This window comes from Cryptomeria japonica, chromosome 11 (genome assembly GCF_030272615.1).
Source record: "Cryptomeria japonica chromosome 11, Sugi_1.0, whole genome shotgun sequence".
Classification (NCBI taxonomy): Eukaryota; Viridiplantae; Streptophyta; class Pinopsida; order Cupressales; family Cupressaceae; genus Cryptomeria; species Cryptomeria japonica.
The window spans coordinates 561,837,037-561,981,215 of record NC_081415.1 but is presented as its reverse complement, the minus strand read 5'-3'; the positions used below and the strand labels follow the sequence as shown (position 1 = coordinate 561,981,215).

Below are 144,179 nucleotides of genomic sequence, written 5' to 3'. Positions count from 1 at the left end.
GTCTTCCAGTCTCAATCACAACTCTAACCTCCTGATACTAGGTGTCCTTTGGAAGAATCCCAAGGATTCTCTCTCTCAAATCCACCCCAAGGGACAATGTTGTAATCTCATGCCATCTCCGACTCAAAGAATCTGCCACTACATTCTCTTTTCCTTGAATATATTGAACCTCAAAATCATATTCACAGAGGAATTCCATCCATCTCCGTTGTCAAGCATTCAAGTTTGCCTAAGTAAAAATGTACTGCAAGCTACGGTGATCATTATGCAGCTCAAACTGATACCCTAATAGAAAATGTTGCCACCTGACTAAAGAATGAACTACATCAGCCAGCTTTAAGTCATGAACAGGATAGTTTAGCTCGTGGTCCTTGAGTTTGCGAGACTCATAGGCTACCATGTGACCATTCTGCATAAGCACTGCTCCTATGCCTTCTAGAGAGGCATCTGTACAAACCATGAAGTCTCTGGATGGATCAGGAACTGCCAAAATTGGCACACTAATAAGGAGTTCCTTCAGAGTACGAAAGGTTGCCTCACACTACTCCGACCAAACATACTTCTTTCCTTTCATTTGAAGAGAAATGATCGGGTGACTTATCTGAGAAAAACTAAACAAAATGGCGATAATATCCGACCAAGCCCATAAAACTCCGAACCTCAGAAATGTTAATCGGCGTTGGCCAATCTATAATGGCTTGGATCTTAGAAGGATCCACGGATACACCTTCTCCTGAAACCACATGACCGAGATAATTCACCTCAAATTGGAAGAAATCACACTTAGCCAAGTTGGCATAAAGTTGATTCTCCCTCAAACACTGCAATACATGCCTCAAATGGTCCTCATGCTCCTCCATAGTTTTAGAGTAAATCAAAATATCATCCAAGAACACGATCAAGGTAGGTGCAGAAAACCCCATTCATGAGACTCATGAACACTGAAGGTGCATTCGTCAACCCAAATGGCACCATTGTGAACTCATAGTGACCATAACAGGTACAAAAGGCCATACTATGAATGTTTGCATAATGGATACACAACTAATGATACCCAGATTTCAGATTGATCTTAGAGAACACCTTGGCTCCCTTTACCTGATCAAAGAGATCATCTATACGAGGAAATGGATATTGATTCCTGATGGTCACCTTATTGAATTATCGGTAGTTAATGCATAACTGAAGGGAACCATCCTTCTTCTTCATGAAGATAGTTGGTGCACCCCAAGGAGAAACACTAGGATGAATGAACCCCTTGGCCAACAACTCCTCCATTTGCAACTTTAGCTCACTCAACTCCTAAGTGGTCATTCGATATGGTGCTCTCGAAATAGGTTCCACTCCAAGAACTAAGTCAATGCGAAAGTCTATATCTAACTTCATAGGCATACCAGGAATGTCACTAGGGAACACATCGACATACTCCCGAAGAAGAGGGTGACTATCAAAAGTGACTTCCTGACTTCTCTCCTCATCCAAGTCCTTAAGAGAAACAACAAAAAGTTGGCACCCCTGACGTATACACCGCTTAAGCTGTATAGCAGAGACCATTCAAAGGTATATCAGTCTATAAATCCCAACTATCTCCACCTTCCTGCCATGATCATATAAACACTCTACTGTCTTTTCATGATAATCCACACTAGCACTATGTGATGCTAACCAATCCATCCCCAACACATCTCCATAAGACCCCAAAAGAATGACTCGAAGGTCAATTGTGGTAACAAAGGGTCTTAGGTCCAACTCACACCTAGGAATGAAGGAGTCTAAAGCCACATGAAAACCGGTAGCCAACTCTACTTGCCACCTATCCACCTATCTAGCAGACGCAAGCCCACACTGATTCACAATGGAGGAAGCTATAAAGGAATCAAAATTACCTGAATCAAATAGTACTGAAATAGATATACCACCCATCACACATGTGTTCTCAATAGCGATGCCCTGATGCTCTGCCTGGCGGTTATTAACCGTGGAAAATACTCTGTGAGGTCGACATGCATCCCCGACAGTAGGCTCTGAAGCTGACAGTCTCTGACTAGTCGTCTGATGTGATCTTTGAGGACAATGCACAATTATGTGACCATACTGACCATAGGAGAAACATGCTCCTCTGTCGGGTCCTGTAGACACTTAAAAATAATTATTTTAATTATTTTTAATTCCTCACATAATTAATTAATTAATTATGTTAATTAAAATTCTTCTCAATAATTAATTAAATATAATTAATATTGTCACTATAGCATATGATTGATTTATTTAATAAATCAATCCCTTTCTTTATTCTTCTAAAAAATCAAATCCTCACAAATCTTCCTCTTAGCTAATTAATTTCAATTAATTAGTTAACCTACATGATTCCTACAAATCATCTTTTTAATTCATCATTAATCTAATAAATTCTTCCAGAAACTCCCTAAACTCACTTAACATTATTCTTCTAATTTTTTGTTCCCTCCACTCATTCTCTCTCCTAATCAAATTCTCCTACAAATATAAATCCCACCTAACATTTCCTCTAATCCCCCTCCTAATGAGTCGTTAATGGCTAATCATCATGATTAGCCACAAAGTCAACTCTTTGTCCTTTCATCCAGCCACTAGCTTTAAATGCTCTTTTTCTAGATGAATGTAAGATTTTCGAAATCTCACATTCTTCTAAGCATTTCCCTCTCCCAAGGAATTTTTAATTCCTTTTTTATTCTTCTAATCCCCATAATATCCATTTTTGGAGAATTTTTAATTCCTCCAATGCATCTTGTAGACTGTGGAGATACAAAATGCCTTTAAGGCATATTTCTTGGTCTCCACACCCTCTCTTGGACCTTGTGTGAGCTCACAAGTAAATCTTAGCCCTTCATCTCAAATTCATCCTAGCCATCTGTTTTCCTCTCCTCTTCCTATAAAATTAGGGCTCCATCCCTTCATTCTTAACATCTTGAAATCCAGTAAGTTTATGCTGCCCTTTTGAGCCCAGGAAATCATCTGGGCAACTTGATCATCTCATCCTTATCATTTTTCAATTCCATTCCATTTGTGCACAACATTGGAGAGCCATCCACATCCAACAATCAAAGGAGCACATCAAGTGGAGCATTATCAAGGGGCGCCTTCACTTCATCAAGCTCAATCCAAAGGAGAAGGTAAAATAGCAAGGTGAAATGGTCTTTTAATGATATTTTAGCATTCTGCATGTTTATTTCGTTATGTTTTGATCAGTTGATCTTCAAATTTGTTTTCACCTCTTCAGGTCCTCTACCTCCAACTGGCCCACCAGACTACTGAAAACTACCCCTACTAGGGGCCTAAGAAACACTCTATGAGGACTGACCTGGAAAACTCTGCCTAGCTTGCTGCCAATTCTTGTCCTTCCTGAACTGATAATTACCCCCATGATGACCTTGAAATTGCTTCGGCCTTAGTTGTAACTTCTAATGCTGCTGCTACTACTAACCACCCTTGGCGGGTGCCTGAAAACTTCTAAAAGGTACAACAGCCTGAGATAAATTAGTTGAATCGATCTCATATATTTCTCACTATCAAAAGAGGCCACATAAGTGTTAAAATTGCTCACTATCAAAAAGGTCTTATCAGTGGCTTCTGATTATTCAGATGCCATTGATATGTCCTCTTTTGATAGTGAGAAATTTGAACACTTATAAGTGTTCAAATTGCAATCATCATATATAAATTGCAGTGTCTAATATGTCTACTAGGTCATTGCATCGAAATGATAAAAGGAAGTGTCCTATTTGTAAAAGGCACCAGTCAAAGAACTATTTTCTAGTGCCTTACAAGATATCTTGTTAGCTGCCAAGTTTTCCTTGTTGGCAGTATCTACCAAAATATCTTTTAAGGCACTATATAAAATAATTCTTTGTCTAATTTTTTTTACAAATGGGACACTTCCTTTTGATCAATAATATATATATATACACACACACAACAACACAGGCATGTAAATATTGAAATTGAAACAAATTAAAGTCCCAAAAAGAGATGATTGAAACATAAACAAATCAGAAATTGCATTGTCTAACAGATCATTGCCAAAGTAAGTCCCACAAAGAGAAGATTGAAAGATAAACAATTAAAAAAATGCATTTTCTACTAGATTTTTTTCTAATGTGAACTAAGTGTGTTTCTTGCAGCCATATGAACTAAGTGAGGAATTTAAACAAATTGAAACATAAACAATTTAGAAATTGAAACACAAACAATTCACAAATTGAAACATAAACAAATCAGAAATTACATTGTCTACTAGATCATTGCCAAAGTAAAGTCCCACAAAGAGAAGATTGAAAGATAAACAATTCACAAAATGCATTTTCTACTAGATTTTTTTCTAATGTGAACTAAGTGTGTTTCTTGTAGCCATGTGAACTAAGTGGGGAATTTAAACAAATTGAAACATAAATAATTTAGAAATTGAAACATAAACAATTCACAAATTGAAACATAAACAAATCACCAATTGCATTGTCTACTAGATCATTGCCAAAGTAAAGTCATATTGACTTTACTTGAGAGGAAGGCTTGTTGTCTTTGACATAGAGACCTCTTATCGTGTTTGTAATTGCCTACCATAACAATCACAACAAAATGCAAAACAAACTAAAGTGTGTTAAGAAACACATTTAATAAGAAATGCATACTACCTAAGATATCTACACAAATTAATATAAAATGTAAGCATTAAAGACATAATCTCCAAAGAATATAAACACATTTACATTGATATGATGATCTTCCACAAGTATGGTTCTTTCCTCGATGCTCTAGCACACCGACAAAAAATAGTAATAATCGAGGGTAGCGTAACGTTGTCACAACAAATCATCCATACATTATTGAATGCAAAACAAATTTTTGACTGCCTTTAACATTTGACAACATGCATACAATCCTTACACATTCATACATACATATTCAAATGCATAAGTACATACATATACATATCCACCTAAATACATATGCACGTGTACATAGAATTGCACATATGCACACATACACACATATGAATATGCATATGTATAACATACATACATATTGCAAACAAATAGTTACATAAGGAATATGCAAAGGGAATTTGCAGAACTCAAAAATATAAAATGAATTGGATTGTAATGAAAGTGACATGGAAAATTCTATCTTATAATATAATTCAAATGTGCAATGCATTCGATTGTGGTATCTAGCTATTTTCAAATTTGAATTTTTGTGGGAAACAGTCGATCATGTCATATTAAATATGCAGTCCTCCATTGATTCAAATTGTTCAGTTTTTTTCTATGCTTTGAATTGTTCACACTATTATGAGTCAAGTTCACAATATATATGTATGTTGAAACAATATAATGAGTCAAATTCATACCATAATGAAACAAATAATGTGGAGTCAAGTTGACACTATAAGCCCCCAAGTTGACACTATAATGAAGCAAATAATTTGGAGTCAAGTTCACACTATAATGAAGCAAATGATTTGGAGTCAAGTTCACACTATAATGATTAAAATTAAATCCATTTATGTGTGTACCAATGAGTACAAATCCATCATTGAAAACCTTTGAACAAAAAAAAATGCTATTGTGTGTGTGTATGGACAATAACCATATATGTATATGTGTGTGTGTATGGACAATAACCATATAGGCACATTAAACCGTAAGAGAGCATTGAAATGAAACTGTAAACCACATACAAAGAAATCATCAATATACAAAGCATAATGTAGCTATGAAAAAGCATAAACCATCATTGGACATCCAATATGGCTCCTAATATTATTTACGATGACTATATTGAAAGAAATGTTGGTTTACTGAAAATAGTATAATTTAAATTGAAAGATTTATAACATTTAACATTGACTACAGAAGGAATTTAGTTATTCAGTGTGTGCCAATCTGAATGAACGCCCTTGAATAAGGAATATGTTGTTGATTACAACAAGTTCTGTTGCTATATGGTTATTGTCCATATACATTAACACATCAAAACTCGAAACAACCATCATTAAATAGAACATATTATGCTATTGTGTGTGTTTCTTCATGTATACATATACATGTATATATATACACATACGTATACATGTATATGTACATACATGTACACATGTTTATATATACATATACATATATATGTATATGTGTGTATATATATGTATGTGTATACATCTAGATATGTACAATAACCATATAGGCACACAACTTGAAATTGTATATAACAATGAGACAAACTAAAAGCATGAGATGCAGGAGTAAACTATGTAACTATGATGTGATTGAAAACTGGATATTGCTGATATTCTATTAGATACTGAACAATTCCATCATTGAACATCTTTCAACAAAATAAAAATGCTACCGTGTGTGCCTGTATAAATATATATACAGAGACAGATCATTGAAATGAAACCCTCAATGCCATTGAGATAAATGATGAAAAAACAAATCAATTTCTGCAGGTACCAATGAGTACAAATCCATCATTGAACATCTTTAAACAAAATAAAATGGTGTTGTATATATATATATATACTCACACACACATATATATACATGTATATATATGTGGACAATAACCATATAGGTACAAAACTTGAGACATCATATATCAAGGAGAGAAACTAAAAGCACAACACAAGATGCAGGAGTGAAAGATGTAACTGTGATGTGAATAAAAACTAGATATTGTATTAAGATGCAGATTCATTTCTCAAATTACTAATAATTGAATGATTTTGTTGTATTTCTCATATGAAATTTATTGGAAGTAATATAGTGTATGCCTGATAATATTATTTACAATGAGTATAATAACAAATTGAAGGCAGAGCAAACAATAAAAATGCCTCAAAAAATCTTCATTTTCCAAAGTTTTTAGGGCAATGTAGTTGGCAGTAATTCATGCTAAGTGGCCCATAACGTGTATGTGAGAAGGTTGTTATATGTCAACAATAACACACACACACACACACACACACACACACACACACACACACACACACACACACACACACATATGTATGTGTTGTGACCTTTTCACACATCGCCCCATTGCTAACGGGGACCCCCTCTTTGCCGGCTTTCTGCGTTGTTAGGTTAGGGTTTTGGCTGCTTAGTGGGCAATTTTGTGTTTCTCGTGCCCAAGTCTTGGAGTTTTGATCATGCCTAGTGTTGTCTAGGGTTTTTGAAGTTATAGGATCAAGTTGCAAAACGTTGATATTTTAATGATCTTAAGTTTTGTCTAAGTGTAGACCTATTTGAGCGTTAACGTGTTTTTAAACACGCACATCAGTGATTTTAAAGTGCCAAGATATTCACAGACCTTTTGGAGTTGTTTTCTCGCTCCGAAGGTATTATTTAAATTGGTTTCGCACTTTATTCCAATATTTTCCTGGTGTTTCACTCATATTTTTGGAAAATTATCCTAAGTCCAGTGTAAATTTAATGTTTCTAAGTGATTTTGAGTGGTTAAAATGATAAAATCCTAAGGGAAATTCATATTCCAAGGGTTAAAGGGTCAAATTCCATGCTAGAGGTGCTTTTCCCCTCACATTCCATACTAACCAACCCATTCCCCCACTCAAAATCCATACTACACATGAGTTTCCCTTAAAATCCATACTTGCTACTATTTTCCCCCACTATTTATCCATACCCAAGTCGAATTTCCCCTGGAAGTGCTAAAATTTGGCTAAGTGTCAGGATTTATCCAGACTGCCATCGATTTTCCACTCGGAGTGTGGACTTGAATGCGAGGATAATTCCATGCCTGGGACGATTTTCCACCAGGATTTTTGTGACAACTAAGTGAGGATTTTTGTCTGGATTTTCATCCAGACAGGGATCAATTTTCCCATGAGAGCATTTGTAAAGATTTTTGTCCAGATTTTCATCCAAACAAAGGTCAATTTTCCCCAAGGAATATTTTTGAAGAGTTTTGAGTCCAGATTTTCATCCAGACTGAGGTTGAAATTCCACTAGGGAGGTTTTTTTCAAGTTAAGTGAGTTTTGAGTGTGGATTGTCCAAGCTCATATCGATTTTCCCCTGGGTGCTTATTTTGGATTTAATTTGCAATATTTTAATAAGTAAGCCCCATTTTTAATTGCTTTTAAATAATTATTAATGATTATTTAAAATTTAAAAGCAAAATTTAATAACTTGCAGTAATTATTTAATATTTGAACCTTCTAGAAGCAAGTTAGGTTTTCACCAAGCAAGTATTTATACAAGTGTTTTATCCCACATTGCTTGTGTGGTGAAAGTGAGAGGTGAAAGCAAGTATATGAGAGGAGACTTAGCATTATTTTATTATTATTTCTGCCAAGTGTCTCAATGAAAGCGATTTTTTCTCCAAGTTGGGCAAAATTTTTTAGCAAGGCGTTTTTGTGAAGTGAGGGATTGACGATTTATTTTCCTCCATTTTTTCCAGCTTGCTAATCTATTCCTCTTGGCTGCCATTAAAGACCAGTTTCAGAATTTTGATTTTGCTAAGTTTGGCGATTTTTTCAAACTTTAGCATTTTTCGGTGAAAATTGGCAATTTCATGTTTGGAGACTTGGGCGATTTTTCCTCCACCATTTTTGTTTGTTATTCATACCTTCATTACTGCAAATTGTTGCCATTAACAATATTTTTCGGAATTCTGAAAATTTTGATTTTTGCTAAGGAAGGCAATTTTTTGTGTTTGGGGTATCCAATCCCAACTTGGGCGATTTTTTTCAGATTGTTGTCATCCTTGCTACTGCAGATCAAGGCTGCCATTGACATCAATCTTCAAATTTCAGTTTGGCACCATAGTTGGGAAAATTCGATTTTGCTAAGGAGGTGATTTGGTGCCACATTTTGATGGTTTTCGTGCATGCTTGTTGGCTGCCATCATTTCTAGCCTGCTGATTCGCTTCAGATCTGAGGTTTGCTTCACATTTTGACCTCCATTAATGGCTGCCATTAATTTTCAGACTTAAGTTTTTATTGCCCAGCCCATTCCAACTTAAACATTTAGCATTTGGAGGTATTTTATGGAGTTTTCTGTGCATTTTTTAGACCATTTTATCGCTATTGTAGGTCTGAAACTCCATTGTTAGGCGGTTGTCCTCAGAAATTTTCATTTCCAGCCACCTAACCAGTTTTGGCGAATTTGCTTGGGGTTGTTTCCTTCGCAATTTTTCATCATTTTCAGGGATTTAAACGACTTTGCAAGGTGCTAGTAAGTCTGAACTATCCGATTTTCAGACTTGTCCTCAGAAAACTAATTTTTTACCAGCCATACTTAGATTCCTAAAAATGATTGTTTTGATCATTAAAACTGATTTTTATCAAGATTATGCACATTTTGAAGATTACAACATGTTTTAAAAGTCTGATTTTCAGGTTGTCTTCAGAATTTTGGCCTCCATTGTTGATTGCGGAAGGTGTCTTCAGACATTCATTGTGTGAAAACACAATCTTTTACACTTTTCCTTAGTCATCATTTATCCGGTATACTCCTTTGCATTTTAGTTTGCATATTTTCTAAGCGTAAGGAGGTATTCAATGAATTTTATGGAAGGCTTCCATGCCTTAGTGTTGTCACACTTTGAACTTAATTGCTAAAAATTACCAAGTGTATGGATTATTTTCCTGACTCCATGCTCTAAATTAACTAAATCTTTAGAAAGTCAGGAATTTTATTATGAATATTTTCCTAAGTCTAACTTCGAGCTTTGTACAGGTGCGACGTCAAAGTCGGGATATAAGGAAAGGAAAGAACTGTTGAAGACTGGATTTTATCTAGAGTTTAAGATTTCATCCAGATGGAAGGAGATCGCTGATACAAACATGCATTTCCTGGACTTCGACCAGACATAGCGTCGAATGTTCAGAGTCAGAGATCAGGTTCCTTCCCCAGCATATGCGAATATTATGAAGAGTGGCATTTTCCATGCCTCTAGATTTCCACAGTCCATACAGTGCAGTGAGTTGATCCTGGAATGTGCACGATGTTACGATCCACTCACAAGAATGATCAAGAGTCCTAAAGGCGTTGTCATCGCCTACCTTGTTGAAGATACCATTGTTGACGTGTTCGGAATTCCACGCGGAATAGACATGAAGGATGTGACCAAGGAGGATTATGCAGAAAGATATGCGAAAAAGACGGGTGTATGTAAGAATTTAATTAACAAAGAGTGGATGATCGAGCCTAGGTCTCATCATTCCAAGGCTCCCAAGACACTTATGTGCATATATTTTAAGGAGGAATATAGTGATTTGATATTCCTACTCAACAGAGTGATGGGGATACCACAGGGAGCAATATTTGATGGATGGATGTTCTACCTCATCCAAGATTGTCTTAGAGGAACACTAGTGAACTGGTCCAAGATTATAAGTGACAATCTAGATTTTCAACTGAGGAATGTAGAGCGGTCCAAGTCATTCACCATGACTTCTTACCTGGTGTATGTGCTTGCACGATTTGTTTCATATAGAGGATTAATATGCAAAGGTGAAGCCAGGAATGGGCAAGGACAATTTAAGAGTTATGAATGCTACCCCCAGCTGAGTATGCATAGAATTGAAGACTATAAGAGAGTGAATGATGCATTCACTATGTACATCACGTGGATGCTGCAAGGTGGAATCCACAGAAGATTGTCCAAGGAGGCAACCGAGTTAATAGAAAAGTATGGATCATGGTATATACAGTTTCCCACTTTCACATACCTCAGGATTCATGGGTTTCAATTTGAACCCTACAGACTTCCTAGGTATCGCACCGATAGAATGATATTGTTGGAAGTGGCGAGACAACTTCTAGAGTTCGATGTTATCTAGAGAGAGAAGCATAGGACATGAATGACATTCCCTATTTTAGTTGGGAAGACGTCAGAGGTTTGCCAATCCGCCATAGTTGTCAACAATGCAAGTGAAGAGCTTGCATTCTATCGATTTGCTACATATAAGAAGAGAGAAAGATTCGATCCAGACAAGAAGGTCAGAAGGATCAAATGAGAGAAGTTCACTCATAAGATTGACATAGAGGATTATTGGGCTAACCTGATGGATGAGCAAGCAGTGAAGAGAAGAGTGTGGTCCAGAATGTCAATAGATTTTATGAGCAAGTGTGAACTTTTCCTCATTCCTGATCAGGTATTAGATGATAGAGATCATACACATCCATAGTATGAGAGTGAAATGAAGAAGGCAATCCTACTGCCTAATTTGTCAGAGTCAGAAGAGATTGACCTGAATATATTGATGAGAGAGGTCTTGAATTTCTCCCGCCTATGGGTGGACATACAGATGAATAAGTTAGTTTGACATGGGTGTTCCCTTCACTTATGAAAGGATGAAGTCAGAAGAGTCTACTTCCAAGGATGATCAAAGGACTGTCAGTGATGTTATTATTCATGCAGACGAAGAGAGTCAAGCTCCCAAGAGAAGGAAGAACACGCCAGAAGAAGTCAAGGCCAGAGGGAAGAAGATTGAGAATATGAAGAAGAAACAAAAGACTATCATTCCTCCACTTGTCATTCCTTCACCCCCTCCCAGTGTTTCATCAATCAAAGTGATTGAAGTAATAGAATAGAATAAGGAGACTCAGCAGTGTTCCAACATAGTGATACTACCAAAGAATATTTAGGAGTTCCATGCCACAGTGACATCTGCACCTCTTGATGAGAATAATGATCAGCCGGAATCCCCTACTGTCCTTTTGGAAGTTAGCTTGGGAAATGAGGTATATGATTGGGCCAGGGATAATCCTAATGAAAATGAGGATGTTATCTCGGCATTGAAAGGACTTGATCGAGAAGTATGTCTCGATGATGGTATGGAGATGGTCACTATTCCTAAATGGCTGAGGAGAAGTATGGGGAAAAGTAAACAAATGATAGAGGTACAGCCTATTGATGATATTGATGACTACCTAGCTAGGAGTGCTAAGAAGAAGGAGCCCAAGAGAACAGAGATTTTGTTGCACATAGCTAGAGATGAGACAGGAATGCGGATTGCACAGATTGTTGTTCCTATTGCAAGTGTAACGACAGACATTGCTACTCCTATGGATTTCCAGATCACTTCAGTCGCCCTTGGTCGTACATCCACAGAACAAGAATTCCAGGAGATTGGTGACAACCTCCAGGCAATCAATGCAAGGTTAGATAGAGCAGTTGCGAAGAATGAAAGGTACAAAGAAGATAATATTAGACTCAGAGAGTATATTGCAGGGACAAGGCATGGAGATCCCACCCTTATTTCCCCTATTGCAATTGACCATGGAATACATTCACACTGCGAGGTAGCAAGAGGTACACACACAGAGGTGGAAAAATGGATTGAAACCACAAGAAAGTAGGCAGATGATTTCCTTACTCAGTTTTTTCATGCATATGATAAGACAACATGGCTTATATTCAAATTCCAGTATTTTGAGGGAGTTTGGGAAGAATTCTGGCCTATTCAAGACAAGACTATTCCAAACCTCCAGGCATTGAAGAAGATTCCTAGTTCCACCTTGGTCAAAGAGAACATTGTGCACAGTGGAGACATATCTGATTTCAGTGGCTGGTATTGTTCACTAGCCATAAAGAAATCAACTTATGAGAACGCCCAGTCGAGTTGCATGGAGATGGAAGGATTAATTCAGGACATTCAGATGAAGATCCTTGCCTCAATTGAGGAATTATTGGGCATTGATGTTAGTGATGCTAGTGGTTTACACTTAGCCAAATTAAGAGACAAGATGAAATTTATGTATTTTTGCCAGTTGGACTCTTTGAAGAAGAGTCAGATAGATGACTTGGTCTCTTTGTTGATTCATGTTCATAGTTCGCAGAAGCTCATGCCAGAATGGGAGAATACTTTGAATGCTTGCTCAGATTCACTGGACGTGATTGATTTACAACAAGATACCTTGCCTATCATTTCCATGGAGGAGTTAGATTCAATATTGGCTAGATTCTTGGAGTATGATAGGAGAGAGAGAGAGATGCAGGGAGGAATCTTCTAGAAGATTCCCTATTTGATGATTAGGTGTCTTTTCATTGGGCCATATGTTGGTGGCACCATTTTTTATGTAACCCTAATTAGGGCAATTCTAGGGTTTTGTTGGCATGATCTCGGTCATTGATCTTAGATCAATCTGGGCCATCCATTTTGTAAGAGACTCTATATATGCCCCCTTGTCTCTCATTTGTAAGGGAGAGTTTTTGTAGAATTGTTGATATATGCTGCAGCTATTTGAATCCTAATCATTGTTCAATTGTTGGTGATTTTGCTCTTCAAGTGTTGTATGCGCATTCATGTTCTCAATTCCTCCAAGTTAGATTAGAATTTATTTTCATGTATGTCAGATTAAGTGGAAGATTTGTTGAATTCATTTGTGTGGAATCCTTAATCCATACCACTAGCCTCTTGCCGCTGGTAAGTGCACCTTGTGTGGTCAACTGGAATTTGGGTAAGCATAACTTCAACTATTACGCGTCTGTTGACAAGCATCAACTTGGATGGTGTCTACGGTTGATGGTGATAGCCTGAAAATCTTTAAGTATACCTTAGATGATTGCACTAAGTTTGTGTCAATACCTGATTGTGAGACCTTGATTGGTTTGATTCCACTAGATCCATTCATCATTTCCTACATTCCTAGGATTAGAATAGATTTCCTTAACCCTATTCTTTTTCCCCCTTTTTTGGTAAGAAGTAAATCTAGAGCCTTATTGATAAATATTAAATTGTCAGCACACCTATTCCACATCATTCATGATAATCCAAACATTTGCGTAAGTCCCCAAGTGAAACACAACAATTCACATCAACCACTGAACTTACCCACTCATTAAGACCTGACATGTAGAAACCTTGGAATCATTTTAGTTGATCTCATTCTTAGCATCTGAGGTGATTTTGTTCAAGAGAGGGTAAATTATCTTGGTAATTTATTCTGTATTGTTATGTGCATAAAAAACACATCAACAAAGAATTGGTGCTAGAAGGAGGGCTGAGCATTATCATGTTGTGAGCAGCTAGACTGCAGATCCTATCAATTCTATCAATCCACAAGGAGTTATCCATGACTTTTTTCCCTCCTTCGTGCTCAACAAAGAATTGGCCCTAGAAGGAGGGTTGAGCATTATCATGTCGTGAGTAGTTGAAACCAAGATCCTAATTCGCAAGGAGTTATCCAGGACTTTTGTCCCTACTCCCGCACTCAACATTCTTTGCAATCATTCGAAAATTATGTTACAGAATGGTGTTGCCTGAAGAAGAACTTATCCAAGGTGAACAAAGAGATATCATCTCACAATTCAACACTCTTGCTTGGAGAAACCAAAGTAGTCACGTTGAATTCAGACAAGTGAGAAAAGTGATAGACAAAGAAGAGTAGTTGGGAAACTTGCCTCTGATTATCATTGTTCATGGAGCAGTCGATCGTGAGAACCAGTCTACCAATCAGCCTGAAAGAAATTGAACCTGTTGAATATTTCAAGTTAGTATGAGATACCATGGTGCTGCTTGATCCTGATAGAATGAACGAGCTTGAATTGGATGAAATTGAGTTCAATCAACTGAACCTGGGAGACGAAAGAAAGATTATATCTAGTTTGAACAACTTTGCCTCGGAAGTGAAAACAAGTGCACCACAATACATTGGAGTTTCTCTTATCTTGGAAGAAGAAGAAGAGATAGCTGAACGAATTGATGAACAAATTGAGGAGCAAATTGAAAGAGATTTACTTGCTCAAAGATTATAAGTCTGGATTGATCCTAGATAGATCACATTGGATCGCATCAATTCATTCTCACCCGAGAGACTTCAGAGAATTCTAAGATCTACTCCTGGAGATCGAAGACATTGCGAGTTGACTCCTCGTAGATCCAGACTTAGAAGGCGGGAGGCTTCACCAAATTCAGATATAGCAGATAGAGATAGATTATTCAATCCAAGGGACGTGCTGAGAGAAGACAATACTTTTTTCAGATCCTCCAGATCCAAATCCAGAGGAAGATCAACAGTTTCAAGAAGACTAAGAGACGGCCCAAAATCAAGGACCACCCCCAAATGGTGCTACCTGGTTGGTTACCAACCCGTCACTGCTTGCATTCAATGACATTCATGAGATGTCGAAGAATCCAGAGAATTTCTGTTCAAAGTACAATGCTAGTGACTCAAGCTGGATGACGGAAGATCACATCAAGATGTTTGAAGAGCATTTGAGAAATAGACTGATTAAGTATGGAGATGTTGCTTGCAGACTTTTTTCCTATTCCTTAGGAGAAGAAGCGTATCATTGGTTCATCCATTTACCTGCAGGTTCCATCACCTCATGGGAGGAATTAAAAGAGACATTCATTGGAAAGTTTGGAATCCAAATTTCCCCATCGAAGTTGTATAGATAATTTGTTGAGTGCAAAAGACAAGAGAATGAACCTACCAATTCATTCAACAACCAATTCCAGAAAGCTTACACAAGGTTGCAGACTCCTTATCTTATTCCAGATGCTTGAGAGATATACTATCATGCTTTAGATCCACTTACAACTATGTTTGTGCGAACTCCTCCCTCTCCAACAAATTTGAACGAAGCATACGCGAAGGCAATAGAAGTTAGTAAAATATTACGTCAGAATCTTAGTGGACCTTTGCTCAATTTGGGGTCACTCAAATTCATAATTTAAGCCAAGCTTTGGTGCATCATATGCCGATAATGAATTTGTAGACGTATAAAAATGACCATATTCCTAAATGAATATTTTATGTTCATTTCTCTATTTGATTAAATCCAATTTAATTAAATTATCCACATTCTTCTATTTTATTAAATAAATTATTCAATTTATTTAAATTAAATTCACTATATCCATTTAATGAATAAATCATTTTATTCAATTAAATCCCCCCTATCCACTTTTAATTGAATTCAAATTTAATTAAATAGTTCTCCTAAAATTGAATAAATCTAATTTATTTAATTTCCCCAAATTGCAACCAAATTGAATTAAGTCATTTAATTCAATTAAATCCTATTATCCCTCCATCCACTTGCAAAATCTCAAACCCCTTCCTAATCCCTTCTAGAATCTTCTAATCACTTCTAATTAACCTAACCCCTACTCTAAACTTTGTCACATCCCTAAGCAAAGGGAAGTCACTTCTCAAACCCTCAAAGTCTTTGATAACCATTAAAGACTTTCAACCTTCAACCACTAAATGGCTCAAAGTCTTTGAAAACCATTGAAGGCTTTCAACCTTCAACCACTTAATCCCCAAAGTCTCCAATAACAATTAATGGTTAACTCAAACCCTCCTACATGGTTAAAACATTTGTTTTGACTCAACCTCTATCCAACCCAAAGGTCTCATCAGGCCATTAATGCTTTGACCATGATTATCTCTTAATCATTTGCACAAAGGTTTATCCTTAGATTAACTCTTAATCTAGTGGGTAAGCCTAACTTAGACTTGACCCTTAGCCTTTAGATAACCATGAGGTCTTCTCAGGCCTTTAATGCCTCCAACCTCTTCTCTCAACCCAATCCTATGTTGACAGTTGTCACCATTTCATTGGTGCCAATTATGCACATGGATCCCCAAACTTTCAAACTCAACCCTTGATTAAACCATTCAATCCTGACCATCCATTGCCCTGTTTGTGCTATAAATAGAGCTCTCATTCCTCCATTTTTAATAATCATCTTTCAAATTTGAAGCATTACACTTATGCTCAAATTCTTTCAAGCTTTCATATCATTTTTATGCTCATCATTTAGCCTCTCTTTAGATCAGGAAGTAGACTAAATATGCATGTTTAGATTACTTTCTTTATCATTTTAGTTCAATCATAGATTAAATACATCATGCTAGGATAGTACTCATACTAATCTTGTCATCTTATCATTTAGTTTATTGCATTTTAGAATCATACCTAACCTATAACGCATTTCATACTAAAATCTATCAGAGCATTCCTCGTTCTTACATTTGCCATCCCTGAACCATTTTGCTCAGTGATCTGAGAGCAAAACATTGGTTTGAGGGACATTGTGAGATAGAGAACCATGGGACCCACCTTGGGAAGCTGAGTAATACATTATTACTCCATAGCTTGCACCAAGAAGTCCTGTGTGTGTGTGTGGACTAAGTATTCAGCCAAATTTTCACATATTAAGTTTTATCAGCCCACTTTTCCCGCATACATTTCTGGCGCCCACTGTGGGGCCCGACCCCAAATAACAAATCGATTTTTCAAATTAATGACTTTTGCAGGTCCGCGGGAAACAAGAATCGGCACGTCAGAAACATTCCATAGCGCATCCGGTTAACAGTTTAGCGCATCCCGCTTACTGTTTAACGCGTGGGCCCTATACTTTAGCGCGTCAAGACCTTTTCTTAGCGCATGACTTCACCTAAAATTTTTCCTGTAGGTCTCGACGCGGGCAAAACACAGAGTAGCGCATCAAGTTAACATATTAGCGCATCTGATCCCCAGTTTAGCGCTTATAGTCCATAATCCAGCACGTAAAACTCAAAAGTTAGCGCATGATATTTCAAATTTTCCTGCAGAACTGAGCGCAGGAGAAAGAAAAGGAACAGAGCATCGCTTCCAATTCACAGAGTAGCGCAACCCAACAACAGTATAGCGCAGAGGAACATAAGTTTAGCGCATCTGGATTTTATTATAGCGCGTATAGTCCATTCTGTAGTGCATCACAAGCAAAAATAAAATAAAAATTTATTGTAACCGAATTGAAGTTTTAGACTTGTAGAAGTCTCCCAAATTATCTAACATTTTATTTCTTTTGTTTGCTTGCAGGATGCTAACAGTTTCTTGCAGATAGAGCGGGGGATTTTATTTTAAAAACGCTTTCTTTTATTGACCTCCAAATCAAAAATTTGCTTTGTTGACCATTTCTTTTTTATAGATCAGAAAATCTTTCTTTTCAAGATTAAAAAGAACATCATGCTTGTTGGAGCAACATCTCCAAATAGAAGTTAGCAAATCATTGTTTTGAAGGCTAAAAAGAACAACTTGATTGCCTTGTCTCGAAAGTGGAAGGAATATGCTCTCTCCTTAACTAGGTGATCAAAAATCCAGACCACTCTTACAGCTTTCAGTAAATCAAGTATTAAAACCTTTAGCAGGTCTGCCTTCCCGAGGAGTTGCAATCAACTCTTAAAGCCATTTATGGCCGGTGTGAAGGGAACGACCTAAGTGGGGAACGACTTTGATGCCAAAAATTCCAACCCACTATAATCAAATGTGGAAAGTGACGAAAGTCCTTTTCAACGGTTGCGCGTAGTGATTAGCCTTCCCCCGGTATCTTTGAGATACATAAAGCCTTTGTTCTAAAGGTTGGGAAGCCTCCTGAGGGAGTTTATCACTGACGGTCGAACAGGAAGCCTGATTACGAACCATAGAATTAGAAGCTTTGAACTGAGTCAGTAACCGAACATTTATAACATCATAGTGCAAGGGTGGAGAAGAATCCGCCCCCAAGATTACTCACCATATATCTCCCAAGATAACTACTCAACTGTGAAGCAATTCACTTTGGGTTAATTTCTGGCAAAAGGCAAAAAAATGGGCGCCCTCTAGGGGGTGACACGGCCGTTTGAGCTGACGGAGTATTGAGACTAGTGGGCTATGATGTTATTTATGACCCTTGAATAAAGAGTCTTTATGAAGTGTATTACTTGTATCCAAACCTGTTAAAACATTGGGGATTTGAACACATCCTCGCAGAACATACACTTTTTGTTAGATTAGGCAAAATGGTTGTACTTTTTGTGCCGTGCTTGCATTTATTACTTTAGAAAATCATCCATCGCACTTGAAAATTTCTCAACAAAATTCAAAAACCTCAAGAAATCACCCAAACAAAAAAATCAGGGCAGTCTAGCGCATAAGAACAACATCTTAGTGCGTGGAAGACTTTTGTTAACGCATTCAAACCTCAAATTAGCACGTGAAGTTAAAACAGTAGCGTTTTATCATTAGGCAAAACAATATAAATACCTTTAGCGCATTCGAAACATAGTCTAGCGCATGACAGCAACAGCTTAGCGCGTAGGTACCAAGAATTAGTGCATAAAGTTTAAAAGTCAGCGCGTGACAGACCCAGTATAGCGCGTAGATTTTTCAAACAAATTCAAAAACAATTTTCAACAGTCCTAACTTTAGCGCGTAGAAGAAACAGCTTAGCGCGTGGCATAGAAACATTAGCGCATACAGTTTAAAAGTTAGCGCGTAGAAGAACCAGGATAGCGCATAAACTTTTGAAACTGTTAGACCGCCATTTTCACAAAATCTGAACATTAGCGCGTGTCTAGGGGCAGATTAGCGCGTGTGCTCATTCTTTTAGTGCATCAAGTAAATTCAGTAGCGCATGTAGACTCTGTTCTAGCACGTGATCCAAAACAGGAAAACAAAGAGCAAAACCGAGAAAATTTTGAAAATTTTGAAAACATTTTAGAAGCTTTTTCCGTCAAAAAACCATTTTTCATCAAACCAGAGTGACAAACAAACCACTAAAACTATTTCTTAAGCTCAATTTGTGTCAAAACAAAAGTTGTCAGAATCCTAAACAAATCGCACAATAGAGGACGTTTCTCCTATCATAATTCGGAAAATTTCATCATCAGTATCAACAAAATCCTTTACCATCTTACGGATTTCTATCTCAAAACACTTGTTTAAAATTATCAAATCATCAAATCCAGTTTCCAGATCGGGAAGCTTTTATCCATATCATTTGACACGCTTTATCGTGAAGGGACATCTAAACCTTCACTCTGATAAAGTAAGATTTGAAAATTTTCAAAACAAGAATCAACTGAATCCAAACACATCAAAGGAAATCATTGATCACTCATGCATGACTAATCCCCTTATTCTGAGAAGAAAGAACCTCTATCGTAACATCACGTTGAAGAAACAACAGCCTAGTTTTTCCAAATTCATCAAGAGAAATAAGTTTTTATACATCAATCGTCAACTCTTCAAATCTCATCGGGTATTCCTTCATCACGTCAAACGTTACATCCAAAACAAATCTAGCGAATTTGACAAAGAACCTTTGAAAACAAGAGCATACTATCAAAAGTCTACTTTTAATCAAATCATAAACCGCGACGGAAAAATCAATCCAGCATTCTTGCCCAACGAGTGCATCACATATAACACATCTCGACCAGAACCACCAACACCTGAGCAACACATTGAAGAGGTTTTTGTCCCTTTCATCACTGAAAGTTTCTACTAAAATGCCTGTTACTCGCTCTCAATGAGACAAACAAAGCGAGACACACGCAAAATCAAGTATGAATCGCAGATTATCAAATTCTTTTGAAGTTCCACCAGTAGAAGAACCTGAAATTACTGAAGCACTTCTTCGGGAATGTCAAGAAAATCCTTCTTTCCAAAAACTTGTCGAAAAACTCATGGAAAATGACAAAGAAAAATATCTGTTGATGCTCACAAGCAAGGGCATTAAACTTCCTGAAGATTTCGACCCAAACATCTTTCAAACTGGTTCTCAACGATATGCATATCAAGAACAACACAGAGAAGAAGAAACTCGCATACCTGAACAACATAACTTTGAACAACACATTCCAGAACAACGCATACCAGAAATGCGTATACCTGAGCTAGAAACACCATAGCAACATATACCATTTACCACACCTTTTTAGCTGAGAACCAATACAAGGCAAAAACTTTTTCCTCGACAAGACAATATACCTTTGGCAGCCCTTACTCAACAAATGCAAATGTTGCAAAGGCAAATACAGGATATGCAACAAGGGACAATAGTGCGGTACTCTTTAAATGAAAGCTGTCCTTATCCATTTGACAGAAGCTTGAACATGGTGCCTTTTCCTCCAAACTCAGACGTTCCCAAATTTGATAAATATGATGGGAAAAGTGATCCCAGAGATCATGTACGGGAATTTTGCACACTGAGCCTTGAATTTGCTCATGATGACACCTATTTGATGAGGTTATTCCCCAGAAGCTTGGGAGGGCAAACCATGGAATGGTTATCCAAAATCTCACCACCTGTCAGATCATTTGATGAGTTGGTTAACAAATTCATAACCCACTATTCCTACAACATCCAATATGCCATAACCATGCTAGATGTTTGCAATACCAAACAAAAGAACAACGAAACATTCATGGTATTCCTTCAACGCTGGTGACGCATGGTCTCCAGATATCCTCGAGATATTCCTGAAAAGGAGAAAATGGAAATCTTCATCGATAACCTGAACGGTGAGATGAGTTACAGACTAAAACTTCAATGCATACCATCTTTCGCTAAATTGATTGAAAATGGCATTCAAGTAGAAGAAGCATGTGTCAAAAAGGGAACACTCAAATTCTACAAGGAAGGAATGAACTCATCAAACTACAATAACCAAAACAACACCAACCTTGACAAATCTCGATTTTGGACCCGAAACAAAAACGAAGGCAACAATGAAACACATGATCCCAAATCTAAGCAACCAGTGCTTGCATTATCTGGAAATCCTCAGAACACGAAAAATCTTAAAAATGTTGCACCAAATGCTAACACATATGCACCGAACACTGATCAAGGACAACTCAACACAAACAACACCAACGATACTCAGAGCAAAAACATGAATCCAGGACCTAACACCAATTCACGCAACACAAACAATTTCCAAAAGCGTATATTCACACCACTGGGACAATCATTAGAATCCGCATTCAGAGAAATTTTGGCAAACAAGATTCTATCTTTGCCTCCAATCAACAATTATGAACCCCCAATCAAACCACCTTGGTGGAAAGATTCGCACTATTGCGATTTCCATCGCAACAAGGGTCATAGAACAAACGAGTTCATGAGATTGAAACACATAGTACAGGACATGATTGATCGAGGTGACTTAATGGTCGATGGTCTCAAAACAAATGGTGATCACAGAGTCTTTAAAGATCCTCTCCCAAATTACAACAAAGATGGAGCATCCACTTCAGATGATACATGTGGCGCTCGTATTAATCACATCTACAACAACACCATCAACCACATATCAACTAAAGATCATCAAGTAAATGTCATCACCATCCGAGATAAGCGTGATCATGAATCTGTCAATGTAACAACCCGAACTCAGAAATATGTCTTGAAAGGACATACTGCACCTGCAACCACTCCACCAAAAATCCAATATGACTTGGTTAGCCAACTACGCAAGACTCCATCTCAGATATCTATCCTGGAATTATTGAAACTATCACCGAAGCACAAAGACATATTAGAACAAGCACTATTGGAAACCAATGTACCTCAAAATTTGGATACAGACAAATTTCAAGCCATGGTTGCCCATATGATTGGACCTCATAATCTCACCTTCTCAGAGCATGACGATGCTTCCTTGATCCATCCGCATAATACTCCTCTCCATATTGAGGTCATTGTTTGCAAACACCGAGTCAAAAGAGTCTTAATAGATGGAGGAGCTGGACTTAATATATGTACTTTAAAGCTTATCCGTGCATTAGGCTTCTCAAAAGAATCTATTGATCCTTGCAAGAAAATTACGATAAAGGCATATGATGATGAGGAAAGGTCCTCTAAAGGCACAGTGATATTACCTATTCAAGTAGGAATAGTACAAAAAGATACTATATGTCAAGTATTAGATATTGATCTAACCTACAATATTTTGTTAGGATGACCCTAGATACATGAAATGCAAGCAGTACCTTCTACGTATCACCAGTGTGTCAAGTTTCCTTATGATGGACAAAAAATATCCATATCTGTTGATCACAATCCATTTCAACATTGCAACGCAATGGGGGCAGCCCAGGACAGTTTGGTTCCTCATAAAAGAGAAAAGCAGCAATCTTCAACATCAAATCCACACACAGCAAAATCCAACTCCTTATGGGGAGACTTCAAGCAGAAAATGCAAATCAAAGACCAAGGTATGGGAGAATACTCTTTGGAACCTTTATGTTTGGCCAAATTGCCAACATCACCTAGATCGCACGGTTTGCCTACTACATCAACACATCTGGCCACTTAGCCCATCACTAAATTTGATGGTACCTTCATCCAACTGAGTACTCTAGCACATGAATCAGAGGACAAAGATGTTCTTAACTGGTTATACAAAGATGAGGAAGAAAATCATAGAGCAGTCGCTCTGGACATTGTTCTACCAACACACCTGTATGGAAAAGGCTACTTAATCATGAAGCAAATGGGATATGGTAGTAAAGGACCTATTGGCAAACGCAAAGAAGGAGTCATTGAACCTATAGATCTTCCTTCACAACCTAGCAGAAACAAAGCAGGATTGGGTTCCAAACTCACGTTCCTATTGAAACGGCCGCCACACCTACCTACCAAACCTCAATGGAAAGTAAAGACAAAGTACAAAGAAGAATCCTGGCAGGAAGCACTCTTTGAATCTGCAAAAACAATCCGCAAGGCACGAGAACGTTAAGATCAGAAGTTACATCAGGAAAAGCTTCTAAGTCATAAGAAGGCCCTATCTGTAGCAGTAGCTCATATTCAGACACCAATATCTCAAGAACAAATCATGTCATCTCCAGATACCGTTATTCTTCCCCGAGAAAGCACAGTCTATGAACAAATTCAGAAAGTAGAGGACGGATCTGACATAGAATCAACAAAAACCATCAAAATGGTATCAATCATCAAAGATTTGTTTTCACCATACAACATACCTGTTTACAACATAGATAGAATCTGGGATGATGCCTATGAGACTGATTCCAATGAATATGAATGGGGTACCTGCTCCAATGCTACTACAGATATCTTTAGTGATACTGATTCTATATCTATCTCCCAAGAAGAACATAACGCAGAAGATAGACCTCTAAAATTTGGACCGCAGAATATCTATGACACCGAGGAAAGCGAACAGGAACATTATGAGCAAGTATATGTAGAGGATAATACCATTGAAGACCTCGACAAAATCCTGAACTTCTTTAAAACCAAGAACCATCACGATGAAAACTCTGTCCTAACACTCACAGTAGCCGAACTTGATCCACCTAACGATTCCTTACCACTTGTCTTTCCTGATCTTATCGACTGGGATGAATCTGAAATCCATGATATACCAATTTTCCCAAATGACGAATCTATTATCCATTACCTATATACCGTAAATCCCAACACAGGCTCTACCAGTGAACAAAATAACGATATCTATCAATCAGGGAGTGTCAAGTCTCCCAGTCGCAAAAATGAACTAAATAAAGGATCCAATGCTGAAAACCAGTCAATGGCAGCTCTAGATCACAAAAAAGTAAAAATAAACGACGCATCTGAGGGTGAAAACCTTTTTAAGGCACTTAACGATGGCAAACTTGACACTCTCCCTGAACACTTTCATGAGCGATCGTCCATATTGATTGAGCCCACTCAATCAATCAACATTGGCACCACAGAAGCAGTTAGGAACATACACCTTGCAGAATCTCTAACAGAGGCAGAAAGATCAGCATTCATCATTTTTTTTAAAGAACAGCAAATTAACTTTGCTTGGTCATATGCTGATATGCCTAGAGTGGATCCACACTTAATCATGCATCACTTGTCCATTTCTACAGGAGTTAAGCCAGTCAAGCAAAAGCTACGAAAGATGAATCCACAGGTGGCACTCATGGTCAAAACTGAACTAAAGAAATTATTAGACGTCGGATTCATTCGACCCATTGACTATGCAGAGTGGATTTCCAACATTGTTCCAGTATCAAAACCAGATGGAAGTATCAGAATCTGCACTGACTTCAGAGACGTCAACAAGGCTTGTCCAAAGGACGACTTTCCTCTACCCAGTATCGACATCATTGTAGATCTCACAGCAGGCCATGCAATGCTCTCACTAATGGATGGTTTCTCAGGCTATAATCAAATCAAAATAGCCCCAGAAGATCAAGATAAAACCGCGTTCACCTGTCCTTGGGGAACGTACTGTTGGAATGTTATGCCTTTCGGCTTAAAGAATGCAGGGGCCACTTATCAAAGAGCAATGACCACAATATTCCATGACATGATGCACACATTTATGGAAGATTATGTGGATGACTTACTAGCTAAATCTTTCACCGGAGCAGAACATCTTGGTATCCTAACCAAAATCTTTGATCGATTAGAGAAATTCCAAGTCTGGCTTAACCCTAAGAAGTGTGTCTTCGGGGTTACATCAGGCAAGTTACTAGGCTACATAGTCTCAGCTAAAGGTATTGAAGTAGATCCAGCAAAGGTACAGGCCATTATGGACATGCCACCCCCAAAGAATATCAGTCAACTCAGATCTCTACAGGGATGACTTCAATCCATCAGGCGATTCATCGCTCAGTTAGCAGATAAAAGTCTACCATTTAACCATTTACTACACAAAAATGTACCATTCAAATGGGAGGCCAAGTGTGCAGAATCTTTTTACAAAATCAAACAGTACCTGATGAATCCACCAGTTCTAGTACCTCCAGTCGTAGGAAAGCCGCTTATTTTATATATCTCAACCACAGACATATCGCTGGGGGCATTATTGGCACAAGAGGATCAACGAGGAAAGGAACACGCCATATATTACATCAGTAGAACATTAAATGGCTATGAACTCAACTATACATTCATTGAAAAGGCTTGCTTAACAGTGGTCTTTGCATCTCAGAAGTTCCGACATTATATGTTAGCACACACCATCAAGTTAGTTGCAAAAATTGATCCTCTCAAATATCTACTCAGCAAGGCAGCTCTTACAGGCCGATTAGCTAAATGGGTCATGATTCTCAGTGAATTTGACATCCAATACACAGAAAGACGAGTCATCAAAGGACAAGAAATTGCAGATCAGTTAGCCGAAGCACCTCTACCAGGAAAACACACCATGGAGGTTGAATTTCCAGACAGATATGTTCTTGCTCTTTCTACCACACACTGGACCCTATACTTTGATGGATCCTATACACAACATGGTTCCGGTGCTGGCATTCTATTCATCACTCCTGAAGGACACACTATACCAAGATCATACAGACTTATGTTTCCATGCACCAATAATGTAGCTGAATATGAGGCACTGGTCATAGGCATCAAAATGGCCATAGAATGGAAAATCATAGAGTTAAAAGTCTATGGGGACTCGCAACTGGTCATCCATCAAATCAATAATGACTATCAAACAAAGGATGACAAGGTACTACCCTACAAGCGAATGGTGGATGACTTCAAACAGTATTTTGTACACATCACCTTCGAGCAAATACCAAGGTTGAATAACAAAGCAGCCGATGCAATGGCTACTATCGCTTCATTACTACAAATTCCAGAACAACAGAGTCGTTATGAGTTCCTGGTAGAGCAACTGTTCTCTCCCGCCTATGACCACTCTGAATCCCATGTTATCTATGCCTTGATTGGTTCAGATTCTCCGTTATATGGACCCATATACGACTATCTCAAGCATAATATCTTACCCCTTGACCAATCCCATAACCAAAAACATAACTTTATCCGACAAGCTGCCCATTACACCCTTACCGTTGATACTTTATATCGTCGAGGTCTCGATGGTACTCTTCTTCGTTGTCTTGATCGTAATGATTCCGATTCTGCTTTACACGAGCTTCACGAAGGTATTTGTGGCACACATTCAAGTGGCACTACTCTTGTTAAAAAGCTTCTAAAGATGGGATACTACTGGCCTACAATGGAGAAAGACTCATATCACTTTGCCAAGAAATGTCCTAAATGCCAAATCCATGGTAATCTAATACATGCACCAGCACAAGAACTGCAGCCATTTACAACATCATGGCCCTTTTGTCAGTGGGGACTAGATTTAGTTGGCAAAATTCATCCGTCATCTTCAAATGGACACAAGTTCATTATAACTGCAACAGAGTACTTTACCAAATGGATAGAAGCAGTTCCCATGACCACAGTGACTGGGAAACAAATTGCCTCTTTTATCCTCAATTATCTGATCTGCAGATATGGTATTCCAAGTTCAATCATTACAGATAATGAACGACCCTTCAAGAATCAAGATGTCCAAGAACTATGTGAACAATTCAAAATCCAACATAGGTTCTCTACACCATATCACCCACAGGGAAATGGTCAAGCGGAAGCATCTAACAAGACAATACTAAAAATCCTCAAGAAAACAGTGAATGATGCAGGCAAAGATTGGCATGTACAACTCAATCCAACACTTTGGGCATACAGGACCAGCATCCGCACACTTACTGGAGCAACACCATACTCTTTGGTATATGGATCAGAGGCTATTTTACCCTTGGAGGTAGAGATCCCATCTCTCAGAGTCTCTTTGAAAGGCTTAATCCCAGATGAAGAGTATCGAGTTAACCGACTACAAGAACTTGAGCTATTAAATGAAAGATGCCAACATGCTTATACTCATCTCAAAGCATATTAGCAACGCATGTGCAAGAGCTACAATCACAAGGTCATTCCCCGCAACTTCAAGGTTGGTGACCTAGTCCTCAAAGAAAATCCAAGAAATCAGCAAGATCGAGACAAGAAAGGGAAATTTGAGCCTAACTGGTTGGGTCCCTATGTCATCATATCAGTTTATGGATCAGGTGTCTATCAGCTAACAAATTCTGAAGGAGATGTGCTTGACGAACCAACTAATAGCATTCATCTGAAGAGGTACTATACTTAAAGTAGCCTAGTGCACAGAAAAAACTAAAAACAAACAAAAAAATCAAAAAATCTAGAAAAAGCAAAAACAAAGTACAATAAAAACAAATGGTGAAAACCTGGTAAACAGACGCTCTTGTGAAAGAATGGCTCCTCCATCTATATCCACACCATTTTATCCCTACAAACACTATCGGCCATCGCCCGACACTTAGCAAATATCCATTCAGGACATACTTAGCGTAGTCACTATCCTGATTTGTCTATATATCCCCTCTTACCACTAATCCACCATGGCTTGGAATCACTGTATATATTCACATCAAGAGGCACACTCAGCTAGGGGCATGTCAATAATATTGCAAACACTCAAGACATCAAGACTAGATGCAAAACTCAACAGCATGACATCCAACAAACAACTACGCTTCATCGCCAAACAAAACTAAACAACTCACAAAAATACCAAGGATGGATGATTTTCTGAAGTACTGAATGTTGCACTATAGCATAAAATCTTAACTAGTTTTGCATTTTGAACTTTTTGCATTATTGGATTCTCTTCCTTGTCTCACTAAATGCTTCACAGCTAGAGGTCAAGAGGAACTTCCAATATTTTCTTAGTCTTCTGTCTGGGAGGCGATCACTTGTACTGTGATAATACTTGCCTCGAGACGTGATACATCGAATATCACTAAAGACCTGATTCCACTTCACGCATACAAATGATCAAATCTTGTCTGTTTACGCAATACGCACTCAAGTCGTCCTGGTTCAATTATACTTTGACGCTTGTGCTATCTTGCAAAATTAAAAATCATGTAAATTTTTCTCAAATCATTATGGTTCAATTATACCATTATGCTTGTATAAATTTTCAACATATCCTAAACAAATCAATGCTCAATGATGAAACCTACAAAGAAAGCAAAAATATGGTTCTATCGGATGGCAAATACAGAATGAGGGATGCTCCAAAAACAATTAGTTGCATATCATTTTACAATTAGTTGCATATCATTTTACAATTAGTTGCACATCATTTTACAATTAGCTGCATAAACATCATTCCATATCATTTAACATCATTTACATATCATGATACATTTAGCAGCATAATTAAAACATACATCTCATTTTCGAGATACATCTCACAGCATATAAAAAGCATACATCCTGTATCATGCATTACATCATATATTGCATCATCACATAAAATAACTCACATAACATGCATCCATATCAACACATCACATGATAAAAAATGGTGCCATCTATATATATATCTCAAAAATGATCAACATCTACAAAATGTGTCAAAACACTGTGTCCAGTCCAAAGGATAACAATAATCCAAAAATACAACAAAGACCATGTCTCTCAAGTATGACTATTTCCTGACGGAGATGGTCTCGCTCCAGATACACCCGCCCCTGGATCTCTAGGAGGGTCCTGTCTCGGTGGCCCCGTCACACCTCGACTCTCAGATCGTGACCCAGTGGCTCGAGATCGACTGAATCTCGACTGTGCAAAACTCTCCACTCGCTGATCCCTGGGTATTGCAGCCTCATAATGCCGCCTATAATACTCTGCCTCCTGGGCTCTCAGCGCCAGCTCTCTCAGGGTGTCTCTCATCGGACCACCCGCCGCTGCTCTCTGCACACTCGCCACCACCTCCTCCGTTCGTCCTCGCCGCTCTATCTCAGTATCTCTCTCAGTGGTCAACTGAGAAATTTGCCGCTGATATGTCAAAATCTGCGCCTGCAGCTGCTGAACGGTAATCTGCAAGGTCAGGATCTGCGCATCCTCCACATGACCTGGCACTCAAACCCGCAGCGGTACCTGTGCTGGAGGAACCCCTCCCACTCGGCTCGTCCTCGGTGCTGGAGGTGGGAGCACATATGTCCTCCTCCTCTGAGCTGGTTGCATGACCTCCTCCTCACCCCCCACTGCAGCTAGCACCTCCCCCACTCTCCCCTCTCTCCTGGCTCCGATAGCCAATCCACCTCTCCCCCTCTCAATCCTCCCCTGCCGCACCGCTCTCTCCACACCTCTACCTCCCTGCCTCCCTCTGGCTCCTCTACCTCCTCCTCCATCCTCCCCATCATCTCCATCATCTCCCCCATCTCCCTCCTCCTCATCTGAGTCAAAGGCTGGCCTCATCTCCTCCGAATCTGAGATCCTAGCCACCGCCCACGCAGCAAAACAAACGGGCGAACTCATCTGTCATCCCTGCGTCCTGAATCTCTGGGGCATAGTCCCAGATCTGCCCGGCCAACCCTGCAAACTCCTCCACTACCACGACACTATCAATAGTCGGCCCCCAATCGGCCACATCCTGCTGCCGCCGTGCATACAAACATGCTCCCTGAGGAATCCCCTGCTGGCGCCCAAACTGCCTCAAAACTCGGGTCACCACAAAACGCTCAATGACGAACGGGGTCCTCCCAATCTGATACCTCGTCATAAATACAAAGGGCATCTCCAACCCATCCTCCTCCCATACCTCACAGCCTGTATACGGTCTCCAGGTGACCGTATCTATGTCGTCAAAAACCCTCCTCCAATGCTCTAGTTTGCCCAGCTTACGCTGGACAACTAGACCTCTATATCCGTAGGCATATGCTGCGCCTACGGGCCTGTCTCTATCTGCCAGTGGCCTCGCTGCTGAAATATGCTCCCAGCACCATACCTGTAATAGGGTCACACCAGTTGATAAACTGTCGTACCCGAGGTATACTACCTCATGTAAACTCCTGTATAAATGAGCCAGCATCGCTGACCCCCATGCAAACCTCCTACCCTGAGAAACCATCTCCTCCAAAACCAGTCCCCATCCCATCGAGAATCCCTTTGACTTGCGATCAGGACAAAGGAATCCCCCAATAAATCCTGCCAGTACAGATGGCAGTGGTGCATAACCCAAATCCAAAAACTCCTGCCAGGGGATCTCATAACCACAAACTGTATCATCCTGAAATATGCGGCGCAGTGCCTCTGTGCCACCCTCCTCTGACTGCTCATAGGGAAGTAGTGCCCCTACTACAAGAATGCGCAAAATCCGGTAGCAATCCTCCGGTGTCACTGTCATCTCTCCCGTGGCAAAATGAAAGGTGTTCGTGTCGCTATGCCACCTCTCTGCCAATGCTGTCAAAAGCCCCCGGTTCACAGTGAACTGAGGCATATCCAGAAGAGAGGTCAATCCACATCTCTCTATAATGTCCAAATCTGCCTGTGACAATCGCGGTATCAACATCCACGGTCTCGGGAATCTCTCCCTCGACTGAACAACACCCAATCGCTCCTGTCAACAAACAAAACATATCCAATATCAGTTTCCACATCAAAACAAAGATATCAAAATCAAACTTACATCAACAACATGAAACAATTTGCTCATCTACATCAAAGTTCAAAATCCTATCATTTCATATCAACTTGTAAAACAACTCAAGTTCTCAACAACCATATCAAAACTTGTAATACAACTCAAGTCTCCACAATCACATAAACTTGTAAAACAACTCAAGTTTCCCATCCATATCAGCTTGTAAAACAACTCAAGTTTTCAACCCATATCGGCTTGTAATACAACTCAGGCTTCACACACATTGAATTTGAAACAAAACACGCAAATACATCATATTCTGATTAACAAAACACGTTGATCTCTATACATAACTTGGAAAATCGCAAATCAAAACAAGTTATACAAACACTCATATTGGATAAATTCATCAAAACACGACAGACACACAAAACAAAATTTCAAATCGGCCAAAACTGCAAAATTTTTCAGATGCGCTAAAACAGATCTTCAATGCGCTAAAATACCCCCACGCGCTAGGCTGCCTCTCCTACGCGCTATTATCTCTAACCTATGCGCTAGATTCTATCTACACGCTAAAATTTTCCCCCTATGCGCTACCTAACCCACCCCATGTGCTAGACTCTGCCTACGCGCTAATCTACCCCTCCTAGGCACTACCCTTTTAGCCCTATGCGCTAGGTTAGTCCTACGCGCTAAACCCCCTTCCCTATGCAAACCCCTGCGACCCCTATGCGCTAGATCATACCTACGCGCTAACCTGTTGACGTGACACGCTACCCGACACTTTCCATGCGCTATTCTACATGCACGCGCTAACCTACTAATTTTATGCGCTAACCTATCTTTTTCAGACGCGACCCCTAAAATTGACCTCGATGCGCTACTCTAAACTTCGTATGCGCTACTCTAGACCTTAGACGCGCTAAACCGGTAAACCCGAACTTTAAAATTCAAAAACTGACTAAAAACGACAAAACAAAAAATAAAAAAAGGGTCAAAAATGTTGACTTACTGGTGGTCCACGCGCTACAGGTCTCCGGTACCTCCGGACGCGCTCGAAACGGTGTTTGTGATAAGGAATAGGCATTTTCTCTCCAGAGCAAATTCTCTTTCTCCAAAGTCAATAAAGCACAAATGAACCTAAATCAAACCCTTTTCCCCTTTTATAGGAGGAAAATGAAATTAGGGTTAGCCGACTGGACCTGTAATATGGTCGTAGTCTCCCCTATACCATAAAATTTGTAACTTATCGGGAGATGAATCAATTCACACACATTTTACATGCATGAAATCATACACATCATACGCAATTCATCAACTTAAATCAAAATTTTTTATTTTTTTCAAAATATTGATTCATTGCCCGAGGGGGCATCATCATCAAATATCGAATCCGGGGCATCACATCAAATCAAAGTTGGGGCACGACTGACAAATCAAAAGAACGACACAAAAATTGCATTTGATCATAAATCATGATAAGACATCATTTTCTTTGAAATAACATGTGCATACATGTCACTTCAAAGAGGGGCAAAATGTAGACGTATAAAAATGACCATATTCCTAAATGAATATTTTATGTTCATTTCTCTATTTGATTAAATCCAATTTAATTAAATTATCCACATTCTTCTATTTTATTAAATAAATTATTTAATTTATTTAAATTAAATTCACTATATCCATTTAATGAATAAATCATTTTATTCAATTAAATCCCCCCTATCCACTTTTAATTGAATTCAAATTTAATTAAATAGTTATCCTAAAATTGAATAAATTTAATTTATTTAATTTCCCCAAATTGCAACCAAATTGAATTAAATCATTTAATTCAATTAAATCCTATTATCTCTCCATCCACTTGCAAAATCCCAAACCCCTTCCTAATCCCTTCTAGAATCTTCTAATCACTTCTAATTAACCTAACCCCTTCTCTAAACTTTGTCACATCTCTAAGCAAAGGGAAGTCACTTCTCAAACCCTCAAAGTCTTTGATAACCATTAAAGACTTTCAACCTTCAACCACTAAATGGCTCAAAGTCTTTGAAAACCATTGAAGGCTTTCAACCTTCAACCACTTAATCCCCAAAGTCTCCAATAACCATTAATGGTTAACTCAAACCCTCCTACATGGTTAAAACATTTGTTTTGACTCAACCTCTACCCAACCCAAAGGTCTCATCAGGCCATTAATGCTTTGACCATGATTATCTCTTAATCATTTGCACAAAGGTTTATCCTTAGATTAACTCTTAATCTAGTGGGTAAGCCTAACTTAGACTTGACCCTTAGCCTTTAGATAACCATGAGGTCTTCTCAGGCCTTTAATGCCTCCAACCTCTTCTCTCAACCCAATCCTATGTTGACAGTTGTCACCATTTCATTGGTGCCAATTATGCACATGGATCCCCAAACTTTCAAACTCAACCTTTGATTAAACCATTCAATCCTGACCATCCATTGCCCTGTTTGTGCTATAAATAGAGCTCTCATTCCTCCATTTTTAACAATCATCTTTCAAATTTGAAGCATTACACTTATGCTCAAATTCTTTCAAGCTTTCATATCATTTTTATGCTCATCATTTAGCCTCTCTTTTAGATCAGGAAGTAGACTAAATATGCATGTTTAGATTACTTTCTTTATCATTTTAGTTCAATCATAGATTAAATATATCATGCTAGGATAGTACTCATACTAATCTTGTCATCTTATCATTTAGTTTATTGCATTTTAGAATCATACCTAGCCTATAACGCATCTCATACTAAAATCTATCAGAGCATCCCTCGTTCTTACATTTGCCATCCCTGAACCATTTTGCTCAGTGATCTGAGAGCAAAACATTGGTTTGAGGGACATTGTGAGATAGAGAACCATGGGACCCACCTTGGGAAGCTGAGTAATACGTTATTACTCCATAACTTGCACCAAGAAGTCTTGTGTGTGTGTGTGGACTAAGTATTCAGCCAAATTTTCACATATTAAGTTTTATCAACCCACTTTTCCCGCATACAGAATCAAGTTCCACAACCGATGTATCTAGTTGCTCAGCCATCAAATTAGTTGGTACTCCATCCTGGAGCACCCATTTCTTAAGCTCCGCAAATGCATCCAGTGTACCTACAAAATGTTGTGACATCCACGAGGACACATGAGGAGAAAGAAGAAATGAAAGAGTTAATAGACCAAGTATAGAAATTATCTACAGAGGTTACTCATCTAAGGAACCAGAACAATCAACTCTACAGTATGCATAGAAATTATCAAGGTGGTAATCAAAACAAAATAATTATCAGAACAACAATCAGAATAACCAAGGATATCATGGCAATAATCAGAATTATCAGAAGAGAACGTGGAATACTGCGCCCCAACAATGGAAATGTGTCGTCACCCCTGGACAATCCGCCTGCTTCGGAAAGACGACCGGCTGACAAAGTCTTCCTCGCGGAGGCTGCCTTATCAAATTGGTGCAAATTACACAACACTAGTCAGCATTCAGAGTTGCATTGTCCCGAATTCAAGGTTGATGCTGACATTTTCCAGCAGGAAGTGCAAAATAATGAAGCTTCAAAAATAATTCCAACCATGGGATACAAAATTGTTCCAACTACAAGATATGACCAAGCATTGATCATTGAGGATTTCAAGTTTTCTCTAGTTTATGAAGAAAGTTTAATGTGCGAACAAGGTGGAAGATTCCCTCTAGAATTGGCGAATGGACCTATGGTTCCGCCTAATTCTCAGTTCCCACCTGCTTTAGCCAATGGACCTATTGAAGATCCAGACTACTATTTCCCACCATTAAATAACAATGTTTTAGTTGAAGGAAATAAAGAAGTGTTTCATCAGTCATCAAGAAACACTGGACCAAGAGTTTATCAGAGGAATCAAAGGAACCAAGAGCCTTTAACTACTTCCGTTCCTCCGAACAATTTCGCTACACCACCAAATCCAAGTGTTAGCAATACACTAAGCTATCCACAAGATTCACCTAAGTATAGACAGAAGAACATTCCCCCTCCAGGAGAGGAATTGAAGCAGCCGAGTCTGTGTGTGTTAGAAGAATTCAAGAAAGTCAAGGTAAGCCTACCATTGTTCGAACTAATGGAGGTACCTGATATCAAAGATACGTTAATGAATGGATTAAATGAGAATACGATCAGGAGAGCAACAACTCAAACTAGTTCCAACATTTAGAGAGGTTCAAGTGTTCCTCAAGCGAGCATAAATGTGGTTCAAGATGAACCAAATATTCAACAGTCATCAGAAGAGGCACGTGTAGTTCAAGATTCATCTAATATGCCCAAGAAAGAAGAATTAGTAAAGATGGCAGATATGCCAAAGAAAGAAGGGAAATCTTTTCTCACAAGAGATAATGTAAAGAGGGTTAAGGATTCACCGGTTGTGACTGAAAAGGGTGAAATCCCTCCCAAGAGTGAGATTGCTTCCATCGAAAGCATGGTTAAGAAAGATGAAGTTTCTAAAGATAGTGTGAAAAAAGAAGAAAGCTTGCAAGTCCATAGGGATAAGCCAATAGTGAATTATCAAGATGAGTCAACCCCATTCTTGCTTTCAGTAAGGATTTTCGGCAAGCTATTGCATAATTGTCTCGTGGATTTCGGAGCTTCAAGTAATGTAATGCCAAAGGCTATATGCGAGAAATTGGGTCTCATTCCCATATAGACTAGTAAAAGAGTTACACAATTAGATAAGACAGAGGTACTTGTGATTGGAGAGTTAAACAATATTCATATGCAGTTGGTTGCAGATCCAAGAGTCCAACACTTCATAGATATATCAGTTGTAGACATTCTAAATGGATATGGCATGCTCCTGAGTCGAGATTGGTCACGAAGACTGAATGGTTACTTTTCGACCAATTTCTCTCACATGTGGCTACCATGGAGAGGCGTAGCAAACCAGATCAAGATAAATAGTACCCCAAGATTAAGGTTGATGATAACAGAATGTGGGGAAAACAATGAAATTCTTTTTCTAGAAACAGATCTAGGAAATTACAAACCAAAAGTTGCAGAGGTTTTACGCTTCAAAACCCAGTTGAAAAGATAGAAGAAAATCATGAAATTATGAATTCCACGGAGATTGTAGTAGAAAGTGATCATGATACAGATGAAGAAATTGATATGTTTGAAAGCTTCAGAGGATTTGTATTCAAGAATATCCAGCAGGGAGTTGAGTTAGGCAACCGTGCTTGCATTCAAAATTTATTGTTGCCTAATTGGTGTCGAATTCACGATACTGCTCATTCTGATTTCTCTTGCGCGATGTGAAAGGTAGATTTGAATCAAATACACAAGAGAATTCTTGAAATTCTGACACTTGAAGAAATTAGAGAGGCCTCTCCTAGGCCAGATGAAGAAATTCTAGATAAAATCAAAGAAGAAATACATGATGAAGATCAAGTTTGGACATTGAGATTTGATGGTTCAAATTCAAAGAAAGGATCAGGAGTTGGATTTGAATTAATAAGTCCCTTTGGGGAAACTTATCTGGCCTCCCATAGATTGCAGTTTCCATGTACGAACAATGTTGCTGAGTATGAATCCTTAGTTCATGGATTGCTGTTAGCCATTCAGAAGAAAGTGAAGATTTTACATGTGTTTGGAGATTCAGAGATTGTAGTAAGACAAGTGTGGAAGCAATATGTCTGCCATGACAAAAGATTGACAAAATACCACAACAAGATATGGGATCTCATCGAGAGCTTTGATGCTTTCAATATCAAGTCAATATACAGATCACATAATCAAGTGGCAAATGTGCTTGCACAGGCTGCTAGTTCCTTGGCACCCATCGCCATGGAAGGATTAAAGAAGTTTACAGTGGAGCTCGCATCAGTTCCATCCGTACCAAATAATGTCACCAATTTCCAAGATTTTGAAGATGATAAGCATATATTGGATTTTCTGACAAATACAGATATTTTCCTGAGTTAGGTTATTGATGAAGAGGAAGCCGAAGAAGCAGAATATGATTCAGATGGTATCCTAGATTTGAAGACAAACTTCATTCCTAAGGGAATGATAGAGCTAGAAAGAATGTTTGATAGAGATAAAATGAAGATAGAAAGATTGCATGACTCAAGTGGAAGTGCCTGTGAAACGGTGAATTTGGGAAATGACAACGAAGTTAAGAACGTATTCATAGGGAAAACATGCACACCCAGTGAAAGGGAAGGCATATTAAAGAACATGAGAGATTTTTCCGATGTGATTACATGGGGATATGATGATTTGAAGACATATGATACATCAATCATTACACATATTGTTCCCTTGAAGCCAGACAATAAGCCATTTAGGCAGAGACAGAGGCCAGTGAACCCTTTGCTGGAGCCCCTTATATATCAAGAAGTGAAGAAATTGTTATCAGCAAGGATTATCTTTCCTGTGCGACACTCAACGTGGGTCGCTAATCTGGTCTTGGTTAGAAAGAAGGGTGGAGAGATAAGGCTTTGTGTTGATTTCAGGAATTTGAACAAAGCGTCAAAAAAAGATAACTAACCACTCCCATCATTGGATGAGCTTTTACAGATTGTGAATGGATTGCAGATGATGTCCTTTTTGGACGGATATTCAGGATACAATCAGGTGATGGTAGAATATGAAGATAGATTAAAGACAACCTTCATCACAAAGTGGGGTACGTTTGCATACAGAAGGATGCCATTTGGCTTAATCAATGCTGGAGCCACATTCCAGAGAGCTATGGACATTGCATTTCAAGATTTAATTGGAAAATGCATCATTACTTACATGGATGACATTACAATTTTCTCAAGGAAAAGAGAAGATCACATTGAAGATTTGAGAAAAGTGTTTCAAAGATGCAGAAAGTACGAGATATCCCTTAATCCCAAGAAATGCATATTCGGGGTTACAAAAGGTAAATTGTTACGACATATTATCTCGGAGAAAGGAAACTCCATTGATCCAGAAAGAGTAGAGGCTATATCTAAGATAAACCTCTCGAGCAGTAAGAAAGAACTGAAGTCCTTCTTTGGTAAAATCAATTTTGTGAGGAAATTTATCTCCGAATTTGCTGAGATAATACGACCACTTAATGAAATGTTGAAGAAAGATGCTAAGATGGATTGGACGACAGAAGCAAAGAAAGCATTTGAAGAAATCAAGTCCACCGTCGTTGAGGCTCTTGTTTTGGTCAGTCTTGATTATGCGAGACCTTTTTATGTGTATTCATTCTCCTCAAATCATACTTGTGTTGCAGTCCTTACACAAAAAAAATGAAGATAAAGATGAACATCCCATAGCATTTATGAGCGCACCGTTGAAAGATGCGGAGCTGAGATATCCGAACGTAGAAAAACAAGCTTATGCTTTGGTGAAAGTAATAAAGAAATTCATACATTACATTTTAAGGACAAAAGTTCATGCCATTGTCCTAGATGCAACAGTTAAGACGCTCCTTATGCAAAATGAATTAGGAGAAAGAAGAGAAATGTGGGTTGCCACTATCCAGGAATATGACATTGAGATACAATTGATGAGACTTGTTCGAGGTCAAGCCCTAGCGCAGACTCTAGCAGTTGATGGACTCAGATTAGTCCAACAAGTCTATGCAATAGAAGATGTCACTCCAGATGAATGGTATAAAGACATTGTTTGTTATTTATTGTACCATAGATGCCCCATGCATATGGGCCCAGCTCAAAAGAGAGCATTAAAATTGAAGTGTCAATATTTTATGTTATAAGGCTCGGTTTTATACCGAAGAAATCATGAAGGAATATATTTGAGATGTGTTGGAAAGAATGAAGCTAAACAGATTGTGGAACATTTTCACAACAGATTTAGGACAGGTCATGGTGCAAGCTTGGCTACTATGCACCAAATTTTGAGAGCAGGCTATTACTGGCCTACCTTGTTCCGAGATACTTATGAGCATGTGAAGATGTGTCACACATGCCAGGTTGCTTCCGTTCGAGAGAAGAATCCAGCCATGCCGCTGCAGCTCGTGATCGAGTCCAGACCTTTCGCTATGTGGGGTATCGACTTCATTGGTATGATCAATCCACCTTCCTCTGCGCAACACAGGTACATTCTAACTGCGACTGATTATTGTACTCGGTGGTCATAAGCTCAAGCTTTAAAGTTATGTACAACTGATGTCGTGATTAAATTTTTAGAGGAGAACATCATTACCAGGTTTGGTTGTCCACATGCTATTGTTTGTGATAATGGTTCTTCCTATACATCATTAAAATTTTCAAATTGGGCTTTTGAATATGGTATAACCCTTAAGTTTTCATCAAATTATTATCCTCAGGGTAATGGGTTAGCCGAATCAATGAATAAGAACTTGCTGAGTGTGATTAAGAAATTATTAGAGAAAAATCCAAAGGATTGGCACACACAATTGAGATTCGCCCTTTGGGGAGATAGAACGAGAGTTAAGAATTCATTGGGGACATCCCCATATTTTCTGGTATATGGCCAAGAGCCTATCTTCCCCGTACAACTGAGAATTCCTACATTGAGATTCATACAAGATTATATGGAGGGCGAAGACAAAGTGCAAACAAGACTGATGCAGTTGATGAATTTAGAAGAAAAAAGAGATAAAGCATTAGAGAATTTCGCCAAACATCAAGGCGTAGTTAAGAGATGGTTTGACAGACAAGCACGGGTAAAAGCCTTTAGGATTTCTGACCCAGTGCTATATTGGGACAAAGCCCACGAAAGAAGGGGAGATCATGACAAATTTGACAAACTATGGAAAGGCCCCTATCAGATTGCTGAGATTCTGGGAGAGAATGCATTCAAGCTGAGAACCTTAACTGGTGAGGATGTTTCGTTGCCCATCAATGGATAATTCCTCAAGCATTACTTCCAACCTTAGGTTTCTTTTGAAGCCTACCCCTTATATCATAGTTAGAATAGGTTTGCTTTGGTTTGCCTTAGTTTGGTTTTGCTTCCGGTTCTGCTTTAGGTTTTTAGTTCAGCTTTGCTTAGGTGCTGGTTCCGAGGGATATCCGCTTGTGATATGGGAGTTGTTGTCAAGACACACTCTGTGTTTCACCAGGTTTTGTTTAGTCCATTTCTTGAATGATACCTCATGAAGTTCTTTGAATTAGAGATTGTTTTTGCATAGTGTATCATAGGTTGAATCCGTATTTGACGGGATTGGAAAACTTCTATTGTGTTTTGACGCTGACATCATTTGATTATTATATTTCACACATTAATTTTAGTTGATCTCATTCTAGTTGATCTCATTTGATTATTATATTTTACCCACTCGTCAGGACCTGACATGTAGAAACCTTGGAATCATTTTAGTTGATCTCATTCTTAGCATCTGAGGTGATTTTGTTCAAGAGAGGGTAAATTATCTTGGTAATTTATTCTGTATTATTATGTGCATAAAAAACACATCAACAGTATATATATATATAATGCACACACACACACACACACACACACACACACACACACACACACACACACTTATATATATATATGCACACACACACACACACACACACACACACACACACACACACACACACACTTATAGCCAGTACCAGGCATACAACAACAACCTTATAGCCAGTATCAGGCATACACATTATTGTAATGATAAATAATGAAGGGGTTTCGAATAAATATGAACAATAAGCAGTTTTTTTTGCATTCTCTGTAATTATTTTGGCATTATAAATAGAGAGACACCATTTAACAACTCACCCATAAAATAAAATGATAAATAGTGAAGGGGTTTCGAATAAAACAAATAGATAATCATTTTTTTTGCCATTCTCTGTGAGAATTTCGACATTGTTATATTGTAAGGATTTCGACATTATTAAACTGTAACAGAGCATTGAAATGAAACATCGAATAATTATGAACAATAATCAATTTATTTGCATTCTCTGTAATTATTTTGGAATTATAAACAGAGAGACGCCATTTAACAGCCCACCCATAAAAAAAATGATAAATAATGAAGGGGTTTCGAATAATTATCAACAATAATCAAATTTTTTTGCACTCTTTGTAGTTATTTTGGCATTATAAACAGAGAGACACCATTGAACAACACCCATAAAATAAAATGATAAATAATGAAAGGGTTTCAAATAATTATGAACAATAATCAATTTTTTTTGCATTCTCTGTAATTATTTTGACATTATAAACAGAGAGAACCATTTAACAATGCACCCATAAAATAAAATGATAAATAAAGTAAGGGTTTCGAATAATTTGAACAATAATCAATTTTTTTTGCATTCTCTGTAATTATTTTGGCATTATAAATAGAGAGAACCATTGAACAACCCACCCGAGAGATGCCATTTAACAACCCACCCATAAAATAAAATGATAAATAATGAAGGGGTTTTGAATAATTATCATCAATAATCAATTTTTTTTGCACTCTCTGTAATTATATTGGCATTATAAATAGAGAGACACAATTTAACAATGCACCCATACTATGAAATCATAAATAATGAAAGGGTTTTGAATAAATACGAACAATAATCAATTTTTTTTATATTCTCTGTAACTATTTTGACATTATACACAGAGAGACACCATTTAACAACTCACCCATTAAGGGAAATGAAAAATAATGAAGGGCTGCCGAAGAAAACGAAGAGACAATCATTTTTTTGCCATTCTCTGTGAGGATTTCGACAGTATTAAACTGTAACATACCATTGAAATGAAACCCTAACCCGCATACAAAGAAATCATCAATAGACAAAGCATAATGCAACTACAAAGGAGCTAAACCATCATTGAACATCGCTAATGCATGAAGGAAGAGCGATGATCGTTACCTGGAGCCGAAAGGAGGCGTTGCAGAGACAAAGTTTCGATGACGGGGAGGAGAAACCACTGGGGGGAGGAAACAACAGACGAAAATCTGCCTTGCAAACTTGTTTTACCTAAGTTTTTAGGGCAATGTAGGTAGTGGTAATTTGTGCCACAAGGGGCCGTGAGCAGTACGCGGGAAGGCGGTCATGGGTGGTCAATGAAATATTCGACCACCCATTAAAAACTTTATTATATTCAAACATATTTTTTTAATATACATTACATATTTTAAAAACGTTTTTTTTGTGCTGTAAATATATGATAAATATATTATTTATTAGGCATATAATAAACATGTATTGGTGTTTTCATGTGCAGGTATTGGCACAAAACAGGTGAAGTATCGGTCATCACTTTGAAATGACCACTTTTTGACCTTTCGACGCATAACGACCCGTAGAGATCAGATCGTTACTACCCAAAAGCCAGATCAATAGCTTTAAGCAGTTAAGTCGCATATGAAGACAACCAAAAAAAATAAATTGAAATCCGATGTACCGTTTAGGATCTGTAGATGCGCGAAATTAACTATGATGGCTACTAGTGCTCTTCCCCTAGGTATCCTATGCTGGTTATTAAAATATTTTTAATTTTAATTTTAATTTTTTAAATGAAAAGAAATTTCATTTGTTCCTTCATTTTTCAAGCCGTTCAGCCGGAAAGAATATAAAAACTATAGTGTAACGGCCAGGTAGCAGGTACATTTTGGAAATAGTGCCTCCAGGTCTCCTGTATCGAAAACAAGTCGGGATGCGGCTTCACCGCGTTGCAAGAAATATAATAAAATAAACTAACAAGATATTACTATTAAAATTATTCCGACAGTCTATTCTGCAGCCAGATTCTCAGCCCTGAAAATCATGGCATGTACAAGAAGACCATAATGAAAATTGATCTGTAACAATGACGGATTTGTCGCTAAATATGTGATACTGATCTGCCAAAGGGTGCCAGTCATGCATCCGATTATAGCTGTGGGAGTGCTGTTTACATTCCTTATCATCACCCCCACATGCTCTGCAAATGTTCTTCTCATCGGGATCAATTTAACTATGTCTTTCGAGGACAGGGAAGCAAATTTCGGTATGAACAAATTGGTTTTTCGAATATCGTTTTTCTGAGCTTTGAGTTCAAGTTAAAGCTGTGGATATTTGATTTGATTTATTTTTTATTTTTCAATTAGTGAATTAGGGTTACTAAATCGACCAAATACATTTGATAAATTTCACACTAGACTTGCACCTAGCTTTCTCTGCTGATTTATGCTGCGCACAGAATCCCATGTGGTTCTTCTCAGATTTCGAGTGCCATATGATACTCACTGTAAATAGACTAATATGACTTTTGAGGATTTGAACCTGGGTCTTAGCAATGAAAGATTGTTGATATACCGGTGTCTTGCACCCAGAATTGGATGCGACACTTTTGAGATTGGCTTACCCAGTTTCACCCAATTCGGGTTTGGTATGTTGCTCAGTATTACACATTTATGTGGCGTTCACTGCTTTAAACCTGGGTCATTGCTATGAATGTCTGAGCTTATTACCATTGACATTTTGCTTTGTGTAGTTTTTTCCTTCTCAATCAATAAAATATATTATTGCTGGGAAAAGGAAATTATATATGCCCATGGGTGGCTCCAGTTAAGAGTAACAAAAACCAATAACAATAGAATACCCTATAGAAGAGTATAACAAAATATTACCCTTCAAAAATCTCAACCGAGGCTCTGGTGTTATGCTCCGAGAATTGAAAATATGAAACAGCTCTGTAGTACTAGATTAAGGGAAGAATATTACGATACATATAGTTTAGGGTAAGCCTTGTGAATGCTATTGCGAAAAGGTCATTGGGACATTTTGGGTTGTCCAATCTCCAACGCACAGGTTAAATTTAAAAATCAGCATCGTGGGAAAAATATTCAAAAGAATATCTCCTTTTGGCAGCCTACATTTCTTAGATGGGTTTTTGTTGGTCCAAAGTATTGGAATTATATTCGTTGATGACCTTAGATCTCATGTAAGCCTGGGAGGCATTGAGCAATTCAAAATTACCCTTTAAAGGAGCACCTTATAATTCTCATTGAAAGTGTATGTTAGGGGGTTGCTGTTTTAATTGTTTAGTTATTGAAAACTTTATCAGATCTCCATCCAACCCTGATAAAAATACGATGGATTGGGTATCTACTTTTCACACGCGGAGAGGTACTGTTCAGTAGCAACACTAGTTCTCAGAGATAATTTACACACATATAAAGCCATTCTTGAACATTCAAGAAGTTGTGATACTGGAAATGGTTCTGGTTATCACGAATATGTAAAACTTTAATTCCTTCATTTTTGCATTTTCTATTCATTTTTCAGAAGTCTCTACAAGAGGAGATTTTCTTATATTTTTTGAGAAAAGGGATCCCAAAGATTTATTTGATATTTGCTTGCAATAACTTTAAATATTCAATCTTGTTCAGTCTACTGCAAAACTTGTATACCTTTAAATATTCAATCTTGTTCAGTCTACTGCAAAACTTGTATAAATTGACACACGTGTGATCTCTGGATGAATTCACCTCTGAATCTTATCTGCATAAAGTGTGACCCTCCCTAAATGAATCATACAGGTATTGACTAGGGAGGAATCTTTAACCATCAAAACCAATCTTACCGTAGGGTTTCATCTAAGGCAGAAGATATGAACGACGTTCAACCTCAAGATGAAACAAGATTTTATAAAATATTCAGAATGGGCTTCTTCTCCTCCGAATTATCTTTTACAAGCACTTTCAGAACTTTCTAGAAATTATAATTTTAAATTGCTATTTTAACAATAAAGTTATAAACCTTTATCTCAAAATAAGTGACTTTATTTTATTATCTACTTTTTTGGCACTTTAGTGACTTAAAATTTTACCTTAATAAATAATTATTATAAGTTGTCTTTTAATTCACCTTTTGACAGCTTAAATATTGATTATTTAATATTTTAATTTTTTTTGCACATTCATCAAAGTTGTAGAAAATGCAAAAATAGCCCAAAAGTGAAATTTGAATATGCCAACATACTTTGAAGCTGATTGGAGATCCAACTTAATTAAAATTGATAATTTCCAAAAATAGAATTTTCTTTAAGAAGTTTGGAATGCACCCGAACTGGCAAAACTGCCCTCAGAAAGCATCAGTGGACTCATCTTGATCCCCTGAATCCAATGCCATTATCTGAAATCCATTCTGGAAGTTTGGCCCACTACAAGAAAGTTGGAGCTTAAACAGATTTTGGAAAGGCTATATAGTAAAAGGGGACATTACAATCTTCCCTCCCCAATATTGTTTATACTCAGGAAATCATAACTCAAGCATTGATACCATTGGTTGATCCCAGATAAAACCCAGCGTGAATCCAGTATTCCAAATCAATCTCAGGATTACCACACCATGCTTTTGTTGCACCACTTTGATGAACACTGGAATATCAATGTGCCACATCTCCGTTTTCTTTTCTTGTAGCCTAGGATAATAGCCTTAATTCATTTGGATCTCCATCCAAACTGAAGGTATGTAATCTGGAAAATTTATTTTCGTCAATTGAAATTTTTCATCAACATGATTCCATGATATACAAAAATTAGTTTTGCATTTGTTCAAAACTGAAATCAGCAGCTCGTTGGCTGATTTTATCAAAATCAACAATGTGAAACTAGAATAGTAGCTGCAATAATTAATTATTTTTGTATGCACAGGAGATGTGAGCGTTGAAATGATTGAAAACACTTATTCAAAGACTGGAAATTCTTTACCACTAATCTCCAACTAAAAAATACTCCATTCCTTGACTGAAAATATTTGCCAATCCACTTTTATGCAAGTAACTAAAGTCATGTGATGGCTGATTGAAATCGTGACAGCTGCACCAAATCTGAAATTGTCCCATGACCCTCCATATAATAGGCCTTTTGTCATCATAAACCTCCAATATCCTAGCTGGTGAACTTTTGCATAAATACTCCACAATGAAGTAGCTCCACTATGCTTAGGCTGTGCTACTTTGGTATTCGTAATGACTCCATAGATAAGAGGATGCACAATACAACTTCTTAACTCATGATATTAATGGCGTTTCCTACTTTCTGGCAAACTCAAATATATAAGTTTAAACACTATGCAAGGTTGATGCAATGTAAAACAATCTCCATCATGAAAATATACCTTAACTATATCCAACATATTGCATATCTTGATTTCATTCCATGAGTCATCCAGAGGATGTGTCTTTGAAAAGTTAGAATTGATAACATTGAAAACTGCATATCTATCATTCTTTTTCGCACTAAATAGCAACCCACAATCCTATAAATTCTTGGATCCCTCATCCTGATATTGTCATCAACTGTGCTTCCTGGATCAAGAAGTGCCTCAACATTCATCATAAAAGTGGATTATCAAGTGTCAATGGATCCCCTGGGTCCCATATTCATATGTGCAAACATGCTTGAATTCTTTCACCATTCTCATGATGCTTCCTTTGATGAAAATAACTTTGCAATGACAAAGTACAAAGCAACAATTCTGAGTTCTCATAATTTATATTGTGCCTTGGATTATAACCCAGAAGATAATCAAATTGCTTATCTTCAGTTGCTGGTTTGAGAATTGCAGCATACTCAAACCAAACGTTCTGCTCAAGTGCATGTTGCTCAACAAAGTTTGTTTGTAAATCAATCTGATAGGCATAATGAATTGGAACACTCTGTTCATATTCTAAATTAACATCATCAGAATGATCCAAAAGGTTATCAATAGTTGCTGATTTGAAAATTTCAGCGTGCTCAAACTCATCATCAAATCAAGTGAGGCACCTTTCTCATGTGCATACCTCTCAACAGGGTCATCTTGGAACTACACTTCAAAAAGTGGGTTATCATATGCATCCATTTCAAAGAGTGGGTTATCAAAAACTTGAAAGTTATTTTCATCATTTCATTTAGTTCAATCTTTCTGCTGATCCAACTCTTCTTCACAAGGATGCTTCAATTCATTTTCTTTAGGAAGGCTTAAGTACTTCCCTTCACTTGTTGATGCATCTCATGATTCTTTCTCTTTTATCCTGTCAACCAATATTGGTTTCTGCTCAATGATTTGTTTCTGACTGTAATGCCCCCTCTATTGGGATATTCCTCTATTTTACCCTAGAATAACCAAATGGGATGTGAAGTATATTAAAGAAATGTAACTTGCCAACTTGGAGTCTTGATTTAAGGCCAAATACTTATAAATATATAAATCTGCCAACTATTCTTATTAAATCTTAAGCTGATTGTTTCTTCTTGATTGATTGCTTTCCTTGCTCCTTTTTTTTTGTCTTTTCTTGCTGCACTCAGATCTCAGAATTCTTATTTGTTATTCTCGTCTCTGCTTAATTTATTAATACCTTGATGTTCAGATTCCTTATTTCCATTTCCTATTCTCTTCTTATTCGATGCCCTCTCATTCCACTCCTTATTCCCCTTTTATATAATCATGTCTCCATCGAAGGGATGTGTTTCCTTTGTCATACTACTTGCCGCCTCTAACAAAGCTTAATTGCTGCCTTAATGTTTATGATAACTGCTGCTTATTGCTTATTTCTTAAGTCCCATCTTCACCCCCTTGTCCTAACACAAGTGCTGCATTTACTTATACCCTTCACTGCTTAATGATACCCACTGTGTGTTAATAATGAAGTCGGCCTGTTATTAGTTTATTTTATTTATTTTAAACCTCTTAATAGGCGATAACTTAAATAAGTCATCCCTAGCAGATATTTTCTTAACTTTACTTGCAATGTCCCTGACTAAGTCGGCCTTGAAGTAACATATAAAATTTAATTTAGTTCAAGCAGGTTGGCCATAATACAGATTGGTCTGATTTATTCACCTTTATTTTGAGTTGGCTCTTTGTGTTTTTAATCCCTCCGTTTGCTATTAACAGTGGTTATGATCTAGTTTAGGGGCATGACACTTCTCTTTTTCCCTTAGTGATGACTCTTCAACTTTCCTTCCAACTGATAAGGTTCTAGTATCTCTGGATTCTCTAGTAATGCTGTTTGATTCTTTTGATATATCTGGAATTCTTGCAAAATTTCCATCATGAGTTCTTGATTTGTCTTCATCTTTGACATTGGTAAAGCTCTATCATGCAAGTACTGATCATATAGACACTGAAATCTGCAACAGAATATTGAACACCAACAGGCTGGCAAGACCACCGGCTTTGATAACACTGTAAAGTCCCTATCATAAATTTTTGTCCCAAACGTGCAATATTGCTTATTTTATCTTGCAAGTATTTCATCAAACACTGTGCATACAAGCTATTATTAAGAACGTCTGATTATAATCACTTAGAACAGCTGTATCTAAAATTCTAGATCATTTATTCATCATTAACTCATACCAACTTTCATAGAATAGCTGAGGCATTTTGTCAAACAATTGGCAAATATTCGAAAGTGTTGGAAACAATAGAAAATGCACAGTATAACCTGCTGTTTCAGAAATCAGAATTACATGGGCAAAGAGAACTTTTATTTTTAACCTCACAATAGACTGAATTTTTTTTCAATAATACCAAGATGATATGGGAATGTGAATAGTAGTAGAATCCCTCGATACAACACCAAAAGTATCCCTCCAATCAGCAATAGACTTTGCAAGTATGCCCAAGGATGTTTTGTAGCCTGGGCAACCAGCTTCAATATGATAGAAAATGCTCCAAATAGGACTGCGGCTGCTCTTATGAAATCTCCAAACCCTTTCCAATCTAAAGTCACCAACAGGAAACCAAATAGAGACGTCTCATCAAACTGGGGTTTGAAACCGTCAAAACTCTAAAGATATTTTTGATATTTGCTTGCAATACTATCAAATATTCAATCTTGTTCAATCTCCAGCAAAAGCTTGTATCAATTCACACAGGTGTGAACTCTGGATGAATTCACCTCTGAATCTTATCTGCATAAATTGTGACCCTCCCTAAATGTATCATATTGTATTGGCTAAGGAGGAGTCTTTCACCACCGAAACCAATCTTACCTTAGGGTTTTGTCTAAGGTGGAAGAGATGAACGGCATTCAACCTCAAGACAAAGCAAGGTTTTATAAAAAATTCAAAATGAGCTTCTTCTCTCCTTTTATAAGCGCTTTTGGAACTTTCTGGAAAATATAATTTTAAATTACTTTTTTAATAATAAACCATTAGCTCCAAATAAGTGACTTTATTTTATTATTTACTCTTTAGACACTTAGTCACTTAAAATTTACCTTAATAATTAATTGATGTAAGTTGTATTTTAATTCTCCTTTTGACAATTTGAATATTAATTATTTTTCAAATCTGCCCAAAGTTGTGGAAAATACAAAAAATAGCCCAAAAGTGAAATATGAATACGCTAACATACTTTGAAACTCACTGGAGATCCAACTTAATTAAAATTGATACTTTCTAGAAATATAATATTCCTCCAAGAAGTTTGGAATGCACCCGAAATGACAAAATTGCCCCCAAAAAGCATCAACGGGTCCATCTTGATCCTCTGAACATAATGCCATTATTTGAAATCCTTTTAAAAAAATATGACACTCTCCAAGAAAGTTGGAGCTTCCAAAGATGTTGGAAAGGCTATTAAAAAGGGGACAATATAGGGTTTTTGTTCTCTGACGTGAGATCTACAAGGTTTTGTCCTTTGATCTCCACAGACTCATGGGTTTTTGTCCTCAAATTTGAACTCTTGAACAACAAGTGCTCATTGTAATATTTGGTTAGGGTTTTGTTTGTGATTATCTTTTTGTTTTGTTCTTTCAACTCATTATAGGCTTAGACAGGCCTCAAAACCTATAACAATGGTTTCCATCCCAAGGTTGGTACATGGTTGGGGCTGCTTGTATCGATTGAGCATCATTTGCCCTTGAATCGTTCTTTGAATAGTCATTAAATTTGCATAAATGTGCTTAGGAGGCATGGAGAAATGTCCTTTGCAAATTGTAATTGTCCTTGGCAATAATGGGGAGGGTCTCTTAGGGTTTGAAAGCCTATCTACCTCATTAGTGATAGCTGAAGTTGTTGTCTTTGTTTGCATAGCTAGGTATACATGTGGAGCCACCTATTCATTGCTAAAGGATATTTTTGTTCTCGCAAAAATCCTTCTAAAGGTGTTATCACCTTGTGCATTAATGGTTGTTTGTTTGTGTAGGAGGTAGATGAGATGAGTAGTGAGAAATGTTGGGAGTGTTGAAGTTGGGGCTTTAGGGATCCCCTATGACTATACCATAAGCGAGGGATTAGGGTTTGGAAGGTAGGCATATTGATTAGAGGAAATTCAACTTTTTGACAAAAGTTTGTGAAGGGGCAGGGTTTGGCAGAGAGGAATGATAGGATGGACAAGTTTGATAGTGTAAGGGAATGAAGGCGGGGGATGGTCATGAGGTATGCTTGAATGGGGAAGTTTGAGACCTTTGATGGAAGTATAGAAGAAAACAGATTTGGGGGAAAGTCATATTTGGAAGGGAATCTCCACAACTCCAATAGCTTAAACTTAGAAAATTGATTATGTCTCCATACTTAGAATTTTTATGGATGTTAAGCATATGCATTGGGGATGAAGCGGAATAAATCATACACAAATTTGGATTAGGGGAGTGTTGGTGATTGGAAGTGGGATTTTCGACCACAACATAGATTATGGAAAAAGGGGACATGACAGGTTTAGTAGGAATATGTGCAACTTTAATTCCTTCCTTTTTGCCAATTTTCTATTCATTTTTAGAAGTTGCTATTGGAGGAGATTTTCTTATATGTTTGGGAATAGGGAATAGGAATCCTTGCAAGAATGGGTTGACATTAAGGTGAATATCTTGAGAAATTTTAATTTTTATTTGGAGATATTTCACTCTTCTAGTTGAGGGGATTCCATAACGCTTTTGTAATAAAATTGAAGATCTAGCTAGTTCTGTTGTGAATAATCCAGCTTGGAAAACTTGCCCATAGTCATTGAAAATATTATGCAACAACAAGAAATTGCAGGAAAAATTACTATGTGAGGCACTTAGTAAGGGTGACGACATTTTTGGTTTTAGTCAATCCTAAGTCCAACTTCAAGGTTGACAAAAAAGCCAAGCTTTTTGATTGTACTAGAAACTCATGCTAGTTTGATATGTGTTTTTTGGACATGTACAACTGGTTTAAATCTATGCTCCCCCAAGTTTCGAGGATGGGGATGGTAGGGGATGACTATTTAAAAATAGGGAAATTAAAAAAAATATAGAGAAATTAAAAAAATTCATATAATTACATTAATAAAGCATCCATCATAGACATTGTAGAATACATAGCATTAGACTTGAATTGAGATTTCACATGAGAATTGACAAACAAATTAACAAAAAATCAAATGCTTTCATTGTCAATGTGCATACATATCATATGACAAAAATGTCCAAAGGCTTCAAGTTTCAACTATGAAATGACATAAACATAGAACTAAGAAAATATTATATATATGGCTGTCTCTAATCAGCAGTTGCTATTGGTAGGTCCAAATCAAAATTGGAGCTCGAGTTTGGTTCATTGCCACTTTAAGGGTCTGCCTCAAGCAATGGAACCCCAACCAATCCCTCTCGTTCCTCCTTATCGATTTGTATAGCATCTTCGGGATTAACATCCCAACATAAGGAGTCTAATGATACTTAGGAGTCTGGCAATCCTGTAGCCGCAAAGCACTCTGTGTACTGCCACCAACTTCTTTGATTGTCTAGAAGTAAGGTTGTTCCTCTTGACTAATTAGATGAAGCTATATTTGGACCAATTCCTCTCCGCAACAGAGGAACTGACAACCTGTGAAAGAAGACAAATGGCAAGTACTCTCAACTTCGGTGCATCCTTGCCATGTCACATCCACTATCCAATAGGTTCGATTTGAGCTAATGTAGCTCTATTTGACCTCGCTTGTTCTTTGCTGAAGGTTGGACCATGTAATGTCCCCTTCTCCTTGACAGACAATTGTAGCAGAGGATTAGCCTATCATGTGATCCTCATAGGCTAATGAGGATGGTTAGGGGGTCTTTTGAGGGCTGTGACAACTCCAGTGCTCAGAGTATTGTGGATTTGGCCTTCGTTCGACTTCTTTTGGACTCCGTTTGCCATACTATATATAGTAAGTCAGAAGTAATAGAGATGGACCCTTTTTATTTTTAGAAAGTGTATTTGGTCACATGGGGATTTTTGAGGAGAGACTATTGCTTCAGACGACACGCTAATATATAGTGTATTTAAGGAGATATTAAGATATTAATATTATTGTGACCAAATTAATATTAATTCATTAAATGGTCAATTATAAAGTTATAAATAACTTTATAATAAATCACTTAAGTTGAGGGTCTAGACATCATGAGAAGGGGCCAAAATATTTAATTAATTATTGTGCACATTTCCCAAGGTTGAGTAAATTATTAATGATTGTCAAGTTATAACATTTTAATGATTAATTAAGTGCTTTATGGGAGAAATCAAACTTGTTTGGGAAGCACTTATAAATACAAGAAGTTCAAACTTGGGAAATCATTCTTGACATTCTACTTGATGTAATTTTATTTTGGAGAGCAGCAGAGACGAGGGTTTCTGAGTTGCAGCAACAGGGCATTGGAGAACGAACAATCTTCAGTGTGACAGCCTTATGAGTTGGTGAAATACCCAGCGAGTTTGGCTTCATTCAGGGGCCATTATTGATAAGATTGGAGTTAAGAAATTCAGGGTTTAAATCAGTTTAATTCAGATTTCCATTGAAGAGTTTTTAAGGCAGCAATAGGGGTTTCTAGGTCCCACCTTCAGCTTGTATGATCTGAATTTGGGTGTTCATACTGCTGCAAACAAGGCGTGGAGGCATAGACAATCCCATCTCCCACATAGGAGTTGCAATAATTTTCGGTTTGGACAAGGAAGTGGGTGGCTAGCAGCAATGAAGACTTTGGCATTACATGCACGATCACTACTCATCGATACTTGGTGATTTTTTAGCTCGAATCTAGTTGCTTTTTCGGCTGGGAGGCATTGAGCGAAAATCTGATTTCAAACTGGTATGCAAGTGTCAATCATTATTTTAGAAACCAATGAAATAAAGTTACAATAAAGATTTCTATCTATATTATTGTCTGATCAGTATAGTTTCAGAATTTCAGAATTTATTTGAAGTTTATGTGCATTGCTTTTTCATTATTATAAACCTTCAAAGCACAAAAAGGTTGCAAAACTCAAAAAGACAAACCAAAACATACAGCAAACCCTCAGTGTTCATTAAAAATCAGTGGTTGGAAGACAAGGGGTCTTTACAGACCATGGAGGTTGGAAAATGCAAGCCGCTGTGTGCAAAGTATAGGTAATCCCTTCTCAGTATACATTTTTGCAAGGGCCTTCATGAAGCCTTCTTTCACCTCTTCATCATGAGATGGAGGCACACTCCCAGGTCTCGCTGCATACGATTTTGGATTGAGAGCATAGGCTGCCATAGGAAGCAGGGGTGTTCATAATGTTCCACTATCACATCACAATGGGCCTAAGATGCTTCTCATAAAATCCCAAAGTAGGTTCCCTGTTATGAATTGCTTGCTTGATCTGTCCAAGCATGCTATCAGAGGTCTCATAAATCTCTCCAAGGTTAGGAGAGTTAGTATCAACATATTTAATCACTCGCACAATAGGCTCAACGAAGGAGCAAGCATATATGCAAGTGCAAACAAGTTACAAAAATTAAAATCATCAAAAAGAATGGACATGTTTCACAAGTTAGATACATATATTGAATTATTAAGTTAGCATTTTAAAACTTAAATAATAAAATCAGCAATTTTCTTAACTCATTGTGGACCACCAATCGTCATCAAGGGTTTTTTGTTTCATGCTTCTTCCCTTTGGTGTGCTTGTCTCAAGCCATCTACCCCACTCTGCATTAACTACCATTAGTTGTAGAGCCTCTTGGACCTCAAGTATCCTCTCTAATAAAATGAAGTAGCTGGCATATCTAGTCTCCACAGGCTTGAGGACTTCTTTCCTCGAAAGTGTACTGAAAAAAGCAAGTGTGATGGTTGCAAATGAACATTTGCACATCTCTAGACTCTAACACCAATGCATTCACCCAATCTAGCTTCCCAATGTCCTTCAAGGTATTGTTCAATGCTTGTGCACAACATGGGGTCCACAAAATGTGCTTATATGCACCCTTCACTATCAATCCAACTAACTTACACACACGGGCTGAATTGGTCACTACTTGCACAACATTAGAAGCTCCAACCTCTTTTGTGGCATCTTTCAAAATCTGAAATTGGAAGGCTGCATCCTTCCTTTTCCCTGAACAATCTATAGCTCTAAGAAATAAGTGACAGCTTGACTCGTGACAATAATATTGACGAGTGGTTGATGTTTGATATCAATCCACCCATTCATGATTATGAAGCATCCATCCCTTATCCATGTTTGTCTCATATCTTCCATCAACACACTCACTTTGGAGTACTCTATATCAAGTAGGGTGGAGTGTAGCTTATGTTCTCCAAGTGGAACAAATGAAGGATCAACAATTGTCACCTCTTTGAACATTTGTTTGGAATATGGTGGACGTGCCATATGAAATGGCATGACATGAGCGATTTTTTTTTTGGCAATAGAGGACTCAGCCACATCTCGTAATTGTGTGTTAAACAAAGCTGCAACATTTGTAATTTTTTCTTTTCTCTGGTAGCAGCAGAAGTAGAACTCTCTCTCCCATGTGATCTAACATCTATGGATGTTGTGGCAGTGATACACTAGGCTGCAAACTCTCCAATGAAGTTCCTTGTTTTTTCACCTCCCCCTCCTTATGCAATCCAGTTGCCTTAATCTTTTGAGCTGGAGTTATAGTTTCACAACCTTTCGCCCCTTTACCATCTATCCACAAAAGATGACAATAAACCCTTGTATAGCTGTCCCTATTTTTTTTGTGGCACAAATGGCAAAGCCATTCTCTACTCCCACCTGTATTATTTTTCTTATAACTGTCAACTTGTGTGGCAAATTGCAATAGAGGTTTCTTGGGGTTAAAAGGCCCTTTTGCAAATTCTATAAGGAGTTGGGAAGGACATTCAAAAGGGTTTGAACTTGCTGGCCCTGGTACACTCCCACTCCATGAAGAACCCCTAGTGGCTGCCATACTTCTATGAGTTGCACTTCTAGGTTTACCTCTTGATTCCACTTCAATCTCAACCTCATCACTATCACTATTAGTGCTATAACTGCTCCTCATGATCTTTGTTGGTTAAGAATTTCAAACAAAGCTGCAAGTTCAAACAAAAAGGAAAAATAAATTTACAATGCCCTTCCTATGTGTTAAAAAACTTGAAAAAATGCAAACAAATTGAAAAAACAGTAGTAAGATGAAGAACTTACCTCTTATGCAATGGATTTGATGTCCTAATCTCCTCTTTCAATTGCTGTTGACTCTTCTTTAACCTGCTACTCTTCTCTTGCTGCTCTTCACCATAACTTTGCAAATGTGAATATGAGAAACTTTTTTCCTTTTTGGTTGTTTAAGCATGTAATTTAAGTTCAGGCTTTGTTTGGAGGGGTGGGGGTTCATTGTGGGCCCACCCATCCCTTTTTTTTCAATTAAAATGTTTTTTTTAAACCATAAAGAGGACAGGGGGGACATTTGCTAGCTGTCTCGAAGTTCGTGGAATGTCCCCTATAGGGGATGAGGCAGAATACCTAGGGGATGCATGCCCAGGGAGCATAGTTTTAAATGTAATAAAAAACCTAGAAAAGGAAAAAAGACAATTATAGGGATCAAGCTCATTGGCCTTGATAGTAGTTGTTTGGCCTTGATAGTAGTTGTAACCCAATGATGACACTTGTATATCATGCCATACTACTATTCGTGGGATTCCATTTCCATCTTTCTCACACAGGTTTGTTATAGTTTGTGATTAGTAATTGTTATCAAATGAGGCCCATATGCTAGTGATGTGTCCCACTAATAGATATTCCTGTTTCTAACATGTTTCATTTCCTTTTTTCCATATTAACACATCATTGTTCTCAAGGAGTAACTAATGTGGAAAGTCGTGGTTGGCTTTTTTACCACATTCTGGTTGCAAATTCTTCTAGTTGGGCTTAGTGATGGGTCCGATGGCTAATTTCTTTGATTTTTGGATATGTGGCCCCAATTTTTGAGGATATAGGACACAGCCTAGTGACCCTCCAAACTTTAGGCTGCCATGTAAGGAAAGGGTGGAGATCTTTCTCTAGGAAGTAATAGAATCCCTTTATCTTATCCACAAACACTAACTATTGCTCAAACTAGTAGCTATCAATATGCACTACAAGTATAAAACCTACTTTCAGCTAAATTTGCAAAGTGTTTGGATTACATAGAAAGATCATGTTTAGTGTTTGTGTCTTGCGATTTCTAGACTTCTCTTAGCTTCTGCACCATTCTTCTTTTTATGTTCCAATTGGTTCACTAGTAGGGTTCAATCGAGAAACAACTAATCTATTTAAGGTCATTTGTATTCTCACAACCGCATATTTTGTTGCAACCTTAAGAATTATGGGAAATTGGTTAGTGATTTACTAAATGGTTTGAGCAGCCCTATTTAGTAGAAGAATCCTCTCTATATTGCTTTATTACTATCTTTGCATCATCAAGAGTTGGGATCATTGATTGTGTTATCTCTAGACTAGCATTATTAGGCTTTCCATTTTTGTCGTTGTATTTATAGTATATTGTTTGTGCAGGAATAGGAAAGTCATGTATATTCCCTTCTCTAGCTCGAGTCATTTATGTTCTAGAAATTGTTTTGGTAGCAAGTTTTGCGACAACCTTGGCCAAACACAAACAAGTTCATATCAGGTATTGAATTTGGTTTGTGTTTTGCTAGGGTCGTACCTTTGGCTTGTGGATTTGTTCATAGTATGTTTAGATGTACCTTGGCCAAATTCACAAGCTTGGGGCGAGACCTTGGGTGAACCTAGGGAGAAACCATTTTGGACCCGAACAATTTCAATTTTTAATGAAAAAATAAAACAAATAAAAAGTTCCTAATTATTCCAAGAGACATGACCTACGATGGTAGTGTTGTCATTTTTATGACATCCTTAGTCCATCAGTGAGAACCAATCAGAGATATGTTCCATGGACCAACGCTGCCCCAATTGATCAAGGAAAAAACAATGGAATCATGAAATGTCAAGTGTTGACATGTAGGAAGGCGGAAGTCTTCCAATCCCGGAAACCCAAGTTTCCCAAGTCTTCCAACCCCGAAAACCCAAGTTTCCCAAGTCTTCCAAATCCCAAAATCCTGAAATTCCCAAGTTTCAAGCCTTTGCCTTCTGACCCTGAAATCTCGGAATCCCGAAATTCCCAAGTTCCTAAGCCTTTTGCCTTCTTTGACCCTGGAATCTTGGAATCCCGAAATTTCCAAGTTCCAAGCCTTTAACCCGGAATCTTGAAATCTCGAAATTCCCAAGTTCCAAGCCTTTACCTCGGAATCCTGAAATCCCGAAATTTCCAAGTTCCATGCCTTTTCCTTCTTTGACTTTGGAATCTTGGAATCTTGAAATTCCCAAGTTCCATGCCTTTTCCTTCTTTGACCCCAGAATCCTGAAATTCCCAAGTTCCAAGCCTTTGCCTTCTTTGACCCCGGAACTTCAGAAACCCAAGTTTCACAAGTCTTCCAACTCCGGAAACCCAGGTTTCCCAAATCTTCCAAACCCGGGAATCCCAGGTTTTCGACTTACCACACTTCGAGATGGTGTGATCAACATTCAAAGCTCTTAATGCTCCACCAACTCTTGCGACTTGTACACTTTCATTCATAGAGCTAAAGGGGCGCATTTAATGTTTTTGCAGGATTGCCATCAAGTGGAGTTTAGGGCCATGCTTCTTTATGGTTACTTGATGGGCTTCATGTCAGACCTGCATGCTCTGACTTTGGAATGTCAGGCAATCCACCTTCTAGAAGTACTTTTCTTCTTGGGATTGCCTTGTCAAGGTATGGCCGGGTTGCTTGCATGTACACCATGTCAGGTTCATGCACTTTCCTGCATTCCCTGACTGACATTCCTCTGCACACACAAGAGTCAAGGCTTCTCTTCCTTGACCAATGGTCTCTCCTCTACGACCAATTTTCTATATAAAGGCTATTAAGCCTCATTATAAAAGGTTCTCTCTTTGTTGGCTTGAGCTATTCTTTGCTCTTTCACTTCTCTTGAAGACTTGTATATTTCTTGCATTTTTGCAACTGTAAGTTTGGCCATTGGCCTTATAATGAATTGAAATCATCTTTCTTCCCTTACTTCAACTTATGCATGTTGTGTATGTATTCTTACCTTTATTGTAATTGTATGTTTGTGGCTTTCTCTCACATATATGCCGTGTTAACCTATTTTGGGTGTGACTTGTGGGAAGCCTTTTCCCCTCTTGGCATTTAGCAAGTTATAACCTCCATATATGTGTTGAGGTCATTCATGCAATTGAAGTTCGTGCATCTCCAGAGCATGTCAATTGATTCTTTGTGTCATTTCTGGGTGGGGAGAGAAACATCTCTTATCTTGGTGCATCACCTCCTTTCTTTTTAGCATTTCCTTCTTCCCTTTTCCTCTACAAGCTATTAGGATAGGTTTAGAAGTAGAATTTGGACTGTTGAGTTGGTTCAATACCTGCACTTGGATTGAGAAGGAAAGTGGCCTTCTTCGGAGATTCAACCCCCTTGCGCAAGGTCCCACACTTTGGGGTTGTTTCCATGTATCACAATGTTGCCGAGTTGATAGCTCAACAAGGGTGCAAACTTTTGTGACAATAGTTTTTGGTACGCCCGGTGGGACAGACTTTCAACCTACATGCGAAGGATTCAGTGCTATTCTTGGTATCTCAGCCTTTGGAGGCAGTCATCTTTCAAGCACTTGGCGACTCTTCTCACAAGTCCAGTCTCTTGTTCATGACTTGTTGTTGATTTCATGCCCAAAATTCATACAAGGGCATCTTCTAGAGGTAATTTCCAATTTTTCAGAACTTTCAATTTCAAGTTCTAGAAGGCAGAGAGGTTGACCCTCATTGTCACCAATCAAGGGTGTCAAGGTTGTAAGCACTCCATCACCCAGGTCTCGTTCTACATCTCCATTTGCAAGACCATTACAGTCTAGGGCTCCCACCACCGATATTAGTAGACCATTATTTCCTATGGTTGTCCCCATAAATCATGCTTTTGTTACCTTTAATGGAGGCAGTCCTCTAGTTTTAGCCCAAAAAGATGATATACCAATAGTTGCCTTGAAAGCTATACCCTTATTTATTGTTGAAACCTCTGTTACCTCGACTGCACATATAAAAAGATGTTGCTAGTGTTTGCACCGTGTTTGATGTAACTGGAGATGACATAGCAGTTAGGCTTCTTGCATCATCCTTTAAGGGTAAGGCCCTACAATGGTATAGGGGTTGCCCTCCAACTCCATTCACAATTGGGATGAATGAGGAGAAAAATTATGCAAGAACTTCGAAGACAAGAGTGATCATTTATCACTTGTGGAGCAGTTGACCACTATTAAGAGGGCACCCTATGAATTCATGGGAGATTTCAATTATAGAATTCAAAAGACCTAGGATAGAATCCTCGCCTTGGTCAAGCCATCTCCTAATCACGCCTTCTTGTATTATCTAAGAGCTCTCAACAACAATGTAGCTGTCATGATATGATCAATGGGCGAAACTTCTCTCCCAGATGCATATGACATAGCCATAAAGGCAAAAAATTGTTTGATACATGCTGGGAAGATAGCTCCAAGGCCGTCAATGCCTCTATTCCCAGAAGCTCCTGCTCAAATGCACATCTTGGCTCCTATCCCCATGGCACCCACAAGTCAGCCATCCACATCCTCTTCACCCTCAAATGAGCTCCATGAGGTTAAGACACTATTGCATAACTTTGGCAATGAGTTGGTGACACTAAAGAGGCAACAAGCCCAACATAGCAGGCCTTATCAAACACAAAATCATAATTATCAGCAGAATAGGCTACCTTTTCAAAGGCAAAACCAATGGAGCAATGCCAGACCCTTGAATAGTGTGAACCCCACAGCTGCAAGTAACTCAAAGGCAATAGTTCCAATGCAAAACTATCTCGCTCAAGAGCAAGATTGGTGTCAACAATGCAATGAACCACACAACCAAGGTGCATGCCAAAGTGGAAAGTTTGTCCAAGCTCTAGTAGTGTAGAATGAGCCAACCACCTTTGGCCAGCAATATGATCCAAATCAGCCAAGTGTTGGCAATCGGGCTCGTATACAGGGTGATTCTACTTATGTCAATTGGCAGGAAGCAAAATTGTGTGGTGTAAACCAAACAAATGGCGAGACTATGTTACAATACCCAAGGTTGAAGAAGAGAGCGGTGGAAGCTGCCTCACCTTCAACATCAGCCCAAGCTCCAATGCCCAAAGTAGCTGTCCAAGATACAAGTCAAAATACCATTCAAGGTAGCAGCAAGCAAGAGGAGGCCCACATCGCCCAAAAAACAAAGGTAGACCTTGTAGCTTCAAGGGGGCCTCCAAAATCAGTTGGTGTTCCTTTCAATATAGTTGACCAAATCAAGAAGGCCAATCTCAATGTCACTATGTGGGAGGCCCTTTCCATCCCATCTCAAAGGGATTTGCTTAAGGAGGCATTGAAGGACATCAACCAATCGGGTGATGAGGTAGTAGCCAGCAAGAAGATAGTCTCCGCCAATTTGGCTCAACCCAGGGAGGAAGAAGATTCAAGTAAGATCAATAAGCCTCCCCCCTTCTATCTCTTCTTTAATCATAGGATATAATTTAGTTCACAATTGTATGATAGATTCAGGAGCTAGTAGCTCAATCATGCCTAAGAAGGTAGCTGACCTTCTTGGTATAGAATATGAACCTATGACTAAGGGGGTTGTCCAATTGGATGGCATATCGATTAAGACAGTAGGGGTGGTTAAAAATTTGAAGTTAGCTTTGCACGCATGCCCTGGTTGCATTGTCTTACAAGACATATCAGTCAATGACCTCTTTGCCTTCTTTGTTATCTGTCTGTCAAGAGACTTCATTGCCAAGATAGGTGGATACCTGTCTTCTGATTGGTCTCACATGCTATTTCGAACAAGGTATGGTGCCAAGGTTACCATAAAGGCGGAGCCCATTGCACAAAACCACATTGAGTCCAACACCCCCAACCCTATAAACATGAATTGCACTTTGCGCGAAGAGGGGGAGGAGTGTATTGTCCATGAGCCTGCTACTCTTTTGTAGGAGGTCCCTGATTGTTTGCTAGATGAATGGGCCAATGCTTTTTAGTTTGATCCATTAGTTGAGACTGAAGAGACTGGGCTTGGTACCTATTGTATTCATGAGGAGGATACTCCTATTCCTAACCTCATCAAGACATAGGAGGATCTGGAGGGGTTACAGAGCATGTTTTTGATGGTTCAAGAAATAGGAATGGCGCAAGTGCTGGTGTGATGCTTGTTTCTCCTAAGCAGGAGAAACATTTCGTTTCTTTAAGGCTTCATTTTGTCTGCACCAATAATGTGGCTGAGTATGAAGCCTTGATACAAGGCCTCCAATGTGCACAAAAAAGAAAAAGAAAATCTTTGCAAGTATTTGGGGACGAGTTAGTTGTTAATCATATCAAAGCTTAAAGCATAACAAATAACAACTTTACTCAAATCATACAAACAAAGGGTTTGGGACTTGATTGAAGGATTTGAGGCCTTCAACATCCAGAGCATTCCTAGGAGTCAAAATAAGCATGCTGATAGACTTGCAACGGTTGGTGCTCAGTTTGACATACCATTGCATGTTGCAAGCAAGAAGGAACAACACATTAGGCTTGTGAGGCCTGTTGTCCCAGACAATAAAGCAAATTGGCAAGTATTCGAAAGTGATCAGCACATTGCCAATTTCTTGCAAAATGAAGCAGAATTTTCCGCTAAAAATTAATCTATTTTGCAAGACCAATATGGAGATTAGATCATGCAGCTCAACGCCAACAAGTTGCCTAAAGGTCTAGTTACTTTGGAAGGCATTTTCAACTCGGATGATCAACTGAAGAAGAAGATGAACATGGCTGCAAAGAAGGGTGATTATAGGTCAGTTGCAATTGCCAAGAGTAGGTCACTAAATTTGGGAAAGGTATGTTCTTCAACCGAACAAGAGGCCTTTATTGAGCTTTGTCAAAGATATGATGACATAGTTGCTTGGACCTATGAAAATTTGAAAGGTCTTGACCCGTTGATGTGTTTTTTATGCACATAACAAAACATAATAAATTACCAAAGTAATTTACCCTCTCTTGAACAAAATCACCTTAAATGCTAAGAATGAGATCAACTAAAATGATTCCAAGGTTTCTACATGTCAGGTCTTGACAAGTGGGTAAGTTCAGTGGTTGATGTGAATTGCTGTGTTTCACTTGGGGGCTTACGCAAATGTTTGGATTATCATGAATGATGCGAAATAGGTGTGCTGACAACTTAAGATTTATCAATAAGGCTCTGGATTTACTTCTTACTAAAAAAGGGGGAAAAAGAATAGGGTTCAGGAAATCTATTCTAAGCCTAGGAATTTAGGAAATGATGAATGGATCTAGTGGAATCAAACTAGGCAAGGTCTCACAATCAGGTATTGACACAAGCTTAGTGCAATCATCTAAGGTATATTTAATGATTTTCAAACTATTACCATCCAAGTTGATGCTTGTCAACGGACGAGTAATAGTTGAAGTTGTGCTTATTCAAATTCCAGTTGACCACACAAGGCGCACTTACCAGCGGCAAGAGGCTAGTGGTATGGATTAAGGATTCCACACAAATAAATTCAACAAATCTTTCACTCTATCTAACATACATGAAAATAAATTCTAATCTAAATTCTACTCTAACGTGGAGGAATTGAGAACCATGAATGCAAATACAACACTTGAGCAAAATCACCAACAATTGAACGATGATTAGGATTCAAATAGCTGCAGCATATACTAACAATTCTACAAAAACACTCTTACAAATGAGAGACAAGGGGGCATATATAGAGTCTCTTACAAAATGGATGGCCCAGATTGATCTAAGATCAACGGCCGAGATCATGCCAACAAAACCCTAGAATTGCCCTAATTAGGGTTACAACAAAAATGGCGCCACCAACATATGGCCCAATGAAAAGATACCTAGTCATCATATAGGGAATCTTCTAGAAGATTCCTCCCTGCATCTCTCTCTCCTAGCATACTTCAAGAATCTAGCTAATACTGAATCTAACTCCTCCATGGAAATGCTAGGCAAGGTATCCTGCTGTAAATCAATCACATCCAGTGAATCCGAGCAAGCATTCAAAGTGTTCTCCCATTCTGGCATGAGCTTCTGCGAACTATGAACATGAATCAACAAAGAGACCAAGTCATCTATCTGACTCTTCTACAAAGAGTCCAACTGGCAAAATACATAAATTTCATCTTGTCTCTTAATTCGGCTAAGTGTAAACCACTAGCATCACTAACATCAACGCCCAATAATTCTTCAATCGAGGCAAGGATCTTCATTTGAATGTCCTGAATTAGTCCTTCCATCTCCATGCAACTCGACTGGGCGTTCTCATAAGTTGATTTCTTCACGGCTAGTGAACAATACCAGCCATGGAAATCGTATTTGTCTCCACTGTGCCCAATGTTCTCGTTGACCAAGGTGGAATTAGGAATCTTTTTCAATGCCTGGAGGCATGGAATAGTCTTGTCTTGAATAGGCCGGAATTCTTCCCAAACTCCCTCAAAATACTGGATTTTGAATATAAGCCATGTCCTATCATATGCATGAACAAACTGAGTAAGGAAATCATCTGTCTACTTTTTGTGCTTTCAATCCATTTTTCCACCTTTGAGTGTGTACCTCTTGCTACCTCGCAGTGTGAATGTATTCCATGGTCAATTGCAATAGGGGAAATAAGGGTGGGATCTCCACACCTTGTCCCTGCAATATACTCTCTAAGTCTAATATTTTCTTCTCCGTACCTTTCATTTTCCGCAACTGCTCTGTCTAACCTTGCATTGATTGCCTGGAGGTTGTCACCAATCTCTTGGAATTCCTGCTTTGTGGATGTACGACCAAGGGCGACTGAAGTATTCTGGAAATCCATAGGAGTAGCAATGTCCGCTGTCACGCCTGCAATAGGAACAACAATCTGCGCAATCCGCATTCCTGTCTCATCTCTAGCTATGTGCGACAAAATCTCCGCTCTCTTGGGCTCCTTCTTCTTAGCATTCCTAGCTAGGTAGTCATCAATATCATCAATAGGCTGTACCTCTATCATTTGTTTACTTTTCTCCATACTTCTCCTCAACCATTCAGGAATAGCGGCCATCTCCATACCATCATCGAGACATACTTCTCGATCAAATCCTTTCAATGCCGAGATAACATCCTCATTGTCATTAGGATTATCCCTGGTCCAATCATATACCTCATTTCCCAAACTAACTTCCAAAAGGACAGTAGGGGATTCCAGCTGATCATTATTCTCATCAGGAAGTGCATATGTCGCTATGGCATGGAATTCCTGAACATTCTTTGGTAGTATCATTGTGTTGGAACACTGCTGAGTATCCTTATTCTGTTCTGTAACTTCAATCACTTCGATTGATGAGACACTGGGAGGGGGTGAAGGAATGATAAATGGAATGATAGTCTTCTGTTTTTTTTTCACATCCTCAATCTTCTTCCCTCTGGTCTTGACTTCTCCTGACGTGTTCTTCCTTCTCTTGGGAGCTTGACTCTCCTCGTTTGCATGAATCCTGACATCACTGACAGTCCTCTGATCATCCTCGGAAGTAGACTCTTCCGGCTTCATCCTTTCACAAGTGAAGGGAACACCCATGTCAACTAACTTATTCATCTGTATATCCACCCATAGGTGGGAGAAATTCAAGTCCTCTCTCATCAATATATTCAGGTCTATCTCTTGTGACTCTGACCAATTAGGCAATATGATTGCCTTCTTCATTTCACTCTCATACTGTGGATGTGTATTATCTCTATCATCTAATACCTGATCTGGAATGAGGAAAAGTACACACTTCCTCATGAAATCCACTGACATTCTGGACCACATTCTTCTCTTCATTGCTTGCTCGTCCATCAAGTTAGCCCAATAATCTTCTATGTCAATCTTATGAGTGAACTTCTCTCCTCTAATCCTTCCGGCCTTCTTGTCTGGATCGAATCTTCTTCTTATAGGTAGCAAATCAGTAGAATGCAAGCTCCTCACTCGCAGTGCTGGCGGCTATGGCGGACTGGCAAACCTCTGACGTGTTCCCAACTGAAATAGGGAACGTCATTCCTGTCCTGTGCTTTTCTCTCTGGATAACATCGAACTCTAGAAGTTGTCTCACCACTTCCAACAATATCATTCTGTCGGTAGGATACTTGGGAAGTCTGTAGGGTTCAGATTGAAACCCATGAATCCTGAGGTATGTGAAAGTGGGAAATTGTATATACCATGATCCATATCTTTCTATTAACTCTGTTGCCTCCTTGGACAATCTTCTGTGGATTCCGCCTTGCAACATCCGTGTGATGTACATAGTGAATGCATCATTCACTCTCTTATAGTCTTCAATTCTATGTATGCTCAGCTGGGGGTAGCATTCATAACTTTTGAATTGTCTTTGCACATTCCCGACTTCACCTTTGCATATTAATCCTCTGTATGAAACAAATCGTGCAATCAGGTACACCAGGTAAGAAGTCATGGTGAATGACTTGGACCGCTCTACATTCCTCAGCTGAAAATCCAGATTATCACTTATAATCTTGGACCAATTCACTAGTGTTCCTCTAAGACAATCCTGGATGAAGTAGAACATCCATTCATCAAATATTGCTCCGTGCGGCATCCTCATCACTCTGTTGAGTAGGAATATTAAATCACTATATTCCTCCTTAAAATCTATGCACATAAGTGTCTTGGGAGCCTTGGAATGATGAGACCTAGGCTCAATCATCCACTCTTTGTTAATTAAATTCTTACATACACCCATCTTCTTCGTGTTTTAGTCTGCATAATCCTCCTTGGTCACATCCTTCATGTCTGTTCCGCGTGGAATTCCGAACGCCTCAGCAATGGCATCCTCAGCAAGGTAGGCGATGACAACGCCCTTAGGATTCTTAATCATTCTTGTGAGCGGATCGTAACATCGTGCACGCTCCAGGATAAGCTCACTGCACTGTATGGACTGTGGAAATCCAGCGGCATGGAAAATGCCACTCTTCATAATATTCGCATATGTTGGGGAAGGAACCTGATCTCTAACTCCGAACATCCGACACTGCATCTGGTCGAAGTCCAGGAAATGCATGTTTGTATTAGCGATCTCCTTCCATCTGGATGAAATCTTAAACTCTGGATAAAATCCAGTCTCCAGTGTCTTCAATAGTTCTTCCCTTTCCTTATATCCTGACTTTGACATCGCACCTATACGAAGCTCGAAGTTACGCTTAGGAAAGTATTCGTAATAAAATTCCTGAATTTCTAAAGATTTAGCTAATTTAGAGAATGGAGTCAGGAAAATAATCCATACACTTGGTAAATTTTAGCAATTAAGTTCAAAGTGTGACAACACTAAGGTATGGAAGCCTTCCATAAAATTCATTTATACCTCCTTATGCTTATAAAATATGCAAGCTAAAATGCAAAGGAGTATACCGGATAAATGATGACTAAGAAAAAGTGTGAAAGGTTGTGTTTTCACACAATGAATGTCTGAAGACACCTTCCGCAGTCAACAATGGAGGTCAAAAATTCTGAAGACAACCTGAAAATCAGACTTTTAAAACATGTTGCAATCTTCAGAAATGTGCATAAAATCAATAAAAATCAGTTTTATTGATGAAAACAATCATTTTTTGGAATGTAAGTATGGCTGGTAAAATTTAGTTTTCTGAGGACAAGTATGAAAATTGGATACTTCAGACTTACCAGCACTTTGCAAAGTGGTTTAAATCCCTGAAAATGATGAAAAATTGCTAAGGAAACAGCCCCAAGCAAATTCGCCAAAATTGGTTAGGTGGTTGGAAATGAAAATTTCTGAGGACAACCGCCTAACAATGGAGTTTCAGACCTGCAACAGCGATAAAATGGTCTAAAAAATGCAAGAAAACTCCATAAAACACCTCCAAATGCTAAATGTTTAAGTTGGAACTGGTTGGGCAATAAAAACTTAAGTCTGAAAATTAATGGCAGCCATTAATGGAGGTCAAAATCTGAAGCAAACCTCAGATCTGAAGCGAATCAGCAGGCTGGAAATAATGGCGCCAAAATGAAATCTGAAGATTGATGTCAATGGCAGCCTTGATCTGTAGTAGCAAGGATGGTAGCAATCTGAAAAATCGCCCAAGTTGGGGTTGGATACCCCAAACACAAATTCGCCTTCCTTAGCAAAAATCGAAATTTTCAGAATTCTGAAAAATGTTGTTAACGGCAGCAATCTGCAGCAATGAAGGTCAGAACAACAAAGCAAAAATGGTGGAGGAAAAATCGCCCCAGTCTCCAAACATGAAATTGCCAATTTCCACCAAAAAATGCCTAAGTTTGAAAAAATCGCCAAACTTAGCAAAATCGAAATTCTGAAATTGGTCTTTAATGGTAGCCAAGAGGAATAGATCAGGAAGTTGGAAAAAATGGAGGAAAATAAATCCTCAATCCCACACTTCACAAAAACGCGTGGCTAAAAAATTCGCCCAACTCGGAGAAAAATCGCTTTCATGGAGACACCTGGCAGAAATAATAATAAAATAATGCTGAAGTTCTTCTCATATACTTGCTTTCACCTCACACTTTTACCACACAAACAATGTGGGATAAAACACTTGCTTAAATACTTGCTTGGTGAAAACCTAACTTGCTTCTAGAAGGTTCAAATATTAAATAATTGTGCAAGTTATTAAATTTGCTTTTAAATTTTAAATAATCATTAATAATTATATAAAAGCAATTAAAAATGGGGCTTATTAAAATATTGCAAATTAAATCCAAAATAAGCCTCTATGGGAAAATCGATATGGGTTGGGATTGAAAAATCCCTTAAAAAATCATTAAAATCGTCAAAAATTCCCCATAAGGGAAATTCGATCCATGCTCAATTTCATCAAAATGCACACAAAAAACCTCCCAGAGGAAAATCGATGTGAGCTTGGACAAAAATTCAGACAAAAATGCACTCTATTTGCAAAAATCACCCCCCAGGGGAAATTCGATATTAGTCTGGACAAAAATCCACACTCAAAACTCACTTAACTTGAAAAAAAAACCTCCCTGGTGGAATTTCAACCTTAGTCTGAATGAAAATCCGGACTCAAAACTCTTCAAAAATATTCCCAGTGGAAAATCGATCCCTGTCTGGATGAAAATCCGGACAAAATCCTTACAAATGCTCTCAGGGGAAATTCGGTCCCTGTCTGGAAAAAAATCTGGACAAAAATCCTGGTGGAAAATCGACCCAGGCATGGAATTATCCTTGCACTTCAGTCCGCACTGCTGGTGGAAAATTGATGGCAGTTTGGATAAATCCTGACACTTAGCCAAATTTTAGCACTTCCAGGGGAAATTCGACTTGGGTATGGATAAATAGTGGCGGAAAATAATAGCCAGTATGGATTTCAGGGGAAACCCATGTGTAGTATGGATTTTGAGTGGGGGAATGGGTTGGGTAGTTTGGAATGTTGAGGGGAAAAACACCTCTAGCATGGAATTTGACCCTTTAACCCTTTGAACCCTTTGAATATGAATTTCCCTTAGGATTTTATCATTTTAACCACTCAAAATCACTTAGAAACATTAAATTTAAACTGGACTTAGCCTAATTTTCCAAAATATGAGCGAAACGCTAGGAAAATATTGGAATAAAGTGCGAAATCAATTTAAATAATACCTTAGGAGCGAGAAAACAACTCCAAAAGGTCTATGAATATCTTGGCACTTTAAAATCACTGATGCGCGTGTTTAAAAACACGTTAACGCTCAAATGGTCAAACACTTAGCAAAACTTATGATCATTAAAAATATCATCTTTTGCAACTTGATCCTAACACTTCAAAAACCCTAGACGGCACTAGGCATGATCAAAACTCCGAGACTCGGGCACGGGAAATGCAAAATTGCCCACTAAGTAGCCAAAACCCTAACCTAACAACGCAGAAAGCCGACAAAGAGGGGGTCCCCGTTAGCAATGGGGCGATGTGTGAAAAGGTCACAACATGACCCTAGTAATAGCCCAACATACCATAGAACTAAACCCGGATGCAAAGCCAGTTAGACAAAAGCAAAGGCCAATAAACCCCAAAATCGAACCACTTATGAGGAAGGAGTTAACCAAACTCGTAGAGGCCAATATCATCTTTCCTATCAAACACTCCTCTTGGGTGGCTAACCTTGTCCCTGTAAGGAAAAAGAATGGGGAAATTAGACTATGTGTAGACTTTAGGGACCTCAATAGAGCCTCTGTTAAGGATCATTATCCCCTTCCCTCCATGGAGCAAATTCTCCAAAAGTTCAGTGGCTCAGAAAGGTTTTCATTCTTGGATGGGTATTCAGGCTACAATCAGATTTTAGTCCAAGAATCAGACCAATACAAGACTACATTTACTACTAAGTGGGGTACCTATGCTTATTGTAAGATGCCTTTTGGGCTAACCAATGCAGGTGCCACGTTTCAAAGAGCAATGGACATGGCTTTCAGGGGTGCATTAGCAAAATTTGTGCTTGTATACCTTGATGATATAACTGTTTATTCGAAGCATGGAGCTGATCATTTTGGCCATCTTGAGCAAGTGTTCATGAAGTGCAGGGAATATGGTGTGTCCTTGAACCCAAGGATGTATTTGCTATTGATCAAGGAAGATTGCCAGGACACATATCTAAGGATGGCTTGGCCATTGATCTAGAGTGAGTGGAGGCTATTCTTTCTCTCCCACTCTCCAGTCACAAGAAAGGATTGCAGAGTTTTCTTGGTAGGATCAACTTTGTGAGGAGGTTCATTTCCAACCTTGCCACCATGGTAAAACCCCTCACCTCCATGCTGAAGAAAAATTTGGTTTTTAGTTGGATCAAGGAAGGGAGGGTCAGTTTTGAAGAGATTAAACAAGCAATTGCTTAGGCCCCTACTCTTGTCAATCCTAACTATGAAAGGGATTTTATCCTCTACACCTTCGGAGGAGAATCCAGCATCTCAGTGAGGGATTAAAAGACTATGATCTTAGGTATAGCTATGTAGAGAAGCAGGTCTTCATTGTCGTAAGAGCATTAAAAAAGTTTAGACACATGTTGTCTTAACAACAGGGTCCAACTCTTAGTTCCACATGCAAGTGTCAAGGATTTCCTTCTAAACAAGGACATTAGTGAGAAGAGGGCAAGGTGGATAACCAAGGTCATGGAATATGACATCAACATCAAGATCACCAAGCTTGTAAGAGGCAAGGGCCTATGTGAACAACTTGTCTCATCTTTTGAGAGTACTTTAGAGGTCGCCCTTGTGTTACAAGAGGATCAACCAACTAACAACGACATTCAGTTCAGTTGGGTGAGTGACATGACCACCTTCTTAATGGAATGTAGATACCCCCAAGGTCTAGATAGGACCAAAAGAAGACACTTCAGGTTGTAGTCCATCCCCTATGTCTTAGTGGATGGCACCCTTTTCCGAAGAGACTCTAATGGAGTCTTGTTAAGATGTATTGAGCAAAATCAAGTCAACAAATTGTTAGAAGAATTTCATGATGGCTCTTCAGGGGGCCACTTCTCTGCAAGGACTACGACTATAAACATAATGAGTGCTGGTTATTATTGGCTTACCGTATTTAGTGACTCACATAGATGGGTAAAAAATTGCAAGAAATGTGCTTTCTTCTTTGGAAAGCAAAGGCTATATGCCCTACCTCTCCATCCTATTCAAGCAAATCAACCATTCGCACAATGGGGTTTAGACTTCATTGGCATGATAAATCCACCTTCTAGTGCTGGCCACAAGTGGATATTGGCCGCAACAGACTACTTCACTAGGTGGATAGAGGCAATCGCATTGAAGGACAACACTGAGGCCTCAGTGTTGGAATTCCTTGATGGAATTGTGACAAGATTCGGTGTCCCCTCCACTATCAAATCAGATAATGCCAAGGCATTTGTTGGAACCCAAATCAGCTCTTGGGCAGTTAAGTATGGTATATACTTAAAGACATCATCAATTTATTACCCTCAAGGTAATGGCTTAGCTGAATCTTCCAACAAGAACCTCATCAGGATAATCAAAATGACGATTGAAGACAACCAAAGATCTTGGCATGCTAAGTTGAGGACAACCTTATGGGCTGACATGATCACACCCAAGAGGGCGATTGATAACTCTCCTTTCATGCTGGTGTATGGGAGGGAAGTAAGACTCCCATCTTCCTTGGAGTTACCCTCTCTTGAACTAGCACATCGACTAGAATTGACAGAGAACGATGCCATGACAGTAAGGCTAGTTGAACTAATGGAGCTGGAGGACGTTAGAGATTAGGCTATGCATACGCTTGAGGCTCATCAAGAACAAGTCAAAAAAAGTTTTGACAAAAAGGCTACTAATAGGGTCTTCAAAGAGGGAGATCTAGTTCTCAAGTGGGATGCAGACAGAGCCAAAGCCGGGCGACACTCCAAAGTTGATGCTATCTTGAGTGGTCTGTATGTCATCACCAGTTGCAAGGTGGCCAATGCATTTCATCTCTCCAAGCTTGATGGTGAAGTTCTTCCAATCCCAGTGAATGGGATTCATCTCAAGCCTTGCTTCTAAAGAGGGTCTTGATGACAATGTAAATATTAGATTAGGGGTTGTTTTGCTTTCATAAGTGCTTTTGCACTTGCTGCATTCTCCTTAAGAGGGTGCATGCTCTAGTTTCCAACTTCCCTCCAAGTGATGACACACACATGTTTTGGGTCCTTCAAGTGACTCAGTGCCCAATGGATACTTAAGGCTTCTGGATTTCAAGCTTAGCAGGCAAGCATCCCACACAACTCACCAAAATGTTTTATGACATCTTCAGTCCATCAGTGAGAATTGATCAGAGATAATTTCCATGGACCACCGCTGCCCTAGTTGATCAAGGAAAAAACAATGGAATCATGAAATGTCAAGTGTTGACATGTAGGGAGGCGAAAGTCTTCCAACCCCAGAAACCCAAGTTTCCCAAGTCTTCCAAACCCTGGAAACCCAAGTTTCCCAAGTCATCCAAATCTCGGAATCCCGAAATTCCCAAGTTCCAAGCCTTTGCTTTCCTTGACCTCGGAATCCTAGAATCCCTAATTTCCCAAGTTCCTAAGCCTTTGCCTTCTTTGACCCTGGAATCCCGGAATCCCGAAATTCCCAAGTTCCAAGTGTTGGCAACAATGCAACAAACTGAGAGGGGGGGGGGTGAATCAATTTGCACCAAAACTTACAACTTAAACCACAAATCAGATCTGATAATTAATAGTTAAAGCATGAAACAACACCACATCAATAACACACATAACACCAAGATTTTTGACGTGGAAAACCCGGTTAAGGGAAAAACCACAGTGGGAACCTACCCACAATGAGATAATAACTTGTTAGGAGTAAATGTGAATATTACAATGGGAATGCATATACATTCAGGCACATTGCCTAGAGCTTACTGCTCAAAATAAGAAACCCATAAAGGCTACAACCTTAAGGGAAGGCTCACTGCCTTACAGGAAGTCTCACTGACTTACAAAGACATTCGGTCTACAATCCAGATCATATGAATTGCGAAAATAGCATCTCCATATGCTCGAGTACAGTTCCGGTTAAGCATACAGTCTGCTCTGCAACACTTCTCTTCTCCTTCACACTTCCAAAAGGTCAAATCACTTGTTCGCACATCCAACTCAATTCTTCACTCGCATACACAATGCAGACACTCGCAGACATACATCTTACATGATTATTACATATATTCAGTGTTCCACGGGGACTCGCCCCCCCCCCCCCCCCCCCTCTTTTTGGCTCTCGCCCACTGGCACATAAGTAGCGGGGCTGAACAATTGACAATGGGTCAAAGCAGTAGCGACCACTCGACAATGCGATCGTGCAACATGGATATTACATATATAAAAAATGAATAATAATAATAATAAGAAGAAGAATAATAATATCCACCTATGATGCTAATTGATCTATGTACTGACCATAGGTGCTGCATCTCTGAGACGGGGACGTCTCCGGGATGGGGGGACGGGGATGCGACGTCCCCTGCCGTGCCGCCACCGCCACCCAAGTGCCACCGGGGACGGGGAGACGTTTCCGCATCTCCCCGTCTCCTAGAGAGACATGGAGACGCCTCCACGTCTCCTTGGGAGACGTTTGGGTGTCTCCCCGTCCTTCAAGAGACGTGCAGACGTCTCTCAAGGGAGGGGGAGATGCCCAAACGTCTCCTGTCGCCCCCACGTATATGCAATGTTTAAAATTAAAATTAAAAAAAAAATGACTTTTTTGGGGGTTAAGGGGGAAAAATAACACCCGATGCCTTTAGAAAATAATAAAAGTATTTTTGGCGCTCCCCCTTGACCCCAACTTGGGGGTGCTGCCCCCAAACCCCTGTTGAAAAATATAGGGGGAAACCGCACCGATAGAAGTAGGGAAAATCTAACCTCCGAGTCTGATTAGGCTCCATATAACAACACAACTTACAAATCTAAAATCTTGGTATTTAGATTTAGTATTTCAAATTTCCTATAGTCTCATTTGAAATGTAATTCTTATATTGTAATACTGTCATACATCTTTTCAAAACTATTTTTTCAAGTACTATATGTATATGTATAACTATATCAGCACCACCACCCCACCACCCCCCCGTTGCCGTCCCCTCGCCGTCCCCAAACTTAGGCCCTTGGTCCTTGCGTCTCGGAAACGTGTCCCCCCGTCCCCAATGCTCGTGGAACATTGCATATATTTATATGAGACATCAACCCATGAAATAGAGGTCGGCCAAACCCTTAATACAATTACAAAATAATATCCTCACACATTACAACAATACATGTGGACCAAAACAATGCCGGCTAAGACATAGTTTGGACCCAAATCAATACCGCAAATACGCAACACCTCCAAAAATTATGCCTCAATCATCCACAACACGCTACAATCATCAAGAATGTCGCATAACACGAAGAACATCACCGGACAAGGAAATCTTCAATAACGCGCACAATAATCAATGCAGACCACCAATATGCATAGAACACGATCTAGAGACATTCACAAGCAACGTGAATTGCATCACAACAATTGCAACAACTCTGAATACTAGAGTCATCATCATCTCTCTACCGGAGCATAAGAGCATCAACATAACTGATTGTCAAACTAAAAGATTTGCTTGCGGACCTCCAAATCATGAACCACTCGAACTGAGGATATGCATCAACATCCAGAACACAACCCACACATCTGCAACCAAAGATATAGCAATTCCGAAGCAATACAGAGCACAAACCAGGATACCGAATAACACTAACAACTACATAACATCCTCAATACCGGATCTCATAACTCGATCAAATCAACATGCAGACCTCTGCAAATGTGAGTGAACCATCTACAGACAATATACCTGAAACCCTTTAAATCGCATCAGCTCATCTGCAATACATAGGCTAAACCAACTCATCCAATCAAACTGCAAAACTGGAATACACAAAAAACTTTCCAACAATCTCCTCATCCACATATGTTGACATCAATGACAACATATCAGCCAATATCCAACACCAAGCCTTTACATCGGAATCTTGAAATCTCGAAATTCCCAAGTTCCATGCCTTTTCCTTCTTTGACCTCGAAATCCCGGAACCTTGAAATTCTCAAGTTCGATGCCTTTTCCTTCTTTGACCTTGGAATCCTGAAATTCCCAAGTCCCAAGCCTTCGCCTTCTTTGACCTCGGAACTCCGGAAACCCAAGTTTCCAAAGTCTTCCAACTCCAGAAACCCAGGTTTCCCAAGTCTACCAAACCTCAAAATCCCAAGTTTTCGATTTGCGACACTTCCAGATGGCATGATCAACAGTCAAAGCTCTTAATGCTCCACCAACTCTTGTGACTTGTACACTTTCATTCATGGAGCTATAGGGGCACATTTAATGTTTTTGCAGGATTGCCATCAAGTGGAGTTTAGGGCCATGCTTCTTTATGGTTACTTGATGGACTTCATGTTAGGCTTGCATGCTTTGACTTTGGAATGTAAGGCAATCCACCTACTAGAAGTACTTTTCTTCTTGGGATTGCCTTGTCAAGGTATGGCCAGGTTGCTTGCATGTACACCATGTTAGGTCCATGCACTTTCCTACATTCCTTGATTGACATTCCTCTGCACACACAAGGGTTAAGGCTTCTCTTGACCAATGATCTCTCCTCTATGACCAGTTTTCTATATAAAGGCTGTTAAGCCTCATTGTAAAGGGTTCTTTCCCTGCTGGCTTGAGCTATTCTTTGCTCTTTCACTTCTCTTAAAGACTTGAATATTTCTTGCATTTCTGCAACTGTAAGTTTGGCCATTGGCCTTATAATGAATTGAAATCATCTTTCTTGCCTTTCTTTAACTTATGCATGTTGTGTATGTGTTCTTACCTTTATTGTAAGTGTATGTTTGTGGCCTTCTCTCACATATATGCTGTGTTAACCTATTTCTGGGTGTGACTTTTGGAAGCCTTTCCCTCTCTTGACATTCAACAAGTTCTAACCTCCATATATGCATTGAGGTCATTCATGCAACTGAAGTTCGTGCATCTCCAGAACATTTCAATTGATTCTTTGTGTCATTTTTGGGTGGGGAGAGAAACGTCTCTTATCTTGGTGCATCACCTCCTTTCATTTTAGCATTTCCTTCTTCCCTTTCCCTTGGTTCAACACTTGCACTTGGATTGAGAAGGAAGCCGGCCTTTTCCGGAGATTCAACCCACTTGTGCAAGGTCCCACACTTCAGGGTTGTTTTCATGTTTCACAAGGTTGCTAAGTTGATAGCTCAGCAAGGGTGCAAACTTTTGTGACAACAGGTAGCAAGGGGAGGGGCGTAATGGTGTGATTGTGTTAACAAAAGCTATTTGAAGTGGACATTTGTTATTTAAATATATAGAGAATTTTTTAAAAATAGCTCTAAAGTAAACAAATATGCAATAAAAAATAGCTCTATAATGAAAAAAATTAAAGACAACAAATTTTTAAAATATATAGTAAATAAAATAACTCAAAAGTTAAATAAAGTAACTTATAATTTTTAAAATATATAGTAAATAAAATAACTCAAAATTTAAATAAAGTAACTTATAAGTAAATAAAAAAATATTTCTATGTTTTTTTATCTATCTACAATTTAATTTAACAAAATAATTTTAAATAAAAATCTTTGCCAACCACAAATAATTTTTTAATAATGAATGGTGGTTTCTAGGAAGTAGAATAAATGTAATGCCCCTTCTCAAAATGAAGCCAAGTTGAAACCCAAACGTCCATTATTCATTTCTTGTGGGCCTTGGGAATTTTGCACTTGGAAAACTAGAGTATGATAATAACTCAAGAGGATCATAATGTCATTAAAGGGACAACTTAAATGTTATTATTTAATGCAAGTATATTAAATCAAGTAATTTATTTTAAATAATTCCTCTCAAATATCAATCAAGGGTCTTGAAGGAAATTTGAAGAGTTGTCTTTTGGAGAAAAATAAATTTAAGATAGGCCAAGCAAGGAGAAGGAGATATATTGATCAAACATTCTATTTTCTGATTTCTACTACTTGTTGGAGCATTGGACTTTGGTTCAATTAACCTGGAGACAAAAACCCTCCAGGTTTGGAATTGGAGGACGAAGGCCACAATTCCTTGGAGTGATTTCACTAAGAAAACACCATTGTACATATTTGTTCAAATTTGCAGTTAGTAATCAAGATATATCTTACTAGATTTCAATGCCACCATCTAAGGTTTCAAGTGGTTGACTTGGGGAATGATTGTGGCAATTTGTAATTGATTTATAACAGATTTATACTTAAAAGCAGTGCAGCCAGTTTAGGGTTCCAGCTGCTCCATTGGGAAAGTTTGTGGCAGTTTTAGATCTGTTATGACAGATTGGAGGGCAAAGTCAAGTTGGGAAAACAGCGCCAATGATGTTCAAGATTGGGGTAGTGCACCATCCATTCAAGGACAGTTTTCTGCTCAATAACCTAAGAGAATTTGATAGTTTTTGAAGGCAGAATTAAGCACAAAAATATTGGTGAAACAATGCCACATTTTAGGGATAAATCACTGTTTTCTGTGGTAAGAAATCACACTTGTTGGAGGTGTTTTGAAAAACTATTCATTGCTGGTTAGGGTTTGGTGAAGTTGTGCCAAATAAGAATTTTTTTAAAGGGGATGTTACAATGATGCGCTAACTAAATTATAGGAAAAAGTAAAATAGCTCTTCAAGTAAAAGTAAAGTATATGGAGATAAAATAAAAAAATTGTTTAGGATAAATTAAAATTTAGGTCTGCTTGTATGTAGTAAATAAAATAGTTTTGAAGTGAATTAAAATCAGGTAAAGAAAATAACCCTTACTGAATACAATATTTTTATGCCATTTTGTTATCTATTTGCTTACATAATTACTTGCTTATATGTAACTTTAATATTTATATAGATATTAAAATTTAATATTCATATAGAAAATTAAATAGCTTTGTCATTCATATATATATATATAAACTAACATAGATATCTTAAATACATCTATCTAAAAGATGGTCTTGAAGCTCTTATATTTAATTTGTTATCAAGAGACATCAATCTATTTATCCTAAATAACAAATTCAGCATAGGTGCCTAGAGATTGATATCTCTTGATGTCTTTTATATAGATGTATTTAAGATTTCTATACTAGTTATCAGCTTTTCCTTGCCTCAACAGGATGAGAGGCACAAGGTTGGTTCACAAGTCTTGCACAATGCAACTAGTGGGAGTGGCTTTGGCATTGCTCATGCTTCCAATGAGCTAACTATGATAATGTTGATACTTTTGATGAAGAGCTGAGTTACCAGTTTGGGTATGAGTGTGGGTACGGGTATTGGAACCCGGTATGTCAATGCGGCAATTTTTTTCCTTGGGTACAGGTATGAGAGTGTATATATATATATCTATGTATGTGTGTGTGTGTGTGTGTATGTATATACATCTATATACATATCTATATATATGTGTATATATATGTATATGTGTGTGTGTATGCTAAATGTTTTAAAATTTTATAATATAATTCAATGATATTCATCATTTGCCAATAATAAAAATATTTAAATAACTCATATTTTGCAAAAATGGAAATACAAATAAGTTCATAAGTCAATGATTTGTCAAATATCAATACAGAATGAAAATTACAAATAATATTTTATAATCTTCATATTGATTTTCATCAAAAGCATCAACGTCTAACATTTGGTTCAATTTCACTTGAATCACAATTAGTTACAATGCCATTTACACTAGCCATGTATTGTACAAGTTGCCTCATCTAAAGATATTTTCCGCCAATTTGTGCAACAACAACATCTAACTCTAACACACTTGAGAGCTAGATCACAAGTCCTCATCACCCCCCTATTGTAATCAAGTTTCGTAAAGCCTTTGAAATGACACAAATGTTCATGACACATGCCATTTTCACAATTTTATCACTTAAGGGAAAAATTATGTGCGCATGCATATTTTGTTTATAAAAATGTAAAAAAAAAAACAAACTTGTTTTTTGTTTGTTTTTTGGACAGCCCTTGAGTTCTCCCAAGGTGCCACCAAGGCACCCAAGGTTCAAGGACCCTTAGGGAGTCCGTGGTTTCTAGGAGGGATCCTGGGTGATGCTAGTGGGGAGCCCAAACTATACCCGAACCCGAACTGTACCTACGCGGGTACTTGGGGGTTTTGAGAGGAACCGGATAACTTTGATGAAGAGCAGTATGCTGATTTGTATTGATTTTCCATGTGCAATTGCACTAATATAAACCATTTTTGACTTATCTTTAACATTTTACAATTAAGGTTAAGCTATCTTTAACAATTATTAGTTTTTTTCTCTATTTGGTTCTGTACAATTTTTGCATATTATAGTATGGCTGAAGTAGACCATTTTGAAATAGGGGAACAAAAATTTTGAACCCAATTTCAAACCTGATTCTGAACCAGCAATATATATGTAATTTGGAAAAAAAACAAAAGAATTAGATTAGTGGTAGATTTGGGCTATTGCTGTCTTTCTTTTTTTGATTGGTAAATGTGGGTTCTATTTGGGTCATCACCCGTATATGTAAAAGTGAATATATAGAAAAAACAAACAAAGGGGGCAAAAACTTGTGCTGTCAGAACTAGAAGGCACTTCTATCCATGAGCTTGAAAGTTATGTAGTTGCATGCAATCTAACCCAATTAATATCCCAGCCAATTGGAAATTTGTAATTCAAATGAGTCCGTTGACGTGTGCTTTGTGACACCATGCAACATAGAATAAAATACTAAGTATTGCATCCTCTCTTGAACAAAGACCTCTTGGATGCTAAACTATGTGATCAAACGAGATGACCCCAAAGTTTCGATAGTCAGGTCTTGACTTTATATGTGGATAGACTCAGTGTGTTGATGTGATTTTGTTGGAATCACAAGGGGACTTACATTTTGCTTGAACTTTGCTAGAATGTGGAATCTTAAACTTACTTTAAAAAAAAGGCAAAAGGATAAAGGGTTTAGAAAGACTACGCTAATCCTAAGATCAACGATGACAATGAATGTTACTTAGATGGACGAACTCCCTCAAACCAATATTTGCTTTGCCATGATGAAAACAACTACGTAAACTTGATACAATCTTCTAAGGAAATGGAAGATTTTCATAATGCAAATACATTACTCAAATACCCAATACTGGCACAACTTGAACAAGTATCGACAATCGAACTTAGCATAGTAATGAGTCTCAGACTAACTTTAGACTGTAGCTTACAATCAACAAACTACAAAAAGTATGAACCAAGGAATTCATCGTAATATCTTCATAAGCATCTACCATAATCAATGAACTTTATCTAATTTTGAGGATATAACAAGAAACCATACAATATGTAGAAAAAACTCCACTATTGACCATAAATTCAATGAAAAAAGTATGTTCATTTACATGTCTTGGGCAATAATTTCTGCCTTCTCCTACTCTACCTCTAGCTACTTGCTATCTAATGTCTATTGATCAACTATTAACCTTTACAAATGAGGAGAGCAAGCCTTATATAGACTTCTCTTTACAAATGAATGACCAGGATCAAATGTATTCACTCCAACTCACAAGAACATTGTGACTCTTAGAATCCACTATGACTAGCTACATGAGTTATCCATACTTCATAAGCATCCTAGATAGAGTGTAACATGCCGAAACGAAATAAAGCATTTAAAACAACTTTGCAACTTTTAACAGAAAAGAAAGAAACACTAGAAATTTTTTTTTTTTGAATATCAATTAGTTGAAACGAAACTAGATCTTAATTGATAGCTTGAATTAAACAAAGAACTATGCTGTAGGCATGAATAGAAAATACAAATGTAACTTTAAACATTTCTATTAAATTGAAAGGAAAGGTTTAGAAAGTACATTTCTTCGGATGTCATTACTCTGAAACTTTCATAACTTTATCAACTAACCAATGGGGAGGGAAAGTATCATTAGGGCACTTTTCCACCCAACCACAGACTTACTAGTCCCCTGTGCCATATCCAATTGGATTGGCCCAACCCTTCGCAGGGAGGTAACAGGAAGTTGAACTCATGCCTTCTGAGACTTGGTGTATAGTCCTGCACGGTTCCGTTGTCGGTCATACACTATAGGATACCCCTAACTAGTATGACCTCTGATTGGGTGTGTATCTGGATTAAAGAACTGACTGACGCTCATAATAAGAGCACCACCTTGGCCAAGGTTTTCAATGGATGCAACCACACTTAAGTGTGACTTCAAGTTCCACCCTTCTCGGCTTCAACTCAATGTTCTAGGGCATAGGTCTAGAAACAAGATGATTAAGCTTATGGTTGACCATATCTGTACTCATGTAGAGACTCTTGGCCACACAACAATATTTCATGATTTTGTTATCAACACTAAATCTTATCAAGGTTTTTGATTAATCATTCTCACAATCATTACATAAGGCATTAGAAAATGTAACTACTTCCCTAAATTAGTGAAGACGAAATGACCTAAGAGCTGCCAATCGTCCATATAATCATTAAGTTTTTGAATGAACATCATGCAAGACATGTCTTTGCTGTCAATGCAATGTTTGAGTGTATGCTTTGTTTTAACAGAAATGCTAACTGCATTAGGGTACCGCTGCTCTGCTCTTACCCATTTCCCTTCTCTAATCTAGGGATTTTGTTTTTCTGTTCACATACTTGTGAAGGTTTAATCACTAACATGGGAGCAGCTTTACTGCTGATTGTTAATTCCCACTTCTGGTATTACGTAATGGCTGTATTGAAGGAAGTAGGAACAATCACTTAAGCTTATCATTTTCCATATTAAGTATACATGTAACTGTTTTAAACCCCATACTTATGTGGGTTTGTTAAACTCAGGTTTGGTGCAAGTCTACATGGACTTGAATTAGTATTTCCAATCCATACTATTTATTCCAGCCAAAGATTTATTCTCTGTTCTATTCTGTCAATGATGAGTTACTAAAAACTATTGTTCAAAGGAGGCCTTCACAGCTGTATGGCATACTGCTAGACAGAGAATACTCTTTGCTAAGAGTTATTCTCTGTCAAACCTTATACTATACAGTGTGACTGCAGAGATTTACAATCTGCCTTATATTCACAACATTTAGGTTCTAATTGCTGAGAATTACCTATTCACAGCCGTATAGTACACTATCTGACAGAGAATACTCTTAACCAAGAGTAATCCTCAATCAAACCTTATACTATACAGTGGAACTGAAGGGTTTTATTTCTTTTAAATAAAAAATTAGAACTGCAGAGAATCTAATTTTCTTTTTCTTTTAAAAAAATCAGAGCCCAATAATCATAACCTTATACGCTAGGCACTGGGTTAATGCATTTCCTTTACAATTAAATAAATCTTCAAACCCCATTCAGCAACCATGAGTATTTACATTTTCCTACTCCAGGTTGTTTTAATTTCAAAAGAAAAATAATTTAAGAGCAGATGGTTTTACAAAAAATACATTATTCCTACCCTAGAATGCCCAACTTGCAGTCAAATTGATATATAACAGAGAGTATTTATGCATTTCCTTCCTTTCAAATAAATTCAACCAAGAATTTGACTTAAAAGAAGGAATAGAGGAAATAACAAGCTTACTAGGTTTTGCAAATATCACACGACCTGTATAATGAGGAAATAAGCGACTGAATATATCCTACACAACGCCTTTCCACAGTGATTCTCTGGTTTCCCCATTGAAGAAAGCCTATGCTTTAAATTTGCAAAACCAAAAAGATTTTCCAGCAACCATAAAAATATCCCCTGCCGTTTTTCCAAAAACCCGACTATATGCATCACAATATGGATTCCCTTCCTTTTTACCCTAAAAATCACGCCAAATACATGCATGATTCCTTCATGGGAAAGGTAGAAGAGTCACACAAAAATCCCTGCATCTGTTTCTTCTTGGTGAAGGTAAGAGTCGCACCAAAATGGCTTCCTTCTCGACTCTTCTTGAAGGATTGAATACTTTTGCCTTTTGATTTATCCAATGCATTTAAAAAAAAACAAAAAACATATACTTCCCTTATTTATGCTTGATGATTTTTGGGTTCTCCATTATTTCTAATTATATATATCACCATCGATACATTTTGCCTTATACCAATATGAGCTTTAGCGGTTCAAACATTATTAAAGTTGGTCTAATTTAATATGAAAGCCTTCCTCCCTTTTCATACTTAGCTTTATTAAAATTGCCAAAATAGAGTTGGCTTAAGTATTTTAAAAATGAACCTTACGTTGCAAGAATATTAATATAATATATTCATATATTTATATATATGAATCTATATCTTATGTATACATGTCTATGGGAGCACGTATACAGACGTATATACATCCTCTCATATACATGTATTCACATATTTTATATATATATATATATATACACGTTATCAAACATGAGCCACTGCAAATTTTAATTTAATTATAAGAATAATAATAATAAATAAGTTAATAATAATAACAAATTAACTTGGAAACCAAACAAATGACTTAGGGTTGTGAAACCCTAAAACCTCTAAATAGACCACTAAAGGTTACCTAACGCAACAGGCTTACGGAAATAATATGGTCAATTGTGAGACGACCTGACTCGGCATTAGGGTTTCTAGATGGCATGAGTTTTTCCCTTTCCTTACCTCCTGCCTGATGATTCTTCCCCTCCCTTCGTGGAGGACGACAAACTCTTGCACACACTTGGTCAGTTCAACTAGTTAGCTCAACAATCCTGTCATAATCTTGATATTTTCAAAATAACTTTAACAAAAGTAAAACATCTTAATGCCATAATGTTAACTTATCAAACATCAATCTAACAATTATGAGTCATCAATTCATTGTTCTAAGTACAATTAACATCATTCAATTATACATGAACATCTAGGGCACGTTCAATCAATTAAAAACATGAAATGTATAGGGCACGATTAAACATCTTGCAAATATAGCATAAACCATAGATGCAAATATCGGAAAAAAATCGGGAAGATCGCGATATTTGGCGATCCAAATTCGTGGCTGATTTAATCGGCATTAAAATCGACAAAGATTTTTCATAAAAAATCACAGTTTTTTCCGGAAAAAAATCGGGGTTTTTTAGCTTCAAAGCGCGATTTCAAAATAAAATATCACCAAAACCCTAAAAGGAAAAAGCGAAATAAAATACACGTGGGAGGAAAAAATAAACCCGACGCTAGAACACGCTCTGCCTACGACTTCCGACGCCCGACGCCCGACATCGCATATATAACTAAGGGTATCAACGATGACATCAATAAAGCAATATCATTATACTATTTAGTTGTGCAGTGTTTTATTTAGGGTAAGAAAATTATATATGTTTTGTCCAAAACAAAGTCTTATGTATAAATATAAATTTAATATATAATTTAATATATTATATTTTCTTAGATTTATATATATTTTAACATTATTAAAATATTAAATAGATTTATATATATTTTAACATTATTAAAATATAAATATACTTATTTTTGATAAATGTATATCGTGTATACTAAATTTTAAGAAATTAAATATATTAAATGTATTACGAGGATAGATGCACAAACATATGTCACATTAGATGTATGCTTAAGTCAATGATAAATGTATAACGTTTATATTAAATATATATTAGAATATTTTAAGAAATTATATATTTTCAAATGTTTGATAAATTTGCCGATTTATCGCCTATTTTTTCCCGATTTATTGCCGATTCCCGATTTTTTAAAAATTTTCAGCCAAAAGATTTTTTGCCGATTAAGATATTTACATCTTTGGCATAAACAACTAGGGCACACATATAACATGGCGTAATCACAACATATAAACAACTAGGGTACAAGTGGGGTGTAACATAGAGCCTTGTTGCCAGCGAGCGTCCATAGCCTCAATGAGGTTATCGTTGTAATCTCATGGCGATTGCTCTACTTCCGATGAATTTTTCTTTTAGTACCTGTGGAGATGTCCACACACCAAAAGCCAAGTATTTTGATATTTCTTTTCATTTCATTTTTCTTTTCCTTTTGGTTTTTTCTTTTCTTTCTCACTTTTTCTTTTCTTTTGATACTGCTTTCTTTTCACATATTTTCCACACTTTGGCTTGTAAGCAATGAAGCTCACTTGGATTTGAGAATTACAGTGGCGTTGAAGCGAGATTTAAGATTTTTCACTAGCCACGGTTTCACCTAAGAAACCACAATGACTTAGAGCAATTAATTGTGTAAAATAATCAAAAGATTTCAATATCAAGACACAATAGGTGATTCCCGTTCGAGTCAAGTAGAAATCCTAACCAAATGATAAAGTTAGAGAGGAACAAACTCAGATTCTAAAGCACTTCATAAGTAGATATCTTGGAAATGAACCAAACATAAGATCCAATTTGAGCCAGTGCATGAGAAAACAACACAAACGCCTTTCCCACAAATGAAGGTTCTCACTAAGGACACCTAAATTAAGCAAACCAACTAACCAAAGCAAACTAAAACTAATAGCAAACTAAGCTAAAGCAAACCAAAACCAAACTAAAGTACTTGGGCCACTTAATAATCTTGAGTCAACTGACTCAAGGCAAAACTAACCACTTGTCTCAACAAAACAACTAAACTAAAACACAAGAAAGGAAACCTGCTCTAAGACTATATACAAGATTCCCTAGAAAGGACAAGACTCAAAAGACATAAGTATGTACATGATTTCTTAGATTGTTCAACAAGAGCATGGCAAAAGTGATGGTTTGGAGTTTTGCAAACTCAGCCTTAAACATGGAAAAGTAGGTTCTCACAATTCAATTCTCATATTCAATCAATTCCTCACGCAAGATGGTCAATTGTGGCAGCTCATCATGTCCATGGTCAATCCAAGTGCAAGTTGTTTTTCCTAACCCCCCATAATCAAATTCATAACTTTCAAAACTAGGATTAGGGAAAGAGACAACATGTCGTGACTTGCATTCAAATGGTGCTCCTTGTGTGCCATCCACCAATGCATCATAAGAAGAGAGATCATCAGCTGCTTCAGGAGGTCGCCATTGGTGATGGATCATTCCATGGGCATCCATGACATGCTCATTCTCACTCACGGGTTCTTCTTGAATCCTTAGGAATGGACTCAATGCAACCTCAAATAGCTCTTTGCTCTTCAGTTCTGTGGTGACAATAGGTTCACTATCTTGCATAAACCATGCATCTTTGTGCAACTCCATAAGCATATCTTTAAAAACTAGAGTCTCCTTAAGTGTTTGATCTTCAAAAATTTCCTCTAGTTGTTGCTCCAATCTTGACATTGATGGTAGCACCACCTCAAAGTGCCCTTCGCTCTCTAACTCCAATTGTTCATCTTCAAGGATGCTTGAAAGTTCTTCCTTCAGGATTGCTTGAAGCTTCTCATTTGACTCTTCCTCTTGTAGCAAGGATAAACACTCACCAAGGATGTTGTCCTCCTGAATAGTATAATACTCAATTCCTTGTTCTTGGAATAGTGGAGCATCAAATGTGTAATAATATTTTATTTCAAGTCACCTATGCCTTCTGCTACGTCTTCCTTCTCAATCTCTTGATGATCCTCACAAGTGTCCATGGTTTGTAGCACTTCATGCCTTGATGTTACCAAGCATTGATCTTCACTTACCACCATCTTGCTAAGTTTAACGTCCTCTATCGTTTCCCCAACTTCTTTGGGCGCCAAGTTACCCTCAATTGTGACGCCTTGACTGCTTGGCTCATTTGTACTATCTTTTTGCAACTTATCCAGTAACGCTTCGGGAGGTCAAAGTTGATGACAAATTGTGTCTCTTGCAGCAATTCGTTTGTCTTGGAACAACGTCGATAGTGACTCCTCTTGTACTTCCTCAATGAGATCTTTCAGCGCCCCTTCGAATAGCATGATGATGATGATGTCTTTCAGTGCCCTATCGAATTGTTCTTCATACTTGGACTCACTAGTGATAACTTATAGTTCTCCATTCAACATATCAATATGATTGTCTTTCTCTCCAAGGATGCATGAAATCTCTTGCAATTCATTCTCAAGAATCTCTTTTTGTAGCATGAATGAATATTCATCAAGGAATTCCTCTTCTTGCAATGGATATGAATCACTTTCTTCCTTGATTACCGAATCAACATCTTAATCATCGCTTGTCACAAATTCTTTAGCTTGAACATTCTCTACCTCACTACATCCTTCCTTGGGCGCAAGGTATGCAAACTTGTTCTCCATAATGGCAGATTGACTGTCAAGCTCAATTGTGCTAACCCCATTGCCTGATGATGTTGCATTGCACTCTTCTTTTCTTCTTCTATATTCATCAACTACATGATATATCGTCCAAATTTTGTCTATGATGCACTCATTTGCTGACTCGGGTACTTCAAATTGACATCTGACTTGATTGATTGCCTCTTGACACAATGAACAAGTGAATTCCGAATGCAGATCGTTGTGAATCTTGCACCACAAAGGTAGCAATATGCTTTCTAAACATAAGTCACCATCAAGACTTTATTGATTTTCGATTATCCCCTTGAACCCCCTGAATGTATCATTACTCTCTGGAACACTGAAATTATTGGCTTCTTTTGGTTTTGGAATATCCCAAAGGAAGATCTTTCCTTGTAGTGCTAGCTCCACTCTTGAAAAAAACGTCAAGCAATGCACCTCATCATGCTCTATAGTCTCATGACTTCTACACTTCTTTGGCATTGCAAGTTCTGACAAATTGTGGATGAAGTTGCGCATTCAAAGTCCACCAAAGTTGAAAGATATCAACTTGTTGATCATCTTGGCGATGTTGTTACCCCTTCATTAAGAAATCTTTCTATTTGAATTTTCTAATTTTTTATTTTTTTGCTTTTCAAAATTTTCACTTTTTTTTGTGGGGATTTTCAACATAAAAGAGATCTAGCATATCTCAAATTCAGCTTTGAAAGCTCATTTTAATTCCAGCTGCGAAAGATTTGAACATTGAATGTCATCTTCCTTTTGCAAATCCAATTGATAGTTCAACGATCACCTTCTTTTCTTGTGCAAATTCTGTTGGCGACTGCTTCAAAATATGACTTGATAAGTTTTTGCATCCATTGTTCATGCATTCATTGTCATGCCCTCCTTCAAGTGCCAATTTTGTTGATGTGTGTTTTGTGACACCATGCAATATAGAATAAAATACTAAGTATTCTATCCTCTCTTGAACAAAGACGTCTTGGATGCTAAACTATGTGATCAAACAAGACGACTCCAAGCTTCCGATAGTCAATTATTGACTTTATACATGAATAGACTCAATGTGTTGATGTGATTTTGCTAGAATCACAAGGAGACTTACGTTTTGTTTGAACTTTGTTGGAATGTGTAATCTTAAACTTACTTCTAAAAAAAGGCAAAAGGATAAAAGGTTTAGAAAGACTACGCTCCTCCTAAGATCAATGATGACAATGAATGTTACTTAGATAGACAAACTCCCTCAAACCAAGATTTGCTTCGCCATGATGACAACAACTACGCAAACTTGATGCAATCTTCTAAGGAAATGAAAGATTTTCATACTATGAATACATCACTCAACTACCCAATATTGGCGCAACTTGAACAAGTATCCACAATCGAACTTAGCATAGTATTGAGGCTCAAGCTAACTTTACACTGTAGCTTACGATCAACAAACTATGAAAAGTATGAACCAAGGAATTCATCATAATATCTTCATAAGCATCCGCCATAATCAATGAACTTTATCTAATTTTGAGGATATAACAAGAAACCATGCAATATGTAGAAGAAACACCACTATTCACCTTAAATTCAATGAAAAAAGTATGTTTATTTACACGACCTGGCAACAATTTCTGCTTTCTCCTCCTACTCTACCTCTAGCTACATGCTATCTAATGCCTATTGATCAACTATTAACCTTTACAAATGGGGAGAGCAAGCCTTATATAGACTTCTCTTTACAAGTGAATGGCTAGGATCAAATCCAAATCAACGGCCAAGATTACAAGATAAAACCCCAATTAGGGTTAGTAGTTGAACAATATCTCTTGATACTTAACATTTCAAATTGCTTCATGATGAATGCGATAATGGTGGGAGGTATTCCCAAATTACATCATCTTATCTAATTTGATCACTTTCATCTATCCTTCATCATACCTGGGAATTTTGCCTTATGTGTTTCACCTTCAACCTTGGAATCCTTCACCTTGGAATGTATACCTAGTCTTGGAATTTTCCTTGACGTGCTGACTGTGATAGGTGAAAGTGATACTTAGCTCCTTAACAGTGTATGGAAGTATGCCAAATCGTTCTTCAGTAGAAAAAGTATGCAAAAGTTAAAGCTATGACATTCCTTGTAAAATCTGGGCATGAAAGAGTTAAATCCTTGCAAAAGTATGCCAAATCGTTCTTCAGTAGAAAAAGTGTATGAATTTCCTTACTCAAAACTAAAATCTCCTCTTGCAGACCATGAACCAGATCCTTACATTTGGCCTACTCTGCAACCTGCTTTGAAGCTGCAATGACCCCTAGTTGGGGTATACCTGTTTTTTGCCCAAAGTAACAATTCCACAACATAATTTGTTTACAAATAGTATTCTATAATTAAATCATATAATAGCTATTGAACCGTTAAAGTAAATAAACAATTAAGTTAAATAGCATCACCTATTTGGGATCTTAATCTATAGTTTCATTTCCAATAATCAACCATAGTAGGGATTGGAGAGGAAAGCATGATAGGGTGCCTAGAAATCATTTGCCGCAACTACGCCCAAGTGCGTGGTATAGCACCCCTTGACCCACAAGTGGCAGGAACTCTTGTCCATCCAACATGGGGTGGGCTACTTAGATTGGGGAACCCGTCTCTGCCCTCTCAATCGTTTTTCCTTACTAACCTCTACATGATTGTTTGTAGGAGAATAAATAGATTAAATAAATAAATAAAGAGTCTAGATAGATTAGCAACTCTCATTATTAACTTTATCAAAAATACATAAGAGATTTTAAGTTAAACAATATCATCACATTGCATACCGCAATACTTGCTAGATCACAAGACTGCTGTTTTCTGAATGCAGATTACTTGTATCAGATCTGATCTCCTTCGATTCCTTTTATAATTTCATATTTTATTGAGGAGACATATCTCTTTGGAAAGAGACATCCATTTAAAGGGTCATGTCTTCTCATTGCTGCCTTATCTTTTAAATCAGACCTGCACTTCTGATTATGGATTAAATGCTGTTTTCCCAATGCTTCCCTCTTTCTCCAAGTGAGGATCTGTCTTATATAGCCCTCAAGAGGGAACAAATAGTCACAACCTTTGCCAAAGATAACCCTTCTCAAAAGAGGCGTATCCTCTACAGAACCGCTGCCTCTTCAACCTCTGCTGTTGACTAAACAAAATAATTATATTTATATTCTATTTGATATTGTAATGCTAATCGTATCAATTAATTATCTTTGTTTAGGAATAGCTGCCCACTAATCTTTTGTTAATATTGATCAATCTTTTTAATGGATTGCTGGCCTGTTATTTCCTTTGTCCAAGATAATGGGCAGTGATTGGAGTTAGTGCTGTGATTTGCTAAGGACTGCAATTATGTTTCCTGGCAAGGTTTGCTCATCTTCCTTGAGTACCTTAATTTTTTGTTTGATTTGCAGGTTCGCTAGGGCAATGGAGGCCACTAGTCAAGGCTTGCAATTATACTGCGATTTGCTCTTAAATCTTAACCATGGCAGGGCCATGACAGAAGCCTCAGCAGACAACCTGACTTTCCAGTGTGGAGGATCACATGACAAATCTAGTTTTTGGCAGTTTTGTCTACAATCAAATCCCCTAGATTGTTCTTGAAGTCAACAATTGATGCTCTTGACCAAAAACTCCCTGTATTTTCCAAACCATCAGGGCATAGGATAGCATTGATAAAGTGCAAGGTCTCAGAATTGGGGCAGAAGAAGACATTTTTCAGCCCTTTGTTAGAGACAATTCCCTTGTAGAAGGGATCCCAAACCCCATAGCTAGATAGTGTCATTGTCCAATCTTTATAAGCTTAGATAGCCACCAGAACAATAATCAGAGCAAATTTCTAGTTGCTGCAAGAAATAGACTTACCACATGCCACCAATAGGAAAAAAGGGCTACCAAAAGCTGAGCAATCAAACTAAGCCTCACACATGTGCAGGGAAATTATTTTCAAATCTCTAGAGCATCGACCTTGAAGACTGTCGGCCACCCTTTTGCCAAAATAGGAAAAAATCAAATAAATAAAAAAGAAAATTAAAAAAGGTCAAGGCACAAAGAAGACGTTTAAAAGGTTCTTTCAGCTAACAAGAGAGGGGCCAACCCCCCCACCCACCCCCAAGCTTCTGTCTATTGCTAATTTCAAGCATAAAGAGAAACTGCTCATTGTCTGCATTTGCCAAAAAATCTGCCAATTTGTTACTTTTTTTATAACAGTGCTTGAAGAAGATATTATCAAAGATTTCATAAAACTTGAGAGCTTCCTCCAAGAAATTCTGAAACTTCAAACTCTTGAGTCTTTACTTTATTCAAATCACTGATAACTATCATAGAATCTCCTTCTGTATTCAAATTCTTATAGCCCACTGAAACAACTAAGCTCAAACAATCCACCAGTTCTGACCTTTTTGTTTTATTATTAGTTTTCAAGCCCCAAAAGAAGCCCTTAACTAGTTGCCCTCTAGAATCTGGCAAACTACTATGAGCTCCGGAAAGCTTCGAATTCGCTCTTAAGAGTTGTGAACCTGGATTAGGTAGAAATGGCCTGCGAGTTGATTGGTTTGGTTTGGGTTTGACTTTGGGTATGGGGCTGGGATGGGCTTGGGTTCACCTACGATCTGGCTTGGACACCCTAGGAAAACTTGGCCTATGATGTACCTGGTGTGTACTTGCAGGCCAGATGGAAAAGAAGCATTTAAACCATTTCTCAAAAGCAAAAAACACATTTTAAACTCCTAAATTGACTTAAAGTGACCTAATTTGGCAGAAAATGACTCGAACAACATTCATTTGGCAAATACAAGAGACTGAAAAGCCCACTTTATATTTTTCTTTCTCGAGGCCTCTTGGTTATGTTTTCATCGATGAAGGATTGTTTGGCAAAGTAATTTTACCTTGTTTGCAAAGTGTTAAAGGAGAGAAATAGCTGCACCTATGAGATTTATCAATCAAAGGTAAGTTAGTTTTGAGATTATTTCATGCATTTTGAGATTTTTTTTAGAATTTTCAAGATCTTTTCCTTGTTTTTATTTGGATTGCCAAAGGAGCAAATCAGGGCATATATTAAAGAACAAGAAGATCTTGATAGTGTAAGTGAGAGAGCAAAAGAAAGATCACTTCCTCTATCCAAGGAACAACTGCGCAAGCCTCTTGTTGGCCTTACAGTATCATCTATTAATTTAAGTTAACGAAATTTCAATATTTTTACTTAAATTTTTGATTTAGTTTTAGTTTGCTATAAAATAAATAATAAAATATTATAATTTGAAGATATGTCATCTATTTTTTAATTTTATAATTTGTTTCATTTTTTTACACAATGTTAGGTTGAATAGAATATAATATAAGACTTTTAATGTCCACAAGGTCAAAGAAAGCCTAGGGGACAGTGGACCTTGGTATTTTTGCATTGTGAAGGGTCGACCTTTTGCAATTTAGTTTGATAATGAGCTCTCCTAATTTCTCTACCCATTCTTCACTAAATAAATCTTGAAAAGAAGCCACTGCTAAATCATTTATGTAGCTGTCCTTGATATCATTGTATGCTTTGCAATCTAAAATAAAGTGCTTTTCAGTTTCCACAGGTCCCACTGTATACAAGATACAAATCCTCTCTTCCCAAACCTCTTTTGGCCTTTTCCACCATCAAAGACGATGTGAGTCAATCCTCAGTTGGGCAATGAAAATCTTTTTTGATCTCCAAGGGATATTGGCCTCTATATATGCCTTTTGTTGATGGTCCATGTTGGGGTTAAATTCTTCAAGGTAATACTTCTTTCTCCCAACCACCTTTGTCCACATAACCTTGCAAAATTTCTTAACCACATAAGCTTTTATTCTTTAGGACAAGAATTAAGTGAATTTGCCACCTGCTCATCCACTTACTATTTTGTTTCATTCATGTCTTCTTTCTTTCATCTAAGACATCTTTAAATACAATATTGTGCCAGCGATTTGTTTCCATCTGCTCAGCTTTTTTTAGATATCTCAAAAGACACACAACAGCGATGGCTTCAATAGGAATTGTAGTTGTTTCAGCAAGGAAAAAATTGTGGGAAAATGATGCTTTTAGCTTGAATTTGCTTGTGATCAAGCATTTTTGAATTCTCTCTAGCTACATCCATTTGGTATCAGAAGTACCACTAGTCCAAGTTTTGCACCCATAAAGCATCACCAATATAACTAAAAGGCCAAACAAAATTTGGATAGTTTTCCAATCCCATAACTCTGCCTCTTTGCATCTATTTTGAAGAGCAAAAAGTTCTCTTCAACCTCCCAAAGTTCCTTTCCTTTTGCAAGTTTCCCAACTGAGCTTGTTGTTCAAGTTAATCCCCAAGTATTTATACTTCGTTACTTCCTCTAGGATACTACCTTCAAAAAAGAAGTCAAACTGTTTCTTTTTCCTTTTATTTGAGAAGGTCATGATCTTGGTCTTGCTAATATTAACTTGCATACCCACATCTTTGCAAAAGCGCTCACACACAATCTTCTTGAGATGGCTTGTGAAAGTGTAAGAGGCATTGAGTGTTCATTATCATTAGCAATCTGTGGAGTGTATAGAGGCAATCAAATTTAGATAGAGGTCAAAAAGTCATGCATTGATCCTAGATGAGGATTGATGGGATCATGTGGATTATATTTTGAGTTTCATTGAGCCGAACCTAAATATGATTAGGTTTGTTGATATGAAGCCCTTTGATAAGACTTGTTTCACATCACACACAGTTATCTTGAGATTGTAATGTCCCTATTTTGAAATAGGATTTAATATTAAATGATAATAGACATAAAATAATAAAAATATAATATATTATAATTAAAATGTAATTAAGTCAATGAATGGTCAAAAGGCATGGAATGAGAGAGAAGAGATCATTTGAAAAGGGATAAGGAGGAGGGAAGAAATGAATGAAGCATGGGAATCAAGGAAGGATTAATGGAGGAAGAAAGGAATGGAAAGTAGATAAGGTTGTGTCTCTTTCAAAGGGCAAAAATTATGAAGGGTTGTATTATTTCAAAGGGTGCTAATTGTGAAAGGTTGTGTCTCTTGCCAAGGGGCAGGCATGATGAAGAGATGTGACCTGTCCCTCACATGGAAAGATATAAAGGGAAGAAGGTTCATTTGAGGAAGAGATAAAAGGGAGATCAATTTGCAGAATAATGTATTATTCTCAAAAGCAGCAATGAGAAGTGGTGACTCAATTGTTGTGAAAGGTGGTGACTCTTCCACCAATAAAGTATAAAGGAGATATCATTCCAAGCATTCAAGGGTCATGGAATGAAATCAGATTGAATATTAATAATTAAACATACAGCAGTTCAAATATACTTGTGAGTTTGGGTATTAATGCACATCATGATGAATATTATCTGCTCATTGATGATTAATAATATGCTGTTGTTTATAACTCTTTGTAACATATATGATTGTTTATAATATATATGACTGTTTATGAGTGTTTATAATTTGCTGTATGTTTAGGACTGCCTAGGATTCATTATATATCCTGTGTGATTATTATATTCAGCCATGATAGGGGCAATGAGGAATTACAAGGAGGGGAACGGCGATGGGGTACTCTTCTAGGTATGCCACCTCATGGTCCCATGAGGCCAAGGGGGTACAAGGAGTACTGCCTTTGGGCTTTAGAAGGGATGGAACCTCAACCCTCTGTCATGGTGGATCAACATACTAAGTAGTCCAATCATAGGAAGTAGAATTGAATGACATGAAGAAGCGAAATGGTTATAGGCCACCTCACTAGGTACACCACCTCATCTGGATGGCACGAGCCACATGAGGCCAAGAGGGATGATATATCTGCTCTCGGCCTTAGGGTAGAGGATATCTAGGGCACCCTATCAAGTCACCTTATTCTAGCTTCACTATAGTTGAATTTCTTCAATAAATTAGAGGTATCTTATGATTAAGTTAATGTTCCTAACCCTAGTAGGATTTTAGGGCAAAAACTAGGCCATTTATAAAAGGGGACATTATAGAGATGACTTGTGAATTTGTGAGAGCAATTGAGTGCCATTATCATTAGCAATTTGTAGAGTGTATTAGAGGCAATCAAATATAGATAGAGCTCAAAAATTCATGCATCGATCCTAGGTGATGATTGGTGGGATTATATGGATTATATTTTGAGTTTCATTGAGACAAATGCAAATATGATTAGGCTTGTTGATACAGATCCCCATGTTTGGATGGAATTTTTGATGTCACTAAACTCCATGATTGAAAGAATAAGGACCATAATAGAAGCCAAGGAGAATGACCCTACATAAGCATTTTTCAAAAGAGCATAAAGAATCATTTTTGAGCATCGGAACAAGATGACCAAACCCTTGGATTTTCTTGTATTTGCTTTGTTCCCAAGATTTTACAACATAAAGATACTTTCCTTGTTGACAAGGGTGGCACCATATAGAGATCAAGAGTTTGTTGACAGGTATAGGGCAGCATTTTGAATAATGTTCCCCGATATACATGTTCAAAGTATTGCCTTTTTGAGTTTGGCCACTTTATATTTTTAAGAAATCATGATATTTATGCTTTACAAGAGAACTGCAAGGATGGTGCTCATGAGTGGTGGTACATCCATGTCCAAGTCTCTATATACCTATAGTCTATTGTATGCATTTTTAATTTTTTAACCTTTCACAGCTATATATTATGTTTTATAATTGAAAATGTTATATTGAATTTGTACACAATTTTTGTAGGTTGTGATTTCTTCTTTGGCCATGTGGAAGTGGAGTATGTGCTCCTTCATCCATTGAATTAAGTGCATCTAGTAGGCTGCAAAAAGAACAAATAGAGTTGGTCTATGTGCATTCCAACTTGTGTTTCATGTTACATAAGAAAACCAATTATAAGGAGGGGCAAATGAGGAATTAGGTTGAAGCCCTTGAGTGTGCTGACTTAAACGCTTTTGTTGCACAACTTAGTTTTTTTCAATTAGGGAAATTGTACATGACATGGCTAGTGGGAGTGGCACTTTTTCTGCTCGTGGTTCTAAGATGCTTTTGACGAAGAGCAATATGAAGATTGTTGATTGTAATTTTATATTGACTTGACACTTGACATTGATCAACGAATTATGCGTATTTTTATATATTTTTAATATGTGTGTGTGTACTACCATAACCAACTATATTGAAATGGGGTAAAATTCACCATATCACTGAACCCCAACCTTGAATCCAAATTCGATCCTGAATTGGCAACTTAGCTTTAAAGACTCCATGCATTTTCAAAAGAGTGCAAAGAATCATTGTTGAGCGTTGTGACACGATGACCACATGCTTGCATCTTCTTACATTTGCTTTGTCCCCAAATATTATAGCATAGAGATACTTTGTTTGTTGAGGAGTGTGGCACCATATATAGAGATCAAGGGGTTGTTGATCGTACAATGTGGCATTCAAAAAAATGTTCGTTGATCCAAATGTTCAAAGTATTGTCTTGGGTTAGTTTAGCCACCTTCTATCTTTAAGGAATTATGATATTAGTGCTTTTTGAGACCACTACAAGGATGCTAATGAATGGTGGTATATATATGGCCAAGGTTCTATATACTTGTTGTCTTGCAAATAAAAATCCTCTCTTGTTGACTTGGTCAGCACCTCCTTCGGGATTTGTGACATGTGCTTCCTCCCGCCTCCCGTGGATCCTTGTCTCTGACCGCTCTCCTGTTCATTGACAGCTCGAGCTTTTGGCATAACGGCAACGGTGATTCTAACAAGTGGTATCAGAGCGTTGGGCTATGGGTTCGAATCCCAGGAGGCCTCCTTCATTCCGTCGGTGCAGAACCCTTAGTAGGTGCTAAGGGGGAGATTGTTGACTTGGTCAGCACCTCCTTTGGGATTCGCGACATGTGCTTCCTCCCGCCTCTCGTAGATCCTTGTCTCTAGCCGCTCTCCCGTTCGTTGACGGCTTGAGCTTTTGGCGTAACGACAGCGGTGATTCCAACATATCCTAGGTATGCATTTTTATTTTTCTAACCTTTTATAGCTATATATTATGTTTTATAAATGCAAATGTTGTATTGACTTTGTATGCAATTTCAATAGGTTGTGAGTCCTTCGTGGGTAAGTGGATTTGGAAACATACTCCTTTATCCACTCATTTATGTGCAACCACTTGGCTGCAAAAAGAATAGAGGAGTTGGTCTATGGGCATTCCAACTTGCATCTCGTCACATAAAAAAGCCAATTACAAGGAGGGTGTGATGAGGAATTGGGATGTAACCCTTGAGTTTTTCGACTTAAATGCTTTTGTTGCACCACTCAGTCTCTTTAGATGAGGCAAAACCAATACATGACATGGATAGTGGGAGCGGCGCTGCTGCTGCTTGTGGTTCAAATGAACCAAATGCTGACCTTTATGCTTTGGATGAAGAGCAAGGTGAAGATTATTGATAGTAAATTTGTATTGATTTGACACTTGACATTGAATCAATGAATTATGAGAGGTTTGGATCTACTTTTAATAAATATATGTGCGCATGCGTGTACTGCCATACTCAGCTGTACTAAACTTGGGGGGGGGGGGATCAGCCATATCAATGAACCCCAACCCTAAATATTGACTCAATCTTAAATTGGCAAACTACTTTAGAGGCCCCATTAAAATTGACCTTGACAAACCCTTTCAGGGTCTCAACAATTTCAGATTTTTATGATACAAACAATTATCAATTACTCCTTTAATGAGTGTATTACTTGATTTATTGTGGTAAGTAGCATTTGTTAGTACACATTGTGCTTAGTTGGAAATACACCCTTCCAAGCCCTAGATTTGCCATTTTTTAGTGTTATTTGTTAGACTCTAGGCTGATTTAGTCATCCTTAGGTTTTCTCTTTGTTCATGTGTTGATGCAATTGATTTTCAGCCATCACCTCAGTGGATAACCATGCTTGGTTTATTGCTAGCTTTCTCCATCATAACAGCTATCCTGTATTTAAGATACTATTCAGCTCCCTATTTAGTCATAGGACAAGCTGAAACAAGTTGTCTAGGCAGCATTCATTCATATGTGTACATGAGAGAACCAAAATAAAAATGGGTTCATTCATTGTAGGAGATGGATATAATGTCCAATCTTATGTAAAGGATTATTATGGATGGTTTTTCCCTTATCCTTCACACCTAGTTTAATACAACATGCAGAGGCAGATTGGGCAGCAGGTAATCACATAAAATTATGCTAATTCTTGCAAATTATAAAATGACAAAACTGTCTTAATGCATGTTTTAGTAAAAAAATATGAACTTCTGGAATTGCAATCTAAGCTCCTTTAATGTTTAGTGTAAGCTTGAGCCTGGTCAAAGCAAGCACTAAATTTATTTCTTTTCTTGTTGACTGTAATTTGTTTATTCACATTCTGATTGACGCTATATAATATGCTTTTAATTTGGATTGTACTACAGATGGAGAAATATCACATACCCTTAAGAATTCTGTAACAGAAAGCTTAATACCTTTCTCGACTCAATGTGAAAAGCGTAGGATGCTTCCTTTTTAATGATGTTATGGGGAGTCCCTCTTGATTTGTGCTTTGTTGTATGATGTCATAAAAAGATTATGTAACCCTACTGATTCTATTTTATTAACTGTATGTACATACATATGTAAGGTGTCATTAAGGGTTTAACTCTTTAAGAAATAGTTGTCACTGTATATGAAAATACTTGTGCTTTTTGGTTTTCAGCTTCCTTTGTGACACAGTCAGGAGTTTGTGGAACTGTTCAAGTGACAGAACCTTTTGATGCATGCTCGCCTCTTGTGAACAAGTCTATTCCTGGAGAAGATACAAGCACTCAATTTGCACTTATTAAGAGAGGAATCTGCTCATTTGACTTAAAAGTACGAAATGCACAGGCAGCTGGTTTTCATGCAGCTATTATCTACAACAATGAGGATGGTGACCATCTGATTGAAAGTGCGTTATACTGTTTAATACTGCTCTGTTTTATTTGGTTTATGTTATTATTTCAATTTTTTGTGTGTATTTTGTAAGAAAAGCTAAATAGGAAGTAAGCTGGATTGTTGGACAAGATAATGCAAATGTTGCGTATTTTGTTATTTGATGGAACTATATATGCTTTCTAAGTTCAGGAGGTGTCTTCTGGCTAAACATTTGGTTTAAGGATCCATACATTTGCTCTGCAAAAGAATTCATAATGTATTATGTCTAGCTTATACTAATTACTGGAATGTAGAAAGTGTGCATGCTGTCATCTGCAAAGGCTTTTAGCTTCATTCTCTTGCTTATTATGCATTGCAGTATTTAGTTTTATGTTGATTGTATTAATTTTTACCTATGCATTCTGAATGGCACTATTTTTTGAGGAAAGCAAAAAGGGAAAGAGTAAGGTCAGCACCATGTATCATATCTGGATAATTTTAAACTGTTTATTATATGTTTCCTCATTTCTTAGGCAGCCTGTTCAATTAGAGAATTAGCTTGAGCTGTTCTCACTTGCTTAATTTGTTGGTTTTGACCTGCTCGCTCAGGCCATTTAGGCTGTCTTGCCTGACTGGGCTCAATTAGGTGAGATGAAAATCCTATAAGATTTTGAGAGAGTGCTTTTCCTGTTGCTGGAAAATAAAATAGACCTGTCTTCCAGTATGAAGAGTTCAATAGAGAGAAAATCTTGGCTTCTACTAAAACAAGAAAGCAGCAAAAACTGGAAAGAATACCGAAGAACCATTCTTTCAAAATTCATTTCAGTGCAGCCTGCTGTGGCTGCTTGTGGAAGAGGTTGATGGGTTTCTTTTGTGACTAACAGTTGAAAATGACTAAGGTGCTCAATAACTGAATATAGTCAACAACTGGATTATCTTCATTACATGGCACAATCTATGGATTGCTTATTGCCATGGGTAATGACCATGTTCTGCCTGAGTCAACATCATTATTCTTTCTAATTTTCTTCATCACTGAAAGATTGAATCCTATTTGTAGTACCATGGAATCAGAACTTTCATTGTTCTGTAGAATCCAGTCTGCGACAGATATCTCATAGTTAGGAAATAAATTCTATATTTCCATTTTAAGTTCTTGCCAGCGTTACCTAGAAACACCTTTCCGGCCTCAAGGCACCCGTCTCGGAAACGGAAACCGTTTCGGGGACTTGGGGACGACTGGAAACGTTTCCAAGCCGTCCTCGATCCCCAAAAATTTTTGGAAATTGTCCCGGAAATTCAGGGACGGTCAACTTTTTTCCCGGAGACCGTTGACCGTCTTGGGGATGGTAGGGGACACCCAAGCCATCCCCTAGCTGTCCCGGGGACGGCTAGCCATTTCCAGCTATAAGGCAATTAAAAATTATTTTTTTTATAAAAATTCGAAAAAATATTATTATTCTGTTTTGAGAGCAATTAATTTAAAAAAAAAATTTGGATCCCTGATTATTATAATAATTTTTAAAAAAGTAAATTAAAAAAAAAAATAAAAAATTGCTTGTAAATTATTAAAATATTTATTATTTATTAATAATTATTAATAAATAATAAATATTATAGTAATGGTTGTATGGCAGGGCTGAAGGTTTCTTGTAGGTATTGTCACGGCAAGATTAAGGGCTCGATACCCTAGAAGGAAGTTGACATTAATAATCATATGTGTAGTTATGTTTCAAGTTGTCAAATTTTTAAAACATAATAATTTAAACATTCGAATGACGATCTTGGTTGAAAGGCGTGATAAGGTTCTTATGCAGAACAGTGGACTGGTTTGTTCCAAATCTGGCAAGACAAGAACTCATTATCAGGGAAGGGTTGAATCGCAGTGCATAGGAAATTTTGGACTATCTTTAAGTATTCTTTCATATAGATCAACCTGGATGTGAATTATCCAGGGATTCATGTATCATGTTCTTTATTATTAGCTTTCTGTAGCAGTAGTTTTCTGATCCATTAATGGATCTGGGCTAGACCGGAGGTTTTCTTCCCTCCATTCTTTCCTACCGGTGCCCACACTGAATGGAGGTGTAATTATCTTTTTTAATTAATAAAATATTTCTGGCTTTGGCCTTTTACCGATTAAAAAAATAAAAATAAAAAAATATTATAGTAATTTTATAATTTACAAATTACAAACGACAATCATAATATTAATAACTTAATATCGATATAGTCTGATGACTGATATCGATATATTTAATAAGTTTCCACCTCCCCCCGATATCTTAAAGTTACTTTAATAATATATGATATCGATATCATATATATGTGATATCGATATCATATATCATATATATATGATATCGATATATTTTATATCGATATCATAATTCTCCCAAAGTTAAAATGCATATGGCAAAACTAAAGGCCAAAAGAACATTGAACAAAAAATTAAAAACAGTGCTGGGCGTGCGACGGTAGGCAGGGAGGAATTCACGTAGGCAGGCAAGGAGATGGAGATGAATGATCATTGATTCAAATTTCAATGATATTACATAATTAGAATTAGAATCAAGACTCTAATTTATAAATGTTATTATGTTGCTATGATTAAATTTCATATATATAGCCGTCCCCTATTCCGGGGGAAAAAAAACATCTTGGAAACCCGTTTCCCCGTCCCCCCGTCCCGGAAACTTGGGGTAACATAGGTTCATGCAGTAAAAGGATTTCCATTGTAATCTCTTGGAGCACGGTCTCCTGTCATATTACAATTGAATATGCCTTGTTTTGCACCTGTAGATAAACAAGACAAGGCTCTTGCTTTTTTCTTCTTCTGTTTCACATACTTAAATAGACTAGATTATGTTTAGAACCTTGAGGAGGCAGGGAAATGATAAAATCTAATTGTAATCAAGAGAATACTTGGTGAATTTGGCTGCAATTGTAAATGGCTTAAAACAAAAGATGGGTTTTCTTCTGATGGAGAACATGTCAAAGCAAGATGGTAAGCCACAACTGCAGGTGCATCAGAAGATGGGGCCTTATGGCAGGAACTGGCATTTGACTTGAGAAGGCACAACAACATAGGATTAATGAAACTATTGTATGGTGTTCATAGTTAGATTCAACAGAAAGGTGGTTCAAGTGCGGGAACTGGTGTTTATTTGGTTGTAACCATCCAAGTTTAAGGAATAATGAAGGATGGAATGATGTTGATCCTCTGTGTGAGAACTGATTCCAGCTTCAATGGTGTTTTCTAAATTTCTTGAGAGGCATATCATAACAGTCTGTGATGTGTGTTGATGCACTGAGTGGGCAATGGTTCCCACTTTCTGATTTTTTAATAAAAGCCTTTGCTTTTACTGTGTTTTCATCATGGGTGAGTGAAACATGTATACATGTTCTCTCTTCCTTGAGAAGTTCCCATTTGCGATTTAGGATTGTACAAGAACATACATCTGAAAGATTGTGATCTTAGTTTAGTGTACTTCCATATGTACCAGAATAGTGTCAACTTTATTAATTAGAAATTAGATGCTTGGGTTGTCTTTCTTGGTGTTTGAGATGGTTATGTCTAGTACTTTTGCATATATGTACATTACTTGATTAATTAGTAATGAGATATGTCGCTGCCATTATGTGAGTCATTTTTTTATGAATTGCCTCATGTTGTGTTTTTGACAAATTTATCATTGGTAGTAGAGCTTTCTATGAAACAACAATAATCAATCCTAGTTAGTTTATTATACAGCCATGTGAAAAAGTTGTTGAACTAGAACATAGAGGATGAATGTGGAATACCAAGACCAAATTAAGAGTGACCAAGAATGTGATTAGAATTTTGGGAACTAGACTGATGTCTGGCATAATTAGCATTCAAGAACAAGAAAATGGCAACTTCTCTCTTTTCTTTAGGTTTAGCCTAAGTTACTGTCTAAGTATTCGTTCGGTCAGATTTTTTTGGGGGGTTGGGTTCATTTTGGGTTCGCCCATACAAAAGCATATAAAACTCAGAAATATATACATATTTGCAGTATTAATTAAGTTCAAAATACCACACATAGCATCATATATTGTATAATAAACAAAACCACCATAAAAATAAAAAATATTACAATGTCAATTAGTCAAACTCAAATTTCATGATATATATTATATATTAAAATTTAGAAATGATAATGTCAAGCGTCAACAATCAGCCATCATTGATCATCATATGGTTTTTCAAAAATATCATCATCACCATTCACATTAGATGACGTAAGTATTGGTAAATTAGAATAACCACAAACAGTGCCACTGGCATTGGGACTAGCACTAGCACTGGCATTCTCATGCTTGCTACCTGGCTCCACTTCAACATCATGTGCAGCAAGATGGAAGGTGGAAGCATCCAAGTTAGTATGGTCAAGCTCGAAATCCCACTTCCTTGTGTCCCCTTGTAGCCACTTTGTTTGTGTGAAAGGAGCCTCTATTTTGAATGCACATACAACTAGTCCCCTACCTTTTTTGAGTGTAGTTCATTGCGCTTTACAAAGTGTATGGAATATATGCTCCAATTCCGCTTAGATGTAGATGAAGTAACAACCTATTAAGAAAAGATTAGAGAGTTTAGAGATAATTAAAAAATATAAATGAAATTTGAAGGATACTTTTTTTTTAATAAAACTTGCAATAAGATTTTTGATCGCAAGAGGTTGTGAGTGTGTGAATGATTGGTAATGGAAGTACCACCAATTGTGAGCATTGACCTTATAATTGTCACGAAGAGCATCAATGCTAAAGTAGTTGGAGTGTACAAAATCCATGAATTCAATCCTCATTGCATCTTGCATATCAAGATCAACGAAGAGTCTACAAAGTGTTGCCTTGTGCCATTGATTTTAACATTTCTATATGTGGCAATTCTTGTTGACACACAAAGGAGCTCAACACAAAGATGTAGTGGAGTGGTCATTTTGTTCCATCTCTCTTCAATAATTTTGTGTAGTTGTTTGAAGAAAGTTTCTTCAAGATCTTGCCCTTTTGCATTTATGATACCTTACATTTTCTCAGTTATTGACTCAATGCGATCATATATTTTTGCCAAACAAGGCCTATTCATGTCAATTTAATGGATCATACTCAATATGGGCTTAGTGAAATTGAGGAGATATTCATCATGATCCCATCAAATATCATCTAGGATCATCCGCTTAATATTTTCTGGCTTGTAGTGCTAGATTGCCTCCATTTGGCCCAATTTGGGTTGATGACCATGTTAAAAAGTGACTCACGAACCTTTACAAGTCATTTTAAGACAATTTTGTTCAAGGCAAAATGGGTCTTAGCGACCCTTTTGAAAATCAAAATATTTTTTTTGAAATTTATTAAAAGTAAAATTAATTTTTTTTTAAAAAGTGAAACATTATTTATTAAAAATAAATCTTATTGGTTCACTTACCTTCAACAACTCCAAATTTGAGAATGTTTTGAATATGCCTTGTGACATATGGTGGTACTAGTTGATGATGAACATTTGGATCTCATTACCCTCAACATACACCTATTTGATCCAATCAATTTTTTGTAGCATAAGGTTGAGAAAGTGGATAGCACTATGTGTCCAAAAAATGTGTGAATAATGCTGTAACAATCACTAACTAATAATAAAGGAAAATAGTGAACTAATTTATCATCCATAAATCAGTTAGTGTAGGGTAGTAAAATTAGGGTTTTACCAATTAAGATAATAAAACCTCAAATCTTACTAAATTAACCATTACATTAAAAGGGGTAAATCCAATAGGTCTAGCCACAATGCAATTAGGAAAATGGCTGAAATATTGATTAGATTTACTTTCTTTTAGTTGAGATTGGATGTAAACTGTTAAGTTTAGGGTAAAGCAATGAATAATTGAAGTGAATCAGATATAACAGAGTGCTATAGATATCAGACAGGGATCTGAGTAGAAGAAGAGGATCAGAACTTGTTGCTAGAAATTCGGGCTGAATTGTTGAGATTGTGGTGGTAGGTCGCCATGGTCCTATAACTCTCTGATAGGGAAGTGGGATCTTTTCTGGATCAGGGAGACACTGGATCCACTATCGAAAAATTAAGCAGAATTCTTGGGACCATGTTGGTAGGTCGCCTTGGTCCTTCGCTTTTCGCTCCTTCGAAATTTGAACCTGTTCGTCATTGTCAACTTCGTCAGAATCTCCGATCACAATTTTTGAATCAATTTCCTGCACACAGAAAGAGAGGAAAAGGGGTTGTGGATAGGGGTTTGCCTTGGGTCAAACCCCGGTTTAGGAATTAACCTTGAAATTGAAATGATAAGTGTAATGGAAATAGAATTGAATTGTAGCAAGATGCTTTCCTTTTGAGGGAAAGGCGAGATCTTAAATTGAATGCTTGTAATTGAAGTGTATACCTTGATGAAGCTTGCTTGGATCCTCACACAAGGGTTTTAGGTTGTTATGTAGAATGTCTTCATAGAAGTTTGATCATCGATGCCATCTTGAATGCTTGGACTTGACTTCGCTTCGCTTTCAATGCTTGATGGATGCTTGATTGCTTGCTCACTTGACTAGAATTTGAAATCTTGATTGAGTTCATCAGCTTAGTTCTTCAAATGAGAGGGGTAGGCCTCCTTTTATACCTAGCTGTCCGAAAACGATTTGAGTTTTCAGAGCAGGCCGACACGGAACCTAAATTCCCACCCACTCGAAGTGATTGTTGTGAGGACCAAATTTGGGTCCTGATTGAGAGGAATAGGAATATTTGGTGCCATGGTCCTAAGCTAGGACTAGTGCACTTGAGAATCAGGACTCGGCTTTGGGGAAAAGACAAGAGAGAAGGTGAAAATATAGGTCTATGGGAGGTGTGAGTAGAATCAAAGCAATAATCAGGAATCGAAAGACAAAACGCTAAGGTGAGGTCTAGGTGAGGACGAAATTGTATGCGGATACAATTTACGATGCTACAATTAGTAACAAATTTCAACTTCAGCTGAAAAAGAATAGTAACTAATTACTTTTCATCAGAAAATGAAACTAGATAATTCAATTGAAAAAGTAGTTAAACTATAAATGAGCAGTTAAAGAATTATACGTCATTTACTTGAAACGAGAAAAAAGATATCAATAAATAATTTTACTCTATCAAGTTAAAAGATAATAGTTCAGAGATCACAATTCATTAAGCTTCCTTCTGGTAACTTGTAACAAGCCTCAGCATAGTCTAGAAGAGGGAGAGCATCATCAAGGGCTTTTCCACCCAACCATAGACTTGGTAGTCTCCCGCACATCTTCCATTTGGAAGCAGCCCTACGCTTTGAGAGGGTAGCAGACTAAGGATTAGACCTAGTTGCCATCTTGTCATCTGGTGTTTAGAACCTACAGGAACCTAGTCGGTCACACACTATAGGTACCCCCTAACTAGTATTATCATTTGAGTAGTAGGTGTATCTGGTTCTTGTGAACTAACGATTGCATGCTTTAAGAAGCACCACCTTGGCCAAGGTTTCAATTTAACTAGCATGACAATGTGCTGTCAGTAATCACCACCCTTACTCGATTTGCACATCTAGAGATTGACTGATCCATTGAAATCATGACATCTAGGTTCAACTGACCCATTGGTTTCTAATCATTAAATTGTATACAGTCTCACGTCAATTGGCATTCATGGTTATTATGGCCTTCATAGTATTGTGACATAAAAGTTCAAACCATGGCTGTATCCATAGACTCATAATTGACTCAATTGACTTCAAGGAATCTCATTAACAAATAATTTAGTTTTCTTGTTCTGCTGAACATGTATAGCTGATTAGGTAAACTTTGGTTCAGTCAATATTCTGGTTATTAACTAACTTAAGCCTACACCATCTTGGCTTGCATTTATAAACATTATGGACTAGTCTCGAGACCTAGGCATCTGTTGCTATCGATCTAACTTTTGATTAACCTCAATTCACAGTGGTCCCAAGTGTTCATTTATTAAGGATTTAAAGTATTAGATTCATTCAAGCTTTAGCTACCAAGCAGATTTAATGTTCTCGATTTCATTATTATTTCTGTGCAAAGTTTTGTACATGCCTCTCTGCTATGCCATGGCTGAGGTATGTAGGTGGCATGTTGTGGCGAGTTTCTTTCTTGATGCAAACTAATTCCTATCCACATGCACGCAGGCTTGGTTAAATGAGTAAACGTTTACTCTATATATTACAAAAGCAATCAACAGTATGTGCATAATGTTTTTCAACTATATGAGATCGAACAAATGCAAGATCAATTCAAAAAAGATGTAAGAAAAGAAGATTAATCATGCCTGCATTTCGGCGATGTAGATAAAGACACTTTTCTTCAGAGGAATGAACAATCTTCTTCCCACGTGTTCACCGCTATTGTAGAATGCCGTGATTCTAAAATGAAAGAACTATATGATGAAGATATTTCCTTTCTCCATATTTAGAGCTAAGTGTTATGATTCAATGCAAGTTGAGAGTAGTCATGCTACGTATCTTCTATGCAGACAAAATGTGGTACCTCCGTTATGTTCTAAAAGAACTTTCATAGAGTGAAATAATAATGAAGTTCTTCCTCGAGCATGGAAAAAGAATCCCCAAGACAATGATCTCTACGAATATATCATAATGAGTTAAAGTAATGCCATCAAGAAGGCATCAAGAATGTTGAGCAAGCAAAAGACTGCTCAGGGTGGCGTCTTACTAATTCATTAATATGCAAGCTCGACTTAACCGACATCATAATTAATAATAATGAAATCCATTCCCATTAATTTAATATATAGACATATTCACACTTGGAGTCATATAACATACATGTATATATATATATATATATATATATTATTCTATAATAATAGAATGCACCTATACATAACACATATATGTATAGATATATGTATGCTACATGTACTCTTATCTATGTTTATATTTATATATTAAATTAATGCGCTTAACAGCGAGGTGAGAATTATGCTCCAGTTATATCTTTCATTAAAATTATCAGTTTACACAAACCTCTAAAGACAATAAAGGAAAAAGGCCAACCGCTTATTGACTGACAAGATAAGACAACCTCCTTAAATGCCAAGGTAACGGTCGAATTTTAATAACTTATCTTACGACTCAAGGCTCAATGGCAAGTTTGGTCTCTTTCACAGTTTGCAATCCTCTCCTTGATGATACTCTCATTCCTTCCTGAGGGTGTGGCTTATCCTACATCCACTTGTTCACATGAGAATAGTTAGTCCAATCTTATCTTCTCATTAATCACATATATAATTACATAAAGAAAAGATAGACATTGCCAAAATAATTATTCATTTATTCATGTCTAATTATCAATTTATACTTAAGATTACTCATCCACATATGGAAGTAACAAAATATCAATGTTTAACCAAACACACAATTGCATTATTCAAAAAATAAAACCATTGTAGAAAGAGGATGTAACAAATGCTCTTTAACCAATAACCTAGCTGCTCTACAATTTTTGGCATTTTTTGTTATAAGTTGCATAAAGGGTCTACTTCCTCAATGACTATCATGAGAATGTTAGCAATAAATGCACCATCCTTCACCTCCTCTTTGTAATCCATTGCTCTCAAAACGTTGCCCCTTTAGGGGTCACTACAATAACAATGATCGATGGCTTATTTCTTGCATCTTTCCATCCATTGGAAATGGACACCTCTGTTTTGGTCCATGAATCCCTTGTGGGCTCTAAAGACTCCTCTACAAATTTCACCTTTTTTTCTCATAAGGTACTATGCACCTTCTCTTGTAGTCTTTTGGAGCCTCATTAATTGCTTTCACCATTTGTTTCCAATATGGTGAGCGAACAACATTGAAAACCAACCCATTTGCATAGAGACATCTTGCTATGTGTTGATCGACAATCTCTTGAAACTTGTTTTAAAATGCCATTTCCAACAGTCTCTTTGATCTCTTATGTGTAAAGGCCATGGGTTGTTCTTCAGGTTTGGCCAAAAATGGGTGGCTCTTTGTAGGTTGAAGATTAGAGGGCGGTGGAGAGAGCTTCATTCATTGAGATCCTTTCTTTAACAAAGGATGATTTTATTTGCAGCTTCATGTTTGATCTGCTTTTTTTACTCATTAATATATTCCATGACTTATGCTTTTGGAATGGGTACACCATTTTTTCCTAGGCAAGCTTTGATGCCTACTAGATAGGGATGTGGCAAAAATAGCTTTTCACTATATTTTGAAGTGGGGTCAACCAATGGAGATAGAACTGGTTGCCATTGTAATAACTAATACCCATGCCAACAAGTTCAATAAACAACACACTCGAAGAATTGAATATATATATATATATATATTTATATTATATAGTGACTAGGAAATCAGGAATCATCAAAGCAATACCAAACTAGCCAACCACCTAACTAAATTGGAATGAAAGTAATCCTAATACACACAATAAAGGTATGAAGACAAGATGCTCAAAAACAAATGCAAACCATAAAACATCAAAGCATCTCCTCCATGTCTCTTCATTGGCTTACTTTCTCCTCCAAATTGGGCTTGTGTGGATCTCACCTACAAGTGCAAAAGCATGAAGCGAGATTGATTTCAACAGCGTGAGGATACTTGAAAATGTGGTTGATTCAAAATGATTAAGAAAAGACATCCAATTTATAGAGAAATTGGAGAGAGGACAAAATTAGCATGAAATTGATATTAGCGGCAATTGATTTCGAAAATGGCAAAATTGAGTTGAAGGAAGAAGATTATGACACCTTCTATGTCATGAATTATGACATATTGCCAATGCAAAGGTTAGAGGACTAAAAGCCTATGACATCTTGCTATGCCAAAGGTATGACGCATGAGAAATTCATGCTCCCACCGAAGCACAAAAATAGGGAGAGGACTTGATTAGGTGGAAATTGAATTTAGCAAATTAGAAAATGAGGTGGAAATTAGGAATTAGGAAATTAGGAAAATTAGAAATGATGAAATAGAAATTAGGTGAATTAATTAATAAGTTTTCATTCATTAATTAACTCACAAAAAGGGAGGAAATTCAATTAGGCAATTAAATAAATATTTAATTGTGACAAGAGGAGACTTAGGATTAAATAAATAAATTTATTTAGCCTAGAAGAGAAATGATGAATAGGATTAAATGAATAAATCATAAGACCCTAGAAGATGAAATAGAAATGAAAGGACTATCAATTAGGTCATGACAATAAGCAATTAATGTGGTTTGATCATGATTTTGGTTGGCAAAGGACCAATGTTGATAAATGACTGATATTGGTTGACAAAGATCAATGACAAATTGACCAAGATTGACAAGGATATTAAATTGATAGGCACCAATTGATGAGGACCAATGACTAATCGATCCAAATTGACAAGAGATCATGAATGACAGATGCCAATTAACGAGGACCAACGACTAATCAATCCAAATTGATGAGAGATGATGATTGATAACAGATTCAACATGATCCAGGATGACTGATAATTGATCCAAGATGACAGGAGATGATAAAGACCAAGGACAAAACCCTAATTCGACATGGCGAAGGGTTGACGATGTCCAACCGACATGATAAAATGATTGACAACGACAAAGATTGAAAACAAAACCCTAATTCGACATCAAGAAGGGTTAATGATGTCCAAATGATATGATAGGATTGATTATGACCAAAGATTGTAATTCGAAGATGATATCAACAAGACCTAATTGAGAATGTGAGAAACGCGGTTGAAGGGGGAAGAAATGCAAAAGAATGACAAGATGTCGACAAATGATAAAGATCGAATGCACGACATAGAAGAAGTGTTAATAAGATGCGAAAACCCTAAAAGAAGGTTACACGAACATGTTAAAGTATGGCGCCGCAAGCGTTAACCATTTTTAGATGCCTATATATATATATATATATATATATATATATATATATATATATATATATATATATATATAGACAAATTTCTAAAAGAATGGAAACAAATCAAGAATTCTTTTGAAAAAATAAAATATAGAAAAGAAAACCAAAAACTTGAAAAAAACCTACCTCTTTTGATGAAATCTCCCTCTACGATTTCCTTGGCATCAAATGGGCTTTTGCAAATGCATAGGAACAACAAATCAACCACTTTGGAACTTTCACTAATCAATCTTCATTTCTATTTGTGCAATGGCAAGCAAGAATGAAAGTCCAACAAGGATGGATGATATTTCCTTAAAATCCCTAGTGTCTTTTAGAGAGCTTTAAATTTCATTGTGTTAGGACTTAGAAAATGTCAAGGGATGAAATTTAAAAAATATGTGTACAAGGATGATGAAAAGTGGGTGTATTTGTATTTGGGCTTTGTGTTGTATTGTTTGCAACTTGAAGAATTACAGTTGACTGCTTAGGGGACTCAATGCATTGCTTTAAGTCACTGCCTCATTTAATGGTATTTGTAGGTGACATGACGTTGTTAATTAGGATACATTTATTGCTAGTTGCTATTAGTATGTTAATCTAGATACATCCCTAGTTGTAGTGACTAGTTGAGTGCATGAATTAAAAATTTATAGACCATGTCCAAGAGAAACATGCATGGAATAATATTCAAACGCTCTAGATTTTGTTGGTGGTGAATGTTGTGATTTCCAAGATCAACAAGCAAAATACCAGAAATGAACTTCCACAAATTTGATGCACACAATAAGCTAAATTGATATCATCAAGAGATGATTTAAATGTACATAGAAGGCTGGCTTATGTAGGCAAGCAAGTGAAGATAGAAGGTAAAACACAATGACTAACTACCCCTACATAAAGTTGACACTTATGAGCACACTTGACAAGTGTGTAGGTAGGTGGCATAAGTGTATGCAAGAGGTGTCTCACTAGGTCAGTACACATGTCTCAACCACATGAGGTGAGACAAAAATCTAAATAACCGCTAAGTAAACTTTAGCTAATGTGAATAGGTCATCCTAGGAAGTGGTTAACTACTAGCTGGATATTTAATGACACTATTTACACCAATAGTGAATTCATTCAAAGTAATACAAATAGTGTTTCGTAGGTTGACAAATTCCTTGTTGAGTTAAAGTGTTAGGCATTGTGGTTGCAATGGAAATATTGAAAGTTGATGTTTTGACTTCCACTTGCATCTTCATCATGGAAAGACCATAAATATGAATGATGCTACAGCAGAAATGTTTCTGCTCACTGTTTTAGATGGTTACTTGCATGAGATAGCCTTTAGAGATTCATGGTTTGAAGCAAAATCATCAACAAATCCATTAATGTGCTAGGTGGTTGTTGATTTGGAGTAGGCTATGGTAGTTGCCCGCATGTTGTACGTGCCTCCATCTAGAAAAGGAAATCCCGTTATAGTCTTGGCAGGAGGGGGGTTAATAGAGTGATAAAGAGTTACAATGAGGCACATTATGTTCCTTTCAATGTATGGACATGAGGTTGTGTTCCCTAGGGAGTTTATGGTTCCAAGTTTGAGAATAGTCTTGGATAGTAGGATTTGGAACCAACAAAGTTTGACTTTTTGACTAGTGTAGTTGAGTTTGTTAAATGAATGGTGCATAGACACGTAATGGATTGTTGAGGTTGCATAGAAGAGAGGAAAACATTGGTTAATTTGGTACTTAAGTATATTTGAATTATGAAACCTATCTTGTTGAGCTCATTGAGTCGTCAATGTTGTGGTATACTCATACATTTAAAGTTCGGGATGTAAGTCCTAGTGTTTATTTGATCTACATCATAGTGTATAAATAGAAGGCTGTTGTAATGTCCCCTATTGGGATATTCCTATATTTTTACCCAAGCACCTTGTAAATGCACAGGTCTGCTGTTTATATCAATCTGATCTGATGCCTATACTCAAATATATATATATGTGTGTATGAGAATCCTTTCTATTCCATCAAGTCTGGTTCTCTGGGTATGAGAATCCTTTCTATTCCATCAAGTCTGGTTCTCTGGGTATTAGAATCCTTTCTATTCCATCAAGTCTGGTTCTCTGGTTATTGATTCAATGTTTCCTCTTCTTTTCCTTAAATGCCTACTTGATTATTGTTTGCAGATTTGTATTTGTGTTTTGATTTCTTTGATAAATGTTCATATCATTCTTCCAGATTTTCTTATCATTCTAATTTAGGTATGCTCCTATATCTGTTTTTAATGCTTCAGATGTTTTGTTCTATTCCATGGATCCTTCCTTCTCAAATGAAAACTTCTCCCCTTTATATCCTCCAATATGAGGGAGAATCACACTTCTTCATAATGGTCACAACCTTTCACAATTACCGCCCTTCGAAAGAGTCACAATCCTTCATCATTGCTACCCCTTTGAAAGAGTCACTTCCTTATCTTATTCCCATAAATGCTTCCTTAATTCTTTTGCTCCCTTCTTTCTTCCTTCGTCCCTTTTCTCCCCAAATGAAGTTCTCTTCTCTCCCTTTTATATCTCATGTTTGAGAGAGTTACAACTTTTCATTTCATGCCTTTTGACCATTCATTAAACTTAACTAAATTTTAATTATATTAAATTTAAATTTTACTTTGTCTTTTATATTTTAATTTATTATTTTATTTATTAATAAATCCTATTTCAATAAGGGGACATTACAGCTGTTCATCGCTTGTATCCATTATGTTGGCACTATTTCTTCTGTTCTAAAATGCAAATTTGTCTATCTCATGCTGTTTTGTGTTCCCATTTTTAGTCTATCAGAGATTACCAATTTGAGAAATCATAAATGGGCTAGTTTGTTCATGTTATGCTCAAATTTGTGTTTTACACTCATTAAAATCCTCATATTGGGTTGACTTAGTGAAGTTTCAAATTTTTTTTTGGGGGGTTTTGTTCTTTTCTTGTTCTTTGTATAGTTTTAGAACTCTCATGGATGTTTCCACATTTTGGAAAATTTCTCCCTTCCCTCCACTTTTTACATTCTGTCTTTCTTCTTTCCTTGTAGAGTTTCAAAACTTGTGTGAATGTCCGGATGTCCCTTGGTTCTTTGCAAATCTAATTCACATTTCATTCCCCTTGCAGATTTGTGAAAGTCCAATGCACCTTTGCACTTGCTACAAATTGCTTACCTCTTTCCACCTTTCACTTTCTTGATAACTTTCAAACTTCCTAGCGCCTTACTTGAAAAATTTCAAACTTCCTAGTGCTTCCTTGTGGACTTGCAAATCTCGTGTGTATCTGTTTACTTTTCCTTACTTCCTTCCCAATATTGCATCCTTGCATGTCCACAATTTTGCTTCCTTCATTCCTCGCAAATATTTGGACATTGTAGGCAAGTTTGCTATCATTGCATACTTTTTTGTATTCCCTTCTTTCCCACATTCTTGCATAATTCCTCTAGCTAGCTTTTGTAGAAATGTGGACCCTACATGGACTTCTTCCCCTGCTCCCTTTCCTTGCAATTTCAATTTTCCACCTTTCTTCATCCCTATAGACTTTCCCTCCATTCCAAGAACTTCACCCCTTCCTTCTAGGTTCTGATTGACTTTCTAACCTTTATTGGACGTGTCCAAGTTCAACTTCCACATTCACCTAAGAATTCTAAAATTGAACCAAACTCCCTACTTGTTGGGGCCCCTTCAAAAATCTATAAAATTTAGCTAGCTCCTTGCAAAATTTTTAAATTTTTCTTTTTGATGTTCTTGTGCATCTCTCTGTGTTTTGAAGCTTAGGTGTTTAATGTGGACTCTTTGGTGTTTTTGTTTTCTTTTGAGTCTCTGTCCTCTTGGGGCTATGGGCTTGTCGTTAGACTTGGAACCTAGATCTCGAGGTTCTTGGTTCTTTCTTAATTTCAACTCCAACTCTTCATAGCCTTCCTATGTATTATTGGGCCTTGAGACGAAGAATTGATTAGGACCAAGGTACAACCCCCAATCCCTGCAATGTATTGCCTTGGAGTTTTGGAACTCCGTGGAACCTTGAGAGCCCTTGTTCCCCAATGCTGCTTTACGGAGCGTGGACCCTTGGTAGGAATGGGGATCAAGGGTTAACTCTCAAGGTCCCCATTCCCCTTGATGCCCTTGGTCCCAACATTCTTCATCCCTCTAGGTGCCTCATCTCCCTTTGTTCTTACCCCCTTGGAGTTGAGGACTCTGGAGAATTTTGGATCTTAGCACCTGGCCCTTGGTGCTAGTTTTACCTTGATTCTGAAGTTCCTATTCCTTGTCCAATCCTTGATCCCGGTTTTGACTTCCTCCTTTGCCCCAGTGCTTGCCTCTATCTCTTTGGTCTTGGTTTCCACTTCCTCCCTAACCCTAGTCCCCATGGTGCTCCCATCCTCGGTCCATGATCCCTCTTGGGACCCGATCCTGAATTTCCTCTTCACTCTCCCTAATGATTCCATCTCTACTTCCCTTCCCACTCTCGACTTTCATCCTCTCAAGTGTGACTCTTTAGGCTCCTCCCAGCCCTAGGCTCTCGTTAGGCATAAACTCTCAAATTTGGTTCCAAGGTCCCACTTGGACTCCATAAACCTACTAAAGGGCTTGTCGTGCTTGGAAACTCTCAACAATCGATCTCACATGTCCCAATGATGTCTAGATCACTCCATTGATGCTAGGTTTGATCCTACAACATTTAAATGATGTTATCTTGCCCAAAGAGTGACTCAATATGCATTTCTTAGGAGTAGAATATGATCTCTTGCATGTACTACCATCAATGCAGTAGGTCATTTGAAAGTTTAGAATTGAAGCTAATTTTTGCGAGTAGCAAAGGGCATGGATTTCTTTGTTGATATAATATTTCTCCTTCATTCTAGGGGTTGATCATCATTGTTTCCAATAGATTTCATGTGCCAGGTAGATTTTAGGGTTTCAAGTGTTGAATGTCCAATTCTTAGAGGACAATGAGTTTTTGAAGCATCCATAGTTCATGATATTGTAATGGGTGTCGGGTTTTTAATATCTTCAAGATGTTTGTGTACTTCTCGGGGAATTTGTAGCGTTTTGCTTAGATTTTCTCTCATCACACTTGCTAATATGTAGTGTAGATTTGATAGATGTAAACATTTTTAATACATTGTAAGTCTTGTAATGATCATCTCTTTCGTACATGTGGATTTACTTTGTATAATGTTGGATTATTAAGTATGTTTTGTCTTTGATAACTAGTTGTTCTTGATGCATTTTATGCTTGGATCAACTTTTCTATGCTTCTAGTTGTTTTTCCTCTCTTGTGAATTGTGACTCCATAACCCATTGGATAGGCACCGGTCCAAGAAACAAGTCATTTAATCACTCTTTAAACAAATAAAACCCTTTACCTACAATTCCTAATTAGTTTTGATATATTTACAGTTCATGATTTATTAGCATGATTAGGCAACCATCTTTTGAGAACCTTATCAGGTAAATCACTTTGCAAATCATGCATATAGGTTTTCATTTTGTACTTCTTGCAATGATGTCATCATCAACTATATGAGAGGTCATTAGTGTAAATGGTTAGTCTTTAAAACATTGACATCCTTTGGTTTAAAATCACATTGGATATAGCTGCAAGTTGTTATATTTCCTAATTTTCAGCACCTTCAATCATATTTAGGATACCTTTTAGAACACCCTTCTTAGTTAGAGTTGAGTCCAAAGTGTAGGAGAACTTATCCACCCTCGCTTGTTGACCTTTAACCCTCTATTATCTATTGATGAACCTTAGTTTTACCTTCCTAATGATGCTGCTCAAACTTGAAGAGTACTTGGCAAGACAAATATTTTCAACTTAGAGAGTACTTAGCAAAAACTCGACAACTTAAAAAACACTTAAATTTTTGAAAAAATGTAATTAAAAAAAAAAACATTCTATGCAAAATACAACTACAAAATGTATCAAATGAGTTTGGTGGGGGTCTAGGGGCAAAAAACTCAGTGAATAAACCTTGTGAGTACTAATGGAGTGTTTGCCCTCTCGGGTAAACGGTTAAATGCAGAAAGTAAATGCACAGAACATAATGGAAATACATTAAATAACCAGCCTCTGTATTAATTCCACAGTCCATGTACAATAAGTGCTTATAACATTACATCTGACACGACTAACATGCTCCTTTCGAAGAAAAGGTACACAATATATATACCCGAAGGGGTACGACACAACCGTCGCGACTCCAACTACCTACCCGTCGGCAACTAACTGACCGCCGTAACTCATTATTACCGACGACAACATAAATATAATATAACAACATAACATAATGATTATTCCCGTCAACATCATCCCCCCCAAGAAAAGAAGTTGACTCCGACGACTTAATACAAAATAGAGATGAACGGCAGGAACTGCTGACGCCAGTCGGGCCTGGATCTTATACACTTCCTGCGTCCTTGCCTGAAAACCCTTTTCTGCTACCATCCGATGCTCAAGTGCGGATTTCACCAATATTGCTTCCTTTGCCATCACAGTCCTCCTGTGCCTAACCCAAATGATACTGCTACTCAAATGATACTGTCTCCCTAGCCAATTTGTCCTCGATAGCCACCCGTGCTGCTCTCTCAGCATCCAACTCCTGGGTACGCTGAACTAAGTCTCACGCGACTATTGCCTCCAACCTGGTGGTCAGCTCCTCCCGAGCCCTCTGTGCATCCACCACAGCAACCTCACGTCCAGCCGAGACATACTCCAAGTTCCTCAAAGTGTACCAGTCATGCCTGGAGGTGGCCACAATCCGCTGGCACAAATGCTAGGAGACACCTCAAATCCTCCATCACACTCCCCAAAGGCCAAAAACTGAACTGAATAACTCCCTGGTGTCATACAACTGTGCGGACCTGCAATGCCTTCCCTCGAACTCTGTTTGTTCCCAACCTCCAAATCCGTCTCCCTCTACGGCTTATGGCTTCCCGCCAATGCTTAGCGTCAAGCTTCTTTCTCACCGTACGGAACAACCACAACACTTCCCGTGGTACTTTGTAGCTCAAAAATAAACTGGGGGTCTAGGGGCAGCGCCCCTCGTGGGGTCCTGGGGCAACACCAATTTACAACCTTCAGAACCCCACGAAAGTCCATGGCGCGCATCATTTCTGTGATATTTTATGATGTCAAAACCCTTCTTCTACACTCCAATATTTTCAGTGTCTAGGCTCCAGACTTCAGCAAATCATTTTAAATTTGGCCGTCGTCGTTTTTTTTTTTTTTTTGGCACTGTAATGTCCCCGATGGCACCCCGGCCATACAACCTCCCTGTACGGTCAACAACAGCACTGGCACCTCCAATCGTGCGGCCACCTTCCCGTGCGGTTGACACCCTTCTTATTGTACGAACACACCTCCGGTCAACAACAACACTGGCACCTCCAATCGTGCGGCTGCTTGGTCTACCTGTGGCGGTCGTTTTGCCCTTACGTGGCTGTGTGGATTGTGCGGACTTGGTCTTTTTTTTTCTTTTTCCTTTTGCGGCTGCTGCGCGTTGGTGTGCGTAACCCTTGCTGTGCATGTTGATCGGGCCGTGCGGTGCGTGGTCGGGCCGTGCGGTGCGTCTTCCTCCTCCTCTATCCCTTGCTGTGCGGTGGGGTTCGGTGTTGTGCGGTGGTGGGTTGATGTCTCAGCAACAACCTTCGGTGGCACCCACCGCACAGTGGTGTCACCGTCGGTGGTTCCACCGCACGGTGGGGTCACCGTGCGGTGGAACCACCGCACGGTGGTGTCACCGTCGGTGGTTCCACCGCATGGTGGTGTCCCCGTCCACAATGGTGTCCTTCAGAATGGTCCCACGGATACCCATTTCTACCACAGCTGGGTGTCTACCACTGCTCAAGGCTAGTAACATCGGGTCAGTCGAAGGGCTGACGGAAACCTCCACCTGTGGTGTACTCTTCGAAGCGGTGGCGGGAACCCCTACCTGTGGTGCACTCGACGATGCGGTGGCCGGAACCCGTACCTGTGGTGCCCTCGACGATGCGGTGGCCGGAACCCGTACCTGTGGTGCCCTCGACGCTGCGATGCTTTGCACATTGGTGAGGATGGCAGTCCTCAATTGTGGCATAGAGTCTAGAAGGTCTTTCACCTTTATCGGCACCTCCATCTGCAAGATTTGCCCAATGATGTTATTTTCCGCTTCCATATGGGATGATGTACTCGCCACCTCGTTGTCCCGTCGTTCGGTCGTCATCTCACGTTCAATATTGGCCTTTGCCTCCCGTAATCTCTCCTTCTCCATACGGGGGTCGGGATAAGTGGCTTTTTTCGTCTGGGCGCGGGTGATCGCCAGTACTTCTTTCTCACCAGTCTTCTCAGCCTTCTCAATGTTGAGGAGATTAACCCCTGCCTGCGGGCAATTTGCGTCCTCATGGTCGCCTGGCCCACACCAATGGCAGAGGTGCTGAGGGGTGGCTTCCTTCGTGCAATCACGGGCGAAGTGCCCCTACTGATTACAGGCCCTACATTGGATAACTGGCTGGCCCTTGGCGTCATACTGGATACGGCTTCCGTTATTGTTATTGTCGCTACTCCTTCTGCCGCCGCGTCTGTTGTCCCGGTATCCTCCAGATGATGCCGTTGTGTTAGTATGTTGGCCGGTACCCGCTGGTGTGGATGTTGTGGCCTGCTCCGTGAACAGCACCTGGTTCATTTGCGTACCTCGGGTTTTCATGTTGTATGGGCACTCCTTGGTGGAGTGTCCCATCACTTGGCAAATCTCGCAGAATGCCTTCTTGTGGCAAGTACCCTTTGTGTGCCCTTCCTCTGTGCACTCAGTGCACCATATGTCCCCTTCGTTTCGACCAGTGCTTCTCATTATTTTGAATTCCTTTCTCATTCGCTCCATGTCTTTTTGGAGCGCTTGCACCCGTTTGCCAGCCTCGTCATCGCTGCTGCTTTCGTGTGAAGAGTCATTATCCTCGGATGAGGATTTATTACTTTTCTTCTTCTTTGATGTTTTGTGTTCGCTCTCCAAGTCCATCGCCCTATTATAAGCATCGTCATATGACGTCGGGGGTACAATTTTCATCTTCCTCCGTAGGGAGGATTTCAACCCTTCAACGAACCATCGTTTCTTCAATCCATCTGCGGGTTGGCTTTCCATTTTACCCAAGAGTTCTTTCAGCCTCCGACTGTATGCCCGTACTGTCTCCCTGGTACCTTGTTTGGTACTGTATATCTCCGTTACAATTTCATTGTCATCACGGAGCAACCGAAACTCCCCCGTGAATTCCTTCTGTAGATTGGCCCACGTGGCCACTTTTTGCTTGTCCACATTGGAGTACCAATCTATGGCAACTCCTCGTAACGTGGCTGGAAACTGCTGTACCCAGTCATCCTGGTCTGTTACTCCGTTGGCGGACCAAATGGTTTCACATGTACGGCAGTGCCGTAAGGGGTCTTCCTTGCCCTCCCCTGTGAACTTTGGCAATTTTTGTTTACTCGCCATCCCACCGCTGGGTCTCGCTCCTCTAATTCCTTGTGTGCTTGTACCTAGCGATCCTCCGCCTCCTGCAACTGAACCTCCACTCGTGGGTCCTCTAGAAAAAGTTGCTGACACCGAACCAAACAAATTGCCTCCCGTATGGTACCCTTGTGCTCCCTCGGCACCTTCGGTCGTACCGTCACCTTCCGTTGTCTCCCTCCGGTTGTCCTCTGAAATGGACAAATTCTTTAGCAAGTCTCTGGTAGCGTCGATCAGGTTTAGACTTCGCCTTGTTTGTTCCACCAACTCTTCGCGGCTTCTTACCCTATGGTGGTATTCTGGCGAACTGTAGAGTTCTCCTTCGGCACCCTCCGTGACTCCTTCTGGCAGCCCTACAACAGTGTAGACAGTGTAGTTCTCTCCGTCTATCTCTGCCTCTGCAACCTCCGTGACACCTCCTGCAACCCCTCGGCCGGTCGTCCCTCGGCAAGCTGCCTTAGCCTACACCTTCATTCTATCTGCTGTCTGAGATTCAGCGCGGTTTGTGCCACTTCCCATTCGTCACTCTGTATCTTTTTATTTTTGTCCTTATTTAGGCTATTGGGCATAAGTCAAAGGTTCAATTTCCTCCTGGCCTGGCGCCGTCTCGTTCCGTTTCCCGTCGGCTGTTCTCTTCGTAGCGTTGCAGGATTTATTGTTGTCGCTCTTCCTGGGCAATCTCCTCCAGGCGGGCCTGTTGTGCCAGCGATGCCTGTGCAAGCAACTGGGGGAGGTGGTTCATTAACCGGTTTACTGCCGGGCTAACCTCCAGCGCTGTCCACACGGCGCTTGGTGGGATTTCTGCCTCTGCCGCTTCTCGTCGAACGTATGTCTGAATGGCTACCTGGAGCAAAATTGAAAATTCTCGCGTTGCCGTGTCTTCTCCTGTGTAAAGTTCTGTCCGCGCGTCGTCGGCCTCCGGGTTTACTTCACCAACGGGTAGGCCCATTGTGTCTGTGCGCCATCCGTGTCTTCTGTTCCTGAGTACGTCTAGGCAGCGGCGCCAAATGTTTGCCCTCTCGGGTAAACGGTTAAATGCAGAAAGTAAATGCACAGAACATAATGGAAATACATTAAATAACCAGCCTCTGTATTAATTCCACAGTCCATGTACAATAAGTGCTTATAACATTACATCTGACACGACTAACATGCTCCTTTCGAAGAAAAGGTACACAATATATAATACCCGAAGGGGTACGACACAACTGTCGCGACTCCAACTACCTACCCGTCGGCTAACTAACTGACCGCCGTAACTCATTATTACCGACGACAACATAAATATAATATAACAACATAACATAATGATTATTCCCGTCAACATGGAGCAAAAAACTTGCGAGTACTCGAACTCTTCGAGTTTGCAAACTATGATCAACAGTTTTGGGTCCCAATGCTACTACTTTCCTTCATGACCCAATGCACTATTAATGTGTAAGTTTGAATACAATGGTTTTGTACAATTGCCCTAATCACACCAAAATGATTTCAAGGTTCCTAGAGGCATAGATCCAAATGGAGAACCATGTGATGATGATGTAAGTAGGGATGGACACCATGAAAACCAGAAAAGAGGCACTATCATTTGTAGGTCTACATGTAGATACTAGGCTACACTTTTGAGCACTTGAAAGATGTTTTCGCCACTCCAAGTCATCCAACATTAGATTCAAGAGGGATTTCTTTTGGAGGTGGATGTCCTAGCTCATTTAATGCATTGGTTTGTGAAGGACCCCATTGACCTTGCTTAGTCAACTAGATGCAATGAAATTTGAAGGCAATTTATATAGGAATATTGTTTATAACAAGGGATGGCCACCCTACTATCTATTTGACTGCAAGTGTCTTAGGTCATTCTAGGGTTTCAATATTTGCTAATTGAATTTGCAAGTGATAGTATCACATGTTGTAAACTACAAGGCTTTCAAGAGAAGATTTGTGTGTGTTCATCGCAAACTATAATGATTCATGGAAATCTTTGAGCCTAGTTGTGGGTTTTCTCTTGCCTTATTTGTTGGAGTGAATGTAATAAAAAGTACATGAGTATGTGACATCATTTTAAAACATTGCAAGACTTTATAATGGTCCTCCTTTCATTTCATGTGGGTTATTGTAATTTGTAGCTTTGAGATGGATTACTAATAATGCTCAGTTGCATAAAGCTTTGTCATTGATTTGTCTATGCAAGTCTAGTTCTAAGTGTGATTTGTAGGCATGCTCTCCTCCCAATTGCAGCTTATGACTCTTTTGCCTATGGGAGTAGGCATTGACTTTGAGTGGTGATTTAACATATTCAAATCATATTAACTTTATCCCCATCAATTTGAGTTTAGGAGTAGGATCCATCATGCTCAAATGTTCCATTGATATGATTGATGTTGTAATGTCCCCTTTTGGGATATTACTGATTTTTACCCTAAACAACAATTCCAAACTAAGATAAGAATTCCCTTTATAAGATAATCTTGGTATAGGTCCCGCAAACAATATTAATCACTATAAATTGACATTAAAATCATTATCAATAATCCATGATAACACCTAAATTCATACAATCATCATTCCTATTTAAATTAAATACCTCAATATCATTTTAAAATTATTCTGAGGCATATTCCAATATCAACTGTACTAGGAATTTGTTGGGAATATTTACTAAACACAATCTCAAGGATGGTTGTCCTTGTATTGCGAGAGCATGGGTCGGTCCTCATCCAGCCATCTTGGGGTGGCGTACTTGAGAAGACCCCCAAGTCTAGGAGCACTCATACATGTCCTGACCCATGAGTGTTGCATTTTGGGGTGGCATACTTGAAAGTCCCTCAAGCCCACGAGCAATCATTCACCTCTCGGCCCATGAATAGGCAAGATTTCAGTCCACTCCATCCCTCAGTCCACTTTGGAGGTGCTGCTTCCTCCTTGATCAAGCACGTGGCAAGGAAAAATTGGTCATCCTCCTTGATTCAATGGATAGTATGGTTTGGGTGCTTTACTTTAGGTTTTGAGTAAATATCATTGGATTGTGTGTTCTTGTTAGGTCATGCATGTGGCTAGGAAAAATTGGTCATCCTTGGTGGTTTGTGTCACAATTTGCTTCAACATTTTTCTCTTTGTTCTCTTGTAAAATTGTTTGTATGGAAAATTTGAAGTTTTAAATTTCCAATGCTATGGATGCATTGTTGGAGTGGTTTGAGTATATCCCTTGGCTGGGAACATTTAGTAATTGACTTATGTTCATATCATAATTGGGCATGACATGTTAAATTGTTTGTCATTGATGTCAAGAAGATAGTCATTATTTTTATAAATGAAAGAGATTGTTGGAATGTCGTTAATGAAGACATATTTGTCATTGATGTCAAAGATGAGAAGTATATCATTGAAATGTTATCATTAATATGGAATCGTCACTAACGTCAAAGAGAGATGATCCAAGAATTGTATAGAAAGCATAAAATAGATCAAGACACAATAGGGAAGATGATCCAGACTCTTCAAAGAAAATGGGCAAACAGATATGCAGTGGTTATTATGTGCAAAAGCAATTTCCTTGAAAAGAGCAGAAGATAGACATCAATGAATATCAATAGAATCAACTATAATATCATGTATTAAATATAGCCAACTTGGTTATAAGACAGACCGGCTTGATTATGGTTCGATAGATACAATTTAGTTGTGACTTAAAGAGAAGCGATACAACATTTACAACAACGAACGTAAGGTTGTGCAATGACTGTGATGATACAAGTTTGGTTAGTCAACAATGAAAATCATAAGTAGCAGTGACTGAAGTCAGAAAGACAAGAAATGTGATAAACATGATGGTCGACTTCATGACAGATTACAAAGGATGATTACAAGTTTTCTGAGTATGGGAACATAGACAAGTTTGCAGATTACCAAGGCCGATTAATTTTATTGTAAGCAGCAAATTTGTTTAAGGCAGAGACTACTTAAGATAAATCAAATCCTCATAAATCAATTCAAGACATACAACTTGTAAAGAATAGACAAGTCAGAGAAACCATAAACAGTGAGTGGAGAAAAGTTATGGTGTAGTGACTTCAAAGGTTTGTTAATAATCAAATAATCATAAACATTGATTAAGAAGAGAATTAAGGAATAAGTAAGACATCAATAAAGTGACAAAACAAGTGTTAAAGAACAGCAAATTCATAAGAGACAGTATGGTTGATAAGGCCGACTAGTAATGTGTTTGAGAGTGATCATAATAAAAATCAATAGAGCAGTGATAAACATAGATGAAAGTTAATATGAACAGCAAGATGTCAATTTGTCTTTGCAAATGACAATCACCAAATAGAAGGTGCGATTTGTATAAACGATAGATGGCAAAACAATAATTCTGATTAATACAAACAGCGATTACATTAATGGAAGTAAATAAGTGATCAAAGGGTGCAAGCATTAATGAAAAGGTGCGATCTATTTAACTGGTTGATTAGAACAAACATAAACAGCGATTCATAAAAGAATGATAAAGTGCAATTAAGAGAAAGGATGCAATCAAGGCAGTATTCTTAAGAGTTAGCGTGCAGATTTAAGGCAGTGTTGTATATTAGACATTCAAGCATATACACCAAATATATGAGAAGTCATGAATAAAGTTAGTGTGCAGATGTGAAGGCTACCATTGCAAATCCATCTTAGCATTTTTTGATGATATTCTCATTTATAGTTGTAGTTGGGCTGATCATATCCGACATGGAGCTTGCCTTTTAGAATTTAGAGGATCATGCCATTTTTGCAAAGTATCCTAAGTGTGCTTTTTGTGTGCAATTGGTGGAGTATTTGGGTCAAATTGCTTCACAAGAGCGAGTGCAAGTGGATCCAAAAAAATAGTGACAATGTAAGATTGGTTCAAATTGAAATCAAGAGTCTCACAGGTTTCTTTGGCTCGATAGGATATCATTGGAAGTTTGTTGAGAATTATTGTAAATTTAAGAACTTCTCACAACATTGCTCAAAACTGTTCTTTTGTATGGAATGAGGAAGTAGAAAATGCCTTTTATGCCCTCAAAACCACCACGTTCCATCCTAGTTTCAGCAATGCCATTTTTCCGAAAATCCTTTGTCCTAGAGTGTGAGGCCTTGGGGATAGGTATGGGTGTTGTCTTGATGCAAGAGGGTCAGCTACTTGCTTTCATTAGCAAGCAATTGACAAGCTGAAATTTTGCTAAATCCACTTATGAAAAAGAGATTATGGTTATTCTACATGCCATTCAACGATGACATCCTTTGTTGGGATAAAAATTCCAAATCAAAACCCAAGCATAACAACCTTAAGTATTTCTTGTAGCAAAGTTTGTACTCCCCTGAAAAACATAAGTGGGTGACTAAGATGCTAGGTTTTAATTATGAGATTTCTTATTACAATGACAATGAAAATGTGGTGGCTATTGCATTTTCCTCTAAGTATGAAGAAGGTGGTTCACTATTTGCTTTCTTAGTTCTTGTACCAACTTGGATGGGAGCTATTCATTTAGAATGAGAAGTTGATACCAAATTTTTTTATTATTCAGTAATTGGAACAAGATCCTTAGTCAGTGTTGTGGGTAGGATGAATGTTGAAACACAATGACTATATTTATTCATGTAACAACTCCCAACTCAAACATCAATTACTTATGGAACTGTTGGCATTTTTGATGTTTATGTTGTGATTGTTATTGATGGACACACACTTGTATTAAGATCCCCTTTCTCTGTATGAGCTAGAGCTCAATCGGTATGTGTTCCAACCGGTATGTTGTATTCTAGTCTTTGGGCTATTGGTGATTTTGCAGAATTTGTTTCCTGGTCTGAAGCGGCATGTCAACCCCAAGCTGTTCGTAGATCTCAAGCGGTATGAGGGAACAAAGCGACATAACACATTCTTACCAGTCTTCATTTTTGTCAAACCGGCAACTGGTATTTTGTATGAACCGGTAATACTCTGTGATGAGTTACCAACCGGCATTTTGTGATGAGTTACCAATCCACCGATTGATTGACGGTGCCGACACACTGACGGTGTTTTTTGTGTCGTGTTACTGAGTATGTCTAGATTCATTGAACCTAGGAAATTGTAATGTAATCCTATTGGACCGACATGAAATCAGATTCCTTTAAAAGGACATCATGTCTAGGGGTTTTATTTGTTGCTGAAAGGGTTTATGTTGTGCTAGGGTTTAAGGTAATTGTTAAGTTGTTGTAAGAGCGATCTTATCTGAGAAGATCAAGTTGTAACTGTGAGAGAGATAGAGAAGACTGAAGTAATGCTAGAATGCATTGATAGTGAGCAATACTGGAGCTAACCAAGCAGTTTGTGCTATAAGATAGATCAAACACTTGTTGATTACTCACATCTTTGACAAGTCTATAGCCCTTAACCGGGTAGGCCCAAAAGCCTTTGTAAAATCCTCTAACAAGGTGGTTCACCTTTGTGAATCTAAAATCCTCTAGCAAGGTAGTCTTTAATCGGACTTATCTCCTAACAGAGATTGAGATTCCTAACAGGATCTGTTCTGGTGAAGAACATTGTAAGACTTTAACCGGTCTGACCTTAACCGGTTTGGTTTCTATTCTGCAGATAGTGACTTGTGAGTTCCGTCTCACCGTGGTTTTTCCCATTTGGGTTTCCATGTCAAATATCTTGTGTTATGGTTGTATTGCTTTTATGGGTGAATGCTTTACTTGCATTTTGGTTTGCATGTGTGATAACCGGTCTGTCTGTTAAACTGTTTTACCGGTTTGTCTTCAGACAGTTTAAGTGTTTTAGTGCAGAGATTTTTGGCATACTAATTCATCCCCCACTCTTAGTATTCATCAGGAACTTCATTCATTCCCCATCATAAGTCGCAAGGCTTCTTGAAGACATGAGCAAGTCAAGAAAAAATTCTTTAGGGACAGACTTAAGTAGGATGCCAAATCTTTTATGATTGAGTGTGAAGTGTGTCAACACAACAAAGGGAGACAATCAAACTACTAGGATCACTACAATTGCTTCCTATTCTAGACATGACTTGGGTAGATATTTCCTTGGATTTTATTATGGGGCTTCCTAAGTTCAGTGGTAAATAACTTATTTTGGGGATTGTTGATCATTTAACAAATGATGCTTATTTTGTGCCATAGTTCACCCTTACATAATAGTTTTGGTGCAATACATTCTGGACATAGTCTTCAAGTGGCATGCCACCCGCAAAAATAAGTGATTGTGATCCTGCCTTAATGAGCAACTTTTAGTAGGATTTATTCAAGTTATAGGGCACTCAGTTAAACATGAGTGCAACCTTTCATCCTTAGATTGATGGCCAAATAGAGGTTGTAAATATATGTTTAGAAACTTCCTTGAGATGTTTTGTATTAGATTAGCAAGGGCAATGGTTGCTATTAGTGGAATGGTGGTACAATGCAATTTCTCACAATGCTTTGAAAATAACTCCATACAAGGCTCTCTATGGTCAGCTCCCACCTTCTTTGGCTTCTTATCTTCAAATTTCTTCTAAGGTCTTTGCTGTTTGTAGCACCTTTTCCCCATAGGAGAAGTTTCTTATGCTCCTTAATGAAAAGTTGCATAGATGCAGAATTGTATGATGTAGTGGGTGGATCAGCATAGGGCCAAACATAGTTTTAAAGTTTGCATTTGGTCTTTCTGTGATTGCAACCTTACAAGTAGTCCTTATGCAATAAGGTGGTCATTAGGTTCCTAGGATCCTTAAGGAAATTTTCTTGTAGGTGTAGAACTGTATGTAGTAACGCGTAGATCAAAAGTAACCTAGCATAGTTTTGAAGTAGTCCTTGTGCAGTAAGGTGGGTCTAAAATAAAAATGGCCCTTATCAGGTGTTGTAAAGCATAGGAGAAGTGGCATATAAGTCCACAATCCCCACTTCAAACATGGACGGGTGCCAAAAGAAATTTCAGCATTAAATGAGGAGGGGTCCATCCTTGTGGAACTGAAGGCAATCTCAGAGAAGTGTGTGAAGGTACTTCACAATTGTGCCATTGAGGAGATTATGGTGCAATGGAAAGGAATGTAGCTTAAATATGCCATGTGGGAGCCTGCTAGCAATATATCCAAGGTTCTTCATGTCAAGTTTTGAGATCAATTTATTTTTGAAGGGGAAGGCAATGTTATGAACCTTCATTATGATATATTTATTAGGTATTAGTTTGGATTGCCTTGGGTGCACATTCTTTGTAAGTCTCCCCTTATGCTAAATTAGAATAAAGGTATTTATCCCTTATTTACGGGGCAGTAGTAGTTGTCTTTAGTTAGATTCTATATATTGTATCTATCCCACATGTAGGGGGTAGTAGTCTTTATCTAGATCCAATATATTGTAATGATTTAGCAAGTGCAAAGCTTATTGAATATATTATATTTGTAGCTGTTGCGTCCTTGAAGTGGTGCTAAATAAATTAATATATTCTAATTTATGATGTTGCATATTATATTCTATAGGTTCTTGTTCATATTTGCAATTTCCTTGCATTCATGTTGGCCCCATGGTATACAAACTATGTTACCTAGCTCCTTTGGAACCCTTCCATATTTGTATGGATTTAGCTTGGGTCCAGGTCTTGGGTTGGCTCCCCTCTAGATTCACCCAAGGTTTGGGCAAACCTGGGCAAAACTTGGGCAAACCTCAAGGGACCTAAGGGCTGCCCTTCAGAAAAATAGAAAAAGTTATTTTTTAAAACCATTTTTATAAACAAATGAGTGTTATACCTAATCTCACCCTTAAGTGATAACATAGTGAAAATGACATGCATTGTGAATGCTTATTGTTAAGTTTTATGATCAGATTAGATAACACAATAATTCACACAAATGCACAGATATTACCCTGTGAAAACCTTCCTCTTGAAGGTAAAAAATCCCAGCAATGAAATATGACTTTATTATCTTAAATATGTCAAGAGACTTATACAAAGAATTTGCTTCACTCTTGAAGCTATATATATATGACAACAGTTCAATATAGAGAATATACGATCTGCAATAGAGAATCCGGATTCCTTTGTTGATGCTCAACCTGTTGTAGATAGTCTTCTATCGGCTGTACAATAACAACGAACTGCTGAAGAAATGAATGTCTGCAGAATGTCCACGGACTGTTATATGAGTGTGTTCTTCGATATACTTTGAGAGGGATACAAAGCTTCATATATATACCTGATTGGATGTGTCTTCAACCAACACAACTCCTCCAAGGGTCGGCTTCCAATCAACACGTTATTAATTATGCATCGGTTATATTAATCACGTCTCTTAAAGGTTGGCGGGATTTATATAAATCGGCACATTAGGAAATGATTACATTTTGATAGATGCAAATCGTGTTTTGCTTACTTAATCAATTAATATTCAACGATATCATTAATTGGTCTAAGGCCGATAGGCCAATTAGGCCAATTAGTTATATCGTCGGCCCTGAAGGATATCGATCGAAGCTATTCATCAACACTCCCTCTTAGCTAGGGAGGAATCCTTCTTGATAACTGAGTCACATAGTGACATTCACCATGGCTACTCCGAGAGAGTAAATATGCACAAGTGCAAAGTCATGACATCTACCATACCTACTTGCAGAGGGTGGATCCACCATGCCTACTCGCAGAGGGTGGAACAAGGGCTGGAACCTCAAACTTCTCTCACAGAGAAGAATGCACAACAAGGGCTGATACCTCAAACTTCTCTCATAGAGAAGAATGCTCAACAAGGGCTGATACCTCAAACTTCTCTCATAGAGAAGAATGCTCAACAAGGGCTGATACCTCAAACTTCTCTCACAGAGAAGAATGCTAGACAATACATATCAAGTAATCAATGATACTAAGACTCCCTCTCAGCAAGGGCTTCATTTTCCACAATTCCAAGCTTGTCTCGAAAATGCACAAATTTCACTTTCGCAAGAGGTTTGGTGAAAATGTCAGCTGTCTGTTCCTCAGTACAAATGTATCTCAACTGAACAACATTCCTTTGTACCATATCTCTGATATAGTGGTACTGAATCTCTACATGCTTCGTTCTGTCATGAAATACTGGATTGACTAAAAGCTTCACACAGCTTTGGTTATCACAATGTATGATGGTAGGCTCCAATGATTGACCAAACAATCTTGCAAGAAGTTTATGAAGCCACACTGCTTCGCGAGTTGCTACACATGCTGCAATGTATTCTGCCTCAACTGAAGCAACAACCAGAAGTGCTCTTTCGATCAGTAACACTCCCTGCCCAATCAGAATCAGAATATCCTTCAAGAATTAGGTCCATACTGGAAGAGTATTTCAAGCCATATCCAACTGTGCCACGCAAGTATCTCAAGATATGCTTGACTGCAACTAGATGTATCTGTCGAGGTTCACTCATGAACTGACTAAGTGCACTTACTGCATAACAAATATCTGGTCTAGTGTTAACTAGATGCATCAGGGGCCCAATCAATTGCCTGTACATAGTAGGGTCCACAAGATCTAAACTAGCTGCAACTTCCCTAGCTGCAACTTCCCTTAATTTATTCAAGGTAGTTTCCATGGGTGTGGACATAGATTTACAATCTGTCATTCCAAATCTCTTCAAGATATCGATGGTGTATTTACCTTGACTTAGGATAATCCCATTGGGCCTCTGCCACACCTCCAATCCTAGAAAGAAGTGCATAAGTCCTAAGTCGTCCATCTCAAATTCGGAAGTCAACTCCTTATATCTATCAATGAGATGATCTTCTCTGGTAACAAATAGGTCATCAACATAAAGTACCAAGATCAACATATTACCATTGAATACCTTGAAGTAAAGATTTGGATCAGCATCATTCTTGTAGAAACCTAAACCCACTAAGTATCTGTCAATTCTTTCATACCAAGCCCTAGGAGCCTGTTTAAGACCATATAGGGCTTTCTTCAATTTACACACATGAGACTCTTTCCCATGAATCACGAACCCCTCAGGTTGCTGGATGTAGACTTCTTCTTCAATCACGCCATTGAGAAAAGCAGTCTTCACATCCATCTGATGCAACTTCCATCCCTTAGCTGCTGCAATAGCAATGCTGATTCTAATGGAAGTATAGTGAGCAACGGAGCAAATGTTTCTTCATAGTCTATTCCCTCTTGTTGAGAGAAACCATGAGCCACAAATCTAGCTTTGTACTTTTCAATGCTGCCATCAATTGCATGTTTTATCTTGAACAACCACTTGGAAGATACAACAAACTTCCCTTTTGGTCTAGGCACAATATCCCACACATTGTTCTTGAGAATGGATTGATACTCCTCATCCATTGCATCTTTCTAAACTTGTTGATTTGAGGCTTCGTCTACATTAGAAGGTTCAGACTCAATAAGATTACACATTAATGCAACATAACCAAAAAATCTTTGTGGTCTTTTGCTTTCCCTAAATGTGCCTCTAGGAGCAACAAACTGTTTTGCTTCCTGCATAGTGTTTCGCGCCCAAAGAGGTCTCTTTCGAGACACAACAATATCTCTAGGCCCATCAGTGGGATCCAAGGGTTCAATTGGATCATTACTCATATCAGGTTCTGTGGTCTCCCTCTGAATCTCAGGAGCATGATCAACATCCATGTCTTGAGGAGTCTCATCATCTATCTCCATGCATGAGCCCTTTGATTTCCCGAATGCAACATCTTCCTCAAATGTGATGTCCCTGCTAACCTCTATTTGCTTCTGTCCAGGAATGTAAATATGGTAGGCTTTGGAGGTTTCACTGTAGCCTACAAATATTCCTCTCTTGTCAAAAGGCTCCAACTTGGTTCTCATCCTTGGGAATATGAACATACACAGGACAACCAAATATTCTTAGGTGGCTGATATCAGGCTTGATACCTGAGAAGGCTTCTTCAGGAGTCATATTTTGTAATATTCGATGGGGACATCTATTTTGAACATACACTGCTCTTCTAGAGGCTTCTGCCCATAGAAAAATCTGAAGGTCTTGATCATGAATCATAGCTTTTGCAGCTTCAACTATAGATCTATTCTTCCTTTCAGCAACCCCATTTTGTTGGGGATTGTAAGGAACACAAAATTCTCTCTTGATCCCTGCCTCAATACAGAAATCACGAAAGCTACCCGAGGTGTACTCACCTCCATTATCAGACTTCAAAATTTTAATTTATTTTCCAGATAAAATTTCTACAAGAGCTTTAAACTCTATAAACCTACCTAGGACTTCATCAGACTCTTTAGACCTTAAGAAATAAATCCAAGTCTTCCTAGAGTAGTCATCTATAAAAGTTACATAATACAAACATCCACTTAGGGATGGAATTGACATTGGACCACATAAATCTGAATGTACAAGATCTACTATTTCTTTAGACCTACTTTCACTACTATGAAAAGGACTTTTAACATTTTTACCCATAGCACAACCTTTACAAGTACCATCATTTACATGAATCAGTTTAGGAATACCTGTTACCATCTTCTCCAAAGATGGAAGTGCCATGAAGTGAAGATGTCCAAGTCTTCTGTGCCAGAGTTCGCTGGAACTGGAGGAATCATGAATAAGAGCTTGAATTGGGAGAGTGGAGAGTTTGTATAAACTCTCATGACGATTTCCGATCGTACGAGTAGTTTTGATGCTGGAGTTCTTAGGCCAAGCAAGAACTCTTCCTTTAGAAAATGCAATTTGATAGCCCTTATCCTCCAAGGCTGAAATAGACACCAGGTTCCTTTTGATCCTTGGTATGAACAATACGTCACTTAGATGTAGAGAAACTCTAGATTCAAGTTTTAGAGATGTAGCACCAACTCCTCTTACAACATAGCGAGCATCATCCCCAATAATGACTTGAAGATGTGATTCCTTTTCCACTAAATCAGAAAGGTGCTCCCGATGACCGGTGATATGTCAAGAGGCTCCACTATCAATTAACCATGTATCACTGTCTGTAGGAACATTGCTTGATAGTGCTGATATGAAAAGAAAACCATTGGAGTTATCTTCATTCTCCTTTTGAGACGAGACTTCATTGATGTTTGCTCCTTGATGATTAGGTCTTATCAAACAATCCTTTGCAAAGTTACCAAACTTGTCACACCTAAAACACTGGATGCGAGAGAGATCATTCTTCCTCTTCCTAGAATCAGGTGCAAAATCTGATTTGAAATCTCTATTCTTTTTGAAGTTGCCCTTCTTCCAATACTTCCGTTTCTTGGTGAATTGAGTGGCAAGAAAATGAGTGTGTTCATTTTGAGATCTCTTGACGATTCCTCTGGCAATCAATATTGATTCTTCTTGAATACAATCTGCATGGAGTCGATCAAACTTAGGTAATTTTGACCTTCCACTTATGCTTTGGATAAATGGCTCCCATGAATGAGGCAGACCATTCAATGCTAGCATAACAAGGTCTTTATCTATCACTTGATCCCCAATTGTGCATAGTTGATCTCTCAATTCTGAAATTTTCATGAAGTAGGTGATGACTGAATCTCCTTTTGTCATCTTCACTTGGTGGAGTTGCTGTCTCAAGGCAAGAGCCCTACTTACATTGCTAATCTCATATAAACCCTCCAAGGTCTTGAACATATCTCTTGCAGTTGTCATCTTGGAGATGAGAGGCACCAAGTGATCCCTCACGGAGTCAATTAATATCTTCTTTGCCTTGATTGCATTCTTCTTGAATTGCATTTTCTCCTCACGATCTTCTGGTTTGGATAAATCTTTTTCCTCTATGAATTGAAGAAGATCATTCTCTTCAAGTGCAATGAGCACTCTAAACTTCCATGAGGTGAAGTTAGATGCGCCTTCAAGTCTATCTTCGACTTTAAGACCGTTCACCATTTTCGAGACTTAGAGATACTGCATGGGAGAGAGAGGAGAGAATACTTGAAAGTTGTTTAGAATCTGATCACGATCTTCTTTCATCGTGGCTCTGATACCATGTTAAGTTTTATGATTAGATTAGATAACACAATAATTCACACAAATGCATAGATATTACCCTGGGAAAACCTTCCTCTTGAAGGTAAAAAAACCCAACAATGAAATTTGACTTTATTATCTTAAATATTTCAAGAGACTTTTACAAAGAATTTGCTTCACTCTTGAAGCTATATATATATGACAACAGTTCAATATAGAGAATATATGATTTGCAATAAAGAATCGGAATTCCTTTGTTGATGCTCAATCTGCTGTAGATAGTCTTCCATTTGCTATACAATAACAACGAATTGCTGAAGAAACGAATGTCTGCAGAATGTCCACGGACTATTATATGAGTGTGTTCTTCGATATACTTTGAGAGGGATACAAAGCTTCATATATATACCCGATCGGATGTGTCTTCAACCAACGCAACTCCTCCAAGGGTCGGCTTCCAATCAACACGTTATTAATCATGCATCGGTTATATTAATCACATCTCTTAAAGGTTGGCGGGATTTATATAAATCGGCACATTAGGAAATGATTACATTTTGATAGATGCGAATCGTGTTTTGCTTACTTAATCAATTAATATTCAACGATATCATTAATTGGTCTAAGGCCGATAGGCCAATTAGGCAAATTAGTTATATCGTCGGCCCTAAAGGATATCGACCGAAGCTATTCATCAATGTAAAATTCCTTAATTATTTATTAAATATTTATCCAATTCATCAGCAATAAGTTTTTCAACATAGCCAGTGAGTTGTGAGCAGGACAATGAATACATTCAAATAGTGATAATTTCCATTCACACTAACTTAATTTCTCTTTCCACTTGCTGGTATTTTCATTATTTGACAGAACAAGGTATTCATTAAGAAATCATTCATTATTCAAAAAGTGTTTACACAGTGCACCTGATGCCCATGCTATAACTGTTGTAGTTTTCCACGTGCTGCTGGTTTCAGAAATCTACAGGGATTCACCATGAGATATAAAAGATGGGCTTCATTAGACGTATGCTCCTTGCAACAACGCCACACGGGTATGTCACATACGATTCCACTATGGACGCAATACTTCGAAGGTCTTCATTTGCTATAACACGGGGTAATGAGGCTCCCGTTGTTCTGCTTCCGCCACACCACGACTGTGATCCCTTCTGCACGCCGTTAATCAGAAAACTCCGCTACACCATTAACGCGTGACTCACACCATTAAACATTAAAGTCGGCTACACCATTACACATGACTTTGGCTACACCCTCGGAGACGCTACCTGTATGACTGCAGGGCCAAGTCTGTGTTATGCCCGATATCGGGCCTCTGACTTACGTGAACGGGAAAGTAGTTGAAATTAACTTCTGCACCCGATATCGGGTCTTTTGGAAGACGATGGAAAAGGTTGGTCTTGTAAACCACTCTGCTATATTGCCGTTAGTCTTCGAGAATGTGCGTTTCTGTAGTTTCGGCCAGATCCCACACACAGAACACTCCTCGGTTTATAATTCCAGTAGGCCAATTACGACTGGCGAAAGGAATTCATTAACAAACTTTGATATATCGAAGATAATCAAACTTTTCTTCAGGCAAGATTCAGTAAATAAAATTTCGTGTCCTCCATCTCGGGTGCCCATCCTTTTATTACACCAACTGGTTAAAAATCCCGTAATAGTTAAGACTATTTATGGTATTTATGAAACAAAAATACATATGATTAAGGATATGCCTTTTATGTAAATATTAATTATTTATATAAATGAATGGGAAGTTTATATAAAATAATTAATATTTTTATACATTCGTTAATCATTTATTAGGGGACATGACAATCAACATTTATATGGTTTCAAAGGCCTTAATTTGGGCTTGGTGGTAGAGGCACTCCTCAACCTTACCGTGTATTGTGATAGGGAACACATTAAGGGCATTGCTCTTGGACCCCACAGGGGGCACTATCCCTTGACCCTTCTGGGGGGCATTACCTCCAGACCCCCACGAGGGGTGTTTTTCCCAAACCACCATTAGGAGTGCTCCCCCTCAACCCCATTGGGATCTCCACTCCCAAATTTCCACTAGTTGTTATGATCTCATCACGTAAGAAACTTGATTACAATGATGAGGTGATGAGGAATTGGGATATAACTCGAGTGTGTTGACTTAGATGTTATAGTTGCACAACTTGCCAAAAATCTATTTAGATGAGGCAGCTTGTACAGTAGATGGCTAGTGGAAGTGGCATTGTAACTCATTGTGGTTCAATTGAAATTGAACCAAATGTTGACTTTGATGTTTTTGATGAAGAGCAATATGAAGATTATTAAATATTGATTATGATTTTCATTGTGTATTGACATTTGATAAATAACTGAATTACGAATTTATGAGTATTTTCATTTTTGCAAATTGAGGTTTTTAAATATTTCGTCTATTGGCAATTATGAGCATCACTATATACATACATGTGTATGTATATGTGTATGTGTGTGTGTGTGTGTGTGTGTGTGTGTGCATAGTATTTGAATATTTTGATTGTTGCAATTATGAGTATCACTATACTCACATATATCTGAACCCATATTGCCGTACCTGATATTGTACTGTACCTGTACCTGCGTCTGTATCAGGATTGGTAAATTAGTATACAAAGGCAAACCTACTCAAATATATATATTTGCAAATTATGAGGTATTTAAATATTTTGTTTATTGGCAATTATAAATATCACTATACACACACACATGTATATTACATATATATAAACCCATACTGCCATACCCAATACGTGTACCTGTACTTGCACCCATATGAGGATTGGTAACTTAGTATACAAAGGAAAACCTACACAAATATGCATCATCATAAGGTAGGCCTTGAATTTTAGATCCCAAGGTATTCCAAACTCACACCTAATTGGATTCATTATGATATGAACCAAGGAACATAACACACTAGTGCCTTGTGGGGATGATAAAATTAAGGCTAAGAGTCTGATGGTATCTGAAGAATCGCCTACAGCCAATGATCTAGAAATCTGAAACGATAGGATTGGATTATTCACAAATGTGAACCAACAGCAGTTCCATGCTCCAACATGGGAGATGACGACTTTTTTTAGAGAAGTAGCATTCCTCTAAATAAATTGCACCTTGCCCATAGTAGTCATCAAGGATACTCGGTTTAGAAGGGGGATAGATGTAGAAGCTTTTCTTTGACCTGGAATAAAAGGTATAATAAAGAATAACAAAAGAGTTGTATAATGAGTAAAGATTGATTCATTTTTAGATGGTTGCTCCCAACTCCCAACTATCATACCTGTACTCGTTTGACTCCAATGTTTTGATACAGACAGATTGGACATGATGATACTTATATGGATTTCCATTGGTTCACATCATGGCCAGGGTTATACATCCTAGGTGACATTAATAACAAAGACTATTACTGTTCCATTATTTTTTTCTGTTTTATGCTCCGACTCTATGCTGCAATGTGTGTGACATTCTTCTAGGTTAGCTGTATGTGTGAAATTATATTCCCGTAGAGATTGCTTGGAGATTTACATGTGAAACTATCACATATAACAATTCGACTATGATATTAAAAATGTTGAAATTGGCAAAAATTCTAGTATATCACACACAAAAACCCATGTGGAGGTGCCTCATCACTATGATTTTTTAAGTTGTTGAAAGTGATGAAATTGAGGTGTAATTACTATAAAGCCCAACAGTAGACTATCAATTTCTCACCAAGCTACTCGGTCTAGGTAAGTGTATAAGATTTCTTTGAGATTTGTGGGTGACAATCCTTTTGGTCAGGTCATGTTTATTATTTTCACTCATGTACTTCGATGCACATTGACTCAGTTTCTTTGGAAGTTTAATGTGCTTTTACTTAGTTCACATACTGTAATTTTACAAACTATTGTCTGAGAAGTTTAATACAAACACTGTTATTCTCTTTTAAGTGTTCTTCTCATGGATTTTACTTTTCTGTTTTTCTTCTTAGTAGTCTCTTCTCTTGCAATCTTGATTCTATATGGGCCTGTTTCCAAGAGTTGTATGTTTGTATATTTTGTTACAACACAATGAAAACTTTGTGGAATGAGAGAGAGGTATACATTCCAGCAAAAGAGAGGCCTAATAAAATGGCATACGAGTGTAATGCTCAAAGTCTATAACTATTTATATATCTAAAATGCATTGGTGTAATTATATTTTGTTCAAAGTACTTATACTCTTCTGTGTGCAGTGGGTGGGATCTCTGGAGGTATCACAATACATGCAGTATTTATTTCAAAAGTATCGGGTCAAACGCTTCTAAAGTATAGTGGAAACAAAAATATTGAATGCTGTATAATCCCTTCAAGAGAGGATACAGCATGGACGGTGATATTAATTGCTTTTATCTCGCTACTTGCCTTATCTGCTGTGCTTGCAATTTGTGTCTGTTTAAGGAGTTACCGGTTACGCCGTCGAAGGCGTCGACCTCAGCGTCATATTATGAGTTCTCGAGAAGTAAAAGCTTTACCCAGCCTTATATTCACTTCTGTTGTTGATGACAACTGTACATCAGAGACGTGTGCTGTGTGTCTTGAGGACTACACAGCAGGAGATAAACTTCGGGTTCTGCCATGTTGTCATAGTAAGTTTTTTCTTCTAACCTTTTCTGTAGATTCACAGATAAGAGGTTTTCCTTCACTTGATATGGAGACTGACATCTATTTTCAAATTTATTTGAATGGTTGTTTGATTTCAATTGGGCATTGTTAAGATTAATAATATATGTCAAAAACTAAATGATCTTTGTTAAGATTCATTGGTAATCTTAAGATTGAGCGAGCTTATCGGCTGGGTCTTATTTTGATGGCAGAATTTCATGTAATCTGCATAGACTCTTGGCTCACCAGGTGGAGGACTTTTTGCCCTGTATGCAAGCGTGATATTAAGGCCAGTATTAGACAGCCTCCAGCCTCGGAACACACCCCACTTCTATCTTCAAGTTCCTTAATTTCTTCCCATGTTTCATCATTTCAGGGATCTCCAAATGAGCATATATTTTCGACTTCTATGCCCTCATATGCTTTATCCTCTTTTCACAGTGTCTCACTAAATACACCACAATCATTTAGCTCCATCCCATTTCTGGAGGGAAATCCTATCAATATTAGAAATGTATCCAGACACTCATCTCTCCATTCGCTATATTCACATCAAAATTCTTTACATATACCAGGATCATTTATTTCTAGCTATGCCCCTTTTTCTATGCCCAGCGTACAAAATACATCAATGCAAAATACTAGTTCTTTCAGTCGAACCTTGTATATTCCATCTTCCAGTGACTCCTCCTCAAGTATCTCCCCTCTTACTTCTTATATTGCCTTACCAGACAACTGAGGGTAGCAGAGAGTGGTTTTCTGATGGATTTATTTTGTGAGTGACATCAAAGCACCTACTGTAATTGATTCACGGCATTTGTATAAAGGAAAATACGACATCTCTTTAATTGAATTGTAAAGTATCCTGTATCATTAGTTTGTATAAATCATGATTGAATTAGAATCAGTGGTTAGTAAATGGGGTAGATTTTAACAAGAGGATTGAACTGAATTGCTGCTTAGTCTCTTCTGGAAACTTGGTGGTAAGGGCCTCTGTGCTGTGAATAAATACTAATACTTTAATGGCCAATAACATAGCTTAACAGGTTTTTTTTGTTGTATATAATATGCAATCTTTGTTCTCCAAGACTATGTAAGATGATGAAAGTATTTTGGAGGCATTTATTGCTAATGTATATCTGTTCGCGGCCTTTCAGATGCCATAAAAAATGACATCCAATTTGCCAACACAATTTGATGTTTTTTCCCTGGAATGCCCATATTTCTTCAATCTACCGTTAATTTGGTTTTCCATTGCTAAACGAATGCCTGACTAGTGATAATATTGAAGAGTGAGATGTTATCATATTTTCTTAAATGTTTAAAGAGCAGTTTGCTTGAGCAATAGTATTGCTCGAGTGGGGAATTCATGTATAATTTGCAATTTCTATTATTACTCTGCGACTGGAGTATCAATTTTCACAGAAAATCTTTTAGTTGGGATTTGTTCATATTGTTCATTTTCAGGTAATCAGGTATCTAAAATGATATTTTAAGTAATTATTCCTTGGCTTTTGAATTATTCGTCACACTTCTTGGCATTTGTGTTGCTCATCTTAAATTAATGGTTTTAGCGTCCAGCAAGAAGTTAATATTTTTTACTTATTTTGTTAGGGAAAACATTTCTAGCAAATCTGTTTGGGTAAGTAGCTCGGTATACACTATAGGCCTTGGTTTTCTAAAGGGGCCATGGAGTTTATTCCCTTTGAATTTTGATTTACTTATTTTGCCAGGGAAGACATTTCTAGCAAATCTGTTTGGGTAAGTAGCTCAGTATACACTATAGGCCTGATTTTTAAAAGGGCCATGGAGTTTATTCCCTTTGAATTTTGATGATAGCACCGTAATGAAGTATCTATGTTATTGGCAGTCAGGCAGTTCAAGATTTTGAATTTCAGAAAAGTCTCCTGTTGTTTTAGGCACTCTTTATTCAATATGAAGTACCTGACTTTTATTTACAAAATCATGATTTCAAGAGAATGTGAAGCATTTAACCTGAGCATTCTTTACATTATGAGTTATTCTGCCACAAAAACTGCTCCAAAGTGCCTCTTGCTTTCAGATTTTCTTCAGCCATTTGTTTTAATCCATTTTCCTACTGAAGCCTCACCTGCAGGTTATATGTCTCTTTCTGATAGCTAGTCTCAACTGATCCATTTAGCCTTCCTTTGACATTATTTACTATTAGGATCAGGTACATAATAACATTCTCTTCTCAATTTTCAGTCCCCAAGTCCAGTGTCATTTTCATCTTCCTTTTCTTGCATGATTAATATAGCTCTGCGTTTATTCACATGATAGCTAGATACCGTAGCTCTGCTTTTATTTGAAATATTTTGGTATCCTATAACCTTCTTTTAAAGTGAAATATGGGTGAAATCAGGGAGGTGTACATAAAAGAGTCGCTCTTGTTTCCTACACTGCATTGATTAGCTAGTGTCTGTGATCGAACTCAAATAATGTATGTTGCTGTGATCGAACTCAAATAATGTATGTTGCGGTGGTGACAAGAAGTTGGAACTCATAAAACACAATTAATCTACTTTCTTTAACCCTAACATGCAAGTGAGCCCTTCAACACCCCACACACCCAAAATACAAAAAATAAATAAAAGTCCACCCTCAATAGAAATCACAATCATAACAATTTGCCATTTGTGTTCACCTCGAGGAAAAGAAGAGAAAGAGTCACTCCATTCCAAATCTTTTTCATGAATGGCCTTTCATGAAGTCTTAAGAATCTAAGACAATTCAAACAAACAAAATGTACATGTTGGTGAATGAATTGTATAGTTGGTTTGGTTTTTTGTTTTTGTTTTTCAAATTTGAAGGTATTTTGTATAAAACTCCAATTCATCTTTAAAATTTGAAATTATGTTTATTTTTAGGGCCAATTAGGGAAAATGTTGGTCTATTTTTTGCATACATTTATGTAGTAGATGAGGTCAATTGGTAGGTTATTTGGCAAATGATGTTTGTGCAACAAAGGTCTCAATGGAGAAGTAATAGCTTCAAATGTTGAGAGAGGGGGGAGGGAGAGAGGATATATATATATTCTCTTCGTCCATCCTTATATATATATATCCCTCTCATTCATATACACACACATACACTGTGTATGTGTAGGGGGAGAGAGATGGGGGAGAGAGAGAGAGAGATAGAGATCATAACAAGGAGGAAGAAATAAAGAGTGTATGTGTTTGAGTGAGACAAAGAAAAAGACGGAGAGGGAGAAATAGGGAGTGTGAGATATATATATAGATAGAGGGAGTGAGAGAAATAGAAAAAGGATAGAGAAGTAGAGAGATAAAAAGAGCAATGGGGAGGAGAGGGAGAGATGGGAATAGAAAGAGGGATAGATAGAGAGGAACTCAAATTAAAAATTAAAGTAGAGTAAACAAAATGTGAAGTCAAAATATATCAAAATCTAAATTTTAATGATAAATAATGAACTTCTTAAGATAATAAATAAAAAAGTAAGTCTATTTTTTAAAGTTAATAATAATATTATTTATGTTAGGATAATCTTCTTGTTTGATGAGAAACTTAAGACTATTATTTAGATAAATTGTTAATGTACATATGGATAGATAAGTAATTGCGATAATTTAAATAATTAAATCATTTCAATCAAGTTGCATACTTGTCTCAAGTATCAAAATCTAAAAGATAGAAATAGAGATAAGGAAGGAGAAACATAGTATGTATATGTGTGTGTAGATATGCATATATATAGATATGTATGTATGTATGTATGAAGGGAGAAACATGTAGTGTGTGTATTATATTATGTTCGATATCTATGTTTTGAAAGGAAGCTAAGGTGCAAAAAAACACTTATAACACTAATCTAGTGGGGGAGATAACACATTTTCTTACGAATCTTAAATTGTTACAAAATAAGAAACACATATAGGATATATACAACATGCAAATATATTAACAATAAGCATGATATATATCATGGGAAAAACCCTTTTAGGAGAAAAACCTCACTAAAAAAGCCGCTCATTATGTTAGTGAAAAATCAATAACAAAATAAATATACTTGCAGACCAAGTGTCTCACACGAGTATCACTAATCAAATATCTCGAGGTAATAGCTATAAGACTTTCACGCAACCTCCATCTCTCACATCTAATATATAGGAGATACAATACATGAAACTATCAAATAATAGTACAAAACCATGAGCTCAAACAACCTAGAAAGTGGTGCCCAACTTATCTCCCATCCAAGATGCCCTATGATGTGTCAATAAACACACCAACACCTGTAACCCCCTTTTGTAGATCATTTGTGTCCAATATGTTTTTATATTTTCTATATCAAAAGACCCAATTTTTAGATGACATAACTTTTGAACCGAGCGTTTGATTGATGAAATGTTTGAAGTGTCAGAAAGATCGTGACGTGCTAAATCAAGCTAAAACCAACTACACCAGTTACAAACACTTTCGAGCCATTTTGGAGCCTCTAAGGCCTTCAAAATTGATTTCAAAACTTTCGTTTGCTACTTTTAAAAATGAAAACTTTAATATCTCCAAATCTAATTATGATTTTGCAACAAAAATTTAATGGCATGCTTATCTACCCAATTCAAAGCTTTGAGGAAAATTCGTGTTCAAATGAAAACTTACTATAAATAGTAAGCTTATGTAAATGCAAGATTGAGACACCATTTGCCTAACATTCTTCTACTTGTCAAAAACCTTGCAAGAGCAAAGGAAGTATTTACACCATAAATTAGTTGCTATGGCCCATAGACGTCGAACACCATCTAAAATTCTTTTTGCTCATTGGTTTTGTAAATTTTTTAGCTTCTCTATTTTTACCTTCCTATCCTATACCATATCTCAAACAAAATGAAACTGAACATCAATGTGCTTTGTTCTCGCACGAAAGTTAGATTCTTTGCTAAGCAAATGATACTTTGATTGTCATAACAAATAGTAATCAATTTTGCATCAAACCCAATATCTGAATACAACCATCTAAGTCAAATAGCTTCCTTACAAGCATGAGTAGTTAACATTTACTCTTCCTCTATTGTGGACAAAGCGACTACAAATTGCCGCTTACACATCCAACTAATAGCATCACCATACATGGTAACGACATAACTAGTGGTGGATCTTCTATTGCCAAAGTCATCTGCCTAATCTGAATCCACATATCCA

General features: G+C 37.8%; 1 protein-coding gene across 2 annotated transcripts; it reads left to right on the top strand.

Annotated features, from left to right (window-relative positions):
* Positions 1 to 42,634: 42,634 nt before the first annotated feature.
* Positions 42,635 to 140,191, top strand: LOC131080101 (receptor homology region, transmembrane domain- and RING domain-containing protein 2). Of its 2 annotated transcripts, XM_059214041.1 has the most exons (5): positions 42,651 to 43,014; positions 98,512 to 98,586; positions 98,793 to 99,023; positions 138,590 to 138,982; positions 139,211 to 140,191. In XM_059214041.1, the coding sequence occupies exons 1-5, from the start codon at positions 42,888 to 42,890 to the stop codon at positions 139,735 to 139,737; spliced, it is 1,353 nt and encodes a 450-aa protein (XP_059070024.1). In that variant the 5' UTR covers positions 42,651 to 42,887; the 3' UTR covers positions 139,738 to 140,191. The 2 variants fall into 2 exon arrangements, with proteins under 2 accessions (XP_057874179.1, XP_059070024.1); XM_058018196.1 differs by lacking the exon at positions 98,512 to 98,586 and having other exon boundaries at positions 42,635 to 43,014.
* The last annotated feature ends 3,988 nt before the right edge of the window (positions 140,192 to 144,179 follow it).

Excerpts from the sequence above, each read along its gene's own strand:
- LOC131080101 (XM_059214041.1), top strand. The coding sequence starts at position 42,888 with ATGCATCCGATTATAGCTGTGGGAGTGCTGTTTACATTCCTTATCATC. Across the intron at positions 98,587-98,792 it reads CTCGACTCAATGTGAAAAGC|CTTCCTTTGTGACACAGTCA; the intron begins GTAGGATGCTTC and ends TTTGGTTTTCAG. Across the intron at positions 99,024-138,589 it reads TGGTGACCATCTGATTGAAA|TGGGTGGGATCTCTGGAGGT; the intron begins GTGCGTTATACT and ends TTCTGTGTGCAG.